Source organism: Dermacentor variabilis, chromosome 2 (assembly GCF_050947875.1).
Source record: "Dermacentor variabilis isolate Ectoservices chromosome 2, ASM5094787v1, whole genome shotgun sequence".
NCBI lineage: Eukaryota > Metazoa > Arthropoda > Arachnida > Ixodida > Ixodidae > Dermacentor > Dermacentor variabilis.
The window spans coordinates 195472184-195616362 of record NC_134569.1 but is presented as its reverse complement, the minus strand read 5'-3'; the positions used below and the strand labels follow the sequence as shown (position 1 = coordinate 195616362).

At 46.7% G+C, this 144179-nt stretch overlaps 1 long non-coding RNA gene and 1 other non-coding gene across 2 annotated transcripts; one reads left to right on the top strand and one right to left on the bottom strand.

Moving 5' to 3' along the window:
• Nucleotides 1–9932: 9932 nt before the first annotated feature.
• LOC142573441 (U2 spliceosomal RNA) lies at nucleotides 9933–10121 on the bottom strand. The gene has a single exon (XR_012826318.1). It is a non-coding gene; the product is annotated as a U2 spliceosomal RNA (small nuclear RNA).
• A 24863-nt stretch (nucleotides 10122–34984) lies between these two features.
• On the top strand, nucleotides 34985–122128 carry LOC142571131 (uncharacterized). Its single transcript, XR_012825776.1, has 5 exons — nucleotides 34985–35150; nucleotides 44120–44280; nucleotides 97553–97638; nucleotides 115487–115597; nucleotides 121885–122128. It is a non-coding gene; the product is annotated as an uncharacterized LOC142571131 (long non-coding RNA).
• The last annotated feature ends 22051 nt before the right edge of the window (nucleotides 122129–144179 follow it).

The window sequence follows — 144179 nt, the reverse complement described above, 5'->3', positions numbered from 1 at the left end:
ACGTTTCAAAAGCACACTCGGATTAAGAGGCAAGCCGTAGTGGCGGACTCCGGATGAACTTTGACACCCTGATTTTCTTTAGTGTCCCAAAATATTAGTAGCTGTAATATCTGTATTATCTGTATCTGTAGCAAATATCTGTAGCCACCGCGTTAGCAAAGCTAACGTGGTGGCTACAGAAGTGTTCATTTGACGGTCCTGGACCTGTTGCGCTGTGGCGCGCTTTAATTAAGGCGGCTTTGCTTCTGCACGCCCTGCGTAGGTTGCCCGCTTGACATATTTGCATGACGTTTATTTTTTTGAAATATCAGTAACGTACTGCAACGTATCTTGAACTTCAGCTTATCCTGTTTCTCCGCACCCGCTGTCGTATAGTAATGGGGCTTCTCCCTCTCCTCTTCTCCCTCTCATTCTTCTCCTCTGTACAGTTCTGTGTCCCCCCTGGCCTCCCACGTTAGTAGAAAGAGAAGCGCTGCTGTTTCTGCAATGCTTCTGAGGGGAGTCACGGATAATTACAGCTGTCAAGTGCCTAATGTGGCAACGGCCAGGGAGGTCCAGAGGACATTGTGCACATTCGACGTGGTGGGGTTAAAATGAGTTTCTCCCGTCGCCTTTTCTCTCTTACTCGCGCTGTCATCTATATATATGAGCTGAACCACCCCCCGAGGTGATGTGTACGACAGCAGCCCACAACAGCCGCAGTGGGAAAGGGGAAGGAAGAGGCAAAGAAAGCTTCGCTTTAAAATATGCTTTCATACTTCAGAAAATTGTGCTTCCACGCTGCTTATTGAAGCTCTCATAGACTCAAAGCTTCCACAGTGCAAAGGACTGCGCTGGGTCATTTGAATGCCTTGAGACGAAGTTCTTGTGCTGATGTTCAAGGAGCGTTTGAATAAAGCAAGCATCTTTCAGGCGAAGTAGTGGTTGTGTGTTCGTGCCTACACCACATGCGCATAAATTTTCTTTCTTAACTTTTCTGTTTCTAGTTCCACTTCTATGACTCCAAAAACTCAATTTGCAGGCCCTCGAAAGTTCTTGATGGCGCGTCTCGTTGAACGTTGATATAACATAATTGAGAAATTGTTGCTTTAGTGTCTTGAACACAGCCTCGTCTGAGCTTCCGTTCATAATTGCGTGAAACATTATTGCAATAGTTTCTGGTGGCTTTCCCTAATTGTGTTCTTCGCTGCAGCAAGCATTCACACCTTTTCGTGGTGAGGGCATTAGTTGACTTAAGTCTTTAAAGTCGATTAGTCTATAAAAACGCCATGCTTGCACACAACCTGGCCGAAGGTGAGCTCCTGAGCGGCGAAGCTTATCTTTTTGAGGTCTAGTTTGAGGCCAGTGTTCGTTAGAGAGGTCAAAACATACCTGAGGTGTAGCAGGTGAGTCAGAAAATAGGGCGAGAAAACCACGACGTCGTCGAAGTAACAGACAGATAGGACACTTGAGGCCACGCTTCCTGTTGTCCATGAGTTGTTCAAACGTGCCAGTGGCGTCACAAAGCCAGAAAGGCATCACGCTAAAATCATATCAGCGTTCAGACATAATGACAGCGGTTTTGTGGCAACAGGGCGCAGTCGCCGGCACCTGCCAGTACCCTGAACGCAAGTCGAAGGACGAGAAGAATTCTGGCCCGTGAGGACTGGCGAGGGCGTCATCGATGCGCGAAAAAGGTTAGACGTATTTGCCTGTCACCTTATTTAAATGACGGTAGCCGTCGCAAAAGCGACTAGACTCGTCCTTCTTGTGAAGGTGAACGACAAGAGATGCCCAGGGACTCTGCGAAGATTGAATAACGTCACGTCGCAGCACATCTCCGAGTTCGGCAGTAATGACACGACACTCTTCGGCAGAAACGCGGGAATGTCAAGCGTTGCGAAGGGCAGTGGTAGAAATTCACGGCTCATGAAGCTCATGATGAGGATACGGGTACGAGTGCGAAGAAGCAACGTGAAATAGCCGTGTCCTCACGCACGGCAAGTGCACAAGGGCAATCACGATCTCCGTGCAATAGTGTGTCACTCAGAGGTAAAAATTCAACTTCGGCGTGTGCGCAAACGATTACAGCTTTATGACGCGATAAGAAGTCCCATCTGAGGATGATGTACTGCGAACATGCAGAAAGAACCATAGACTCGACAATATAAACAATGCCGTGTATAAACACACGTACAGTTAGGCTGCGTGAGGAGTGGCGTGGTGTGCGCTTGATATACGAAGCGACAGTCCATAAAGCGGCGTGGTCACCTTGCGCAGTAAGCAGCATAGTTTGGTGGCTATCACAGAAACGGGGTGCGCCGGTATCGACAAGAGTGAATATAGGAACACCTTCTACAAAAATTTCTACCACGGTAGCTGGACAGGTTGAACGAGGCGCAGCTCTTGCCTCTTGAACCGCGGCGTTCTCTACTTCTGGTCGGATGGTGTGGGTGGCCGACACATTGGGGAGAGTGAGCGTCGGCGAGCGGATGGCGAGTGACGCGACGCATATTCTGGGAGGTCAGCACGCGCATACGGTTGGAAGGAAGATGCAGCGTATTGGCGGAAAGGCTGGCTGCCGTACTGGAACGGCTGAGAGGCATCGACGAATGCTTGAGGGCGACGGCGGCAATATCGAGCAGCGTGCCGGGGAGTGCAGCAGGAACACATAGGACGATTGCCAGGCGGCCTCTCAGGATTAGCCCTCGGTGCGGTCCAAGAAGCAGCATGGGCTTCCGGTGGCACCGGTCCAGACTTGGCTGAGAATGGTGCCGGTGGAGGCCTGCGTACTGTCTGCACATACGCAAGAGGCATGGCCACAGGCAGGACTGGCTAGGTATAGGTGAGAGGTGTGGCGACAGGCTGCACTGCACACGCAGAGTTAACATTCGCTGCTGCAGGCTGCTGCTGGTGTGCAGAAGGACAACTTAAGTGACCTCTTCGGAAATGAGGTGCGGAGCGAGTTTGGAAGGCGGGATATGGGCTACTGAGGGAAGGGGACTAAAGAAAGTTGGCTGGCAACTTCCTCATGGACGATGTCCTTGACCTGCTGAAAGAATGAGGATTAGTCGTCGATCGTGTCAAGGCTCGCCGATGAGTCGTCGCTGCGCAGGAGACCCTGAGTCGAACAGCGTTACTTCCCTAACTTAACATAACTTTGGTGTAGACTGGCGACTTCGGAAACGTTGCGCGGATTCCTAGCTAGGAGCATCTGGAATACGCCGTCATCAATGCTTTTTAGTGTGCAGTTAATTGTGCCAAGTTTGGGGTGGCGGCATCGACTCGTTTACAAAGGTAGGCCTTCAATGTAGCTCCTGAACATTTCAGCCGTCTGCTGTGATCGCGTGCGTATTGCTCAACGGGCAGGTTGTGAACAGCGGGGCGGCCGATCACTTCGGTGAGGGTTGTATTAAAGACTGACTATGTGGGTACGTCACCTTCGTGGTATTGAAACCAGAGTTGGGCAACGCCAGCCAGGTAAAAGATCACGTGGGTTAACTTGGCTGGGTGATTCCACTGGTTGTGCACGCTCACCCATTCGTATGACGTAAACCAGTCCTCCACGTCTTCGTCGTGTGCACCACTGAAGATCTTTGGGTCCCCTTGTCGTGGAGCGCTGGTGGAGGTGAGAGACTGTGGCGTCGGCGCCATTTGGGATGAGCTGTCGGTCATGGCGGGCGGTAGCGTTCTTGATCGCAGCTCCAAGGTTTCAAGGAACCGGGTTTGATGCTCAGCACCTCCACCAATTTATTTTATTTTATTTATTTATTTATTTATTTACAGATACTGCTGTCTCAATACATGAGACATAGCAGGAGTGGATACACCAGAGATTAGATCAAAACAACATACAATGAATTTGAAACGTAATTACAAAATGTGGTTAGACAATTCTCTCAAAAACTCTTCATTAGGTTTTTCCCGCAAAGAACCAGCTAGGTTATTCCAAATTTTAACAGTGCTTGGAAAAAACGAATACTTAAGACAATTTACAAAAGACTGGAAAGGAACAATATTAAGTGGGTGTGAACGGCGCGTGGCACGACCAGTGGGATGACTGAAGGAAATCGGGGCATAAATGCAACTTTGGCCGTGTACAATCTTGTGTAGCAAAGTGATACGTTCAAGTGTGCGTCGATGAGCCAAGGGTTCTATTGATAATGCGCATGCGTGAGATGACGGAGTAAAGTTGCGGTCATAGAGGCTAAAAATCAACCGTATTGCTTTCCTTTGTATAGCTTCAAGCTTACTAATGCCAAGTGCAGTGTATGGTGCCCAAACCACAGAGGCGTACTCTAGTAATGGTCTGACGAGGCATTTATAAGCTGTTAATTTACAGTCCTTAGTTGAGTATTTGAGGGTTCGCTTTAAATATCCCAGTCTCCTAAGTGCCCTAGCGCAAATTGTTTCAATATGAAGATGCCATTTTAAGTTTTGAGTGAAGGTAACTCCAAGATATTTGAAGGTATTCACAGAATTTAGGTGGTGCCCATTACAGCTATAACTGAAATTGAACGGCTGCTTTTTATTAGTGAAAGTCATTTGTACAGTTTTTTGGTAATTAATACTCATTTGCCACGCATTGCTCCAACCACAAAATGACGAAAATACTTTGTTGAGAACCTCTTGATCTCGTCTGTTAGTTACTGTGGTATAGAGCACGCAGTCGGCGGCGTACAATCGGAGTTTCACTGGTGTGTCCCTAATGACCTGTGTGACATCACTAATATAAATAATGAACAGCAGGGGCCCAAGGACTGAGCCCTGTGGTACCCCGGAAGTGACTGTGGCCGACGATGACTGCGCGTGAATAAAAGTAACATACTGAGATCTTAAATGTAGCCAATCAGCTATCCAGCCAAGTATTTTATCATCGTTAATAATTTTACTGAGCCTAAGAAGAAGTTGTCTGTTGCACACCATGTCAAACGCTTTGCTATAATCTATGAATATGCATCAACCTGACCTCGATTATTTAGAGCCGAAGCGATGTCATGAGTGAATTCAATGAGTTGAATAATTGTAGAAAAACCGGAGCGGAAACCGTGTTCATTCTGCGACAATATATTATTAGTAGTTAAATACTGAAGGACATGTTTGTGAATTATGTGCTCTAAGAGTTTGCAACAAGTGCTTGTTAACGAGATAGGCCTGTAGTTGGAAATTACTTGCTTATTACCCTATTTTAACACAGGAATTACGTTGGCGATTTTCCAAATGGCCGGTACAGTACATGTCTCTAATGACTTACAAAAATTATGGTTAGGTAATAAGCATTCCATTCTGCATAGCGCTTCAAAAACATGTTTGGTATACTATTCGGTCCGGCACCCTTAGTAATGTCGATGTTCAAGAGAAGGTTTTAAATACCGGTATAGCTCATTTCAATTATTGGAAACGGAGGCATTTCCTGGATAATACCAATGTCGGGGGTGGTACCATTGTCATCTCCAAACACAGATTTGAAATAGCCATTAAACGCCTCCGAGATAGTCGAAGGGTCCGAACAGGACACATCATTTATGACGAAGGATGACGGGCAGGAGGTAGCAGGGTTGATGGTTTTCCAAAACTTAAGTGGATTATTTTTCATAAAAGAGGATAATGTGGTATTGAAATAGAACTTTCTAGCCTCACTCATTTTGGATTTTAGTTCAGATTTAAGTAATTTATTTAGGGACTCCCCGTCACTATTTTGTGCATTACGTCCTTTTCGCAGTCGCTTAATGCGACGTTTGAGTTGTATAATTGGTCTGGTATACCGCGGGTGTGTAGCATGCCGTTTTATACTTTTTTGAGGAACAAATTGCGCTACACACTCATTAGGTACACTATAAAATTGGTTAGTCAACATATCAACACTGTAGTGTTCACTACAAGACAGAAAATCATCAAAACATGATGCAAATTTAGCAATAATAGGAGTGTCGTCAGCACGCTCAAAATTCAGGACAGTTTTAAACATTGGTCGTACTGGTACACAAGCAACATTTAGACGAACAATAACAGCCTTATGGTCGGAAATTCCGTCAGCAACACGACACTGATATCCATTCTTTACCAGGTCATCATTGACAAAAACAAGATCTAAGACAGCATCTTCGCACGTTGTATCGACAACCAGCTGCGATAGATCGAAAGCTACTGACATGTCAATTAACGAATCACAAATTATCCTATCACGGCCAGCTGATGATAACGAATGCCAACCTATAGCGGGTGCGTTAAAGTCACCGGTTAGTACCAGTTTACAACAGTTAAGCTTATGTCCGACAATATAATCACTGATAGCCGAAAAAATGTCAGGGGCGGAATTTGGGGGCCGGTAGGTAGCACCGATAACAATAGTGAGACCACCAAGTTTTAATTTACACCATATTGATCCAACATTTGGAAGTTGAGGTAGTAAAGAGAATTCAATACCACTCTTAATGAAAAGTGCTACTCCGCCACCACGGCCTGAAGGCCTGTCTTTTCTCAGAACCGTGTAACTAGGAGGCAAGAACTCATGGTCAAGAATGGATTCGTTGAGCCAAGTCTCAGTCACACATATAATTGATGGAATATGACATTCTATTAGCCAGTTAAAGTTTTCAATTTTGTTAATGAGGCTGCGTGCATTTAAATTCAAAAGCGTGAAGCATTGCTCTCGAAACTGTCAATCGTTGTCTATAGCGTTCAAGCGACGGCTTTCTCTAACGATAGCTTTTTTGCTATCATCCCAAGAGTACCGAACGTTGTACAACCAACAGATGATCATAGTTCAACCAGGCTTTTTGCGCATTTTTCCTTATCTCAGCGGAATTCAGCCACAGCTCCCTGCGCACCTGCCTCACGCGAACAGAGAAGTCTTCATTTATAAATATGTTTGTGCCCTTCAACTTTCTCGCGTTTCTTAATATAGCAACCTTAGTTCTAAAATCCAGCAACTTAATAATTGCAGGTCTTGGATTATTGCTCTTTCGCATTCCCACCCTATGACAGCGTTCGATATCGCTGCAGTTAATTTCTAGTTTCGATGTAATCAGTTCAGTTACCGCTTCCAGGAACTCCTCTGAAGATTCGCGAGAGCTTTCAGCACGACCGACTATAAACAAGTTATTTCTGCGGTACCTGTTTTCTAAATCGTCGTTTTTGCGATTCAATTTATTAACGATCACTCGAAGGTCAGTTACAGACTTTTCAAAGCTCAGATACCCGCAATGCAACTTCAGCAATTGGTGCAATAGACTGCTCTATACCAGTTAACCGCTCTTCGAAGGATGCAACCCTAGAGGAAAGAGCCGCTAGCTCTTGGCTAATTTTTGTTTGTCCCGAGAGTAATTCGAGCAACATTTTTTTCAATATCGGGGCCAGGGTTAGTTTCCACATCACCGCACAATAGTAACAGCATCTTTAAGGAATTTATGAGCGAAAGAAACACATTGATGAGGACTGCAGGGGGGTCCGGCAGCAGCAATAGAAAACGATTGTCACTTCTGTAGCTCTTGAAATTGTACCTCAAGCTTACCTGCAAAGCAGAACATAAGATTTTGAAGCGAGTGCATTCCATGCTGCCGCCGGACCCACTGAAGAGTAGCACTCTATGCGACGCTTTTATAGGCTCCAGTGTGTTCGTAGTTGTCCTGGTACCGCGCCACGCGCAGTTCAACCACGCATTGACAGTCCAGCAGATATGGTGGAAATCAGGCTTCTTCGCATTATCCCTGCAAGCAACTTCGCCGCACGAGGCACTGACAAAGCATCCGCTGACCGGCAAAGAAGGTAGGCTATCGAGATGGCTTGAACAGGATGGGCCGTCCTGAACGTAGATTCCGGTGCATGCAGCAATCTGCAAAGCAGAGCATAAGATTTTGAAGCGAGTGCATTCCATGCTGCCGCAGGAGGAGAGGCTTATTAGCACCTCTTTATGCAAAGGGCACATCGACCGTCAACGGCGAGCAGCCCAAAGCACCGTGCAAAAAGACGCCAGCAACTAGCAGGCGACCAGAGCCGAACCGCTGGTTGGCGATACGGCTGATCAACCAGACGTCTCTTTTTCTTCACAACAGGAAAATTTGCGCTAGTGGGTGCAATGCTGTTTAGTTGGAAACCGCTACCACGCATGTCAAACTTTTCCTATATAATGCTCTCTTCCTGAGTCACATTGAGTACTGTTGTCTGGTTTGAACTACGACGCCTGCTATAAACATCAAATGATAATTCTTGCTCCAGAAAAAAGCGGTAATTTGTACTCTCTTAACGCTTGAGCAGATGCTGGAATTTCACCTCTCTTCAAACAGTTTAATTTACTCACGCTTCACTCTTTTTTAGGCTTCAGAGTGTGGTTAGCATATAGTAAAGACGAGAAACAAAACCATGAATAAATTACGCCCTTAACGCAGTGAACTAAGGACAGAACAGGATACAGCACACGGTCACTTGAACGCTGGCATGACCCACATCCTGACAATCACTAGGCTTTTCAAATGTTATATCATCGCTAACCACGCCTGCAAAGCGCACTGATTCACCGTACCATTGATGCCACTTCCTGTCCTGTTTCGCACTTCAATGAGTTCTTCAGCAATATTTGAACATGATTGAATTTGTTGTTGTTTTTTCTTTCACTGCTTTTGTTGCTCATGTTTAAAATGCAGATTGCTTGGCTTCTTATGGTTTGTAGTGTTATTTCATATTGTATTTCTTCTTTTCTTATATTGCATTGCTTGTGTTGTCGGTCCTGAATTAATGTCTGTGTCTGCTGTTGCTGCTATGAAGGTATTGAAGCCGGTCAAGTTGCTGAGTGTCTAATTTGGCTTAAACCTCCAATAAATTGCATGTTTATGGAAAAAAAAGGAATTCAGATTCAAAGTAGGGTCAATGGGTATGTACCAATAATTGTCTTCCGACATTTCATGGACGTATTTGACGCCAGTTTCGGTAACTCATTATTTGCCCGTAGAATGTGCCATTCTACAATGGCAAAGACAGTTCCTTGAAATTTCTTCGATGCTTAGCGGTATCAAGCTAACGTCACATGGTATCCTCAAAGACAACGATCCGATGCTTGCTAAGGATATATGCTGCTTTTTATTGACTGTCTTTCACGCCAACACCATAGCGAGCTGCCCAGTGAATGCGTTTGGTATGAATCGCTCTTCCATTAATCTCTGTGCAACTTGGTTCACTGAGTATGTGGCACTGTGTGCACGGAAAGAGTGTGAATAATTTGGCGCGGTGCTGGCACGCACCGGCGCGACGCACTTCACATCTCGGAGGCAAGGAACGGACTTTTCAGCAGCACAACTAAACAGTGAAGCGTGTCCAAAATCTAGCGCGAGGAAGAAGTCCGGTTGCCTTTCTCAGCCTTCCACACGCCCCGGTGTGCCGCGTATCTAGAATTCCATGCGCAGGCTTCCAGGCGGCAATGCTAAGTTGTGCCGAGTGTTCAAAGAGCAGCGCAAAAAAGGAGTCCCGCTGCACTAATTGCCGCATAGACAACTTCTTTACACGGTGGAAATATGTCGTGTCCATATATTGATTCAATGATAAACGCATTACCGACAGCAATCCTCGCGAAATGGGGACGGCCAAATTTTCATAAGCGAAGGCAATCACTCAAAGGCCAAAAGTGGCTGAAGTTGCAGGGATTCTGTGGGGCATAATATCGTTTTTCTTTTGCTAGCACTTGCCGCTTAATTTTTCCCATGCTTTTGTTATAGTTGTGCAGCAGCAGCACATCAGCAGTCAAATAACGAACAGTGATTACCCTGTTTACTTATTTCATCGCGCCGCCTAATTTTTCACCGTTATCGACTGTCCTTTAATTTTATTCGCACCAATTCCGCAACGCTCATGGTCCCCTCGTTATCTGCCCGGCGCATTACATGGCCTATACAGCTCAATATTTACACCAAAGCTGTTTATGGCTAGCTAAGGTTCCGTGTACTTTTGTACTGCGTCTGCAAAGACCGTGGGACGATCCCGGAAGTACTGCGATAACGATACGAACCGCGTGGGAATTGAAGCAAGCGATAGGCACTCCGCATACTTGCAAACATAGATTGAATATCTTGGGTCCGATTGGAACCCGCATCAGATATTAAGCTGATAAAAACAGATACTACATTTCGTCCCGCGTCTACCATGACTACGTTCGCGTTGCCCTCTGTTTGTCGGCGTTCCAAGCGCTTGCGTATCTACTTTCCTTCCGCTCTACCGTGGTGGCGGTCCCGTCGACATCACGCGTGTCTAGTTTCCTACGGGTCCTCGAGGCGGTCCCGTCGTCCACGCAAATGTATATAAAATTCAGGGTAAATGACTTCGTACCTTTGTTGCAAATTCTGTGTCACATCTCTGTCATGGGCTAAACAGCTTCCCTGGCAATGCACCTTTACAGTGTAGCAGGGTTCATAATTTATTCTCCTAATGTCAACTAGAATAAGGTCATTCCCGCTTGCTCCTTGATCCAAAATTTTTTCTTTCTGTCTCTTACCGTTCATCATCATCATCATCATCATAATCATCATCATCAGCCGGGTTACGCCCACTACAGGGCAAAGACCTCTCCCATACTTCTCCAACTACCACGGTCATGTACTAATTGTGGCCATGTTGTCCATGCAAACTTCCTAATCTCATCCACCCACCTATCTTTCTGCCGTCCCCTGCTACGCTTTGCTTTCCTTGGAATCCATTCTGTAACACCTAATCACCATCGGTTATCTTCCCTCCCCATTACATGTCCTGTATCCGCAGTTGTTGCTCAGGGGCTATGGTGTTGGGCTGCTGAGCACGAGGGGGCGGGATCAAATCCTGGCCACAGCGGCCCCATTTCGATGGGGGTGAAATGCGAGAACATCCGTGTGCTTAGATTTAGGTGCACGTTAAAGAACCCCAGGGGGTCGAAATTTCCGGAGTCCTCCATTACAGCGTGCCTCCTAATAAGAAAGTGGTTTTGGCACGCCAAACCCCACAATTTAATTTAATTTTTAATGACATGTCCTGCCCATGCCCCCCTCCCATTTCCTTTTCTTGATTTCAACAAAGATGTCATTAACTCGCGTTCGTTCCCTGACCCAATCTGCTATTTTCTTATCCCTTACCATTACACCTAACGATTTTCCTTCAGACACTGTGAGCGCGGTTTTTCACTTGTGCTGGGCCTTTTCTTTTGACTTTTCTGCCCCATATCGTACCTGTGGTGGAATGCAATGATTGAACACTTGCCGTTTCAATGGCAGTACTGAGCTCGCAGGTAGGATTTGATAACCCATTCTTATTGTTCTATATATTACCTCCTCGTAATGAGAGTTCTCTGCGTGTAATTGGTCATGATAAACATGCTTCTGTACACAGTGTACAGGCTGATCGGAGATCATGGATTCTTTCCTTGCCAGGCTAATGAGCAGTGCCTTTGTAATGTGCGTAATTACCTGCTACCTTATTCTGGCATTTTCTGGGCTAAGTTCCTTCGTCGTTTGGTGCGACGCGTCAACAGTATAGCTAAAAAGGTCTATGTCGTCTGCAAGCCAAAGGTGATTGATATATTTGCCTTTCATCATGAGTCCTTAGCTTTCTCAGCCTAATAGCTTGAAAACTTCTAAGCATCAAGTGAATAACAGTGGAGAGATTATAGCTACTTTTTGAGCCCTTTCGGGATAGTACTTTTTCTACTTTTTCTAGATTTCTCCATGACTTGAAGGATGGCATGAAAGACACATATTGTAGAATATTCCGTCCTGAAGCCAGCCCGTTCTCCTTGTTGATTTAAGCCAAGTGTGGCTCTCATTCTGTTCGAAATGACACTGGTGAAAATTTTATACTATAATGAAGCAAGCTAAACGATCTCTAACCTTTCATTTCTTTAAGGTATCCCTCCTTATGGATTAGCATAATTTTTGCATTCTTCGAGCTTTCTGGTACACTTGATTGTTATAGAGGGGAAGGGGGTGATGGAACTAGAAAATTTACACACACACATTTTAAACAGCTACCGCAAGGAAGGACTCATTGGAGATCACTGGGAGACGCTTTTATCCTGCAGTGCACTTCATGGTAACGATAATGTTGATTCCACCGTTTATGCAGTTACACTAAGTAGATTTAAAGCCAGCTTTTTTGATTGGCCTACTTTGGGTTCAATGTGTCGGTTAGTACCACACATAATAATTATAGCCCATATAAAAGTTTTGCAGTTAGGTTAATATTATTTTGAAACAATAATTTCAGGACGAGGTGGAAACAAAGTAAAATTGTTGCATAGTGTGACCCCAAGCACATTTCAGTAGCTTAAGTGGCGTCATTTGAGTTGAGCACAGAAATTATTGTCACAGTGTATCAGGCGACTGTTTTCCTACCCTTCATTGTAAAACGTGCTCATATCAGCCATGTTGCCCACTTCTAGAAGATACCAAAGTTATAGATGGGGATAAGCTGCATGTGTAAGGCTAATAATAGAAACGGAGCGGATCATCTAGGTCGCTTCCCAAAGCATCAGCAAACCATGACTGTCATTGTCCGCGAGAGAGTTGTCCGCGAAGCCTCAACCGCATTTTCCGTATGTCATTTAGATTTTCTTGTGTTGTATGGGTTTTAGATGTTTCCTTGCCATCATGGGCGTAAGTGCATTCTTATGGTTGCTATCATAGTGTGCACGTTGTTTTTTTGGGGTATAAGTATGACCGATCCCGGAAGTAAAATTTTCGTTGTTGATAGTTGGCGCTTGCCTTCGTCTTTGTCTCTTCTTGTGCGCTTGTTTTGTTGCGCTATACAGATACATTTCAATGGCGTATACAAGTTTTAGTACACCTGCGTATATCAGGAGAGTAGAAACTTTGGCTTGTTATGAATTTTTGACAACCAGACGCGTTTCACACAAATACAGGGGCAGAGGCAACACCACAGCAGTGAACTTGGAACTTTATTAGAAAACGGCGCAATATATATGCACATATCTCGGAGCAAAGTATCAATTGTGCATGTGAACAAACAATTTACCCATCCGACCCTTAAGTATATTTCTAAAAAAAACTGTATTTCGTTAGAACTGTCTAATAAAACGTGTAAGGACATTGAGTTTCTCAGATTAGACCAAAGGCTAAAATGCCGAATTCATAGATCGTTCACAGGCACAATGCACATTTTTCCCCATTAACACACCTGCTTGATATTGTAATCATTTACGATAAAGCGTTTTCAAATGTAGCGGTGGTATCATCTCTGGCTTGTTTCTGTTGTTGCCCCTGCGCTCTTTTTGTTTTTGCGCCTATACAAACTCAATGCTGACCGGGTAAACTGTGTTTGACCATACTTCTCTTCTGCGTAACCAAAAAAAAATTATCACTTCATAAAGCTTGTGAATATTATGTCAGCTTATAGGTATCTACCTATTTCAACCGTACCTTTAAGCTGATGGTTCGCCTGTTCCATCATAGGTACAATGAATTACACAAGGGTAGATAAAAGGCTGAAATATATTAACACATGCATCGGCTTTTATCTGCGTACACCTCTCCTGACCATTCATCTCGGGACAAACATTCCTTTAGCAGTTGTGGGAACAGTATAGTGCATAAATGTCTTTCTCCTAAATCATCCTCGAGGCTCAGGTTCGCCAAAATTTTACCTATCAATATTTGCTCTAACTCATACTTATCAAATTTTTAGTGAGCCGACGTTACTCGGACTCAGGCTTACAAAAATTCTACTCGGGCAGACTCACATCAAGTCTGCCTTGCAGATTCATCTGAGTCCCAGTTAGCTGACTCTGAAATGAGTCCAACGACCTGTGTAAACATAACTTTGTAATAAATTTGTCAACTTCTCACTGCCTACTTCATCAGAGAAACACGACCACTGCGTCAATGTTTCGCCTCACCTCTATTCCAAGGAGAGCATTCAATTTGCATCATTGTTTTCGTGAGACTGTTGGCTACCTTGATTATTACTTTGTGGCCTTAATTTGCATATATTAACACAACGTCCAATGAATGTATGGAGTATAATGTCTTAGAAACACTTATATCAATGCAGTTATACTGCTGATAGCCGGATACCGGCACATCCACAAAACAGGACGTACACGAATGCTAAATATATGTAACTTCTATTCTGACAGACCTAAATTGTCGATATCTAACACCTTTAATTTGGCCTCTTCCAACATCTGACAATGTATAAATTATGAAATTCACAAAGGAGAACAATTTTATTTCATTGCTGTTTGCATATATTCACGAAGAAAGCAAGTTCAAAGGCTTACAGATATGCTCAATGGTTAAGACTTACCCGCAGAACAATATCCAGTATGCTATGGACATTCAAGAAGCCATCCGACGCCAAGGCACACAATTAGATTCCATTGTGTTGAGCATTAGGCTAATGCAGGCAGCTCAAGCAGATAAAACATCTGCCATTACAGTACATTAGACAATGCCAGGCCAGATTGAACAATGTTTCTTTGTTCGAACGTTCCTACTTTGGTGAATTAATTCATTCCGAAATGTAGTCTGCGTTGCGTATTCACACAATAAACATTTATGGTTTCGTACGGGGTTAGTGTTTGCTCTCTTGGGTTGGTGCTTGCTTATTCATTTGGTGCAATAATGCGGCTAGTGGCAGGTACCGTTTATGCACAAGTTCAAGCAACAGTCACACGTCATTTTTTTCAGTGAAACTGGCGCTAAGCACTGGTAGCGCGAGGATCTCACTGTGCTGGCATTACGACTTCACTGGAGCTGAACATCGAATACTGCCTATGCGTTAAGTGTAGCTATATGGGCTTGCTCATGGGTCATCTTCGAATTTCTTGTAACGTAGGCGGAATGAAAGGAACACAAAAGACACCTGAGCCAATACGCAGTTTCCCAGCGGCCCTGATGGGCCTCTGGGAGACTCACCTTTTTTTTAGGTGTATCTGGCTCCTGGAGTCGACACGAATTTTGATCTGGAACGGCCCGCCCTCGGTCTGGAGAGCGAATGGGAGCGGGACTCGGGCTCCATGGACGGGAAATCTTCAGATTGAAGGGCTGAATGCTGTGCTCCTCAGCGTTCTCCGAGGCGTCTTCGTATAACTGACGACATTTTGCATCTCGAAGTACAATCTTTGTCAGCTGTGGGGTGGGGTCCACCACAGAACGTGCACTTGGGTGTACACTGATGATCTTGATCTGGGTTACGAGCTCCTCAGCCCTGGCAGATCTTGTTATTAGGGAACAGGCGAATTTCCATGCGGTGCCCGAGACGGCCGCACTGGTGACAGATACCGATCTGCTTGCGGTACTGGGAACATGGGATGAGTGTTACGCCTTACCGAACCATGTATGGTACGTCCGGTCCATCAAAGACAATCACTGATGTAGATCTTTTTTTGCTTGCTTACGTGGGTATGAGCTATTGCTTAAGGCGGTATGAGCCGTTCACTGCCTTACGTGTCGGACAAATGTCTCTTTGCGTATGGATAGGAATGCTTACGCATTTAATTACAGATCAAACGAGAATTTAAGTGGGTACTTATTGACACGTGTACTTGTTTATCTTTCACAGGTGACGCCTTTTCACCGCTCAACAAATGTTATCGCCCAGCGCAGCTACCCGGAAACAATGTGCTAGTAACGGTCAATAACACAGTAGCAAACTGTTAATTACGAAATTAACTCTTCATGGGGCGAAACTGTGCCCAAAAAAGCAAGTTACACTCAAAGAAGGACGATAGTAGCGAACCCCGCCGGCGATCGTCGAAACCTGATCAGCGTGTCAGGCGTGTCGGCTTTTACACATCAGTCATTGCTGGCTCCAGAGTAATCTGTGATGCCGCCATGTCTTTCAGACATGGGGGCACCACGGAAATTCTGCAATTTCTACACCATTCGCGTCGCACGTACGTGCAATCAGATTACAGAAGGTTCGGTGAGAGGAGACATCGGAAAGAATCATCGATTATATTCCAGAAACGTCTGGTACACGCAGGCATGTCCCGCCCTGGGCGACAACATTTATTAGCCGGTGAAAAGCGGTCGCCGATGAAAGATAAAGAAGTACACGTTTCCCTATCGTCACTCTTGTTTTATCAACACTATCCCCGCAAAAGTTATATGACAATTGGCCGTTAAGACGACTATAATTACGCCGAGTTTCACTTACTTTTCAGAATTAGGTAGTGCACACTTCAGGTGTGAAAGTTGTGGAATTACCGTCTGCTTGCAATACATTCGCTTCTACAAGAGGAAAACGAGGAGACCCATGTTTGTCCGATACAATCCTAGTTCTTCCAAGTTTCATTATGCTAATTAACTAAGAAATATGCTAAATTGCAGATTCCAAATAAACGTGCTTTCTTTTGGGCACTCCTTTGCACTGTGCCTCGGTCAATCGTGTTTTATTTCGTGCACTCATTTGGCTTTGCTGTACAGCCAAGTTAACACCATGCATTGGGGGGCATTTGGGAGCACAGCGACATCGCCGCTGGCATTCCGCCTTCACAGAGCGGGCTGGCGATGAATCGTTTTTTTTGGTACAGTCGCGGCACATGAAGAATTCTTTAGAGCCTCAAGAATGGTCATCGTAAAGTATAAACAAGTAAGTGCGGCAATCCCCCTCTTAAAAATCATCGTCCAGATGCTGCATAGAGGACAGTAAAATAGAATCTAAAAGCAGACGTGTTAAAGAAAAATAACAAAGCGTCAATACATCCGATGATCTGTTCATATGTGTCATACGCGGTCGACCTTTTAAATTGGCGAGACATATATGGCGAGCAATTCTAGATGTGTTATTTAAATACAACAGCTTCAGGTCTTAATGCAACGGCTGTCATTCGGCAAGGTCGAATAAATCTGTGCTTCTTGTGAGCATTATTGTCCTCATATGGGTAATTAAATTTCGTTCCCACCACTCCTTAATTGGTCATATGTCGGCGTCATACGTCAGTAAAATGAAGCCAATAAACAATCGTGTATGCATGAAGGAGAATATCGTATCACAACATATACTAACTTTGAGCCTCTCAGTCGCCAAGTATTTTCTCCGCAGTTCTTGAGAACTGCGGTGCGGGACCTCAGTGAAAAAAAAAGACCATGTTCTGCACCAATTTTTTTGAGTCTCTCTAGGAATTCTATTTCTCGTTTTTAGGCAGGTGTTATATAGCCTCTGGATGCAAAGCCTTTGGAAACTTCGCAAGACAGGAAATACAGCCATGATATTTCAGTGCTTTCATATCCAGCATTTTTATTTCTTGGTACATAATTCCTTGTGATCCCATATATTCCTCTCTACAGGGCGAGTGTTCTGGCTTCTATGGTGCATTGTCCAAACAGCTACTGAGGATTATCTTTACATAAATATGCGGGAAATTCTACAGAGTTTAAACTGTCACGATGTACTCAGTATCCTGACACGTACTTTATAATAAAGTCAATGGACGCATTTTCGATGCAAAGTAAAATATTGAACACGGTTGTCAGAAAAATAATTATGAGACGAAATTATATGGCCATCCACAGAACTTGAGACGCCGCTTATATCAAAGACAAAAGTTCAGTCGACACCAAAGTGAGCTCCAGGGCACATTATTGCAATGGCGCATTGTCACGTTAACTGTACTCCCGAAAGAAAAGCACACTGGCCGCATGTCGAGCTGTATAATTGAGGCCTAACTCGACTCAGCGTTATTTGTAGCGAAAGTTTGCCATGTGCCAAGATCATCGTAAATTATTTCGTAGTTGTAACGGAATAATTCGTATCGCGTATGTTCAGGGTTCCGTCTACGCATGGTAAGTAGGAGTCAGCGAGCATTGCACCGTTCTAAAAATCAACTGAATAGTTTCGTGTTTGATTCGGTCGTGGAGTTGAAATCATTATTCGACATAGACGTCAAAATTGAATAGATAGCTGTTGTATAGGGATTGGCTTCCTAAGGATACTCCAACCACTTTTCGTGGCCTGTCTGTCTCCCTGTCTGTGCCTCTAACCGTTTTCCCGCCAACTTGGTAGTTCACTATTTTTTTTTACTGTGGGAACCAGTTCATAAACCGACCCTCAGACCGTCTTGGGTCACTGGTACGCTACACTGGTTATGCGCCGCTCTTCAATGCCCCTGTTTGACGCCAACTTGGGTAATTTATGCGGCACTTACTTTGTGCCTTGAAGAAGACAAGTCCACTTGTCGAAACGTTGGCTCCTGCTTTCACCTTCTTCTAGTTTTGCTCATCGTCGTGAATTTCGTTCTGCCGCGTTCCCCGTGTTTTTCTCAGTATTTGCTGCTTTTTGATGAAAAATTACCATTTAGCCTGTATCCAGCTCCTAGGCGGAATCAAACCCCGCTAATATTTGTTCAGGCAAACTTCTCGTAATGCATACTCACGCAAGTGGCTCGCCCGGAGTTCCCGACCGCATCGAGGAATGACCAAGTGTGTCCCGAGAGAAGGGTGAGAAGGAAGCCCGGTAGCACACAGAGATCGTGTATGACGCGCCTCCATGTTGGCAAAACGCTGTGCCGCTACTTTACTTCATTGCTAGTAAGATTATCGTCAAACTTGATTGTGACATGGGTCCTGGGGCAGTTTTCAAATATTTTACGTGGTCCATTCCAGACAAACAAACACGAAAATTAGATATCTTTCAGTCCATCCACAGCGTACATACGGCAATATTTAAACGAGGATGTGTCTCTCCCAGCTAAACACGATCAGTCGCAAAAAAAAGATATGTTTAGAAATGGCATTCGGCACTGCCTCTTGTTAGATACTACAGATAGACGCAGTACGCGTGCCCTGACTTCGAATAAAACATATTACCTTTTATTGCAACCTACTTTATAGGATTGCGGCCCCATGTGCCATGACCAGTGCGAATTATATTTAAAGAAAAGGTGCTTTTTATATAGATAGATATAGATAAAGGCTGTTTTTATGAAAACAGGGGTCTTACATTAGTTTGATAAGAATGGTAGACGGTCATAGGTCATTTGCAAACTCTTCAGAAAATATTCAATATTTGACTCGACTGCATTCTGGCACTATTAGATTCGCATTCATTTACTATCCGGCGATATGTATCTATGTATTCCGTATTCAATTTAGTACAATAAACTCCTATTGACACAATCCTACTGGCACGGAAAGCTCGTGGAAACATAGCCTGCGTTGAGGAAATTAGGAAATATTGCGATGAGAACGGCCACACTTGGATTCGCATTAGGTTCAGTTGGAACGGTAGTGTCGAGAGAACGCAATATAGTTGGTGAAGTAAAATTGCTTATTTTCGTTAGGACATCGTACCGCGCTTACGACGTGGCGTTGAGCTAGAATTCATAGAGGAGAAGACATCTCAAAGTAGGGATATTTCAAATTTTAATTGCCGTGTGAAATAAAAGCTCAAGGAAATAACAGTAGTGAGTTTATTAATTTATTTATTTTCATACTCCCAGGATAGGAGGGTAATAAACAGAGAAGTGTTCTTACAATAAATAAAGTAATCTTAACCTTGAGTTTATGATCGATACGTGAGGAAACGTAATCTAGAGGGAGGAAAAACTCGTTTTTAAGGGTAAGCGTAAAGAAATTGTGATAAATGCTTAATCGGAAGCACTTGAGGTGTGACCGAAGTGTCGGTAGACCTAAAGTAGATTTCATTGAAGAGGCGCTATCGGGAAGCGCGGATCTTAATGGATTCAAGGGCGGTGAATAATGCGGAGCTAGATGGGTGCTGAATTGAGCAAGCATATTGTAATTTTGATCTAACCAGAGTTATGTATAATTCATTCTTTAAATTGGAGCCAACGGAGGAAAAATTACGGCGTAGAAGTCCGAGCATGCGAACGGCGTTGTTGATTATATGTTCAACATGTTTATTCCAAGAGTGGTTGGGAGTTATATGCCCGGGAAGATAGGAGTTACTAGTAACGGTGGTTAAAGCGGAGTTATTAGGGAAATAGGCAAAGTTGTAATAACTTTATTGTGATGCATTACTCAGATTACCTTTAATATTGAAGTATGTAGCTTTATAAGCCACTTGTCGCACCAGTTATTTGGTTATTACTTGTATGACAAAGCACACAATGATCAGCCAAGAGTTTCATGCTATAGTTAATACCGACAGGTAAGTCATCAATATAAGTAAGAAATAGTAATAGGCCCGAAACGGGTTCCTCTGGTAAGCCTGAAGTAGCAAGAACCGTGAGAGAGTCATAATCCTTAGCGTGAAGATACTGTAAGCGGTGAGTCAGAAGGCATTGAATCCAGTCTTAGCATATTAGGATATATTAAGGAGGCTCATTTTTAGGAGGAGGAGTTTGTGTGATACAGTATCGAAGTCTTTAGCGCGATTAAAAGATGCAATCGGTTGCCAAATTTTTCTCAAAGGCGCCAAAAAGTTGGTGAGTAAAAGAGAGTAACTGCGTTTAACTAGACAATTGCTTACTGAAACCTTGTTGACAAGGGCAAAAAGAATATTCGATTCAAGGAACATACCAAGTTTGAATAAATGATGTGTTGGAGAAGTTTATAGGGTACAATGGTTAAAGATATTGGTCTGTACTTAAGACGAAAATGGTTGTTACCTCATGTGTGAAGTGGAACCACCCAACTTCCAATCATCTGGCAAAGTGGAAGTCTGTAAACGCTGCGAATGGAGTTAACCAGGTCTAATCACACAGAAAACTTTTGTATATTTATGGAGCTTTGAATTAATGCTGTCAACACCTGCAGAGCCAGGCAACTATGAATTTGCTATCTGGCAGCACACCCCAGCTGAATCTGCAGAAAAGAAATCCATAGGAACAAGAGCAGAGTTGACGATTTTTGGCATAGAGAAGGCTGTTAAACCATAAAAGCAAGAAACAAAAACATAGTTTTGCACGTTGTAGCAGTCTCCATCATTTGCTGTCTAGCAAATGAATTGCTGCCACGAACTACGTTCCAAAGCTGCCGAGGCTTATCATTAGGTCGAATGGGCAAGGTACAATTGTGGAAGAGGTCTTTCGCCTGCTCGATGACATTTTTGTACTCCTGATAGCGCAGTTGTACGCGGGCCATCATTGGGGCGTCATCGCCACTTTGATTCAGCGGAATAACCTTTTGTTTTTTGTTTAACAAGCTCTTCAGATGGGCGTCAAACCAAAGAGCTTTGGAACAAGAAACAGTAATTTTTTGAGGAATGTAGCATTCAATAAAATAGGCAACTTTTTCTTTAAAGAGAGGCCAATTCTCTTGAACGGTGCCACTGTAAAAGTTCGGCATAAAGGTAGTGATTAGTGCTGCAAGTTCAATATTTAGGGTACAGAAATTCGCGTTTTTATATACTTTGATAAACTTGGCTTCCTTCTTGTGAGGCCTACAGGCCTGAATACTGCAGTTATTAAAGCAATGGTTGCTTAGGCCAGGCAAAAAAAAAAAAACTAGGGGTGAAACGAGTTATGGAGTTGACGTAAGCAGTAAATCTAGTTCATTAGCAGAATGAGATCAGGAACGGATAGGCTGAAGAACCAGTTGCCTAAGTTTGAAATTTAGACACATTTAAAAACGACAAACATTCCACCGAGTTTGCCGCGAGGCTTGGCGGGTCAGCAGTGCAAACATTAGCTGGTAAATTAAAGTCCCGGAAAAGGAATAAAGCGTAGTTGGGAAATTGGAGAGTTAACCTATTTAGGAGATCACCTAATTCGTGAGAAAACGTTGTAGAAGACAATGGCGGTCTGTAACATAAGCTGAAGATAAACCGTTTGTCCTATAGATATACATGCACTACTAAATTTTAAATTACTATCAACGATAATAACATTGTAAATAACGTTATCCGGGACAGCTAATAACACACCGCCGCCAGGACGACCAGTACGGTCAGAATGATAAAATTTTGCTCCGATTCGCAATGCAGTAATTCATGGTCGCGGTTTGCCGAGCAAGGCCACGTTTCAGTCCGTAGTACAACATCCGCAGAACATGTGTCGATTATCGATGATAAACAATCGCGTTTGTTACACAGGCTATGTACACGGGAGTATAAAAAGGACAGCTGACTGCATGGGTGCGTTCGTGCTAGCTACATCAATAGCACGCGCGAGCAGCCGGCATTTGAGGCAGGGACGCAGGAAGCATTATCAACGTTAGCGGTGTTGCGCGCCTCGCGCGTGTCAAGTTCGCACACACGGTCAGTAACATGGCAATACATATACGCAATTTTCATAACATATATTTTGTTTCCGCGTAGCGAGAATGGCTGTCCAGTGTTTTTGACAGATTAAACTAGCCCTTTCCGGGAGTTTTGAGTTGCCCTCGAAAAGACATCGCTAAAAGAAAGTTTTCAAGACTGAAACTTCTTCTGGGAAAAGATGTAAACTTAACAATATTAGGGCGGCACTTATTATGAGCCTAACAAACTGAGCATGACCGGAATTTAGGTTGTAGCGGCAGCAGCAGGGGTTTAGCAAGGAATTTGGATTTGGGAAGGAGGGGGGATGGGAATAAATTTTTAGCATTCATGTGTGGCCTGCAACATCCACTGTTTATGACTCCAACACTCATAACGAAGAGTGCGAACAATTACACTAAATAATGAACAAAGTCCTATTTACGAATAAACAAAAGTAAACCACAACAACTACGCTTCAAAACACCGTACTCTAGATAAATACATTCGAATTCATGCTTAGCACTACGCTGAGGCGGAAGATGTATATCGGAGCTTTAGTTTCAGCCACGATGATTTGCTTGTTAGTGACACTTCTAGATATTTTATGCAGGGCTCCTAGGACACAAGAAGTTCTTCAATATGTTCACGCCAGAGCACTTTGCAGATCCCGACCCTTCGCTCAATGACCATGCTAGCAAAATAAACATAAATCAAAATGTGAGTATATATTTACTTCCATCCTAATGATGTGGGAGTCGATGTTGCATTCACCACAAGACAGCTATGGTCAATGCGTCCTTTATTTATCTCTACGTGCCATCCTGCTGGCGCTAACTAACAATATTCTCAGTATTTTGCAGAAAGCATTCGTCACAAATTAAGCGGGTGCCTTCAGAACAACAAAATAGTACGTACATCACTCCTTAGGTCCCCGTGGGTAAATCACACGGAATCATTTTTGGCGTCAAATGAATAGAGTAGAGACACTTGCGTCCTTGCGAGCACTGGCGCGCCGGTTTACACTCCCCGGCACAGGCTAGCTTTAGGCAGATTAAGAGGACGTCCTACACATGGATGTCTTCTCCCGCAGGCTCTAGTCTCAGGCTGGCCCAGATCCACAAAACTCTGCTGTCACACATCAGCGCAGTTTGGCGTAACCGGACGAAATCCAAACCGTACGTTTGCGTGGCACCGACTGCCGCGGTTCCGACCGATGCTAGACATTCTACGGGAGCAAACCTGCTCGAGCGACGTGATGACCGCTCCAGATGGGCCATCGCAGTAATTTTGCCACAGTGTTGCGACCATAATTCTTCGGCGTGGTTGCTTAGATGCGAATCACGGCATCAGCTTGCGGGCATCCGCTCTCTAGCCCAGAACTCCGTATCATCATCATCATCATCATAATCGTCATCATCAGCCTGGTTACGCCCACTGCAAGGTGAAGGGCTCTCCCATACTTCTCCAACTACCCCGGTCTTGTACTAATTGTGGCCATGTTGTCCCTGCAAACTTGTTTATCTCATCCGCCCACCTAACTTTCTGCCGTCCCCTGCTACACTTCCCTTCCCTTGGAATCTGGTTCATAACCCTTAATGACCATCGGTTATCTTCCCTCCTCATTACATGTCCTGCCCGTGGCCATTTTTTTTTCTCGGTTTCAACTAAGGTGTCATTAACTCGCGCTTATTCCCTCACTCAATCTGCTCTTTTCTTATCCTTTAACGTTACACCTGTCATTCCTCTTTCGATAGGTCGTTACGTCGTCCTTAATTTAAGTAGAATCCTTTTCGAACTTTGTATAGGCTCTTCCAACGCTCTCATCCGCGCTCATCAATGAATTGGCCATCTTGTTGGACGCCCCACTATGTGCCACCGCGTAAGATGTCCTGAAACCGATCCTACTTGACCGCACAGCAGCTTCCCCCCAGCATTCCAATATCCAGCATCTTATGTCTGCTGAAAACCTGAGACAACCACTCTAGCTTACTTTTTCACCCATTGAGAGAGCTGCTTGGAGAGAGCACGACATCTATTGACAGCGCCCTACTGCACTAATGGCAGTACAAAGGCTCTCATCTAATGCAGAGATGGCCCTGGCGACAGCCTCTATTGCGTATTTTGTTGTACTTCCAACGTTGGCCGGCAAAGTTATAGATGTAGCCACCAGAGTCATACAACAGCCATATCGTGTCCAGATCAAAATGCGGGTAGGTGGCGTATTCTTCCCTGTTCTTCACCAGCACCACCTCCCATGCTGTGCGATTACATTTGTTAGGCGGCGAAACGTGGTTGCCCAATAAAGATAAGTACACGTGTCAATATCTTTCACCTGATGCTTGATCGCTTCCCTTTCTGCTGGAGACACCCTGTAAGGATGCTGACGAACAGGACGCGCGGACTCGTCCGTTATAATGTGGTGCTTTGTGATGGTCGTGCGCCATACTTTTGACGACGTTCAAAAACAGTCCGCAAATTCATTCACAAGAGTCAGTTGGCGGTCTTTATTATGGTCTGGCAAAGGAGCTTTAACGTGGACCGTTTTTTCGGTCGTAAAGGACTACGACTTCGGCAGTAAGGACTCGCCCTGTAGAGGTGATCGGCTTCAACGCAATGAAAACACAAGGGCCTCCGGTCTGCAGTGTGCCATACATCGCTCTTGCGGGCTGGTCATGTTTCAGACATGAATGGCGTGCGCCGAGTGCTGAAGTCACCAGTTGCTTGTTCAACGGCGCGCACACCATGAAAGTCCGGGACGTCGCGCACATCGTAAAAAGTCGGGGACAACGAACTTCGCGCAGCTTCCGCATACGACATGCGAGTCTGTAGCTACCGTACCTCGTGCTGTGGTGCCTCGCTCCGCTCCGGGACTTGTAATGCCTGCTTGATTTCCTCCCGGACGACCTCAGCCAGAGCGAGTCGCGGCACCGATACCGGAGCCACCTGAAGCTTTTGAAGCTCTTCCCGGACAACAAGCCTAGTGAGCTCCCGCAAGGCGTTGGTATTGTCCGAGGGTTCACACGATAAGGTCGACACGTCGCGGTTCTACTGCCTTGTTCGCTGCTGCAGTGCCTTCTCCATTGATACGGCTTCCGCGAGAAACTCTGCAACGATCTTTGGTGGGTTGCCTATTAGCCCACCGAATAATTCTTGCTTGACACCGCGCATCAAGTTCCTGAGCTTCTTTTCTTCAGGCATGCATGGAACTGCACGTCGGAAAAGTCGGCACATATCTTCCACAAACATTGCGACGCTTTCGTTCGGCCGCTGCCCTGTCGCCTGAATTGCAGATCCAGCTCGCTCCTTGCAATCGAGGCTGGCGTATGTGCTGATTTGCTGCCGTTGGAATTCGTCCCATGTCGATAGGGCCGCCTCACGGTTCTCGAACCATGTCCGCGCATAGTCCTCGAGGGCACAGAAGGCGTTGCGTAGCTTGCGCTCTTGAGTCCAGCCGCTGATCTCTGCGACACGCTCAAAGTGATCAAGCCAGTCCTCAACATATTCGAAGGTGTCCCCATGGAATGATGTGGGGATTCGCGGCTGGTTAAGGAGGACTTCGATCGGTGTGGTTGAGAAAAAAGACGGAACTGCGGTACTCATCCTTATTACTCGATTGGGTAGAGGCTCGTGCTCAGGTGGCAGTCCTTGAAGTAGACGGCTTGTCCGTACGTGAACTTGAGTCAGCTTGACCGGACTTCGTACTGGGTTTGTAGGCGATGTTCGATCTGGGAGTGGTAGCATGTGCCCCGCACCTCCACAAGAAAAATGTAACGTAGATTGAAGTAACGTCTGTCTCACAAAATAGACGCTTCTGTTTAATAGCGGGCCGAAAATTTCGCTCCACCACAAGGATTACTGGCGATGGGAAAACATCGCCGCAGAGCCAGCGAGAGCAAGGCAACAGCAGCAAGAACAAGGGACATACAACCACTATGTTCAAAAACCGGATTGTCAAGGCATCAAGGATGCCCCAATTGCCCGAGGAGCACAGCAAAATCGTCATCCGCCCACGAGGAGGTCTCAACTTGAGCAAAGTGAGCACCACAGCGATAGGCGTGGCGGTTATTGAAGCATCGGGCCTGACTCCGCAACAAGCCCGAGAGGATGTCGTTTGCCCTAACTTCACGCAAAACATCGTGGTGGTTAGTACACCAGATCCCAGCCATGCTGCCAGGTATGTGCGAATCAGGTCAATCATTATAGTGGAAACCGAATACGAAGTGAACGCCTACGAGACAGCGCCGCATACCACGTGTAAAGGAGTGATTCGGAGAGTTGACCTCAGAGACAATCAGGCCACGATAACGAAGAACATTGTGCATGACTTTAACCCACTGGCATTGGCAGCCAAACGTATTAAATCCACGGGTTCGGTTATTGTTCTGTTTGATGGGCTCAAGGTACCGAATTCTGTAAGAAACGGGTCGACCCTCGTAAAGTGCTACCTGTATAGGAAGCAGTTTGATGTCTGCTATGCCTGCGGAAAGATTGGACATCGATCAGATGTATGTCCAACACCGGACGTGGTATAGTGCAGAGGATGTGGAACTCAAAACCCGGAGGACAATCACATGTGTGTGCCTAAGTGCAAATTCTGTGGAGGGGACCACCCAACTGGGGACAAGACTTGCCGACAGCGGTACCAAATTCTATACGTGGTACGAGTTCGACGACGAGAACGCAACATATCTGCATCGGAGGTGACATCAGCACAGCTGCAATGGGATGCCCAAACAGGCACCAGGGAGCGCACGTGCTCAAGGAGCCCCACACGGTCAAGACGCCGCTCGCCGTCGAAGGGCAGAAGCCGCTCCAGATCACGCGAAGTGCAGGTGCGCTTCGAAGGAGGAGGGCAGATGCCTGGCGACAAGACGACATCTGGAACAACCTGGGCCGACAAAGTGAAAGGTACTGTGAGGGCTGCGGAGAGCGGTGCGGAGCGGCTGGTCGGAGATAATGATGCCAGGGTAGAACAGCTAATTAAAGAAGTAACGTATCTGAGAAAGGCAAATGAAGAATTTACTAAGCAGGTTGTAGAACTTCGCAAGAACTCGCAGACTAACTCCACAAAAGTAGCAATAGCCAAACCGGTGAATAATGACAACAGCCAGGATGAAGAAAACACACCAGCTCCAAAGAAGCGGGCAATAAGCCCAGTAGAAACGACAGTGTGCTCTGCTTTGGAAGAGATCAAGGAGGCGATTAAACAACTTAGAGATGCCATAGATAAAACTACCTTCAAAGTTGATAAGTTATGGGAATGGAGACTGACGGCTGAAAAGAGGCTCACTAAAGTAGAAGCACAGGGCAATGACGACGAATACCTAGCCTCAGAAGCAGAAAGCGTCAGATCGCTCCCTGGCGTGTCGGGGGGTTCTACGAAGCGTACTCTAGCGGGTAGCAGTGAGGCGTGTTCTATAAGCAATGGCTAGCAGGGGGAGCTTTACCGTGTGGCAATGGAATTGCCGAGGATTTTATCACAAAAGCACCTCTTATGCAGTTAATAAAAACCTCTCCAGACAAACCGAAAATAATTATGCTGCAGGAAACCTTGGCGGATGAGATCAACCTCTCCGGATACAAAGCGACATGCAGGGGCAAAGAGCCGGGTAGGGGGTTAGCCACGCTCGTAGATAAGAAAATACCTTACATAGAACATGATTTGCGCCTTGGACTAAACAAATTAGAATACTTACTAGTGGAAATAATTTTGAAAAGGAATAGAAGCAAACCGCAAAGCCTCTTTTGTCTTAATGTTTATAGCAGCCCTAGCGACATGAAACAGAGTTTCAGGGCACTTCTTAATAAGACTATGGCTGTTACTAAGCACGCTCCGCTCATTATTGGAGGGGATTTCAACGCCCTGCATCAAACCTGGGGATATCGCTGGAATACTAAGAAAGGGGATGGACTCTGGCACCTAGCTACAGATCTTAATCTCTCCCTCATCACACACGCAGCTTATCCCACTAGGTGTGGTACATCTACATGCAGGGACTCCACCCCAGACCTTACTTTTGTATCAAACTTAGCGAACGCTGGCTGGAATAACTCCAATATTGACCTGGGTAGTGATCATTACATATTACAAATACTATTGGAAACACCAAGTAATGAGATAAAGCACTTTAACTACATTGACTGGGATCTTTTTCGGAAAGCAAGGAAAAGCAGAGCTGAGACAGAGGCAGGACAAAAGAAAACACTCCAAACTTGGACCACTCAGTTCAGGGAAGATGTAAAGGCGGCAACGAAGGATATTACCACAGAGGAGGATATCGAAATCATGGACAGTAGGCTGGCGCCTTGATTGAAGCGAAACAATCTATGTTAAATAGATGGAAATCTCAACGGCTGAACAGGAGACTCAGGAAGCGCATAGCATTGTTGAATAGGGAGATTGAAGAACACTCCAGAAATTTACAGAAACAACAATGGGATGACCTTTGTAATTCCATAGATGGTCCAATCAGACGTGGTGGGAATTGGAACTTACTTAGACATTTGCTTCATGAGAACGACACGAAATCTAATAGGAGAACAGCGGTAGCACGACTCGTCCATCGTGAGAGTCAGGACACAACGGAGGAGGCCATTCTGGATCGGCTCGCAGCTAGGTATTTACCACTTAAGTATAGCGCTGAGAGTACAGACCTGCCTGAATATACAGGGGAAGACTGTGAGCCTATGGATCAAGACTTCACAGAAAGCGAAGTTCGTGCAGCCCTGTACGACCTCAACAGTAGATCTGCTGCCGGTCCAGATGGCATTTCCAATAGGCTGTTGAAAAATTTGGACGATCATTCCATAAAATATTTAACAGAGCATTTCAACGAACTCTGGAAAAACGGTGATTATCCGAAGGAATGGAGAATTGCTAACACAATTCTTATTCCCAAACCAGGCAAGCAACTCAATCTAGATAACCTAAGACCCATATCATAACATCATGTCTGGGCAAAACCATGGAGCATGTGATACTCAATAGACTGGCTAAGTATGTAGAAAACAGAAATGTTCTTCCGCATAACCTGATCGGTTTCCGTCCTGGACTTTCGACTCAAGATGCAATGCTTTTAATCAAGCATCACCTTATTCTTGCTAGCCCGCTACATACGAGAGCTCTTCTAGGCCTAGATGTAGAAAAGGCCTTTGATCGCATCAAGCACAGGGCCATATTGGATATCCTCTCGGAGATGGGATTGGGTAAGCGATTGCACAATATAGTCAAAGCCTTTCTCGGTGGCAGTTCTGCTTGTCTCAGGTTAGGCGAACTCCAATCGACAACCCTGGAACTTGGGAATCGTGGGACACCATAAGGGTCTGTCCTATCTCCCATGTTATTTAATTTGGCAATGTCAAAAGTGGCTCGAGGTCTCGCGCAGATTGAGGGTATCCCCTTTGCTATATATGCAGATGATGTAACAATCTGGAGTGCCGAAGGTAATATGGGACAAACAGAGATCAAACTACAGGAAAGCATTTATGTGGTAGAAACAACACTTGAGGGTATGGGACTGAACTGCTCTGCTAAAAAATCAGAACTATTGGTATTACGGAGCAGTAAGCGTGGGCGCAGGCCGAACGGATATATCCCAGAGGAAGAACCCCGCATTGACATATGCGCCAAGAATGGAGAACCAATCAGGCAGGTGGAGACTATTAGAGTGTTAGGACTTCTCCTGCAAGCGAACGGATCTAATTGCAGGATGATAGAATACATCTCTAACAAGTCAGAAGAAGTCATTAGGCTTCTGCGTAGAGTTACCAACAAGCATAAGGGGCTAGGAGAAGACAGTGCCATAAGATTGGTACATGCATTCGCCTTTTGCCACTTCTCGTACGTGGCTGGCATGCTACAATGGACACAGGCTGATAAGAACAAGCTAAACGCTTTAATCAGACGACTTATAAAGACTGCACTAGGACTTCCCATCAGCACGGCCAATGATAGCTTATTGCGCCTAGGGCTGCATAACACACTAGAGGAGATAGCTGAGGCTCAACAGGTGGCCCACCAGGAGAGACTAATGGGGACACGCCCTGGGAGGGCGCTACTTGAAGAAATTGGCGTAGAAATTAACAACCACACCAACGAAGGAGAATTATTAACACAATTGCAAGCGGGACTACGAGAAACAATAAAGACGACCCCGTTCCCTAGGAACATGCACCCGACACATAACCTCGAGAGACGGAAGGCAAGGGCGAAGGCACTCCTTCAAGACATAGATCAACATAAGCAGCAGGCGGTGTTCGTTGACGCTGCCTGGGTTAAAAATAAGGATGCGTATACCTCCGTTGTCGTAGACACTCAAGGTAACATACAGGTTGCCATCACCGTCTATACCAAGGACCCCACAGTAGCAGAACAAGTAGCAATCGCCTTAGCCATCCGGGCTAATCGGTGGACACATATTTACAGCGACTCTAGAACAGCCATACGCAACTTTACCAACGGATATGTGACACGGATAGCAACAAAATTATTAGAGAAGGTCAAGAGTGAGAGGATTCAAGTCCGCTGGTTTCCTGCACATCTGGGGGTGGTGGACGGAGCTCGGAGAAACCTCAATGAGGTGGCAAATGAAGCAGCACGAGGACTTTCTAGCCGTGCTCTTCAAGACCGAGCAACTTACACTTCACCCGGGGAACACAGGGATCGATTATTAACATATAACGAAATCACGAAGCATTATTATTTAAGCAGAAGGAAATACCCATTGCCACACGGTAAGCTTTGCAGAGCCCAAGCGGTCACATTACGTTTGCTACAGACAAGAACATACCCAAGTCCATATTTTATTAACAGGATCTATCCGGAGAGGGAAATTCAAACCAACTGTATTAAGTGCAATGGCATCATTACTCTTGACCACATGCTTTGGCAGTGCCCCGCGGTCTTCACAGACCGTGACAAGGAACAAGAATGGTGGCGGCAAATGCTACACAGTGAATCACTCTCTGACCAATTACGGGCAGTCCAGAAGGCCCGCGATGTGGCTGAAGGGCTCGGCCTCACAGTCCCAACGTGGGAGCGGCCCGCGTCAACGTATGGTTGACCTTCAGGACCCAATAATGTTCTCCATACCATATGAGAAGAACGTGCAGCTCATGCGCTTCATCGTCTTTCATGGCGCCGACCTTTGCGCACGCCGTCCCGCGGTGCGGGAGCCCCACATCATTGTCTCAATATATGTCGGGTCATCTGCTTTCTGTGATTCACTACTCATTTGATGTCACTTTTTTCAATCCAACTAGGAAGGTGAGCACATATGAATCGTTGGGCGTCAATATTCTTTTTCTCGTCATAGCGTACTTAGGAAAAGCATGATCGGTGCTTCCACGAATGAACGGTGATTTAAAATATTATTAATCCTCGCAGCCGGCACAGCGCAGCGAAAACTCCTAGCGCTGCGCGCGATGCGTAAGGATGTTAACTTTGCGTTTTAACGTAACAAAAAGTTAGCCTAAACATTTTAGCTTCACGATTGGTTGTTGTGTGGTGCGATTCGGCATGACGGTTTTGTAAAGGTTCTTCATTCTTGTCTCTATCATGTGTTTTGAGTGTGTGCTTGATTGTTCGCACGCTATTATCGCGGCCTGGAACTTGCTTCGACATTTTGACCCATAATGTTAAAACTTCTTAAATATTAGGGAGCTCTATCAACTTTACTTTACGTTCATTTCCTTGCATCATATCAGACGCGCATGCTTCACAATAACTATTTTACCTTTTTGTTTACTTTTGCCATTTGGAGTTCGATCTGTTTTGTTTATATTTTTTCTTTCATTGTTTTTTCTCACCCATGGCTGGAAGTTCTTTGTATCTCGTAGAGGTTTTCAATAAGCGTGGTTTTAACTTGTTTTTTTCCCGTTCTATACCAAATCGCTCAACCGTACCTTATGTTGGTTATTGCTTCACTTCCAACCACTCCGGCACTGGTTGTCAAAGGGCAGCTGTCAATATTGTATGAATAAATAAATTCAGCGCTCAAGGCTGCGCTATCGCTTTATGTTCTAAGGAAACAGTTTTGTAGTATTTCATCATTATTTGGGCAAATCAAAAATATTCTATTGCTGTCGACAATGTTGTTTCACTGTTTTATTTTGATTTCGCTTAGAGACTGTAGGCAAGAAAGGCAGAAGAGTCGTATAACAACTCCTAAGGCATGCTTCTGATGCGGCTCAGCAAAAGAAGTTGTCTCGAACGAATATCAAGGCAGGATTTTACAACGCCTCATGACACCCGTAACAAATATTTCCCTAATGCGCCTCATGTGCGCGGCGCCCGAAAGTCATAAAGAAAGGAATCGCTAAAATACTCCGAACACGCCCGCGCATCGACAACACGCAGCATGTCGACCGAGAGCCCCGTCATAGCATAACGGCTGTTCACAGCGCCTCCACCACCGACATTCGGAAACAGTCGTCGCTCCAGTCTGTGGACGGCAGAGCAGCCAACACTCTGTGGACCATACCAACAGTGTGAATACATCACAACGTCTTCCAGAGCACGTACCCACTCAAGGGGGAAAGAACAAATGAACAACCAGATAGCGAAAGCATTTTAGTCTAGAAAACTAAAAGGAATCCTCAGCCAACCGTCAACAGCACCCAGAAGTCAGAAATTTTCGTGTCTATGTAGCACGCTGTGTTAAATGTCGACAGATAAAAAATATTCTTCTCTGGCGTAATCTTTTCGTACTTTCTTTATTTTGCTTTTAAATTGGTGATATGTTTACGTTCATCAAGCAACTTTCGTGATAAACAGGTGCGATTCTGCGCATGCATTGTGTGCTTCCTCCCTGGTCCTCGTGTTTTCGTTAGCACAGTATTGCCGTGAATGGTCAAGTGTACTGAACCTGGTCTGTCTGGAAACACATTCACAATGTAAAAAGTCGACTTGATAAGGGCAGTTTCATAAAGGCGTGCAAAAAAGTGAAATGATTAACAGCCGACCCAAACTAGTTCGCCTAACGGATAAATCATTAGCAGCAGGCATTCAGCAAGCGCCTCAGCCTTACTGCTTAACCAGTAGCGCGAAAGGAACCTTAGTGGCAGCAGCAACAACAATCAAGTAACAAAACTGATACTTTTAGCCCTTGTGAATATTTGGGTTTGCGCATGCGCAATTATAACGATGACAGCAACACAGACTTGTTGCTACTGTCGGTTGAGTTCAATTTAACATAGGAAGCATCATGCATAAATACGATATTAGCACACCCTCTGCCCTGTAGTTATATACATTATTAAATAACTAAAATATATAGTCCTATATATATATATATATATATATATATATATATATATATATATATATATATATATATAGAGAGAGAGAGAGAGAGAGAGAGAGAGAGAGAAATGGAAAAACGGGCACATAGGCGAAGTACCATATTGATTTTGTCCTTAAACACGCAGGTAAATGAAATGGGGATGACCCAGATTTTCAAAGTGTTCTTTTTTCGCGCGTACGTGAACAATTTTATCTAAGACTCGTCTGAACGCATAGGTTATAAACGAAATGCTGCCAAAGCTAATTACCAGCTAATCCCTATAAACATCGCCATACAAATGCTTTTTTGTTCCTGTTTCTCCTCCTTATACGCTTGGAAAGGGCGTGTTCTGTATCCCACAGATATGACATGTCTGCGATTTTACAACAGCGTGCACGTGGACGCCATTTGAATAACTTGCTCGCCACTAACGATTGCAAGCCTGAACAGCTTTGTGACGATGTTTTACTCAAGGTTTTCGCGTTACAACAGCTATGTAGTCGCCTGAAATAAATAGGATCATGAGCGCTCTAGCCACGGGGGCAGCCCACCTTGGACATGAATATGACTGTTCTGGACGTTTGTCATGAATTTCGGTGAGGTATATTCCCGAGTTACGTCATGTGTGCCGAATGCTCGTAAATGCACATATATGCTACGTAGCAACAAAAGTTCACTACATATCGGACAAAAAGTTCAACGAACGCGGAGAGTAGACCTGTTATTCTAAGTCTTATTTCCCACTCGACGCAGTTCGCAATATGGCGGGCGGTAGGCGCACTGCTTTCCTCTTTGGCCTCCCCTTCTGCAACTGCCTTCCGGCCTATACAGCTGCGGAGCAACTCACACTCTACCCAAGAAAGGAAAATAAAAGTAAGTTTTCGCACCATATTTATGGTGCTAATAGCGTTTCGAGAAGACGAAGAAAACTTAAAAAAAAAAACGTTTTCTAAGCGATTTTAAGCGCGTCTTAGTAATGCTACAGAAAGTGTGTGGTCAAATTTCAACGTTTCAAGTTCAAATACCAGCTTAAGCAGCACATGGGGGGCCTACAATGTTCTCCGAACACTAAAAATGTGATCTTGTTTTTATTTTTGGAACATAGTCGGCAGGCTAAGGTTACTTGTGAATTTGCAGCAAATTTCTCGTGGAAACTTTTCAGAGCCATCGATAAGCACGAACAACAGTGATTTAGATTAAAATAAAGTCAACAGTCGGGCTGAAGTGCGCAGTGTGGCATTTTGTGAAATTCAAGTGAAGACATCGAAACGTTATACGCAGGTAACCTTCGAAACAAGTCAGTCATATACGGATAGTCATTTACGAGCGTGTGATTTATTTCAGACAGCTTAACATTTTGATATAACGACTGTGATTACACAAAGCCGCAGATGTCTGGCATTTTTGTTGGATACTGATTCGTGTACTAGTTAGATAGGGCAATATTTTCTTGCCTAACTGATTTGTTAAATGTATATCCCACCAGTTATCACATTGCCATCTGCCAGTATGATGCGTCAGAACAAATTAAATTATTGAGCAAGAAAGCATGTATATAGACAAATGTTCCATTACAACATTCATACCTCGAAATACATATAACTCTGCCACTCAACCGCAAAATCATTGCTGTTTTAAATATTGTTTGACGAGCCCTAGTCAAAAGTCAAGAGCTGCACCATGTGTTTTCAAGCCTCTTTAGGAATCGTATTGCTCTTCTTAAGCGTATATGATCAAGTTTGTGGCAGTGACAATGTTGAAAACTACGCAACTCAGGTAACTCAGCCATATTATTTCATTGTTTTAGTGCCCACCATTTCTTATATTATGATGCAGAAGTCATCGTGCTCCCAGACTTTCATCTGTCGTTCTTTAGTATTGCCCTAACCGTTTTCATTGTAGCCATCGTTTTCACATTGTAATGCCTCAAATAGAAAGTAGTTTAGACTGTTAGGGGCACAATATATTAAAAACGTGAGCCATCTTTACTGAGTCTAGACATATCGGAAGCAATGTCAAATATTTATCACTTTAGTAAGGAAAGTAACTCGTTATGCGATCCACAGAACTTCGTATGCCACTTAGACCGAAGGTATCAAGCTGCGGCACAACGATCTCCAACGCGAGTTATAAGAAATGTGCACGGCCGCACTAGATAAACTCACTATGTTGAAGCATAGTGAGTGCTCCGGCAGCGTAGTAATGAAGACCTAAAGCTCTCATTACTGATATGCCTTGCTAGAATAGCAGCTTCGGCTTGTTTGTTTTCCATGCAGGTGTTAACAGCGCAAAACGTTCACGGAACACGATGGTAGCAGATACATGCTCTGACTTTCAACAACGTTTAATTGAAAGAAACACTGATTCTTATTCCTTTTCCGACACGTGTCACAGACACGTCATTGCACATCATGTGAAACACTCTTTTTTGCACTCGATAATGATTGTGCGTGCAAAATCTCCAGTTTCTTTTTTTGTTCGTAACAAAGACGGCGTGCTAACACATTGGTCATGAAGTCTGGCAATCTCGGCTGCCTCAATGATCTCCCGAATTAACTCTGTATTGTGTTTTTCTGCCCTTCACAGCGTCTGAATTCTACGGCACACGCTTTAGAGGGGCAATGCCTAACGTGGATACCTAGATTCCTGTTCGCCTGCTCTACGTTAAGTTTATGTTCTGATCGTCTTGATAAGAACCAAAGAGTAAGACTAAGACTAAGCAGAAGCCATGTCACGGTAGCCATGTTGTTATTTTTCATTAATCTGGCGAAACTAAAAGCAGAAGCTAATGTGGTCGCAAAGTGTCTTATGGGCAGAAGGTGTCTGGTTTTGGCGTTTGCGTCACTACTCTGCTCGGCACGCACAAGTACCACCGCCACTGGCTAGATTTAGGCAGATTAAAAGCAACACGAAAACTATCCTGATGTGTCCTGCTTGCTCTATTCTTTGGCCTGCCTAGATCTAGGAATCCACGCTCTCGCTCATCACCGCGTTTTGCTGAAACCAGTCGTGATCCCTATCGTAACTTTATGTGGAATAGGCTGCCATGAACCCGAGGGACGCTACAAATACTACGGGGCCGAACCCTCCGCGGTGTGCCCTCTTCTTGGGCTAGTGGTGTAAGCTTCCCGCAATAACGCTACTACAATCGTTAGGTATGGCTTATTGATGCTGAAACATGATTTACCTACACAATAGCAGATTCAGGACGCGAGTAATTTGCCGCAGCATGGTCCTGATGGCAGAGTTTGATAGGGCTAACTTATCATAATTGCTCCAGATCCTCTTACCATCAATTATGGAAACACTTGCTGCCCTTTATACGCAATGCCTCATAAGTTGAAGAATGTGAGACAGCTGGAAGAAGGCGAACAATATACCAGTCCATAAGGAGGGAGACATAAAAGAATGTAAACGTATAGGCCCATCACCTTGCTTGTATTGTATAAATATTCGCCAATTTTCACCATAATTAGCACAAACCTTCACTTGAATTACCCAATAGAACACGGTGGTTTGAGGAAATGCGCATTCCACAAAGGATCACATCAATAGCATCAGTTAAGCAATTGCGAAACCTGCGAATTACAATCGCCCTCTCTATTTAATAAGTGCAATATATGCTGCAACGTAACTAGTTAGAACATAATTATTGAATTTCAGATCGTTAATATGCGCGTTGATTTCTCGTCCATACATTGCCCGCCTATTTCGGCAATTCCAATCTTCTTCCATAAGGCCCTAGAAGAAATAGCCGAGGCACAGCTCACCACGCAAATGGAGCGCCTCTCTACCACCAAGACGGGCCACAGTATACTGACGTTCCTCGGTTACAACCCCCAAGCACCCAGCCGGCAACCATGCGAGATCACAGAGGAGGCGCGGGCCCACATTTACATGGACCCCATCCCGAAGAACATGCACCCAGAGTACAAGTAAGAACGGCGGCAGGCGCGAGCCAAGGTCCTCACAGAGCAACACGCCCAAGACCCGCACGCCCGGTACGTGGACGCAGCGAAATACAAGCGGGAAGCTACGCGGCAGTGGTGGTTGCGGCGGCTACCGGCACCAAGGCAACGGCAGCGAGCATGCGGTGCACGAACGCCACAGACCCTGAGGAGGTAGCCATCGCTCCGGCGATCACCGAGGCCGAGTGTCGCACCGCGCCCAGCGACTCGAGGAACACCGTGCGAAACTTCGCCAAAAGGCAAATATGCGCGCCGGCGGTCGCCATAACCGGCAAGATCCAACTTCAAGACCGCCGCAGCACCATCCGTATCAAGTGGTTTCCGGCGAATGCCGGCGCGTGTGCAGCCACACCGAACCAGAACGAGACGGCTTATTCGGCGGCGCGAGCTCTTACCTTCCGCGCAGCCGAGAGTGACCGTACCGTGTGGTGGTTCAAAACCAAGGACAGATTGACCAGCTATGCCGAAGTAACCAAGTGTTACCACTTAGCTCGGCACTCAGTCGGGAGGAGGCCGTAATCGTAAGGCAAATACAGAACGCGTCACTCCTCGCGCCCACGATGCTGCACGCGGTTCACCCAGAGCTCTATGCGAGTGGGCTCTGCGGTGTTTTTGCAGCGGTTCCGGCGGACCATTGGCACATCATGTGGGACTGTGCCAGGTTCCAGACGGCAGCTACCTCAAGGACTTACCCACCCGAACTTCAAGGTGCACTGCAATCTGCAGACAAGGACACACAACTATGGGCCGTCCAGCAGGCCCGGGGTGCGCTCGAAAAGCACAACCCTCATGACCTATTACAACCGGGCCCAACTGGGGTAGTGCAGAGTAGGATTTAACCCCGGGTCGACGCTTGGCCAGCGTCCCGACGCGTTAAACCGTCGGTTGCCGGCACTTTATTAATGTTATTCTTATCCTATCTAACCAAAGATTTTAATTGCGCTATCACACAGACATGCTTTTTTATTTCATAAAATCTTCGCAGAAAACCCGTATATGGCTTTCTTAGATAAAAAAGTCATTTTGCTTATTAGATGCGAGCAGTCATGTAGGTATTGCATAATCAAGGTGTACAAGGGGAATACATGAATACCATGGGAAATATATGCAGTGATTCCAGTTTCTCCACAAGAAAATTAGTAACATAATCATGAAATAAGCGGTCGGGCAACGATTCACAATCTCTCCTATGCTATTCACTGTATGCTTAGAAAAATTATTCTTGCTATTAGAGTGGCAAGACTTAGGATTGAAGGATAACGACCATTATCTCAACAACCTTTGGTTTGCAGAAGATTGTACAGGAGTTTGCAGATGACATTGTCATCTGCGCTTATTCATCAACAATGTTCAGTAACACTGTAACACATTCAGTAATTCAGTAACACATTTAGTAACAGTGGAGTAACAGCAACAAATTATTGAGGTTGTTAACCGAGAAAGTGCCTTTCAAGATTACTACAGAGAAGACTATGGTAACGTTCAATAACCTGACAAGGGAACAATAATTCAAGATCGTCAACCAGCGTCTAAAGTCTGTACAGGAGTATGTATTTTCTGTATGTAAGTCTGTATGTAAGTATGTAAGTCTGTATGTTCGTTTACGTCTATTGCTCACAGGTGACACAGATAATGAGACGGAAATTTCCAACAGAAAAGAAGATAGGTGGTAGTGCATACCCTAGGTATGAACTAATCCTGACTTGGAGCTTGTCACTGTCGCCAAAAAAAGATGTACAGTCATTCCATTCTACCAGAACTAAAACAAGGGGCAGGAACGTGGAGACTAGCAGAGAAGCTCAAGAACAAATGAAAGACCACCCAAAGAGCCATGGAACTAGAACTGTTTGGCGTAACGTTAAGACAGGAAGACAGCAATGTAGATCACAGAGTGACCACCGATCGCAGTCCTAGTAGCGACTAGAAGGTGAAATGGAGCTGCACAGGGTCGTGTAATGCGCAGGGCAGATAACCGGTGGACCTTTAGATTTACAGAATATGTAGCAAGCGAATGGAAGCACAGTCGAGAACGGTCGAATATTAGGCGAAGTCATGAAATTAAAAAATTGGCCGCTGCAAGTAGGAATGAGCAAGCGCAAAAAAGGGGTGATTGGAGATCACTTCGACATGCCTTTCTTGAATTCGGCATAAAAATAGGCTAATGATAATGAAAATGTTATCACACTGTCGTTGTTCGCTGTGTCATTTTAAGGACATTGCTTGCAGTGGCAAGCTTGGCCATGCCTTCGAGTCGGGGCGTGCATGGCTCGCCTGTGTATTGTTTCTAGGATGTCAGTATGAGGCCGATTCCCACCTCTGGCTAGACCAGCAAAGTTTAAGGCAGGAAATTTTCGTTCGCTCTAGCAGCTCGCCTACTTCGACGATGTGAACACTTCATGTGATATAAACGGCTCCGTACCCTAGTGCTATTTCCCAACACATGAGTACGATTTTGTATTTTGTCGGTTGATTAGGATGGCAAAGCATTCCGGTCGGATTATTTTGAACGTCACACACTGTCGACAAATGACGAGGCCATGAAGAAAATTCCGAGCCTTTCCACTATACGAAGATGGAAGACCAGCGGAACTGTAGTACTCAATAGTTGTATTAAGTTGTATGTGGTTACGCTATATTGATTCAATAAAGGCACAAGCACATAATTTTCTTTGTTTCGTCTTTCTTTATGTACATTCTATTTTCCTTTTTTATTTTTTAGTTATTTTGCTTCTTTTCTTTCTGCTTTTACGTATGCACTAACGTTTCGACATGCATGGCCTCTGTAATTAAATGTGTCCGCCACATATGAACACAAATTGCTCATACCCACTTAAAGAAATAGCTCGTACTCCCGCAAACGCGGCCTCCCGTTCACGACGAGATGATGGTAGTTTAATGGAGCCAGCTGTGCAAGAAGACGACGACGAATGCGAGAGCAGTGGCAGTAGCGCGTTTGCGCGGTTTCCGCCGAAACATTTTAACACTTCTTTTTGAAAAAAGTTGCACAGTTTTTTTCAGAAACATCTGTTGTCTTTGTGCCTTGAATCTCTTCGGCTCCCACATGTGACAACCGTAATTCAAGGGCGCAGTACAGGTCCCCAATCCCACAGGGGCACGTGCAATTGAGTTTCGACCCTCTGTGCACTATCACCATGAAAAGCCCATATGATGATTTCTTTCAGAATTTTGGACACATCTTCTCCAAATCCTAGCCATATACAGCTCCCGTGTAAAAACTTCATTTTAATTGCGGCGGTTTTCGAATATTTCAGATTGTGTAAAACCCTATAGATGTATGGTATCAGAAGTACTTGTCTTCTATCATGTTTTGTTGTGGACAGATGCCAGTTTTGTTTCTTTAAGCTTTATATTTACAATGTTTTAAATTTGTAGAAAATGCTTAATGATGAAAAAGAAGGGAACATGTGAAACGGATGAAGAAAGAAAAGCGAACGTTGCTTGCGCCGAGTTGTTATATTGAGTGAGTATGTACTGGTCCACATAAAAGCGTGATTGTTGTGACGGATTTCAGTTTACGGTTTTACGGTAGCTAAATTTCAGATATATGTTTCCGTTTTCCGTTTTTTTTAGTATTGTGCATATAATCGCAAACTTAGGTTGCGTCATTCAGACCAATGAGCTGCGCAGTCCCGCTCATAGGTAGCAATGTTTTCGCGGGCTCACGATATATTTAGAGCATACTTTGTGATCAAACAGAATAATGATAGAAATGAAATAAATTACCTTTTAAACCTTCCTAAATATTTGTTGCATGGCGATGCTTCCTAAGTAAACATCAATCATGGTTATGCTGATATAGCACAATTGGGCACGATGGTGCCATTCCGGGTTCTGCACACTATTTATATTCACATACAAAAGGTGTTCACGTGGAGAAGAACTGCCTCCAGTCTTCGTTGACCAGCCTGACATTCCAAGGCCTGCGAAAAGGAGCAAATAGGTTGATGACATCATATAACACCGCCTTTCAGCAAGAAGGAAGCATAGCGTTTTGTGTCATACTGCAGTCTGGGTAGTTTGCATGACTACACCAAGAGCAGTTACGTCTTCGTCACGGTGCTGTACTAAATGAAGACCCGCGCGTGCAGAATGAACAGCCCAAGCGCAGTATGTTGGTAACCACAGGCTGTGATGTATGTGCGACGATGAGCACGCGGGCCTGAGTACTGAAGGAATGGTTGTTCTAGTGTTAAAGGTGGTTCATCTAGTGTGTTGCTGCACCGAAGGAGAAGAGCGCACATATTGCGCTCCAAAATTACGGTTGCTGCCTGTCGGTATGCCCGCATGGCAGCGTGTGTACGCGCCTGGAGCGCTGCATGTTGGCAGGTTACACGCTGAAGTTCCAGCGCGAAGGACGAGCATATAGGAACGTGCTATGATGCCCTTTTGATGCGTCCCCATCTTTTAGGGCGCTACCATATTGTGGATTTTAGAACTACATTTAGGGACATTTCTCTCTGTTGGGGACACATTTCTAAAAATTTATAGCGTCGACAAAAACGTTGGCAAATGGTTAGCAACATTGGCGATAAGAAATATACTTAAAATGGTGACCTATAATGAAATCAATTCTTTAAAGGCTGCAAGTAGATGACCGCATGATGTTTGGCGTAGAAAAGGTAACTGCTAGAAAATTTCACAGTGACTGGGATCTCGGACAATTGTGAAGCAAATGTGGCTTCTACTGAATGGGGCCGTACGCTGTGGTTAATTACACAGAAAGTAACAGCTTACTCATTGTACTAAAATCCATTGTTTAATGTTCATAAAACATTTCAGAAATAACTGGTAATGCGGCCTGTATAACAATAAATACGTTCAATTGGTGGACATTCGGAAATTTGCATACATTAATTTAGCAACACTGATTGCAGCAGATCTTGTGGCGATATTTACAATGCCGACCGGGAATAGCAGATCAACTCTTAACAAGGTTGACACATCGAAGCATCCGGGTTCCTTCACGCAAATATTAACGCAATAATTTCCTTCCTCATGACTTTTGGAGAAAGTAATAGTACATGGAGCATTGAGGTGGTTCAAGTGGCAGCAAAGTCACCGCTCTATAAATGTCAAGTATAAGTTATCACGTCGCCGCTAACAAGCGTAAACATGTGTTGCGGATTTTAGGAGCTCCGGAAAAATGGAAAACTTTGCACGCCGACCTTAGACGAATTGTTATTTGATGCTAGCAAGGCAGATTCCACGTCGTTATTTTCAGTTTTTTTTTACAGTTCAAGCTACACTGGATGTGCATTGTGTAATGTGAATGTAAATACCGAATTCTCGAGGTCATCATGCGCTGTTTTGTAAATATATTGCTGAATTTCATTTGCGACACCCTGCTGGTGTACACAAATTTATACTGTAAAGGGTTCCCTGTCATGTACACTATACATTATGGCCTGAGGTCTCCGTACGCCAGTTAACTATCAAACCGTCTTGCAGAGGGGCGAAGTGCAAGCTATGCTACTAGCTTCAAGCTCGAAGCAGCCGAGTATGTTTTGGAGATTGGCAGACGTAAATTCGGAGGCACATTGGCATCGATGAAATATTCATCGGCTGTTCAAAACGGCAGCGAGAAAAATCTGAAAGCTACCAACAAGAAACACCGTGTCCAATCACTTGCAACCATGCAGAATGAGACTTACCGACTTTTAACATATTATGGAATCCCGGTTACAAACTTCAAGGCGAGCAACGGATGAACGATCTGATTTACGCAGTCAATTATGATCATGCCGTGAGACCACCACCATCGATTAAAAAACCATGGCGATAATACTGTGCGCGTGATGCCCCGTATCCTCAAGAATGATTGCTGATGACACTGCAATCATAAGCTTAAGAAAACTTGCAGAAGTTTGATTGAAGTCATCAATGATTACATGTTATGGGATGAATATTCTGAAGTTGCGATCTTCACAAGCGCGCATTCGTCATGGGAATATCTAAATAGGATGTTTCTTGATCAGAAAACAAGATCGCCCGTTGCTGTAGCTTCCGTCAATGTTTTATTCATTGGTCGCTTGTTTTTTAACGCTGAATTCCCAGCTGAATGCACTTAGTTCTAGCAGTGCAAGGAAATTTGGCATTTTTTACCACCCCTGCATATCGAATAAATTTTTACAAACAAAAAAACATGCCTGCGTTATGCGGTAGTGCATTCTGTACGCACTACCGTATACAGCCGATATACGGTAAAGCAAGTGCGTTTCCATGCATCAGATTACAGTATATTGTGAATGGAAATGAGGCAGCACATAGACAATTTACATATAGGATGAGGAACTCGGTCCTAATTATCCAGCAGTGCAAAGAACGTGTACATACAAAACAAGACGACACAAGCGACTTGTCTTTTAAGTGAAGGTGTAAGCACAGACATTAAAAGTATATAAAAACCGAATTAGCACTAAGAAAAACTGACAAAAAGACATCTAAAACACTACAATAGATAAGAAGTCCGATATTTAGGAGTGACAAGTTGCTGTTTACTTTTATGTCATCTTGTCTTTTTACAGATTGAAGGATATTGTTCCCTTGAGGAGAAGACTGCATTTATCGATATTACTTCTCCATTTTCTAAAGATATAGAGTATCTATTGAACAAGTCAGAGATTTATGCTATGTTTTGACTTCATTCTTTTGTCTACACGCACTATCTATTCGGCAATATCTACACAGTAGCGTTGAAGTCTGCTAGAAATAAGGAGTGGTGTTTATATATGAAGGCAACTCTGATCTCCTTTACAGCTTCTTTCTTCAGCTGCGGAGTACTTGCTCTTTCGGAGAAGCGCAAACTCAGACACTAGATTTATAACTACATACCGTTGCGTGGAACTGTCCTACATCGTTTTAGATAACATATCAGACATAGTGACTTTGGATGCCCGTGGGAACCAACAACGTGAATGGTAAGATTACACTTTTATATTCAACCACATACGATCGTCAGAATAATATATTCAGAATATTTCGTTAGACCCAATGCATCGCACTGCCTGTTCACTTGTGATAGGGAACACTAGCATTATTCACTGCCATCTCTCGACTTGCAGAAAAGCGTTGACTCATGCGTCATGCTGAAGACAGTGCAGAACAAACCTGGGCCCTAGGCAGCATATCTAAAGGCATTAGGTGCGACTGCTGATGATCTTACCTGTGGTCTGCGGTAACCTCCTGCTGCTTTTTTCTTCTGTAAGCGTAGCCAAGAGCTCGTGGCAGAGGTGGTAACAGGCTTGGCTTCTCTTTACGGCAACCGATAATTAAGCCAGCGAATAAATATCATGAGAATGGTAAGCGTTGCCCCAACGTAGACGTCGCTTTCCGTGATGTTCCCTTCCGTTTCTTTTTCTTTAGCGTGAAGAGCATGTACTATTCCATTTAAAAAGAATGTTACGGTCGAACCGATAGAATGATGTTCGAAGTTAATGTGAATAACAATCAAGCAATCTAGCTGCAAAGCATATCCCTGAAGTAAAGTATATTCAACCCATGTAGTGGTAAATTGAGACTACCCTTGCTTTAATTGCATTCCACATACTCTGAGAGCGTCACACTTTTCGATGGCATTCGCTTGCCAAGGTCGCCCAAAGACATGAGGGCAGGACGACGACTGCATGGCGCCGATGCTGTGACTACAGAATCAAGAAGTAATGATACCGATCGAATGAAAAACGCGTATAAGGAAGACGGCATAACGAGAATCAGATGTCGATTATTAAATTGTGACGATGATATAACGACGACAACTTGACGAAGACCACATAAGGACAATGAAATGACGACCGTGGTGTGACGACGGCAGTATGACGACGACTGGAAGAAGTATGAATGACGACGATGACACGACCAAGACAGCATGACGACGACGGTATAACAACGGATGCATGATAGTGTTTATGTGACGACGACGCAATGGCGACGATGGCATAACAACGTTCACATAATCATGATTCAGCAACATCGTGATTAAAATAGCATAACGAACAATGAATGAATTTGATGGATCGAGGAAGGTGATGTGACTACGAAGGAATGAGGACAATGGGACGATGATACTCAAGCAATGACGATAGTGAAACGACGACGTGACGACTACGGCATGGCAGCAACGGCATAAGGAAGACGCCATAAAGAGGGCCAGATGTAGCAGTTACAATGATGACAATCAAACGACCACGACGGCATCCCAACGGGGGTATCACAACGAACGCCTGGAAACGACTGTATAACGACAATGCAGTGACGACGATGGCAGACAACAGTATATGAAAGTTAAATAACGAGTGTATGATGACAATGACGTGACAAATGCTGTATCACGAAACTAGCATGAAGACAATTCCCTGACGACGACTTCATGACGATAATCGGATGTCGAAGCCGTTGTAACAATGGTACGGCCACGATGGCATTAGGACGGCGGGTGGACAATGATAGGAACTATGACGTGATGACAATGGTGACACATTCACGATTTAATACCGACATTATGATTAAAATAGAACGAAGAATGAAGATTGACTTCGATGGTAAACGAAGGCGGTTTGTAGACGACTGCATGAACACAATGGGACGACGTCACTTCAGGTGATCAAAATGATAAAACGACGATGTGAATTGGTGTTCCAATTACTTTTGTGCTTCAATAGATGAAACGACGGTTTGTTAAGAAACTAACCACAACGGCAATGCATTTTTTGGAAAACTTCGGGAATTAATATCTCGAAACTGGTGTCATCCTGTGAATTCCTTCTAAGCGGATTCCCCTTGCGAACTTCATGGCTAGAATTTGTGATTACATATATTTGCCATAAGGCAACTGCTTAAATACTTAATTAGTGGTTTTGTTTGCCAATTATGCATTTCTATTATTTGTCCCAGTAATGTCCACCTTTTCAAGTAGACTAGCTGGTGAAATAGAGTTGTGCTATTTGCCACAGGGCACCTATAAACAATTTCAAAAGTGTTCACTCAAACACACTCTCTATTGACGCGCGCGTGCCGTATACAATCTTTGTGTACCGGTGTAATTGGTGATGCCCACTTTCCCTAGAACTTCCCACCCAATGAAGGTAAGAGTGAGGTCCGTTATATTGAAAGGATAACCTCGTGCAGCACGTCCTCTACCATTTTGCCATGGTTGGAGAATTCGTCACAGCGCTAGTGGGTGTAAATGAAATTAACGTTGCTTAACACGTGGTGTTATTCACGCGCAAAGCGATTGTAATACCCAAAACGACCGATGCTGATTATATGGGGGCACAAATACCCGCTGAATATCTTAATTGTTCTGCTCGAAGCAAAGAAATATAGGTACCAAAAGTAATCTGCAAGCGATGTAGCTCCAAGACGGAAGCTGTCAACATTGTCATATAAGCGGCCTGCGACGCTGCAGCTACAGTTATATCTGTCTCTGCAGCTATAGAAATGGCAGCTGCGAAGCAAGTGGCAAAGGTGATGAAACGGCTTTCAGTGAGTCTTCGTGACCACGCCACCCTCCCGGTGTCGTATACATTTTCGCATTACGCTGCTAAGTTCCTGGGCGCGCGTGGTCAAATTCAGGCCACTGCGGCCGTATTTCGATAGGAGGCAAAATGCACAAAAGCCTGCGTGCAGTTCATTTGGTGCACGCGCATTAGGAACCTCTGGTCATGAAAATGTGGTCCCAATCGCAAAATACAGCGCGCCTTATTATATTGCATTGATTTTGACCTTCACTAGCATCGTCCCGAAAGAAATGCCAAGGATCTATAGGGAGCCCGAGTGCAGCTACGAAACGAGAATGTTGCCATCTTGACCAAGGAAATGAGCCGCCTATTCCGCCACGCCGACCCGGAAATGTCCGAGGAGAAGGAAGTCCGCGTACTTATGCGTGGTATGAAGGAGGGACTTTCCGCCGGATTGGTACGAAGCCCACCGAACACCGTCGACGAGTTTCTTCGCGAGGCTACCATCATCGAAAAGACACTGCAAAGCGGAACTGACAATTCAATCGCCGCACGAACGCCGGTTGGGTGGGCGGAGCTAAAGAAGCTGTTCCCTTCATCACAGCCTCAAGTGGCTTCGATTGCCGACGTCGTAAGTGAAGAGCACCAACAACTTGGTGTAGCCCCTGAATTGCCGCAGCCTCAGCTGAAAGCGATGACGTATGCCGCTGTAGGCCGCCATCACATTCCGCCTCCGTACACACGGTAGGGTCTAGTGACGCCGCAGTTCGGCCGTCCACCACCACCACCGCCGCAAGCACGCCAACCAATTCCCCACGCAGCATTATAAGGAAGGCTGACGTTTGGCGCGCGCACGACTGCTGTCCGCTTTGCTATCACTATGGAGAAGCTCGGCACATCTACTGCCGATGTCCTTCCCGCGAGATGGGACGGCGAGGGTTCGCCGTAAATGCACCGCGCCCACAACAAGAAGAACGCCCACGTGGTATCACCTAGTTACTCGCTGCCGCACAGTGGAGCCCTCGACGACCGTCCTGTTCGCCCTCACCAGTCTGCTACTTGTCGCCCCAGCGCCGTCCATACTCTGGCCCGACCCGGGGCGGTCCGTCTGCCCATACCAGGAAAACTAAAGGCAGCAAGCGATGGAGGTGCAGTTGCTGTTCGTAGAATTGACGACAACCCTCCGCCATCGACGAAGGCGTCGAAAAGGCTTTTTCAACGAATATTAATGAGACGAAGGCATTACGACGAAGCCAGAGAGTCAAGAATACGCCGACGAAAGACGACCTGACGACCTGACGAAGAGACGTTCAAGCTTCAGTTTAACACGACCTAACCCTGATCCGACACCAAGACCTAACTGCAACGCAAGACAATGAATCACTGATCTCGATGTGCTAATAAAGGGCCACGCATCTAACGCCTTAATAGATTCAGGAGCCTTATGCGACGTCATGAGCGGACCCATCGCAGTCCAGTTGAAGAAGGTTGAGGCTGCGTAAAAACGCCCTCAAATTCAGACCGCTGGAGGACACCTAATAACGCCGACTTCCATGTGCACTGCAATAAATACCGTTCATGACCAGACTTACCCTGCCACCTTCATTATCCTTGAACAGTTCTCACGAGAGGTAATTCTCAGCATGGATTTTCTGAACCAACACGGTGCTATCACGGACCTGATACAGAAGACGATCAATAACACCATCGGAAGGCCAACAGATGCCGCCAGAGAGCTGTCGTAGTAACCACACCTCGAGTGTGCTCGAAGACGATGTGCGCATCCAGCCTCAGACCAGCATCATTATTTCCGTTGGCACCGTAACACCCGCAGACATAGAAGACGTCCTCGAGGGCGACCAACGTCTAAAACTCGATCGTAAAATTTGCGTCGCAAGAGGGATGACTCGGCTCCATCGAGGAAAGCGGATGTTAACCAACTTCAGCCAAGAGTTCAAGCACATCAACAAGGTCGTGACAGTCCCGTACAACCGAGGAAACTGTGTAAATCAGCGATGCGCTTGTCTTCTAGGATTCTGCCGCATCTACTGATACGGCATAGTGATACGGCAATCGAAGAATCCCCATGAGCAAGAATCAACACCTCAGAACTCTTTTCCGACGATACAAAGACTGCTTTTTGACGTAATCGAGGATGCAACGTGCACCAATCGCAAAGCATCGCATGAGAACCGAAGAGTGTGCTCGACCACTCCGCCAGAGACCTTACCATCTCTCGCGCGGGACCGCCAAGCCTTAGGCAACAAGTCGACGAGATGTTGCCCGACGAGATCTTCCAGCCGTCAAAAAGCCCGTGGGCATCACCGAAGAAAGATTAAAATTTAAATTAAATTATGGGGTTTTACGTGCCAAAACCACTTTCTGATTATGAGGCACGCCGTAGTGGAGGACTCCGGAAATTTTGACCACCTGGGGTTCTTTAACGTGCACCTAAATCTAAGTACACGGGTGTTTTCGCATTTCGCCTCCATCGAAATGCGGCCGCCGTGGCCGGGATTCGATCCCGCGACCTCGTGCTCAGCAGCCTAACACCATAGCCACTGAGCAACCACGGCGGGTACCGAAGAAAGACGTATACCCCCACCATGGAAAAATTACTCATTGGATCGGCTCTGCAACGCTAAATACTTCTCGTCGATGGCCCTCTTGTCTAACTACTGGCAAATAGAAATCGACGAGAGAAATCGCATAACAAAAGCTTTCATCACGCCAGCGGGCCTCAATGAGTTCATGGTTATAATATTTGGACTGTGCTCGCATCTTAAACTTTCCAGCGCGCGACGGACATGGTTTTTGCAGGATTGAAGTAGCACACCTGTCTGGTTTACTTGGATGACTTCGTCATCTCCGCCGGAAATTTCGACGATCACTTTAGGCGGCTTGCGACAGTACGACAAGCCATCAAGTCATCGGGGCTCACTCCGAAGCCGGAAAAGTGCCTCTTTGCTTATGATTAGCTTCAGTTTCTAGGCCACGTCATCAGCAAATGTGGTGTCCGCCCCAATCTGCTGCTATCGCAATGCAGACAGCCGCCATCACAATCTTCCTACGTCCCATGGACAAGAAGGCAGTGTTTAGATTCCTTGGCAAGTGTGCTTGCTACAAGAGCTTTGCCAAAGAGTTTGCACGTATCGCCTAGCGATTGACACATCTAACCAAATGTGATGTCGAGTTCAAGTGGGAAACGCCACAGCCCCACGCATTTCAAGAACTCGGAAGACGCATGCAGTAGCCACCGGTATTTGCGCAGATCGACCAGGACGCTGAAAGCGAAATCCACTCATGCCAGTAGCTTGGGCCTCGGTGCCGTCCTAGTCCAGAAGAAAGACGGGCTTGAACAGGTGATAGCTTACGCTAGCCAGCTGCTGTCAAAAGCGGAAGGCAATTGTTCTACACCTCAAAAGGAATGCCTCGCCATCATTTGGGATGGCTGGTATGGTGGAGCCTCACACTGCAAGAATGTGACATCACTGTAATCTACAAGTCTTGACTAAAACACTCTCATGCCGATTGCCTATCACACGCCCCCATTGGCCCGCCGCCGCAAGACGACGAGGATGACGAAGGCTTCCCTAGAATAATGAGGGCAGAAGACTAGGTTGAACAGAAACAAACAGACCCGGAGCTAAAAGGTCTCATCGAGTATTTAGAAGGGAATACCGATGTCTTTGGCGTCGCCAAAGACTTGAAAAATTATAGACCGATCAGCTTACTGTCCGTTGCCTACAAAGTATTTACTAAGGTAATTGCAAATAGAATCAGGAACACCTTAGACTTCTGTCAACCAAAGGACCAGGCAGGATTCCGTAAAGGCTACTCAACAATAGACCATATTCACACTATCAATCAAGTGATAGAGAAATGTGCAGAATATAACCAACCCTTATATATAGCTTTCATTGATTACGAGAAAGCGTTTGATTCAGTCGAAACCTCAGCAGTCATGGAGGCATTACGGAATCAGGGTGTAGATGAGCCATATGTAAAGATACTGGAAGATATCTATAGCGGCTCCACAGCCACCGTAGTCCTCCATAAAGGAAGCAACAAAATCCCAATAAAGAAACGCGTCAGGCAGGGAGATACGATATCTCCAATGCTATTCACAGCGTGTTTACAGGAGGTATTCAGAGACCTGGATTGGGAAGAATTGGGGATAAAAGTTAATGGAGAATACCTTAGTAACTTGCGATTCGCTGATGATATTGCCTTGCTTAGTAACTCAGGGGACCAATTGCAATGCATGCTCACTGACCTGGAGAGGCAAAGCAGAAGAGTGGGTCTAAAAATTAGTATGCAGAAAACTAAAGTAATGCTTAACAGTCTCGGGAGAGAACAGCAATTTACAATAGGCAGCGAGGCACTGGAAGTCATAAGGGAATACATCTACTTAGGGCAGGTAGTGACGGCGGATCCGGATCATGAGACAGAAATAATCAGAAGAATAAGAATGGGCTGGGGTGCGTTTGGCAGGCATTCCCAAATCATGAACAGCAGGTTGCCATTATCCCTCAAGAGAAAAGTATATAATAGCTGTGTCTTACCAGTACTCACCTACGGGGCAGAAACCTGGAGGCTTACTAAAAGGGTTCTACTCAAATTGAGGACGACACAACGAGCTATGGAAAGAAGAATGATAGGTGTAACGTTAAGTGATAAGAAAAGAGCAGATTGGGTGAGGGAACAAACGCGAGTAAATGACATCTTAGTTGAAATCAAGAAAAAGAAATGGGCATGGGCAGGACATGTAATGAGGAGGGAAGATAACCGATGGTCATTAAGGGTTACGGAGTGGATCCCAAAGGAAAGGAAGCGTAGCAGGGGGCGGCAGAAAGTTAGGTGGGCGGATGAGATTAAGAAGTTTGCAGGGACGGCATGGCCACAATTAGTACATGACCGGGGTTGTTGGAGAAGTATGGGAGAGGCCTTTGCCCTGCAGTGGGCGTAACCAGGCTGATGATGATGATGATGATGACCGATGTTGGTCCTTGGTAATTTACGAACGGATTGTGGTAATTTAAGCACGAACGGTATTGAGGATTCAGGAAGGGCATTACCGACCGCGCCTCACCGCCGACGTCGCCCGATACGTCAAGACATGCCGAGACTGACAGCAACACACGACACCACCGAGAAGGCCAGCGGGATTACTACCGCCGATCAAGCTTCCTTGCCAAACTTTTCAGCAGATGGGGACGGATGTGTTCGGACCGTTTCCGACGTTAATATCCGGAAATAATTGTATCGTTGTGACGACGGACTACCTCGCCCGCTTCGCAGAAACCTAAGGCCTGCCAAAAGTAGAGCATCCGAAGTGGCGAAATTTTTTGTCGAGAACATCCTGCTGCGACATGGTGCCCCAGAAGTCCTCATCACAGACAGAGGAACGGCGCTTACAGCAGAGATATCCCAAGCCATTCTGCAATACAGCCAGACAAGCCACAGGAGGAAAACTGCCTACAACCCACAGGCGAACGGCCTCACGGAGTATCTGAATGAGACCCTCGCCGACATGCTAGCAATGTACGTCGACGTCGAGCACAAGATCTGGGATGCCACCCTGCCGTACGTAACCTTCGCTTACAACGGAGTGGTGCAAGCAACAACACGGATCACGCCATTCAAGCTGATTTACGTCAGGAATCCAACGGCTACTTTCCACGGCAAACTGCCGCAAGTCTGCGATGACGTGAGTCTTGACGTCGCCACCCATCTCTAGCGCGCCGAAGAAGCCCGACAGCTCTACCACCTGGAGATCAAGAACCAGCAGAGGACTGACAGCCGACACTACAACCTTCGACGACGCTACATCGAGTACCAGCGCGGCGATCGTGTTTGGGTTCGGACCCCAATTCGCCAACGAGGACTTAGCGGAAAGCTTGTTTACCGCTTTTTCGGACCCTACAAGATCATTAAACGCATTCGTACACTCGTCTATGAGGTCGTACCAGACGGCATTTCGCTATGGCAGCGGCGACACTCACGATCTGAAATAGTCCACGTTGTGCGACTCAAGCCGTTCTACCAGCGCTAATGAACTTTGGCACGTTTCTTTATTTCATGTTTTGTTATCGTTCACTATCACAGTACCACTTTGTTATCGCTTTTATGTTCTACACGCAAAAATGCACTTGGAGGTAAGGCTTGTTTCTTGAACGTTCGCCCTTCCTGCAATAGTTGTGTGCGTCATATCGTTTTGAATGTGCACTCCGAGGCGATCGTAGAAAATACTTGATCGCGAATGCTGCGTCGAGAAAGTTCGCCGTCGGATGCATAAATTATGAAGCGGCAAGTGCGATGACACTTGACTGTTGGACACCGACTGTTTTTGTTCTCATCCCCGCTACCGAGTCATGCTTCGCTTTCCTTTCGGGCACAGGTTCACCTAATAATGTGCTACAGCTTATAGTTGAACTCGCTGTATTCGTGCCTGGGCACCATGGCCACTACTTCAAATGCTAATGTACCAATTAAAAATTGTGGAAAAATTACCAAATTTCTAACTATGATGACACATCGAGGACATGGTGCAAGAGGTTCCACTCTGAATATAAGAGGCCAAGCTCTTCCTTACCTTCGCCAGGAAGTTCTGGGAGAAGTGGTGATCACCAATTTCTTTTGTAGGTGAACGTTGCATAGAATCATGCGCTGCAATGTATAGCTATCGCTCTCTTACGAGCTAGCTTCACCAATGTTGCAATTTATTATGGTTTGGAGTTTACACCTTGGACTATTATGCCTTTCGTGCATGCAAGGCAGCAAGTTGAATGCCCTCACCCGTGTGCGAAATATGTGCATTTTCATAAATCCCGAACACAGCACTGATCTGGGGACCACCAGGCGATACCTCTATGGCCGAACTGTCTCGCAACCGTGTTCGTCGGCTACAACAGTGCGGCAGCATGAAGCACTTTTACGGATAAATTTTGTATTAGTAGATTACAGGCTCCATCCTGGCTTGCTCCTGGAGGTGATTTCGAGCCTAACGCGGGACCCATGACCAAGGTTGACGTGGAAAAGCTGGGCCTTGTGGCTGGCGCTATCTTACGTGTTGAAGCTAGTAATTCAATACTTGAAGAATCTGCCATAAAGGTGCTTCAAATTTCCGCAGAGATAAACGTTCGCTGACGATTACAACACTCCGTAATGCATAATTTTAGCGCTGCTCCATACGTGTTTTAATTTCTCCATACCTGTTTGTTATGATGCAGGAAGTCTGTCTCTTGCGGCACGTTGCAAACGGAACGATTCATTACTAAACATCTAACACTCATCTACAGCGAGACTGCCGAGCCGATTCGGCGTTCGTCAAATATATGATCTGCGGGTGAAGTGTGTCGGCTTTTCTAATGACTCTTCGATTGTTCCAGTGTTATGGCTGTTGCCTGAGTTGCTTCCAGAAAGCACTACACAATTTGCGTCGCACATACAACGTGATTACAAATAGTATGGCGCCATGTGGTGATTTCTTGCGGCACTGTGTTTTCGTCCTGACTCTTTCACCTTACTTCACTTGCCCGCTTTCCGCCTCACGGGTTCAAAAAAACTATGGGGTTTCATGTGCGAAAACCACTTTCTGGTTAGGAGGCATGCCGTAGTGGAGGACTCCGGAAATGGGTTTCCGGAGTCCTCCACTACGTGTTCCGTAAGAAACCACCTGGGTTTCTTTACCGAGCACGGGAACACGGATGTTCTCGCATTTCACCCCCATCGAAATGTGGCCATAGTGGCCGGGATTCGTTCCCGCGACCTCGTCCCCGCCTCAGGATTTAAGTGTTGCCTCCTTTTCCACTTTTTTATTCACGTGGTATTATTTCATCACCCGCTGCGCTCCGTGTTCGCTTTCATTCTTCGCTGTTCTCGTACGTTCGGTTGCCGCACATCAGGAAGAACTACGCCGAGGCCCACCGACACTCAACGCAGGAACGCGCGCATATGAGATGCGCTCTAAAAAATTATTCAGACAAACTGGCAAAACGTGCGCCTGATATAGAGCGCAAATTGGCAGCGGCCCCAGCTGATCACTCCATCGTTAGCAGTTCCAAGGGTGTTGTAGGTGTATAAGCTAAAATTGACCACCTTCGAAATTGCTCTGACAGTCCTTTGTTATATTTTATGGCGCAGCAGAAATGGTTAACTGTGCAATCGGGGAAGATTCAGAATGACTCGTGAATAGTTTCTGTACAGAAAAATAGGAATTACCGTGACGATAGTTACGAAAGCACGTAGCGTGATGCGCTTTTCTTCTGAGAGGAAGCGTCCTTTCATGGTCAAATTTCTTTATGCGAACGAAGTTGAACTGATTGTGAACCGCGGCTATGAGCTCCAAAACAGGATCTCGTTAGATTACACGGAAGTCATTTGTGAGAGAGAGAGAGAAACAACTTTATTGAGTCGCCTACAGAACGACACCATGACTAAATGGCATTCGCGAAAGGTGACTGAAGCTTCTCCAGCTCTCGCCAACTATGAGCAAGACGCGCATCGACTGCGTCGTCTTTTGAGCAATGACGTTCACGAGTGGAATGCCAATGAGGCCAGGCCGTTCTTGTTTCTCGGCACAGTGATAAATTACGTTCCTTCTTCATTTCTTGAACCCGACTGTATCGACCGGGTCCCGGTCGAAACCAACAGCAGGCGTGTCAAGACAACAGTGAACCCTTATGTTTATTGCGCTGGCCATTTTATTCCAGAGCGAGGGAAAGGGGGTAGTCGAAATAGAGGGCAAGGAAAGTCACCTGTTGTTCCAGCGTGCCAAGATAGCTTGTGCTCGTTGAACTGATACAATACATCATCCCCTTCAACACCGTTGGTTTGTCTGCTGGAAGTTTTGATCGTATTCCAGACGTTCAGGAGCACGGGTGTGACGCAGCGACCTTCGTTGTGACAGAACTTGTTGCGAAGGTGGCTGCGTACAACTAACTTGTTGCGAAGGTGGCTGCGTACAACTTGCCACTGGCGCACTTGAGTCAGATGGGCGAGATTCTAGAGAGGCCGGAACGTGGCCTTCATGGCAATGTAGTGTCCTCAAAAGGTTCGCTCGTTGCCAAGAGGTGCTGCCGATTACGGCGCAAGGTGTTACGGTCCTGCGTTTCCACATAGAAGGAACGTGGTCCGACTAATCCAAGCACTTTGGCCTTTCGTGCCCTTGCAATCCCCTTTATGCGAACGACGTCGTTGCTCTTGAGGCCAGGAAGTACGCGCCTGTTGTGCTCGCCCTGCTTGTGCTTTCTGACTCGCGCGGCTGCAAGGGGTCAGAAGTCCGGTATGGGCGTGCGCAGACGTCTTCCTTGCAGCAGCTCCCCTGGTGAGCGGCCATCCTATAATGGACTTGCTCTGTAATTCAGGACGCCAAGCCAAAAGTTTTCATTCGCATCCTTTGTCTTTTTTAGAATGCGCTTTATTATCTGTACACCTTTCTCGGCAAGACCGTTTGACTCAGGGTACTCTGGGCTGGATGTGACATGTTTGAAGTCGTACTGCTGAACGAATAGCGCAAAGTCATGGCTGGCAAACTGTGGGCCATTATCTGTGCAAACTTCGATCGGTCTACCATAACGAGAAAATATGGCCCCCAACTTTTGTATCACAGAACTGGCTGTGGTATTAGGCAATAGTTCCACGTCAGGGAAGCTGGACATTGAGTCAAAGGCGCACAGGTAATGTTGGCCGCCGTGCTGAAACAAATCAACACCAACACGGTACGAGGCTTGTGTGGGTGTTGGGCGCAAGATTAGGTTCTGAGTGCTGCTTATACGCATAAGTCTGGAACAGTGGAAATTTGTGGATCAGCATTTCAATGTCAGCATTCAGATTTGCTCGGGCTTGAACTGTCTTGCTCGGGCTTTGCATTTTCCAATGCCGAGATGCCCTGCATGAATGTGCTTTAATATTTCCAAGCGCATGCACTTGGCACTACCACCTTCGTTCCTTTCAAAAGGATTCCTTTTACTACAGAGAGCTGAGAAGCAACAGGCTTTAGCGGACCTTCCACAGCACACCCCTGCCCAAGCTTTTGTAGTACCTGGATGAGACATATGTCACGCTCGGCCTCACTTGCAAGCCTTGAAGCGGTTCTTTCACTTACGAGTGCCGATACTACGGTGACTCCGTGAACTTCGACGTCACTTGTGGGCGAGGCTGTGTCATCTTGAGGAGCAGGTGACCGGGAAAGCATGTCTGTCACCACCATCTGCTTTCCAGGCACGAAAGATAAGGTGTAATTATATTTCAACAACAGCAGAAATAAACGTTGTTACTCTTGGCGCCATATCAGCAATGGTTTTTTTTTATGTCAATTAATGGGCGATGGTCGCTCTCAAGGATCAACAGGTGACCGTATACAAAGTGATAAAACTTTTCACACCCGAAAACCAGCGCCAGAGATTCCTTTTCGATTTGCGAATAGCGTTGCTCCGATTCGCTCAGAGCTCTTGAAGCGTAAGCCACAGGCCTCCGGCTACTTCCGTGACGTTGCATCAGTGCCCAGCCGACACCGTACTGAGAAGCGTCTGATGTTATCGTTGTTTCTCTGCTGGGCTCGAAAATTGCGAGAAGTGGCGATTTACTGAGCTCTTTGCATGTAGCCTCCCACTCGCTCTAATAATATTATTTGGAGTTTTACGTGCCAAAACCACTTTCTGATTATGAGGCACGCCGTAGTGGAGGACTCCGGAAATTTTGACCACCTGGGGTTCTTTAACGTGCACCTAAATCTAAGCACACGGGTGTTTTCGCATTTCGCCCCCATCGAAATGCGGCCGCAGTGGCCGGGATTCGATCCCGCGACCTCGTGCTCAGCAGCCCGACACCATAGCCACTGAGCAAGCACGGTGGGTGAACCCACTCGCTGTGATGATTAGGCGTCCAGTCAAACACAACATAGTTTTTTTTAGCAACGAACGCAAAAACTGCGCTGAGAGAGCGACGGCACGTATTTGCCAAAGTAGTTGACGACGCCCAAGAGTCTGTGTACCACTAGCTTGTTCTGTGGTGCCGGCATCTTCAGCAGAGCTTCGACCAAAGCAGTATCAGGACGTATGCCCATGTTGCTGATAATGTCACCAAGAAATAAGACTTCCTCAACGCCGAACAGGCATTTTGACGCATTAAATGTCAGCCCCGCTTTTGCTGCTGCTCGTAACGCGTTTCTCAGCCTGTCATCGTGTTCTTCTCTGGTAGCGCCCCAAATGAGCACATCATCCACATATGCACGCACACCTGGCAGGCCATCGAATATCTCATTGAGCGCCTTCCGAAACACTTCACTTGCCGATGAAATGCCAAAAGGCAGTCGAAAAAACCGGTAACGGCCAAATGGAGTTGCGAACGTGTATATGTTTGAAGACTGCTCATCCAGAGGGATCTGATGAAACCCGGCGTTAGCTTCAAGGCGAGAAAACTACTTCGCGCTTGCAAGCGACGCTTCTGTGTCTTTTCGGTGGGGCATCTGATAATGCTCCGTCTTAAGGGATTCATTAATTTTTCTTGGGTTCATGCATATACGCAACTTGTTGTCTTTTTTAAGCACGATGACCAGTGGGCTTACCCAATCTGTCGGACTGCTGACTTTTTGAACGATGCCCTCCGCTTCCATTCGCTGTAGTTCTGCACGGAGAGGTTCTCGGAGCGCCAAAGGCACTCGTCTGGCTGGCTGGATGACGGGCACAGCATCCTCGCCAAGGGTGATCCTGTACTGGCGCTGTACACGGCCTGTTCCCTTAAAGAGCTGCGGAAATCCCTCGACGACCGCTGAGCTGCTGCTCGTTGTTACAGCATCAACATTCCGCTTGATAAGCCCCAAGTCCTCTGAGGCTTTTAGACCAAGGAGGGCGCTGTGGTCTTAACAACGGAAAATTCAGTGTATATCTTACGGTCACCAATGGTAACGTGCGTCGAAAATTTGCCGAGCTGTTTGACGACGCTGCCGCTATACGACCGCAGAACTGCGCGACTTGTCTTCAGCGAACCGGCTTTCAATTTTCCAAAAAGGACCGTGGTATAAGGTTTGCTTGAGACCCTGTGTCGATATTGAAGTTGATTTCGTTGCCTTCAATATTTGCCGTCATGATCCAGTCCCGGTCACTGATAATATTGCCGATGGCGACGTCCAACACATTGAAATCGTCGTTTTGGTCCTGAGTCTTGAAATCGTGCTTTACCTCACGGACGGTGTCTCTGGTTTCGCAGCATGATGCGAAATGGTTGCGCCCCTTGCACAAGTAGCATGTTTTCCCGTAGGCTGTACAGCGTCGTGCTGCATGTGTTCGGCTGCAGCGGAAACATAAAAACTTGCCGTGGTCCTTGCGCAGCGCTCCGGCTCGACGATGCTGCAAGCACGTGAAGTTCCCCGTCTGTCTTCTTCCACAGCGGGTTCTCGCGTGCTAACGCTTCCGCCGCCTTGCATAGAGCAACAGCTTTATCCAGGGTAAGCAGCTTGTCCATTAGCATCTTCTCTCGAAGCTTCTGGGAGTTAGTACCAAATACAATTTGGTCCTGCACCAGCTCGTCCATCATCGTTGCGAAGTTGAAGAACTGTGCTTGTCTTTTCAGCGCGCAAAGGAACTGTTCAAAAGGTTCAGGTTCGTTCTGGAGTCGAGAGCGGAAGACGTAACGCTCGTGAATTATGTTTTGTTGCTCGACGTAGTATTCCTCAAGTTTAGCTATGGCAGTCGCATAGTCTTGCTTGTCCTCGCCTTCGCTGAACGCGAAGTTACTGTAAACGTTGAGGGCCTCCTCACCAGCCACGCTGAAGAAAAGTGCTGTCTTCGCTGCCTCTGACCTCGGTTTTTCAGAGCATTCCGTGGCTGCCAGAAAGAAATCAAACTTTTGCCTAGACAGCTTCCACGTCCGTCCTCCGTTGGTCGCCAGGCCCAGAGGTTCCGGTGGCTTTACGTACTCCATGTCCTTGGTCTTCTGTTGCAGGCATACAGGGCTTCAGCATCCCACTTCTGACACCATGTATCGACCGGGTCCCGGTCGAAGAAACCAACAGCAGGCGTGTCAAGACAACAGTGAACCCTTATGTTTATTGCGCTGGGCATTTTATAGCAGAGCGAGGGAAAGGGGGTAGTGGAAATAGAGGGCAAGGAAAGGCACGTGTGCTTCCAGCGTGCCAACATAGCTTGTGCTGGTTAAACTGATACGATACACTGACGTTCATCTACCAGCTCGCCAGTAAAATCATGTTGTATTGTAGCACCAAAAAAAATGCCCCTTTTTATACACAGATGGAAGTGTTGGGCTAGTGGTATAACACTCTACTCACTGATCTATTCATGGCAGGCTTCATCACTGTTACTTATCGTGACATGGCACAACGACACCATTCGCGATAGCAAATTTACGAGTGCATCCATTTTCGAGTTTTTTTCTCTGTGATAGACAACATCGTAGAGGGGTGCTGTGCATCTTATTAACATATTCTCATAATTACGTATTATCACATTCCATCAGTTATCTGCGTGACTGAGATTGGCTAAATCAGTCCATTCTTGATCATGAATTCTGGCCTCCTGTTTACAGAGTCCTAAGAAAAGACAGGCGTTCTGGTCGTGGTGGCGGAGTGGCACTTTTTATTAAAAGTGGCATTGGATTATCTTTATTACCAGAATTTTCAAATGCTGAATCAATAGAATGCAAACTAAAGCTTGATGGTCTCGCTATTGTTATCCGTGCTATGTACTGTCCCTAGTACTCCTCCCCGAGCAATTTTTGGGCAATTAGTGACTATATGAGTGGCCATAAGCCGAACTGTTCTAAACTGGTACTAATCAGTGACTTTAATGTACCTGCTATAGATTAGAATTCGTTAACAGCAACTGGCGGTGGTAGGATAAATTGTGACTTGTTATTTGACATGTCAGTACGTTTTGATCTATCGCAGCTGGTTAATGATGCAACGTGCCAAGATTCCGTCTTCGATCTTGCTTTTGTCAGTGAAGAATTGGTAAAGAATGGATATGAGTGCAGTGTTGTCGACAGAATTTCCGACCATAAGGCTGTTAATATTCGTAGAAATGTTGCTTGGTTGCCAGTACGGCCAACATTTAAATGTGTCTTGAATTTTGAGTTTGCTGGCGATACTTCTATTTTTGATAAATTTGCATGATATCTATTTGGCATTTAATTACCATGTCTTCCTTCGTTTTCGGCCCTAGTATAAAGACGCTGCGCTTATAGTGCGTCTAAGTGCGCGTTTGAATGGTTGACATGGAATTGCGATGTGCTTGAAGCCGTCTGTGACCAGTGAATGCCTCAATACTTACGACCGCCGGAAGATCGAAAGCAGTGAGAGAGCGTGCGACATGGGAGAATGCGCGTAATGCCTGATTGTCCGAAGAGTTTATATGTGCGCCAGCGTGTAGCACAATAGAGCGCACGTAACAAAAGAAGTATGCAGAAACTACTCTGCGTAATCATACCCCCAATTTCAAGTTGTGCCACACAAAAATTACACCTTGGCCCACCTCGACTTTGTGTGGGTGCGCCCCAAACTTCAGTTAAACAACCCCAACTAATACTCCACCATGCACCTTCTATGGAGCGATAACGACCTCTATGGGTATGCATAGGTCAGATCTTCTGGAAATTCTCTCATTTATTGTTTTGGTTTTAATTCTTCCTTGACCGCTGCAAAGCTACCAATTATCTACATCTACAATATTATAACAAAAAAAATTCTTCGCAAATTACGCATTTTTTGCAAATACCAGGCATAACAGTTTGCGCGTGACAGGCAGATTTTGCTGGAGCACTCGCAAGAGAAATGTTACGAACAAATAACTCCGATTTCACGTTGGCGATCATGCTTACTTTACGTTTACACGGGACATGCATGTGCGACTTGACTAAATAAATATCGGCTCATGCTGTAAGAGAGATTCCAACACGATATGATTAACCACATTGCTCATTAGTGGCCTTCATGGAGCCTTTTAAATTTCGACGTGCAGCACAAGTGCCAGATTGAATTTTGCACATGAAACCACCTTCTTGCAGACGCTGTCAAGAATCGGCACGTAAGGTAATGCAGTGTTGTTTTAGAGGCTTGCGCACAATATACTAGACCGTTTGAGTAATTGTTTGGGGAACTTATCCCTGGTTTAAAGCGAACATCGGCGCTGAAAGAGGTTCGGTTAAGATTTTGGTTTCACAGGAAAACGACTCGTTTAGAACGCCGACCGGGCGCATTATTAATGATGCACGTACCAGCGGACGTGGCTTTGTTTTCCGGTTCCGGCCCAGTGAAGTTCGCTCCGAAATATTCAATAGACAATAACGGCGACTTTCGTATGTTATAGTCTTCAATTCACAACTGCAGAATCCGGGACTTGTGCTGGCAGCACTGCCCACACAGACGGGGATGGCTATGCGCAACTCGCAGGGTCAAGGTGGTTCTTTCGCTTGATGCTGTGCTCAAGTGGCGTTGAATCAGGGTGTTTCATCGAAGCCAAAAGGGCCCTTGCTGACGGCCACATTCTTTTGATTGGTGCATAGTACTTTAGGGTCGAAAGAGGCGAAAATAATTGCTCTGTGCAGTGCAGATCCGTGGCTGACTCGGTGAGTCGCATCAGATTATTTTTGCGACAAGAAACTTTCAGTTGAGCCAGAGGTAGAAGAATCAAATTTTTTGTGCAGCAGGGACGCTATAACGTAAAGCTATTCTAAATTTTATTATTCCAATTCTGCAATTATCCTTCCACGATTGGTCTAAAACTTTTTAGGACCACCCCTGCTTGGCCTGTCTGTAACGGGACGTCACGAAATCCGCAAAAGTTCCCCATCTGATATGACGTGTATACACTGACTCTACATGATAGGACCGAACAAAAAAAACAGTTATTTCTCGTTCGACGCTTTTTCTCCATTAGCCCACGCCTATTCGTCAAGAGTTTCCAGACTGCACCCACTTCACCTGTATGCCACGCGACGTCACAAGACCACGAAAACTCGCGTCGTCAAAGTGACGTGTACGCGTTAAAGACGTATTAATATGCCGAACAAAACTGAATTCTTTTTCCTAAATAGCCGCAGGCTGCCCTGTTACCAAAGGAATAAAAGATTACTGGCTATCTTTCAGGCACTGGCTACTCGCACCTGCCTGAGAGAATGGGTTTATTTGCGTATCAGAAAACTTTCTGCGGGGTCGTTTAACGTTTTCGAACAATCTTGTAACGTTTACGACATTGCTGTGCGAATCATTCCTTGGTGAGAATCCTTTTTGACGGCATTCTTAAGCTTCTGTTGTACGAATCCGTGGTTTTCGAAAAGCCACCGTAACCTAAGTCAGGGAAAGCGAACCAATCGCAGACACCGGCACCGCCCTCTTCATCCGGTTATCTATATTCAGTGCATGGGGCTCAGCCCTATCCAAACCCTCTCCAATTTACCGTGCTCCACGTCTCCTGGCAAGCCAATTACAAATGAAAAAACCCTTAATTTAGGCAATGTTATTTGTTTGCAAGCAAAGTAAAGTGACCTCCTATAAACTAAGAGGGCGTTTGTTTGGGCTGTTGAGGCAACGCTGTGGATCACCACCCGATGCTTGCGTCCGCGGTTGCTCAAATTTGTCATCAAGAGGTTGCAATAAAAGCACATCGAAATGGTTTTCAGTGATGGGGCCCCATGTCTCTTCTAAAGTTGGAAGCACTTGTGCGTGGCGCCGCACCACTGCTGCAGTTTCGCTGTGACACCGGACTGCGTTACAGCGAAACTAAAGCGACTAGGAGCACTCAAGAAGATTATATGGCAGTTATCACAATTCCTTGCAGCGAAGCTGTATACCTCTACCGTCCAAGGATGTTTTCGTGTCGTTGTGGTAGGCAGAAAACTATCCATAGGTGGGCAGATACCGAAGACAGTGCTATGCCAGGCCGACCCGCAGCGGAGATGAAGCAGGCGTTAAGCACACCCCATACATGGGCAGATCCCGAAGACAGTGCAATGCCGGGCCGACCCGCGGTGGCGGTGAAGCAGGCATAAAGCCCTCCCCATACTTGGGCCGATCCCGAAGTAAGTGCAATGCCAGGCTGACCCGCGGCGGAGGTCAAGAAGGTGTTAAGCACTACCCATACGTGGGCCGATCCGGACGGTAGTGCAATGCCGGGCAGACCTGCGGCGGAGGTGCAGTTCGCCATTAAGGGGCCGACATACACAGCTTCCCCCGTCATTCTTCTTCACAGAGTGAAAGGGCACTGAAACTTTTCGAATATTTAAAGACTCAGAAAAATTATATCGGGAGAAAATGTGGGAACTAACATGAGCAATGTGCAAGCAAATTTTCAGATGTCAGTCTCAATTAGGCGTTCAATAAAAATTGTAAAGCCCTCATTTTCAGCCCGTTTAGAAGCCTTATATGAAACGCATAAAAAGTCTTTCCTCTACCGCAGGAGGACCATACGCGTCAGAGGCATCGTATTGTCACGTAGTAGTGACGGTGAAGAAGGCAGAAAATCTGTGATTAACGAAACTAGCGTTTTATTGGGAGAACCTGTGGCCTCCAAAGCAGGCTACACTCAAAGAACAACGATAGCGGCGAAAAGACTCGGCGATCGTCGAAAATCTGATCAGCGGGTCAAGCGCGTCGTCTTTTATACTTCATTCGTCGAATATTCTAGAGTATTCGCTCAGACCCGCGTGTCTTCCACAAAGTTCCGCAATATTCGTGTCGCGCATACGTACAATCAGATTACACAAGGCTCGGTCATAGACCGCGGATGGAACCGTCGATATCATTCCAGAAACTTCGTATACATGCAGGCGCGTCCTGCGCTGTGCGACAACATTTGTTAGGCGGTGAAACGTGGTCGCCCGAAAAAGATAAACAAGTACACGTGCCAATACCCCCTCATAAAAAGCATCGACCCGATGCTACAAAGAAACGAAAGTAATAAAGGAAAACACCCGCAGCAAGAAAACAACACAGTAAGAAATTTCGTCAGCCTGCGTAAAAGGGCTTAAGACGCGCCACGTGGAGCACTTCAGATCGTGCGTGGCGCCGCTGTGAATGAGAAATGCTGTCTGGCACGACCTCATAGCCCGGTGCGACAGTACGTCCGATGACCTTGTAGGGTCCGAAATAGTGTCGCAATACTTTCGCACTAAGTCCTCCTCAGCGTATTGGGGTGCAAACCCCAACACGGTCGCCGGGCTGGTACTCGACGTAGCGTCGTCGGAGGTTGTAGTGTCGGCTATCGGTACGCTGCTGGTTCTTGATCCGTAGGTGGGCGGGCTGTTGGGCTTCTTCGGCGCGCTGGAGATAGGTAGCGACGTCTAGGTTCTCTTCGTCAGTGACGTGTGGCAGCATGGCGTCGAGCGTCGTTATCGCATTCATGCCGCAAACCAGCTTAAACAGTATGGTATGTGTTGTTTCTTGCACCACCATGTTGTAAGCAAAGGTTACCTACGGCAGGACAACGTCCCACATCTCGTGCTCGATGTCAACGTACCTTGCTAGCATGTCGGCGAGGGCCTCGTTCAGAAGCTCCGCGAGTCCATTCGTCTGTGGGTTGCAGGCTGTTGTCCTCCTGTGGCTTGTCTGGGTGCATTGTAGAATGGCTTGGGTTATCTGCTGTAAACGCCGTTCATCTGTCGTTGATGAAGACTTCTGGGGCACCATGTCCCAGCAGGATGTTTCAGACGAAAAATTTTGCAACTTCGGTTGCACTGCCCTTCGGTAGAGCTTCAGGTGGTGCCTTTCGTCGCTGACAATCTCGGCATGTAATAATGTAACGGGCGACGCCGGCGGTCAGACGTGGCCAGTAATATCTTTCCTGCATCCTCGATAGCGTCCAGGAGAATCTGAGGTGCCGAGCAGCTGGATCGTCTTGTAGGGCGTGCAGTACTTCTGGACCCAGCACTGGGGGAACAATAAGAAGGTAGCTGGCGCTGACTGGTGAGAAGTTCTTTTCAGGAGCAGGGTATATTGTAGCGTGAACGAAGAGAATCAGCGCTTATATGCCCTAGGGACAATGTCGGTGTTCCCTAGATTCCGTGCAGATTTCAGTCGGCGTTAGGAGGTGTTGTCCAGCTGTCCCACTTTGAGGCCCTTCCCATGCAGTTCTAGCTTTCTTCAGCTGCACGGCGATGGGTCCACTCATAACGGAGTAATCGGCTCCTGTGTCTACTGAGGCGGTGAATGCACGGCCGTCGAGAAGCACGTCGAGGTTGGTGGCTCTACGTCCTGAGTTATAGCTAGGTCTTGATGTCGGATCACGGCTATTCGTGTTGAACTGAAGCTGGAATGTCACGTCCTCAGGTCGTCTTTCGTCGGCGTATTCTGTGCTTCCTGACTTCGTCGGGAAAGTGGTGTGTAGTCGTTGTTATGTCGTCAAGATAGTCTCTTCGGCATCTTCAGCGGCGGCGGAGAGTCTTCGTCAGTTCGATGAACAGCAACCGCACCTTTATCGGTTGCTCCTTTTAGTTTTCCAGACATGGGCTTGCAGACCGGCCTCGGGCTGGGCCGGTGTATGGTCGTTGTTGCGGCGACAGGTGGTGGCCTTGGGACGGCGAACAAGATGGTCGTCGAGAGTTCCATTGAGTGGCGACTAGGTAATCGGCGATGTCACGTGGGTGCTCGCTAAACTGCGGGCGTGGCGCGTTGATGGCGAACCCTCTGAGTCCAAATTCGCGGTGTGGGCATCGGCGCTACATAGGCTTCTCCGCAGTGATAGCAGAGTGGGCGGTGGTCAGGGGCTCGCCAATGTCCGTCTTCCTCGCGTAGGTGTGCTGGGCGACGGGTGGGCGTGCTGGTGGTGGCGATGGCGGAATTGCGGCGTTTCAGGGCCCTGGCGCGGTTGCAGAGGGGGACCTTGACGGCGTGCGACGGTGGCGTAGCTCATCGCTTCTGGCTGGGGCTGCGGTAAGGGAGGTTGCACCTCTCGAACGCCAAGCGATCGCTGAATTTCATCTTTGACGACGTCGGCGATTGAGGCCACTTGAGGCCGCTCGCGCAGTTATTCTTGCGCACCGACCTTGCGCACTTCTTCGCGAACAATGGCCCTGATGGTCTCTTGAGGGTCGTCGGAACGCAGTCCATGGATGGCACACAGCGGCGTGCGCACCTGGCGGCTATATAGCGGGGGCGCATTTCCAGAGTTTTCTCGAACGTCGAGGCCTCTGCAGAAAACTCAGCTACGGTCTTCGGCGGGTTAAGAATGAGTCAGGCGAAAAGTTCTTTCTCGACGCCCCGCATCAGTAAGCGGACTTTCTTCTCCTCCGATTTTTCCGGGTCGGTGTGCCGGAAAAGACGGGCCATCTCCTCCGTGAAGATCGGTTTCTGACTGGGGAGCTGTATTCAGGTTTCTAGTAGCATTTGGTTGCGCTCAGTACGCATTACGCTTGAGAATGTTTGCAGGAAAACAGTTTGGAACAGGTCCCACGTCATTAAGATGGCTTCTCGATTCTCGAACCACGTGCTGGCCGCATCTCAGAATGCGATATATACAAGTCTTAGCTTGTCGTCACTGTTCGAGCTGTTAAATGTAGCGACCCTCTCATATCTCTCCAGCCAGCTTTCCGGCTCCTTAAATGTGGAACCGCGGAAAGTCGGTGGCTTCTTGGGCTGCTGCATAACTATTAGGGCCGCTGCGGCTGCCATTGGGGCTGTATTCTTGGTCGTCTCTGTACTATCATCTTGGTCGTCTCTGCACTATCTTCTTGGTCGTCTGTGGTAGAAGTCCGTGTTTCGTGGGCAGCTGCTGTAGCCGGCGGCTGGCTCGATGTTCAGGAACGAGGTTGGTGCTGTCATTGTGGTCCGGGTTTGGATTAGGGCTTGTTGGGGGCGTCCGGTACATGAACGTAAAGCACCTCCACCAGATGTAACGTAGTAGTGACGGTGAAGAAGGCAGAAAAACTGTGATTTACAAAACTAGCGTGTTACTGGGCCATTGTGCCCTCCAAAGCAGGCTACATTGAAAGAATAACGATAGCGGCGAAGACACTCGGCGATCATCGAAAATCTGATCAGCGGGTCAAGCGCGTCGTCTTTTATACATCAGTCGTAGAATGTTCCAGAATAATCGCTGAGATCCGCGTGTCTTTCACAAAATTCTACATTATTCGCGTCGCGCATACGTGCAATCAGATTACACAAGGCTCAGATACAGACAGCGGATTGAACCATCAATAACATTCCAGAAACTTCCTATACATGCAGGCGCGTCCTGCGCTGTGCGATAACATTTGTTAGGCCGTGAAACGTGGTCACGGAATAAATATAAACAAGTACACGTGTCAATATTTAGCACAAATATAGATGTTTTTATAAGGGACAAGCGTCGAAAGACTGGACCTACTCGCATGAACACGTACATTTTTGTTCCATTACTGAATATACGCCGTCTCTCAATTTTTATGCTTCCCACACAACGTGCAGTTGCGGTTCCCCTGTCTTCTTGGTGGACTATGCAAAGCAGGTTGTATATAATTCACTGAAGTAGGAAACACGCTCTGCGAAACAAACTGTAAACACTTCATTTCTTTAATTTCATTAGATCATTTGTACAAACTTACTCATCCAAGCGTTCCAGAGGGTCATACTCTATTTATTTGCTCTATTTATTTTATTCCTAAAGAAACTGCACAACACACCCGCTTCGATTCAGCGGTAATATTTGGAATTATATGCTTATTATCCGAGATAGCTTTCGTTTTCATTGTTTAAATAAAGGCATTGTAAAAAATACTGAAATATTATCCTGAAGTTTATACTGATAAAATACTGAAGAGAAGTTTGCTATAAAATTTGTAAATATGGATAAGGTGCCTCAGAAATGCCGGCCAACGCTTCGATAGGAGAACATATCTTCGTCATAGGCGGCCTTGTCATTCTCGGCGTGTTAGTTTTAAAGGGTTAGTGCAGTGACGTCACGTGCGGGTGTTGTCGCTTGAGTCTGGTCTTAAAGGGAGAGACTTCAGAGGAAACGAGCGCTGTCGTCCGCGTCTGTGAGCTTCGTTCCCAAGACGAGGGGACAAGAGCGAGAGAGTAAGAACGCGGGGAGAAAATGAAAAGAAAGAAAAGCAGAGAAAAAATAAGGGGGCCAGGGTGACACAAAGAACCCGCCGTGGTTGCTCAGTGGCTATGGTGTTGGGCTGCTGAGCACGAGGTCACGGGATCGAATCCCGGCCACGGCGGCCGCATTTCGATGGGGGCGAAATGCGAAAACACCCGTGTACTTAGATTTAGGTGCACGTTAAAGAACCCCAGGTGGTCAAAATTTCCGGAGTCCCCCACTACGGCGTGCTTCATAATCGGAAAGTGGTTTTGGCACGTAAAACCCCATATATTATATTATTATTATTATTGTGACACAAAGACAAAAAAAGAAAAGAGAAAGAACAAGAAATTGAAAAAAATTTAAGAAAGGACGGGGTTCTGGGAGCGCGTTGGGTAGGCGAGAGGTTAGGAAACATTCAGGGGTGTCGTTGGCAGCATGTTGTTGTGGCATTAGAAGAGCCGGTCAGGCGGTCAGTGCGCGAGTAACAGAAAAGAAAAAAAACGTTAGTTGAAAGAGTGACTTGAGTAGCATAGCAGCAATACGTCCAGTAATTTCGGAGTAGTTAAGATGGTGACGAGGAGTCTGCGGTGCAATGTATGGGGTGACTGAAAGGCAGTGGCATGGTCTTTCATAGGGCATTGTCCCAGTCGCTCAACGTAGGTGTCGTTATGGCGGCATCCAGAAATGGCGGTGCCCTGGGCTGAGGCGCCGAAAAAGGGCATATTGACTTCGGAATGTGTTGGTGAGGGTTTTTCAAAAATATTTATAAAAGACAAGAGAGGAGGGAACCCAAACCGGAATAACAACCAGGACGGTGACGTGCGCAGAAGCGGGCGGGGGCAAGTGCACTTAGGAGAAGGAGGTCTTAGAGTTGGTACAGACGTAAAAACCTGAAAGAGTATGTTGAATGGAGTAGTAGGCAGGAAAAAATTTTCGATATGGAAGAGTGGGTGAGGTTAAGAATTAAGGTTAGCTGGTGGCATAATGTATTTTGTGTCTTGGTCGATTATATGAGAGATTCTTGTTTAAGTTATCGCTTTCAAAGATTCTAAGTTTCCACGTGCCAAATTAATTGCCGTAGGGTGAAGGCAATTGAACTTGTGTATGAGGTATGATTCCATGTATTTCCTTTCGCAAGGTGAGCGGAAATTTGTTTGTAGTACATAGAGCCTCGCATTGTGAAATATATGACCATGTTAATTAAAGTGGCCGGCTACTGCTTTACATAAATTGTGTTTTTTGACCGCCCGGTGACCGTTGAGTCTTGTATGAATTGGTTGTCCAGTCTCACCTATGTATTATTTGCTACAAGCGGCGCATTCTAGACAGTAGAATAAGTTGCTTGGTGTTCAGGTGAAAGCGGAAGTTACCTTTTGTGCGTAATTCGACGCTGTACTTTTTACTGTAGTAGTATTTTGAATAGGGTTCGCATGTAGAGCACCTGGGTCGGCCACATGGACTGGTTGCCAGCTTCCTCTTTGTCTTTAGTTTGGCGTGCACAAGAAGATCTTTAAAATTAGTGTTGCGTCTGTAGGCTACTCTGGGAGGTTTGGGAAAAATTTTATTAGGTTTCTGGTTGCTAATGAGAATTGGGTATTCACTGAGGATGTTATTTCATTTCATTTCATTTTATTTCCTTAAAGGCCCCATTGAAGGGGTATTACATAAGGGGTGGGTACATACATACATAAAAAAATTGAAGGCCATATTTTTATTACAGGGTAAGATAATTTGTTACGGTGTTTAAAAATGTGCTAGGACAGGTTCTAACTGTGATGTCGTTGGAAAGGCCGTTCCAGTCAGTTGCTGCACGAAAAAAGAAAGAAGACGAAAAAGTGACAGTGCGTGTACGTGGGCGCGCGACTTGTTGCGGGTGACCGGTGCGGCTGGATATGCGTGCTGGGGGGAGAATGTATGGTGTTTGCCAAGTGAGCTGTAAAAGAACTTGTGAAAAAGACAAAGACTAGCAATGCGGCGGCGAGATGCAAGCAATGATAAGCCAGATTCTGTTTTTAGTGCGGATATACTGATGTTGTAGGAGTACTTAGAATGAATAAATCTTGCAGCTCGATTTTGAAGCGATTCCAGTTGATTGATGAGATATACTTGATGAGGGTTCCAAATGGGGGATGCATATTCTAATTTCGCCCTGACGAGAGACTAATAGGCTAGTAATTTTACATCTTGGGGGGCGTGGCGCAAGTGGCGTTTTAAAAACCCGAGTGTTTTGTTAGCAGTGTTTTGTTATTCACGTTTGGGATTGCGTTTGATCAATTATATATGTGTAAAGACTTGTTTGAAAGCAGCGTTTAACTAAATGAGAGATATGAGATGCAATTACAAGGCTGATAGTTTATGCTCGGTATTGGAGGATTCCGGAAAACGATCTGTATGTATAATGCATTCCAGTAAAACCAATAGCCTTAGTAAATGGTGGAATGACGACTGCGCTCGACAGCATAGGCGGAGCAAAGCTGTGGGGCAGAAGCTTCTACACAGCCAGTGTCTGACAAAATTGAACTACAAATGCCTAGCGGCCACCTTCAAACATGCAGTTTCTAAAGCGAAAGACGAATGTGCTAACTATTTCGAGGAGGTGACATTACCGGAATTGGCGTCAGTGGTTGTAAGTTTGCAGACTGCTGCCCGCGGTCCGGATGGGCTTACCACCCCAATGGAAACAAATTAGTAAAGGAGTGCCCTGGTAACTTATTGGCTTTTGATAATCGTTCTATAAAAAGCTATTGGATACCTTTGCGATAAAAACTCGCTTAAGTAATAATATAGCCCAAAAATCAACGTAACGGATATACACTACATGACATTCAGCCTATTTCATTAACGTCAAAGCATTCTTAAGTTAATCGGAATAATAATTTTACGTTGCAGAAGCGAGATACAAAGATGTATTTACAAAATGTATAGGAGAGACAACGATGCAGGAACAGGATGGCTCTCGAGAGCGATTACGCCTCTAGACCTCAAATCGTCTTCTTCTGAGTGGCGCCACACTTGGTTGCGCCGCAACATAACCCGCCCCTCTCCTGTAAAGACGCAGTCTCGGCGCTAACTATAAAGGAGGTGAACTTGTAGCTACATAAAGCTTCAGCTGGGACACATGTACGACGTCCGCGGGGTCACGTGGGTCCAGAGGAGCCATCTCGTAGTTCACATCACCAAGCTGACGCAATATCGTCCAGAACCGTGTGTAGCGCGGTAGCAGCTTTTCACACAGGCAGGCGCGGCGACGTGGTGTTTATAGGTTGACAATGCAGCCAGAAAGAAATCGAACGTACAGATGTCGGCGGTCGTACCGAATTTGCTGCGCGGCGTCAGACTCATTGAGCCGGGAGCCAGTTATCTGGCGTGCCGTGTCAGCCCGGACAAAGAAGTCTTGAGCGTGTTTAGTGGGCGTGCTTGTCGAGAAAGGAAGCAGCGGGTCAAATAGCAAACAGCAGTGGCGGCTGAAGAGAAGGTAAAATAGCGAAAAACCAGTGCTCTCGTAACGGGACAAATGAAAGGCGAAAGTCGTGAAGGGTAACGTGCTGTCCCAATCGTTGTGGTCGTCAGAACGTACACAGACATCACTTCTGTCAACGTGCGACAGAGCCGCTCCGTCATTCTGTTTGTCGGCGGTTGGTACGCGGTACAGAGCTAGTGCTCGTGAGAACAGGAGCGAAGTATGTCTTCAACTACTTGCGGACAAGAAGGTGCGGCGGCGACTAGTGAGGAGCTGCCGGGGCGCGCCGTGATTGAGTATGAGGTCCTGTAAAAGAAATCTGCCAACTCAATTGCGCAACTTGTGCGCAAAGCTCGCGTGATCGCTTAAAGCCGATCTACACGTCGGAGTAAATTGCTCTTTTGGACCGCGGTCCGCGCATCATGTGATAGGATGTCGCCTGTTCGTGGTACGTTGGTCCGCGCCAGACCGCGGCCCCCGCGGTCCAACAAATCGCCGAGGCTTTTCCCGCTTCAGTTTTGGCGGCGAACTGCATGCAAACCGCTGCGATCTTGGCTTAGCCAACGAATGTTGTCCAGCAACAGAGTGTCTTCAGCCAAATCCAATCTAGTTTTCGGCTCAGCAAAAGCCAGTCAAAGCAGTCGTTTCATGTACGCCGTTCCGCCTACACGTGCATGTAGCAGATATATTTTTAAAACACCGCGTGCTCTTGGAGTGACGAGGAGGTTTTTTTAATTGTGCATCCCTCATTGAGCAGTTCCCGGCTTTGTGGGACTGGAACCGGAATGATAACAATAATAACACTCTGGCCGAGAGTGTAGCTGGTTGGTCTGCTCTGCCGTCTGCTATGGCGGTCTGCCGTGTGGATGTGCTCTGCGCCGGACCGGACCGCGGCGGGCCGTGACATCGCATCACGTGACTGATCGGCCCGCAGACGTGGTCCGTCGTGCGGATCGGCCTTTACCGGGTCTCGTAAAGGCCGATCCAAATGACGGACCAAATTGCTCTTTTGGACCGCGGTCCGCAAATCACGTGATAGGACGTCAGCAGTTGGTGCGGACGACCGTTGGCCCGCGCAAGACCGCGGCCCTCACGGTCCAACTAATCGCCGGGGCTTTCCCTGCTTCAGTTTTGGCGGAGGCCAGCATGCAAACCGCAGCAAATTCCGCGTAGCCAACGAATGTTGTCCGGTAACAGAGTGTAATCCAATCTAGTTTTCGGCTTAGCAAAAGCCACTCGTTTCATGTCCGACGTTCCGCGTACGCGTGCGTGCAGCAGATATATTTTTAAGCACCGTGTCCTCTTGGAGTGACGAGGAGGGTTTGTTGATATTGTCTCACTCGCTGAGCAGTTCCCGTGTTTGTGGGACTCGAGCCGGAATGATTAAAATGATAACGCGAAAAATCGTCAGTGTAGCTGCGTGGTTGGTCTGCTCGGCTGTCTGCTATGGCGTTCCGCTGTGTGGATGTGCTCTGCGCCGGACCCGACCACGGCGGGCCATGACGTCGCATAACCTGACCGATCGGCCCGCAGACTTGGTCCCTCGTCTGGACCGGCCTTAATCAGACGCGACGACACACCTACTGCCAGATTTAGACGGCGAAAAAGGGCTGAGAAAATCAAGAGCGACGCAAAAGAATGGTTCTGAGGGCACATCAACAGGGTGAAGGCGTCCAGCGGGCAGCTCAGAAGGTTTATTGCGGCGCTGGCAGAGCGCACAGGCTGCAACGTAGTGGCGCACAGAGTGGGCCAGGCCTGGACAGTAGAAGTGGTGCCGTACGCGGTCGTAAGTACGCGAAACGCAGAGGCGGCCTAGAGTAGGTGCGTCATGCAACTGCTCAAGACTTGATGCCGGGAGATAGCGTGGTTCAAAGTGCGAATTATGTGTTCCCTCAGGGCTTAAGGATCGACGCTATAGAACGTCGTCTGAAAGCAAGAATATGCGCGGCGTCTGCTTCGAGTGTCCACAACTCAGATGATCGATGAGGGCACGTAAGCAATCATTATGCCGTTGTTCAGTGCGGATATCATGCCGATCAGAAATGGCCGGGACGCAAGAGTAGGTATCATGCACATCATATTAAGGGCGGTTGAGAGGATGAGGCGAGGGGCGTTGGGCGTCCTTCTGCAAGCGGCCTGACTTTCACAAAACAGCAAATGAATAGCCTTGGAGCCATAGCGTCCGTCTTCCCAATCGTTCGATGGGGGTCGTTAAGTGAGGAGAGCCAACACAAGGCGTGGTAATCGGTAACCACGGAAAATGTGCGGCCTACAAGTAGGGCCGGAATTTGGAAACTGCGTGCCCAAACCAACGCCAGCAACATCCGTTCGGTAAAACTTCTTTCTGGGCGAGTTGGTGCATACTTGACATAAAAATTGTTACAGCGTAAACACATGCAACCACAAAGTACCACAGCGCTTGTGTCCCGTCCTTCATACTTTGTGGTTGCATGTGTTTGCGCTGTCAGAATTTTTATGTCACACACCCGTTCGGTAATTGAAAAATTGCTCGTGGAGGCTGACAGTATGCGGCTGGCATATGCGATTACGCGCTTTGTGTTAAGCTGCCATTGAACAAGTGCTGCCACAATTCCATGGCAACTGGCATCAGTGTGAAGTTGAGTGGCGGCAGATGGATCATAATGAGGCAGCAATGGGGGAGCCGCGAGCAAAAAACGTAAGAGGGCTGAGAAGGCTTTGGTTTGAGCATGGCCGCATGTGAAAGTAATGTCTTTCTTAAGTTAATCGATGGGTGGGCGAGCGGTTTCGACGAAATTCTTTGTAAAAAGATGGAAATACTAGCATAGCCCAACAAAGTAGGTAGCGTCTGCGGCAGAAGAAGGAACAGGAAGGTTCTGGACAGTGCGAATCTTATCAGGGTAGGGTTGATCGCCACCGGTACTAACGAGATGGCGAAGAACGATAATTTGACGGCGTCCAAAGTGGTATTGGGTAGGTTCACTTGCAGGCCGGCGCGTCGAAAAACAGTTAGAATAGCCGATACACATGTTAGATGACTCGTGAAAGCTGGCAAAAAGACTATGACATCGTCTAGATAACATACACATATGGACCATTTATCCCTGCGTAGTAAGGAGTCAACCATTTTTTTGAAGCGTGCCGGGGCATTACGAAGGCGGAACGCCATAACCTTGAATTGGTAGAGGTCGTCAGGTGTTACGAAGGGAGTGTTCTCATGGTCCATGTTATCTAAGGAGATTGGCCAATAACCTTTTAACAGGTCTATTGATGAAAAGTACTTGACTCCGTGCAAGCAGTCCAAGGCGTTATCAATAAGCGGCAAGGAGTACACAACCTTGCCAGTTATTTTGTTGAGGTGCCTGTCATCCTCACAAAAGCACCAGCTCCCATCCTTCTTGACAAGGACAACATGGGACGCACACGGACGGCAAGATTGCTAGATGACGCCTTTAGGCAGCATCTTATCGACTTCTCCTTGTATCACATCTCATTAAGCATGTAAAACACATTACGGCCCCCAGCGTATCGGATTGGCGTCTCTGGTGTCAGTACGATGGGTGACCACCGATGTCTGGGTTAAAGGGCGGTCGTCAAGGTCAAAAATATTGCGGTTGAGTTGGCGGAGGTCTGCACCTTGTCCCGGAAGAAAGATTAGGTGCAATAATTTTGCAAAGTTTGTGTGTGAGAGTCTGTGAATCAGAGGTTCCTGTAGAGGTCGACGGAATCTCGGCGTCAAAAGTCGATATCTCGCAATCGTGTTGAGGTGAGATGCCGCCGGAAAACATGCCACTGAGTAGAATTTGATATGAAGATACAAAATTAGGAAGGAGGGAAGACTCATTGCCTGTAACAGTGGCCACGGTGTGAGTCACGGCCAAATTTCTTTCAAGCAGTATGTCAGCGGCGGTACATAATACATGGACGCCGCAGGAACAAATCGGAACGACAATAGAGTGGCATACTTAGTGGCTTGAGGCAGCAGGCGGATGTCTTCGGGAGAGAATAACCGTAGTTTTGTGACTGCTGATCTATAGCAGCCGTGGGGCAGTTCAAGCTGAACGACACTAGATGCGCAGCCAGAAGGATAACTCGGACTGTAAAAAGTCTAAGCCGAGTATAACATCGTAAGTGCACTTTTCCAAAACGCCAAACAAAATAGTTCTTAGACGTCCCACGATTGCAATTGGAGCGGTGCGCATACCAAGTACGGCAAGCGTTCCTACGTCGGCGACTCAGAGGGTGCATGATGCAGCGGGTGTGAGAACTCTGTTCAAGAATCAGCGGGATCGGGTACACATCACGGCTATGTACGCATCAGTGTCAGTTCTTGGACACCGACGCCATTGACTAAAACATCCATCACTTGTGTTTGGTCGGCCAAGTGATCAGAGAGCTTTGCCGTGGAGTCGTCAATGCAGGGTCACCTCCCGGAGCTGCTTCGTGTAGTTTTCTGGAGACAGGCGTCGGGACTGCATCGGGGATGGTGGGCGATCAGCCTGTGGCAATACAGACGATAGTCAGCGAGCTGGCGGTGAACGCAATGGTTATGCCAGGATGACGACGAAGGACTGTCCAAGGGGCACGACTGTCATTATTTGGCTGTTGCGGTTCCAATGGAGGCTGATAACGATGTTCGCTCTGTTCTGGGCGATAATAACTGGTGAATACCGGTCGCAGAAAGGAGGAGACAGCACGGTTGTTGTGATGGCGAGCAACGTGACAGATACGCCAGCAGGCAAAACATATTGGCCGATCATAAGCGGTTCGCCACTCGGCTGGATTTCGGTAACGTGCAGGATACTGCTGACAATTATATGGAGCTGGAGCTTGAGGAAACTGTGACGCGGAGACAGCACCTACAGAATGAACTCTAAGATTAGCCAGTTGTTCATTGCCTCCACAAATGGTGTTGTAGCCAAGTTGTTCACCTCACTGGAGCGGGCAGAAAAGGCTGTACATGCCATGGTTTCATGTTCTTGCCACACCATCCGCGTCAGGTCATCTGATGATGGTGGTGGTCGCTGCACCCCTAGCCAGTCTCCACAAGAGAATGTGGCAGCTGTTGTAGGCAGACATGCGAACGGCGTTGTAATGTGGCGGGTCTTGGCTTGCTGAAAGCGTTAACACTCTTTTATGATGTTCTGTGCTGTTTTAAAATGTATTCACATCAGCAGATTTAAAGCAGCATAAGCGATACACTTCAGTACATGCCCAACCTTTCTTGGCTCAGCCATATCACTGTCCGCCTTACGGCCCAGAGCCAGCACGTCCTGGATATACGAGACATACGATTACGTGGACGTCTGGGTGCGGGTCGCTAGTTCTTTGAGTGACGCTCTTCTGCCCGGCGGGACGGCCGAACAAGTCCGTCAGCTTCGGTTTGCACGTGTCTCAGTCAAGCTCTTTCTGGTCGTCGCCATACAACACCTTCGCCGTGCCATGGAGGTAGTACACGTTAGCCAACATAATAGTCGCATTTATTTGTTGTGGGCAGTTACACGCCCACACGGGGCGGTCCAGTCTTCCACGTCGAGGTAGTCGGTGCCCCAGAACTTTCCTGGATCCCGCGGCTGAGTCAACATAACCGTCAGAGTTATGGGCGTTGATGTGGGCCGCGCCATGTCGGGTCCTGTTTCGTCCGCCATGTTGTCCAGTTCGAGGTTTAGACAACTGCGGTGCTTCGTTGTTCTTCCTCGCGAGTGCCCCACGCCTCTCACAAATTTGGTACATAGCAAAAGTCGCATATAAAGACGTATTTGCAATGATGATACGGAACAGCCGCCGCAGTGTGGCCGCACTGAGGAGGAGGAAGACGACGTGTGGGCCCGTTTGAGATAGCGTCGCCATTTTGGCCTCCGTTAGCTCCCCTGTAAATAAATTGTAAAGAGCATTGGCCATCAGCTACACGTCACATTAATTTGGTGGAGCTGCGGGGTAGCTCATCGTTTGGCCCCGTTACCCCGACGACGAACCGGCTGATGTGGATGCCATCGCTTGCGTTTTCTCTATGTTCCGATTGCTTCAAACCGGCAACAAGCAACGCCGCAATCCTTAATTACGAGCCCTCATTGACCGTCTGGAGTCAACACCTGGCGACGCCTCTTTCTGGATGTTTCTCTTCAAGGAGGGGACATTATAACGCCGCAATTTCGATCCACACGGCCCTGACCGTCTGCCTGTCATTCCATTACACCTGCGTTCCGCTGTCCTCCTCAACTTCACGACGCTCCCGGAGCTGGGCACGTGGGCGTCTCGCGCACATACGACGGTGTACGTGGTCGATTCTTTTGGCCGAGTCTCACCCGCTCCGAGCGGCACTACGTTGCTGCTTATGAGCCCTGTCAGCACCGGAAGAAGCCATCCAAACTTCGAGCTGGATGTCGAGCCGATCGCCATCCGACCCGAACCCTTTTTCCGTGTTGGTCTAGAGCTTCTTGGACCATTTCCTCCCTCGGGCTCCGGAAGTAAATAGGTCGCCGTCGCTACTAATTATGCTACGCGGTACGCAATCACCAGAGCCCTCCCGAGAAGTTGTGCTACTGACGTTGCTGATTTTCTTCTCTATGACATCATTTTAGTGCACGGTGCTCCGCGCCAATTGCTCACTGACAATAGCCACAGCTTTCTCTAGGCCGTAGTTGAGGACATCCTCTGCTCCTGCTCGACAAAGCAGAAATTCAGCACGTCCAACCACCCACAGAGAGACGGCCTCACGGAGCGCCTCAACCGGACCATCACCGACATGCTTTCGAAGTACGTTACGACCGACCACCACGACTGCGATCTTCACTTACCATACGTGACGTTCGCGTATATTTCATCGCCTCAGGATACCGACGGCTATTCATCATTCTATCCCCTACATGGCCGGGAACCTGCTTTGCCCTTGGACACTTTGCTGCCCTCGCTCACATGTTCAGCCACTGAATACGCCCGCGACGCGATCGCACACACCGACCACGTGCGCCTGCTCGCCCGCACCCGTCTCGAGGCCTCACAGGAGCATCACAGACGCCTCTATAATTGCCGCCATCACGACGTGCACTTTTCTCCGGGTTCTCTGGTGCTTCTCCGGTCACCCATTGGACGTGTGGGCCTTTCCGAAAAGCTGCTGTCGCGCTACACTGGCCCATACCGTGTGGTGCGATAAGTGACCGATGTCACGTATGTAATCATCCCCGCCGACCTCTCAGCGTCATCGTCAGCTGCAAGTGACATCGTTCACGTGGCGTGATTAAAGCCATACCACGCACCTTTCCCCGCGGATGTGTAGATTAAGCACCGGGACGGCACTTCTACTGCCGGGGGTGATGATACGGAACGGCCACCCCAGTGTGGCTGCACTGACGAGGAGGAAGACGACGTGTGTGTCCGTTGAGATAGCGTCGCCATTTCGGTGAATATAAATTGTAAATAGCATTGGGCATCAGCTACACGTAACAATATATACAAGAGAGACAGCGATGCATAAACTAGATGGCTGTCGAGAGCGGTTCCACCTCTACGCGCCAAACCGTTTTCTTCTGATTGGTCCACTTTTGTAACAATATTGCATATCCGAGTCATGACTTTCGAGAACACCGGAGAACTGCTGAGGCCTTGCAAAATTAGATTTAAACCAGACCTGCCCATCTGGTGTGCGCACGCACACAAAGAGTCGAATTTATCTTGCAAGGCGCTACAGTAAATGTGCTGCACTGGTCACGCTAGATGTCGCCAAAGTTATGACAGTGTCGACCATTCCTTATTTTTGGACAGAATGAATAAACTAGATCTTCCCCCGTACTTCAAAAGATGAACAGGCGAGTTCTTGAGGAGGAAGGAATTCTGTGTTAGGAATGGTATTGTCCCTAGAAAGTTTAGACAGACCCGGGGGGTACCACAAGGGGCCGTTTTCACACCGCTGTTTTTCAACGTATTTCTTAGTGATATACCTTGTCATGCTGACGTAAATATACACGTCTACGCAGATGATATTGGACTTTTCGCTTCTGCAGATGAGATTCACTTCCTTTACAGAACATTGGAAGTTTATCTCACCAGCCTTGAACAATGGCTGGAAGGGATTCACACATCTTTCTGCATTAGCAAGAGTGCTGTGCTGGTCTTTACACTAAGGAGTCCAGTGTATCAATCTCTCTGTTAACAGGAAAAATTCATCCCCCTAGTTCCTTGGGGCGATTTAAGAAAATAAACTGAATAGGCTACTGGATATTGAGTGTGCCGCTACAAAAGGTGCTCTCGGAATATTACGATGGCAGAGGAACAATCAGTCGCGAACGCGAAGAGACACACTACATACATATGCCAAGCCAATATTGTAATTTTGGTATGTTTTGTTCTCTTCAGATGGCGCTTACAAGATTTTTCTCCTTGTATTAATAGAACGTGATGCGGTGTGCCTTTGCTTTGGCCGCCCCAAATTTGTAACGAAAGCTGTACCATACGTGGAAGCGCGGGGTACTTCTTTACGGCTAGGTTTAGCCTACTTACAATCCAAATTTTATTTTTCGACTGCATGAACGGTAGAATAGATGCCGCCAACCAGTGCTTATTAGTCAGCGAACTTTAATTATTTAAAGTACATTGGTCCCGTTTTTATTCACCACAGCTGGCTATTGCGCACGCATTTCATGAGCCCTTCAATGTTAAACCCTATCGGATAACTGCAACAAGGCCCTACTACCATCTCTCTAGAAGTTATTTTTGATATCTGATGTTTTGATAGCCGCACACCTCCACAAAATATGTAATGATGATATATCTAAGGGGGTTAATGTACGATAGTTAGACAGCGGCACCGAGTGGACCGGCATCAATAAAGATGGCGGGCCGGGGCACAGCCCATCCTCTTTCTCATTCATATGCAACGCCTTCTTCGTCTGCAGGACAGTTGACTCAACAAAATCTACCCAAATACGGAAAGTATTTTATCTGCACGAGTTCTCAATGACTTGCTGGATAATCACTGAGTCACATTCAGACCATCCGCCATCATAGTATCCTCTTAAGAAAAAAACGTTTTGTTGCTGTGAGGATGGTGAGCTCGAATTTTATCTCCCCCAGTGGACTACATCTGCAGGCTTGGAGTGGCGCCTGACAAGAGCAAAATGTGCCGAGAGCAAATGGAGCTATACTAATCCTGGTACAATCAAATGAGAGAGCTCACTAAGATTCAACAAAGACACTCCCTCACCAGAACAGGAATTGGCTTCCCTGGTGCAGTATTCGTCCACTACCTTCCCTATGATTCCTATAAATAACCCCTGGCCCTCTGTCCCAAGCAGCTGCGGAGCACCCAACCAAGGCGGCGGCGAAACTCGTACCGCAGCTGAGGGTGCCAAGAAGCTCTGGAACCCGACAGGCCGCCAATGAAAACTGACCTTGTCCATCTTAAACAACCGAACGCTGACGAACAAGAATAGCTTACCAAGACTCTTTTAGGAACTATCAGACATCATTTCGGATTTCATTGACCTTAGTGAGATTAAAAGTACTTGGGATGCTTATAACCTGCTTACTAATGGCAACGTCCTCTGCTATATAGGTCTCTCACATAAGAAACAGTACTGGGTAGGATTCCTAATCCATAAAGACATGGCGGCAACATTGACGAATTTTACACCATTAAGGAGAGGGTAACAGTGGTCGTAATCAAACTTAATAAGAGATGTAGGTTAAAAGTAGTAAACGCGTTCACTCCAACATCCACTCACCATGATGGTGAAAGTGATCAGTTTTATGAAGATGCTGAATTAGCGATGCGCAAAGTCAAAACTCACTGTACGTTAGTATTGGGCGACTTGAATACACAAGTGCGGAGAAAGCTTGCTGGTGAACAAGCAATTGGTAGTTATAGCGTCTATTCTAGGAACGCTAGAAGAGAGATGCTGGTAGAATTCGCAGAAAGGAATGAGCTGCGAATAATGGGGCCGTATAACGTGAAACTATGTATAGGTAAGGTTCTTCTATAGGGAAAGTGGGTAAGGCGGCTGGGCAAGATAACGACTGAGGGTGTTGTGGAATAAGAGACGGAGAACTTTTAACTTATGGAAAAATGATAGACGTCCGTTCGCTTTCAGTGCATCAAGAAGGCTCATTTATTATTTACCAGAAAGTACGGCAAAGGGGAGAAAGTATAGAGAAATGGAAAATCACATAGACTGTGCCAAACAGGCTTTCTTGCTCCCCGCACGTGCAAGCAACCCGCTCCTAACCTGAAAGACACCACCGTTCCGCCGGTCGCTGTTCGTAGAACGCGCCTGTCAGTAATTTGCACGCCGTTTGAGGTGCGTCAAGTGTCCGGCGCTTCTGCCACAGTGACTACAGCAGTGCCGTTTTAGGCGGGGGTGTCCTCCTCGCTACATCGTCGGCGGCCCTCAGCATGGGGGTGCTTTGGCTCCAGAATGAAGGATATGCAATAGCCTCCCACGGATGAGCGAACTATCGCCTTTCCTTCTTTGTTGTGGCAGTTGTCGACAAAGCGGCGGACCGACGCGGTTACACGCACGACTCTGCTGAATAAACCTTAATTCTCAACATTGAGAATTGGTATGGATTACGATAATACTGTGGGCATCCCCGTCACCTTTCGCTCTGCCATTTGTAACCTTGGAGCTTGGCTCACTTATTGTTGGCCAATGCGTTTCATCCTTCTGAAGCCATTGGGGTCCTCTCCACCACAATTCGTCTTCCCACAGGGCTGAATGGGAGAATGCTGCGGGTGAAAAACCCAGCGGGGTTGTCTGAACCTGGGCAGTGTTTCGAATCCTTGGGATCTGTCAGCACTTGTAACTCTAAGACTCGCTTAGCTACGAAGGGCTTCCATCTGGCAACCTTTCTCTTGATCTAGTACATAGCTACTGTATGGTCAGTCCAGAGGATGGTAGCAACGTTCTTCAGATCCAAGGCCTTGGTAAAGTACTGGCATAGTTGTACGTCAACTAGGGCTACCATGAGCGCCAATCGGGATAGCGAGAGACGTTTCCAAGAGGCCACTTTTGATTTCGCCATGACGAAGCTTACATTTATTAGTCCGAAAGGAGACTTGGTCACGATATATGCGACAACACCATAGGCCTTCGAGCTTGCCTCACAGAAAATATGCACCACTTACTCCGTATCATCGTTTCTGGTCTTCCGCTATCAGTCTTAGGATAGACACTCCTTCAATGCATGGAAGCTCACCGCACCAGCAGTCCTACTCAGGCTGCAATGCTTCAGGCAAGAAATCGTCCTAACCTATTCCCAACTCCCAAAACTTGTGGAACATTACCTTTACGCATAAAGTTGTGGTGGCTGTAAATCCAAGAGGGTTGAAAATTTTTGTCGAGACCTGCAGTGTAAATCTCTTGTTGTCGGCTCTTGCGAACAGGAAGTCTATGAGTGAAGTTAGGTTGTATTCAAAGGGGTCCAGTCTGAGCATTCCAACCAACTCCAAATACCTTTATAGCTGCAGCATGCCCAGCATCAGCATTCGTTCTTTCCCCATTGCCATTCTCCAAGAAGTTGACGAGATCGCGGTCGCTCGACATCCACTTGCGTAGCCGCATCCCTGCTTGAGATAATATGTTTTGACTCCTGGCAGAAGACATTAACCTCAGCTGTCAACCCCAGTTACAAGGTCGTCCATGTAAAGCTGCTTGCGCAGGATACCCGAAGTCTCAGCATACTGTTGCGGCAGGCCTTCGAGATAATGTTGCCACGCTGCAGCCAAGTGAACTTGGCTCGACGTGACTCCGAACGGCACACGAGTCATCGTATAGGTCGCCACAGCTGGAAGTTCTTTCCCTATATTTGGCGCCATAGCGTACCAAAAGAACTGCACAGCCTTCCGATCGCCCTCTGATAAGGGTATTTGGAGAAGGGCCTTTTCAATATCCGTAACGGTGACAATGTTGTAAGTGCGGAAATTGATCTGCAGATCAACGAGGTCTTGGTTTAGATTTGGGTTACTTTCCAAAACATGTTCAGTGAGAGGCGATTTTCGGCACTTGATCATGCATCGAATACTACCCTCAGTTTTGTCGTCTGGCTTTGACGAACAACTGCTTGATGTGGCTTATAGTGCACCAGACCTTCGGGCGTGTCGTAATCCTTGTTGGCTGGTTCTGCATATCCCTTTTGCAAGTACTCTCTTATGCCGGCGTCGTACTCCCTAATCAACGAATCTCCTTTCAAGAGGCGTGTTGTCTGTGCTTAAGACGCTTTGCTGCTACTCGTAGTTCTCGCCAAGCTTGTAAACCATCGAATTCCAAGGGAGCGACTTGCGAAATCGCAAAATAGGGCGTGGACGGAGGAGAATCAGATTGAACCTGTTATACGAATGCCTGCTAAACACGGACGCCAAATATGCCGATACTGCAACATCTCGCAGGCGCCAAGGAAGTGTCCGGCATATGGCAAAACATGCAACAAATGCACAAGCCTAATCACTTCGCCGCCTGCTGTACGTGCAAGCGAGCAGCCACTGATGGCGTGGTCGAATGAGCGGAGAGTGACAGTAGCAGCGACGTTCTGGTGATCAGGACGACGAAAAGTAAGCGTGGCCCCGAAAGTCGCGACTGGATTTTAACGACGAGAATTGAGGGAACTGATGTGCAGCTGAATGTCGACACGAGAGTGCAGGCTAACTTGTTGCCGCTTTCGCTGTTCAAAAGGCTCGGAACTAGGCAGCAGCCTTATCCCATGAGGAGCATCCTGCGCCATTACGGGGGCGGCGAAATACCACGCAGTGGAAAGGTTATCTTCGCCGTGCAGTCAGACAAACGGCTTGTGCTGCTTGGGTCCTTCATAGTAAAGAAGAAGCAAGCCATTCTGGGCCTCGGGGCAAGTGAGCAACTTGGTCTGGTTAACAGAGTGAACTCGGTGGACAGCAGCGACGCATACGGAAGCTTAAAGTAGGCATTCTCAAGGCAATTCACGGGCATTGGCCAGACGCGGCGTGAGTACAAAGTGGTCCTTCGGAAGGATGATGTCCCTGTGCTACAGCCAACCTGCGTGTACTTTACGCTCTCAAGATGCCTCTTAAGAAAGAACTCGACCGGATGAATGCTGCGAACATCATTGAGAAGGTGGAAGAACCGTCAGACTGGGCAAATCCCTTGGATATCGTGAGGAAAAAAATGGAGACTCAAGAGTATGCATGGACCCGGGGGCAATTAATACGGCGGTGAAGAGAGAGCACTTTCAGTTGCCATGTCGGGAAGGAATCGTAGGTGATCTAGCACACGCAAAGTATATCAGCAGACTCGATACAAACACAGGGTTCCATCGAATTCTTCACGATAAAAAAAAACATCCGAAATGTGCTCATTCAGGGGTGCCATCGAAGATGGTTGTTCGGCGCGTTCGTTCGGTTACCGGCGCGCGCGATTGGCCTTCTCCGCGCCGACGTCGCCAGCCGCTGGGCGCGGCCACATTTTTGGTGACGTCAAAATGACCACACGCTCCTGTCAATCATCCTCTCACCGAGCATTTCGTCTGCTAGGCGTCGAACCCGACGGGAGCTAGGAAGTTTCAAGCGATCATACGGGTTCGCATGGCACGTCTGGTGGATTGGATTGGATCCGACCGACGGCTGCGGCATGGCACGTTTGGATACAATCCACAGTTTATTTCGAGAAAATGGCGCTTCCGTTGGGAACATAGGTTGTTGCGCTGGTGTTTCTAGATGAAGGGGGTGAACGGGTGGCGGTGCGAAACGCGTTTGAAGAAAAGGCAGAAAGTGAATTCCGGCGTCGTTTTTGTTTCTCGAAACAAATAATTCATTGGTTGTACAGAGGAATCGACCCCATCATCGGGGCCAGCGAGCTACTGGAATGTTGTCGCTGCCTCTTGAAAAGTGCGCCACTCTTCCCGTCGTTTCTTTTACTTTTTTCTTCTCGGTGTTCGCGACACCACCTAGGGACAACGCAAAGAAACTACTAGTTATAAATTGCCGTAGTCACATCTACTACTATTTGAGAACGTGTTTGGGCTTGAGAAGAAAAAATACATTTTTTTAGATAAAGATTTCATTCATTTGGAAGACCAGAAACATTTCGTTTTGTAGTATACTGTCTGCAAGCAGACGACAAACGACGGAAGTAAACTTCCGGGGAGGTCACCGCTTCCTGATTGGCTGCTCTCTCCACCCGCTCTCTTAAATTTGACCTTGCAGCAACCGAACAGAACGCGTATCGGACAATATATCTCCGATCGCGCCCCTGTTCGGCGTTTGTTCGTTATCGGTATCTGAGACTACAGTTCGGTATTCCATTTGCACCCCAAGTTTTCCAGCGTACAATGAGCCAGATACTCGACGACCTCCCGCGAACAAGTGTGTACATTGACGATGTGCTAGTGCGGGGTTCTACACAAAAGGAACACGATGAATGCCTGTACAAAGCGCTGGAAAGGGCACAGGCAGAGGACCTAGCTTTGAATGCAGAAAAGTGCATCTTTGCACGTACTGAACTCAGCGTCTTGAGTTATCAGATCAGTTCCAAACGGGGTGAGCCAAATCCCGACCTGATAAAGCACCTTTTAAACCACCCTCCGCCAACGACCAAGAAACACGTTCAACGCTTGCTTGGCACTGTGAACTATTTCGGGAAATACTTGTGACTGTTGTCAGCCCACATTGAGGCCTTGCGCAGCCTGATTAGAAATGACACAGTTTTCGAGTGGACGCATGTTCACGAGCGTGAGTGGGCGCATCTTAAAATGATGCTTACGGAATCACCCGTCCTGGCTATCTTTAATCCAGAGCTTTCCACGAATCTGTCGACGGGTGCGTCCGAATTTGCACTCGGAGCAGTGCTTTTCCGACAAAATGGACGAGACATGTGCCCGGCAGGCTACGCATCGCGAGCACTCACACAAACTGAGCGAAGGTACGCCCAAATAGAAAGAGAGGCTCTGACCATAACATTCGGCTGTGAAAAGTTTAATGATTAGGTTATGGGAAGACATGTCATTATCGAAACCGACCACCAACCCGTTATTGGCAATTTCAAAGAAAGAAATGGGCGGCATGCCACCCCGTCTGTAACGACTATTTCTTCGCTGCACAAGTACGAGCTTGAGTTGCAGTATGGTCGAGGCAGCAAATTGGTTCTTGCTGACACCTTGTCACGAATTCCATCACTGCAACAACCAGAAAAAAGCACGACGGACGTTCCAGTTCAACCATGGGCGCCCTGACTGCCGTTGTTGCACCAGCCACCCTATCCCGTCAGCAGGCAGCAACGGCCAGTAATGCAAGGGCGCAAGACGTCCTCTCCAGGCTGCAGTCTTCAATACTTGTAGAAGGGGAGCTAATGTCTTTCGCACAAGAACTTTCTGTAGTCAACAGAGTACTTCTCAAGGGAACCAAACTAGTTGTACCAGCAAGCATGCGAACAGACATGCTGCGACGAGTGCACCAAGGACACCTTACCTTAAAAAAATGCAAATTGAGGGCTCGCAAGTTGATGTATCGGCCATAAATGTCAACAGATATTACTCATTTCATCGTCACGGGTGACGTTTGCAAGAAGTTTGCTTATCGACAGCCTGGCGAGCCCCTGTGCCAGCGCACCGTTCTAGACATGCCATGGGTCAGAGTTGGTACAGATTTTTTTCAACACACCGGGAAGCATGTTTTGGTTGTCTATGACGCCTACTCTAATTTTCCAGAAGTCGAACACCTGAAGCAGACCTCTGCAAGCACTTGCAACTTTGCAACTGTCATTGATAAATTACGTCAGATCTTTGCAAGGCATAGATTACCACTTCAAGTTTGCAGTGATGGCGGCCGGCAGGTTGCGTCAAAAGTGATTAAAGATTTTGCTGCTTGTTATGACTTTGTGCATACGACGTCCAGTCCCCGTTTTCCCAGGTCCAATGGACTCGCCGAGAAGGGCGTAGAAGTGGTCAAACGGCTGCTGGGCAGAAAGAGGACTTCTATTTGGGCCTTGTCAACTACAGGGTGTGTCCTCTCGAGGATGCCTGTTCACCATCGGAACTGCTGATAGGACGAAGACTCAGGACGCTACTTCGAGATTTTCCACTGTAATTGTCAGGTCCCGTCCAAAAACATGTTAAAGCTAGGACCGCAGGAAAGACACCACCTCCACTACAGAAGGGAGACGTCATCCGCATCCTTGGAAATGGTAGATGAGAAATCAAAGTTCAAGTCCAAGATCTCGTGGCCCCAAGGTCGTACACCGTTCTGACGGAGGAAGGCCGGGTGTTCCGTCCAAATAGACATCACCTTCGCAAAACACCAGAAGCGTCTCATCGAGCCATCCATTACCAGGCGGACAACTGCGACGACACCCCCGATTCATCTTCGAGCGCAGTCTCGCAGCAGCGACCAGAACCTCCGCAGGCCCCACCGGATCAACCACCAGCATGTACACCAGGCCCGCCCAACATACAAGAATCACTTAGGCGGTCTACCAGACAGCGAAGACCGCCAGATCGCCTGGCCTACACGCACGGTTTCCAGCAGACTGAAACAGCCTAGAAGTGTCGACTGCTACTCATCGATGTTGAGTGCTTTACGTGTTTTCAGTGTTTTCATACGACCAAGCAAGACAGCAACACTGGGCGAACAAAGAGATCAGCGCGGAGCACATGTGCGCCTATAAATTCGTTCCCTTGTTATGAATAAAGCAGTCTTCTTGTTACCCCTACCGTGTGCATTACGCTTGACACAGATCCCATGAGAATTTCCCAGTAATCATCATCACCATCATTATGATCATCATCGCCATCATCATCAGGCTGGCTAAGCCCACTGCGGTGTAAAGGCCTCTCCCATACTTCTCTAGCCACACCGGTCATTTACTCATTGTGGCCATGTTGTCCCTGCAAGCTTCTTAATCTCATCCGCCCACATACCTTTCTGTCACCACCTGCTACGCTTTCCTTCTCTTGGAATCCAGTCCGTAACCATTAATGATCGTCGGTTATCTTCGCTTCTCATTAGATGTTCTGCCTATACCCATTTCTTTTTCTTGATTTCAATAAAGATGTCAGTAACTCGCGTTTGTTCCCTCACCCAATCTGCTGTTTTCTTAACGCTTAACGTTACACCCATAATTCTTCTTTCCATAGCTCGTTGCGTCGTCTTCAGTTTAAGTAGAACCCTTTTCGCAAGTCTTCGGGTTTCTGCCCCGTACCTTAGTACTGGTAAGATACAGCTAGTATACACTTTTCTCTTGAGGGATAATAACAACCTGCAGTTCACGATCTGAGAATGCCTGCCAAACGCACCCTAGCCCATTCTTATTCTTCTGATTATTTCAGTCTCATGATCCAGATCTGCGGTCAATACATGCCCTAAGTACATGTATTCCCTTACCACTTCCACTGCCTCGCTACCTATCGTAAACTGCTGTTCTCTTCCGTGACTGTTAAACATTACTTTAGCTTTCTGCAGATTTATTTTAGGCTCACCCTTCTGCTTTGCCTCTCCAGGTCAGTGAGCATGCATTGCACATTGAACCCCTGAGTTACTAAGCAAGGCATTATCATCAGCGAATCGCAAGTTACTAAGGTATTCTCCATCAACTCTTATCCCCAATTCTTTCCAATCCAGGTCTCTGAATACCTCCGGTAAACACGCTGTGAATAGTATCGGAGAGATCTTATCTCCCTGCCAGACGCCTTTCTTTATTCGAATGTTGTTGCTTTCTTTATGGAAGACTACAGTGGTTGTGCAGCCTTTATAGATATCTTTCAGTGTTTTTTCAGGCGGCTCGTCTACACCCTGATTCGGTAATGCCTCCATGACTGCTGAGGTTTCGACCGAATCAAATTCTTTCTGGTAATCAATGAAAGCTATATATAAGAGTTGATTATATTCCGCACATTCTCTATCACCTGATTGATAGTGTGAATATGGTTTATTGGGTAGCCTTTACGAAATCATGTTTGCTCCTATGTTTGACAGGAAGTCTATGGTGTTGCTGATTCTATTTGCGAGTACCTTAGTGAATAGTTTGTAGGCAACGGACAGTACGCTGATCAGTATATAATTTTTCAAGTCTTTAGCGTCCCCTTTTTTATAGATTAAGAATATGTTGGCGTTCTTCCAAGATTCCGGTACGCTCGCGGTCATGAGGCATTGCGTATACAGGGTGGCCAGTTTTTCTAGAACAGTCTGCCCATCATCCTTCAACAAATCTTCTGTTATCTCATCCTTCCCTGCTGCCCTGCCCCTTTGCATAGCTCCCAAGGCTTTCTTCACTTCCTCCGGCGTTACTTCAGGGATGTCAAATTCTTCTAGACTATTCTCTCTTCCAGTAATTATCAGTGCCTATCAAAAGGTCTGCGAGGCGTCTGCTTCTTGGAAGTTAAACCTTGAAAGTTGAAGTTGAACACAATTCCATGAAGTAGTCATGATATCTCCAAAGATGCAAGGAACTACCAGCGCTTCCGCTCGCGTTCTTTTTCCGTCGTACCGGCTTCTGGGCCACAGCTCCACACGACGCGTTTTTGCGCGTGGTATGGCTGATTGGTCACCAAAGTCAAATATTTTAAGCTCCTCTTCCCCAAGCACCTTTAACTGCAGCCTTTCGGATAGGTTGCGATGGATGAAGGTTCGCTGAAGGCAACCATCGAGGAGACGGTGGCCTGTCAAATGTCTGTTCATGTGGACCCTCTGTCCAAGCTCGGGCTGTCTGTTGGAGAAACTGCTGCTCTCCAGTGCACAGCAAGTTATGTCCCGTGCCTAATGAGGACTTCAACACCGTGACTTCCTCCGTCACTGGTGAGTTTCTCAATCACCGGTGACGAACATGCATCCTCTTCATCAGTGTTGCGATTTCTTCTAACGTCGTCGTCGCACATTGTCGCTAAGAGGCTGCCGTTGCAATGCGCGCACTTGAGCCACTTAGCTTTACGGTATTCTCTTGCAGCGTGCCCCATTGTTGTGCACGAGAAACACCGATTGCCACGCTTCAGCATCTCTCTCTTTTCCGCGACAGACAACTTTGCATTACAGTTGCCGGTCCCATGGCCGTTCGAATTACAACATTGACATCATGTGCTGTCCTTGATCGTGGTCTGCAGTGTCGCTGCAGTAGGCATGTTCGTTGCTTTAATGTTGCTGTTGCGCCCTTCCTTTACCAATTCGGCGCTGTTGTCTCTTGGTGCTTCGGCCCGCTGTATGATCTCGTGTGTCGCAACCACTTTTCTCAAAAAATGCAGAAGCACCTCCAGCTTACTTCCCTCTTTCGTAGCCTCGTTCTTTGTTGGTATTTCATACGAAAGTCGGCAGGCGCCGCTTTCTTTATTACGGTCACTAAGAAAGTTTCATAAGTGCCGACACTCACGCCTAAAGAAGTCAGGCTGCGTACACCTGTCTCTACTTTGTCTACGAGGCTGCGCAGTTGACCGAGATTCTGTGAGTCACGCTCTGGCTTGATGGCAAGTACCCGTTACATGTGGTCTTCTATAATTGCTTCCTTTCTGCCGAACCTCTCCTTTAATAGCGAGAGAGCAACTTCGTAGTTGCCTTCTGACAAGTCAAGTCATACTACCGCAGCCACCGCTTTTCCTGTCAAGTAGCTGTGGAGGTACTTGAATTTGTCGACATTTGAGAGGTTCTGGTTAGCGTTCATAGTCCACTCAAACTGACTGCAGAACGCCTAGCACTCTCGAAGCTCTCCGTTGTATTTGTTGGTTTCGAGCTTTGGCAGCTTTATGAAGGGACGTATTTGCGAATTGTTTGCGCTAGATTCTCTTTGATTTGAGGAGTTTAATGCGCGATCTGATCAATCATTTCTGGAGATCAATCATTTCTGCAAGTCGCGTAGCATGCGTTGTGCCTTAGTTTTCACCACGCTGATTTTTTTCTCTGTAGATTTGGTAGCATGGAACTTCGTCTTCGAAAGCTTCATCTTCAACGCGGTTTTCTATCTCCAGATCTAGCTCTTTCAGTGAGTCCTCTAGAAGTGAAATAAGATTTATCTTTCCTTCCACCTCACCAATTGATGCGCGGTTGTCCATGGTGGATACTTCATTGAGCAGCTTGGTAGTAGTTGTTCGCACCACGGCCCTTCTTCTCTTGGTTCTGTCGATATTCATCTTTTGACGTCCCTATTCCCGGTTTTCGGCACCAAAATGTTGGGGAATAAGAGCGGCGGAGAACTTTTAACTAATAAAAAAATGACAGTCGTCCGTTCGCTTCGAGCGCATCAAGAAGACTCATTTATTTTTGGCTAGAAGGTACGCGAAAGGGAGAGAGTATAGAGAAAAGGAAAGTCGCAATACACTGTGCCAAACAGGCTTTCTTGCACCCCGCACGTGCGAGCAACCCGCTCCAAACCTGAAAGGCACAACCACACCACCGGTCGCTGTTCGTAAAACGCGCTCGCCAGTAATTTGAACGCAGTTTGAGGAGTGTCATGTGTCCAGCGCTTCTGCCACAGCGACCTCAGCAGTGCCTTTTTTGGTGGGTGTATCTTCAGCGCCACATCTTCAGCGCTGCCCAGCGCCGGGGTGCCTTGGCTCCGCAATGGAGGATATACAAGAGAGGGTGTGTTAGCGGCGAGGGTGCAGAATTGAAAAAAAAAAGGTGAGCTACAGAAAGTCGGTAGAGGAATGTGAGATTCCGACGAATTGGTTGGCGTGTCATTGTAAGTTGCTCTTTTCGCGGAAGTGGCCTGGACGATGACGAGGGGAGGGGGGCGGGAGATGTTATTTTCTCCGCTGTAGGTCAGTGAACTCTGGTCTCTCTGAAAGATAAATTACATGTAGCGGCCGAAAATGGTGCTCGTGGGAAAAAAAATAGGTGAATAAAATTATTAATAAAAAACGAGAAATGAAAGAAAAGCGCGGCTGAAATAATATGGACAGCCCAATGGCGAAATAACTAAGTAGCCTAATAAAAAATAAATAACTGCATTTGCCTAAAGATCAAAATGTAGCATGGGAAATAGATTCTAAAGCTCCCTTTGAAACGTTTATGCCTATTGTTTGCAACATCTTGAACTTATGGATGAGGCATGATCCTCTGTGTGTTCTGTCTCACGCTGAACAGAAATATGACTTTAGTATGTTCATGAAGGTTATGAATTCATTGGCTGAAGTGTTCCGCGATGGCTTTGGAAAGCTTTTTATCTGTGTCTGCTTGATGTCCGTATAACCTGACGTTCAGTGGCTATCCCTTTTAACCGAAATACTAATTCTCACAGAAGCAACATTCAAGCCTATAAATTACATCTGAATTAGTGCAAGGGATGCTAGCTTTCACTTCGTGCATATAGCTATTTGCTATGCTCTTATTTCCGGGGCCACTTTGAAATTGCTTGCCAGTCCTCCATCCCGGGCGAGAACATGCTTTTATTAGGGGCTAATCATGTTAGGTGACTTTTGACTTGCTGGCTGATATCATTCGCCTGTTATAAAAGCATGTCATTCACGTTCACAGAAATCATCATATTGAACCAAAATAAGGGGCATCTTAAATTAATGCGTCTCGAAATTTTAATATTACCTGGCTTGTCACGACAGGTGCAAAAAATTGATAAAGCTTTGTTTTTACGGTATTCAATGCCTGATACTACATTCGCCCCCCTGTGCTTGGTGAACTAAAGTCTACATAGTCATCCTTGCAATAGGATGACTATGTAGGCTAGTTGGGATTGCATTTTTGGAAGACTTAGAGCGTAAAAAGACGCTGAATGAGGAGACGGAACACACAACACACGCGCTCACTGGCAACTGATCGTTACTGCACGTATGTAAAAAGAAGTAGCTTGTTTCGGTTCGGCGAAAGTAATGGCAGGTACTAATATGGTAGGCAAGGTCTAAATTAGACTGGTTCATTGAGGTTTGGGCAAAAAATTATGTACGCAAGCGCTTCGGAGCATTGTGAGTGTTTTACGAGGGCGTCGATTTTAACTCGTTTCCTCGCAGGATAGTAAATGCCACCGATATTTATGTTTTAGCTAAAATGGAGGAAGGCAATGGAAAGTCTGTGTGCGAAGGTAAATGCTTGCGAAATAAGCAGTGATTTTGCCTAAAGAAAGAGCATGTCTTCGAAAGTGTCATACTGGCATTATCAGCTATGATTCCCAGTAACCCGAGATAACAATATTTTAGGTCAACTTTATTTTTACTGGAAACCGGATTGACGTTTAGTGCAATGCTTGAGGAAGCGTTGTAAATAACTCTCATTTCTCGTGCTCAATGTTTCCCGTTATACGAGGTTTGTAGAAGGCTCCTCTATGAACTACAAATAGCACAGTGTTTACATTTATATAAAGTTAGAGGCAGGATATGGGCTGTGTGTAAATAAAATTTAACGTATGTGCACAGACTACCAGCCTTCGCAGTAAATTACGTATGCAGGCTACCCGAACCGTTGGAACTGGGTTTCAGGAACAGCGAACAGCTTAACATGCTGCCCTGAGAGAACTGTGAACTCCAACACGAACACGTCTCGGGAATATTGGGGAAACCGTACGGACAATCTTCTCGCACAGTAAAAATGCATGCGGATGAATTACTGTTTTCGTAAAATGCATTTGCCAAGTGTCTGAAGAGGGTAGATGCTGGCAATGTTTTAAACGGACCAGTCACGTAGGGGCAAGATTTTAAAAGAAGCGATTTAGTTAGAAAAAATATTATGATGTTTAACGTGCCAAAACCACATTCTGATTATGAGGCATGCCGTAGTGGAGGACTCCGGAAATTTTGACCACCTGGGGTTCTTTAACGTGCACCTAAATCTAAGTACACGGGTGTTTTCGCATTTCGCACCCATCGAAATGCGGCCGCCGTGGCCGGGATTCGATTCCGCGACCTCGTGTTCCGAAGCCCAACACCATAGCCCCTGATCAACCACGGAGGGCGATTTAGTTAGAAGCAACTGAAAGTTTTTTGCAGCTGCTGGAAACTAACAGCTACGCTGGAAATTGCCTTGTGATGCTTCAAGGTCACCGAAGTCTACAGTAATGTCACCTTGCTAGGCAACTCTGCCCTGCGACTCGTGCGTCTGCGCAAGGCATAGCATCCTACTATACATAAGCGATAACGCTCGGCGTCCTTTCACAGCCGAAATACGCATATTGCGCACGCATTGAAGGAGGCAATATAATCGCACTAAAATATTTAGTTGCTTCTACCTTATTATTAGGCAATATTTTTTTCATCCTCCGAAGAGGCTAATTTCGGGCGAGTAAGTGATGCATATTTGTCTACCGTGAAATGAAACAGACGGAACTGAAAAGAGACGAGAAAGACGGGACAGGCGCTACTAAGGGAGCAGCGCTTTTCCCCTTTGTCTCGCCTTTCTTTATATTATTTTGGGGGGTGGGGAGAGGGGCGGCCATTGCGCTTCACCTTAGTGACATGTTTTTTTTTGCTTGGTGTTGCTGCCTGCCCTCATAAATCGTTCCAAATGTACAAAGGTGAGAAGCCTTCTCTAGATCGCCGCTGGGATCGATATAGAAGTGCGCGGCGCAATCGCGACAAAATGAGCCACAGCAGCTTGATTTGGGCTAATTGATTCACAACTGAATAACGTAGGTGAAACGCAACAACTCTATGGGACGACAAAACGAAAGCGAGGCGGGTGCCAGCTCAGCGCTTCCGTTTTCTAGATTCCACCTTGTGCGTTCGGTTCGCGCCGCAAGAGCCGCGCTGCATGCCTACGTGGCGTTAATATGGCGTTGCCAGAGTGGCCAATGCCGTGCCGTGCTACCGTGTTTTACGCGTGTAGCAAGGGGGCCAGGCAAACAAACGCGATCGATGACGGCTGACTGCGCGTTTTTGCAGAGATGACAAGTTCGCCGTTACGTGCAGATATAAAATGCGCCAGGCGTCTTTGCTGACATGCAGCGCAAAGACAGGCAAATAAACATGGCGGGTGAGCCTGGTGCGTATATACATATGCGTGGTAACCTGCTATCACTCGCGCTTGCTTGCTTGCCAGGCCGCCTGGTTACTTGTGTAAATCACCGTGTTAGGGCGCTGCACTGGACGCGTGGCAATGTCATATAATCATAATAGTGCGCATAATCAAAGCGCGCCGCGTATCACCCATGCCAGCGCATGAGCACCTCGGCCCCGCGAAGGCTTCGAAGCAGAGAGAGAACGCGCACGCCACAGACAGCCAAAGATTTCAACGGTGACTAGAAACTTCTACAAGATATGCGTAGGTGAGGAGAGAGAGAAAGAGATGGGGGGGGAGGCAGCCCGTGCGTGTGACGACGGAGGAGTCACTACCTTCTTCTGTGGCCGCAGCCGAAAACGCTAGAAATGCCCAGAGGATTGCGAGGCTTTGTTAACGCTATAGGAGCCCAACTCCGTCAGAAAGTTCGATATACGCCGGCGGAGGCCTAAAAGCGTCATGCTGGAATCTCTAGGGATCAGAGCGCGCCGTGAATAGATGTGAGACAAGCTTGCGGACGAGTTTCTCGAGTGTCTGCACTTGCCGAAGAAGTTCCTTCTTCTAGATTCGCCTCGAGCTGCGCTGACGACGTATGGCTCAAGAGCAACAGGGGTGAATGCGTAGTGGACACTTGGTGCCTCCTATTCATTCTCTACTGTACGTGCTGAAATCCTAGTGCTTGTCGTTAATTATGGTCCAGAGTTTTGGTAATACCCACATCAACGGCATTGTGATATGCCTGGCCGAAGGGTGCATGGGTGAATGAAAGTGCCTTATTTGAACAATAGAGTGTTTGACGTTTGACAACTCTGGGCTACAACTCGCTCTTTGGCCACAACCGGCACATGCTGGGCCACCACAAAGCCCCTAATTGTCCGTGCTTTCGTGGGCTTATTTTCGGAGCCTGCTAAGTCGGCTTTCGAATCGGTCGCGGTGCTGGCGCCTCGTTCACCGCGTGTGTGACACACATTAACGCCACATAGACAGCAGCACGGCCCCGGCGGCGGGAAGCGAACACACGAAGTGGGAACTGGAAGAAGGAAGCGTTGGGCAGGTGACCGGCTCATTTTGCCGCGCATGCGCAGCGCATACCAATCTCGAACCCAGCGGATAATGTTAGACGGAGCTTTTTTGCTCCGCAGAGCCCCAGTGACGCGTTCTGGACAATGCTGCTCACCTCTGTGCAGGTTGATGCGCCATTTTCTGGAAAAATGTAAGGCAAGCTCCGAAAATGAAGTCAAAGTTTGTTGTCATCTCTTAATTTTATATTGTGGTAAACAATAATTAGGCGACAGTATCCAGCTGCTACATTATAATTGTTACTGTTGAAATTCAGATTTTTCAGATGCAGTAAAGGCATGACATATTCTTGAAGTAACGTTCCTAAATAACCTTTTACAGGGAGCCTAAGCTGTTTAACGCCACAATAACTTCACCGGAGAAGAACATTATTCATTACGGTCCATTTGATATCGAAGACACCGCAAGTAAGGATCTTTGAGATTTTCCTCAGTGTATGCCTGACACTTCTCGGCTGACTGCTTTCCAGACAAAATAAATAAATACAATACCTCTAAATGGTTATGTTAAATTTCTAAGTAAGTCAAGGACCAGGTAAAATTACAGAAAAATCTAACATGCTGAGGCTCCCAGTGCTAATGAGATTTGAAATGTGCTGAAAAATGTTTAGTTGGTTCACCGTACTGCCTTTACTCGGCTAAATACAGGCTTTGTACATAAAGTGATAGGGCTGCGTGGCACACGCATCACAGTCACAGAGTAAGCTGTAGGAGCGCCCCTATAAGAGCTCCATTTCCTGCAGCAAGCACTACTGGCAGTTAATGGCAAAATCTCTTTGCACCGCTTTCACGAGAACAAACTGAACAGTCCGTCCGGCGCCGACGGCCAGCAGCGGCTTGTGCTGTCTCTGCAAAGCGGATCGCTTAGCTCGACGTAGCCTGGTTGCAGTCGCACGCGTAGTTGTACGATTCGCTTCTTCAGCAGCGGTTTGTACGTTGCGAGTAGGCGTCACAGCGTGTACCGAAGGGTAAACAAAAGCATCGAGACTATGAGGCGCATAGTTCACATCCCTTGACGCCTGGCACGATACGATGCAAATCCTACATGTCAGGAACCTGGTGGAATACTACGTAAGGGCAATGCACAGTTCGCAGGCATCGACGCGACGCGGGGCCCACCTCACGTCGCCTGACATGTGGCATGATACCGTGATGCCACTGCTAATTATGATATATTAGCTACTCGCTTTAGAAAGGATGGCGACAAATTGTCACCTAGCCTCCTTGATTTAATCAGGTATGCTATATATGTATTTCAGGTCAGAATTTTTGTGTACCTCTCCTTTATCTTGCTTCAGAGCGCAGCTCTTAACCATTCGTTCCGGCGTTGGCATCGTAACCGAGTGAACGAGCCGACAGAAGGATGAAAGAGCGAACGCGGAACGCAGAGGGGACTGAATAGCTAAGAGAGCGCGAGGAGGATTCTACAGTCAAAGCATAAAGCGGGAAACATAGGAGGAAGGTATGGCGAAAGTGTGAGAAGAAAAGCGTAGTGCCGCTTTGCAGTGACGATCACTACGAGATGGCGCTAGTGTAGTGCGCATCATCTGTTCACCGGTGGCATGTGGCGAGTGGGTCCAACGATTCTATGAAGGCGCATGCATAGTCCGACATAGCGTGAGCGAGCCTGGACAAACACACACGCTACCTCACTTTGACGAGAACAAGGGCGTCTATAGTTGACGCACTGGCGCAGCTGAGGTAGCCGGACTTGGTCAAGGGGCACCAACGTGCCCGACATCGAGATGGCTCTTGCTCCAACCGTGCTTTGGTCGCGCCGACTACGCCTATCCACATTGCATTCAGCGAAGAAAGAACGGCCCCCACGCCGCTTTACCGCTGTCGCAGAAAGCCGTTCAATTCGACGCGCATGTAGGGGGCTGTTCTGCGCACGCTCTGAAGAGAGCAGACGACGACGCGCGGGTCGAAGCATAGAGGAAATGACATTTCAGCTGGCGCAGCGCAAGCGACGTAGCGTGCATAGCCGCAAGCGACGTTTGCCTGCGAGCCGAAAGCTTCGGTCTCTAGACGCGCCTTATATAAAAACAAAGCGCATCGTTAGCGGAGGTCTGTTTGTAGCGGCTGCTGTGAATTGCCCGCACGTGTCAAGCACGCGCTATCTCTCGCGATCTCCCAAATAAACCGTTACAGCTCAGCGGCCGTACGGGCCAGCGAGCCCCGCGGGCGAGCGGAGAAATCACTGCGCATGTGCGGTACGCTGCGGCGGCCGGCATGTTTACGGAACGCGCCGCTAGCTCGCTCGTCTCCCCAGCAAAGCGCGTCTTCAAACACGACACTGGGTCATTAGCAGTCGAAAAAACGTCGTAGGTGTTTCACCTATAAAGAGGAGCTGTGTCATGTGAGAGGTTTCAGCAACGAACCAAAATGGCGACAATAAGAAGTGCATGACAGCGATCGAGTTGCTGAAGCGAGAGTACCGATCTTTTCACAGTAACTCCAACCATGTTCGACAGGCAGTGCAGCAAAGCGCTCCACTCTACTACGCTTAAACTACGTTCGACCGAGTGAGGGATCACTTAGCTAAACCTTTCATTCCTGCGGCGCTCCGCTGCTGTCTCCGCTCGCCCTCTGGGCCCGTGGGCCGTCAACCCGCTTATGTATAGCTCTCTATTAGCTAGGTATTCGCACCAGACTTCGCTCCACTTGGAACGTGCCGCACCAGACATATTGTCCGCGCCAGCCAATATATCGCGTAATGAAAACACGCATGGAGCTTCGCTCAAATTTCACAATGAGGAGTATCGTAACCGTTGGTGAGCTATTAGTTTTCAAAACTTCTCTATATTTTACTGCTATCCATGCAACTGTTACATAGCGTTCAACTTGTTCGAATAATGTGCAAATGTAATGCAAAGGGTGCAGGTATTGATGCTACATGGCGTGCCCATCATACTACGTGACTCCTCGTACTCATGTTAACTCAGTGCCTAGCGAGCGTTCGTATGGAGCAGTGGTAGAGTCGCAGTCGCTCTTTGGGCCCGGGTTGATCCCGGCACAAACCGGGTATCGTTTTCTCATTCCTGACGATAGCTGCGAAGGACACTGGTGGTGGCCGACATCACCAACCGAGACGATTATTGGAACGAACTAGTAACATCCTACAGTGTAAAAATTATATACCAACTGCTGGCAATCGACTCCTTACCTGTCATGTTTGGCATTATCTCGGAAGAACATTTACACCGAGCTTAGGTTTGGTCACAGTGGGGCAATGTCACGTGTAACGAAGCTTTGAAATTTCGTTACTCTTTATTTTTTTAAGTAATTGCTCAAGCCTCATTCGATGGGGTCTTTAGGCGTAATGCAAGGTGGGTAGTAGATTTTTCCCGTGTCGTCGAATAAATAAGCAAGGCACCTTGTTTATACCTGGGTAATATTGCTACGAGGCGCTGAACTTGCGAACGATGATGAGAGAACTGACGAAGACGACGATCGTTGACAGTCGCATGCATGGGCTCCACCTTCTATACCTGTCTTTTGCCCGTTTATATATTTTGTTAATATATTCTCAAGCGCCCTTTCTACCCTCAATATTTTGGTGGAGTACAGGTTTTTCAAGTTTCAAGATGGATTTACGCAGCGGACGCTCCTTAGCGGTTTCTAAGATGCCAGCACAAGGTGGGGACCAGAATGCTTCTGGCAGGTGCCCAACTGCGCCCCAACCATCAGCCGTCAATCGCCCCGCCGTCTTCACACAACCGCGTGACCCACGTGCCTTTTCTGGCTCTTACAACACCGACGTCGAAGATTGGCTTCAACTGTATGAACGGGTGAGAACTCGCAACAGCTGGTACCCGACTCTGATGCTAGTGAACATCATATCTTACGTGACGGGCACGGCACAAGCGCGGTTTCTCAGCCACGAACAGTACCTTACGAGCTGGGTGCTATCTACACCAGTGGAGCAAAAATATCCAGGCCAGAGATTGCATGATTAAACTAGTTTTCTCCGCTGCCTGTAAATGCAACTTCAAATTAAAGATTGCAGTCCAAACTCGGCATTACAAATTTTCTAGTGCACTTGTCAGTTAACGTTTATGCGTGCTAAACATGAAGAAATTATGTTCTTCCGGTGAACATGTGTTCAGTATAGTTTTTTTTTTTTGCGGGTGTACGCAAACGCTCATCGACCTGTTCGGCAAGTCCATCGGACGCCGTCGTGCTGCGCAGAAAGAACTTGCACGCCGTGCTCAGGCTTGCACCCTATGTGACGTAGATCCAGGACGTGCTCGCGCTTTGTCGCAAAGTCGATTGCAAGATACCAGAAATGGAAAAGGTGGCCCATATACCCAAAGGTGTCGCTGATGACGCGTTTACATCCCTGGTTTTAATAGCTCATCCAAATTGCAAAACGTCGCCGAAGAGTGCCGACAGTTTGAAGAAGCAAAAAGTCACCGTGTTACTCCGAACATCACACGCCTTCCAAACAAGGATACTACGTCTGCCTGCGACGACCTCCTTCTCCCACCCGTTCCAACTCCATCCGACAATATTTTGTAGGAAGAAAGCAGGCTCACGAGTATAAAATAATGTGTATTTACAAATGATGTATATGGCGTTCAGGCAACTGCCAGACTTCGTCTTCTTCTAGTCCAATTCAACTTCTTCCTTCACTTCACCGTAGCATCACCCTCCCGGCGGGGTAGCTCCGTCCCGGTGCAAGTTATAGAGCCTCACTTAATGGGGGGACGTAGGGCTTGAGCCTGGCGACGTGAACAACATCGCTGGTTACGTTGGAAGGCACTGAAGGTTGACCGACGGGGGCGATCTCGTATGTCAAGTCGGACAGTTGGCGTAAGATCTGGTACAGACCAGAATAACGGGAAAGTAGTTTTTCCGACAAGCCAACGCGATGTGAAGGCGTCCAGAGACGGACAATGGGGCCAGGTGAAAACTGGTGGTCTCGGTGCCGAAGGTCGTAGCGTCGCTTTTCAGAAGATTGCGAGAATGAGAGGCGATGACGGGCCACATCTCGGGCCTGGGCGGCTAAGACAGCATCGCGAGCGTAACCAGTGCTGGGTGATTGTACTTAGAAGGTAGCAATGTGTCAAAGGGCAAGGTGGGGTCGTGGCTATACAAAAGGTAAAATGGTGAAAATCCGGCAGTGTCGTGACAAGACGAGTCGTATGCGGAAGTGATGAAAGCTAAAGCGACGTCCCAGTCGCGATGATCGCCGGAAACGTACATGGCGAGCATTTCAGTTAGTGTGCGGTTGAGTCGCTCGGCGAGGCCGTTTGTCTGAGGATGGTAGGTGGTAGCAATCTGGTGTTCTGTAGAAAAGGAGGGGAGCAGGTCGTCGACGTCAATCCCAGTCAATGGACCTGACTACCGTCCACGCACCGCACCTCAGTTATACAGCCGCTAAACCGTTCGTCCTCGTAATCCGAATTCCGCAATATGGCGCACTTCTGATGACAGGCCTATGTGCTTCTGTTGCGGGCGCGTTGGACATATTTCCCGTCATTGTCGCAGTGCTTGGAACTCGCAGCCTTAGCCGAGCTATCAAAACATCCGACGTCCAGGTAGGTAGTTCCCGAGGGCCGGTATACAATGACGACGACAGCGCTCCTCCATCATGGCCAGCACGATCAAACCGCTCCCCTTCGCTATCCCGACACCTGCCCCGCTCACCTCGGCATCATCGCGCTCCTCCGTCATATTGCCGCACCTCATGGGAAAACTGACAGGCGCATATCCGCGAGGGGTGAGCCTGCCACGACGACCCGACCCGAAATTCCTCTGCACGCACTACCTCGGAATCACCATCTCATCAACTTAAACGTGGATGGTACACCTGTCATCGCTCTCACTGACACCGGCGCCCACATTTTCATCATGAACCCAAACCTTAGTATTTGTCGGAAGAAAGTTCTTACCCCTGCTCCAATCGCTGTAGTTCGTGGAGCCGATAGTGCGACTCCAGCTGTTGCTGGGTTGTGCATCGCCCGTTTCACAGTGGCTGGACGCCACAGTTCAGTTTTGTTTTATGTCTTCGATCAGTGCCCACACGCAATCATCTTAGGGAGTGGACTTCGTCTGTACATTTTCGGCTCTCATTGACCGCTGTGCACGGGTTCTCCAGCTTGCCTTACCTCATGCCGCTGAGCCTTCTGATCCTGCACCGAGTAGGCTGTGTTCCACTGATTACATTCGTCTACCACCACTAGCCATGACGTACATTGACGTCTCTCCTGATCCCCCTGTGGATAACGGCAATTAGATCGTGTTGCCCAACGTTATCCTACTATGTTCGCAGAATGTCATGTTCCCGCATTCGGTCATCAGTAAAAAAGGTAATACCTCATGTCTCTCGATTTTGATATTTGGACTATACCTCCAGTGATACCTCAGGAAATCTCTCGCAACCCTAGCTCCAGCGTGCAACTATCATGATTTCGTCTTAACTGATTCCGCTGCGCCATCTCCTGCTGTGATTGATTCAAACTCCACGAGGTTAGTAACATAAAGAAGGGAATCGCCACTAAGATTCCGGCCGAACACGTGCACGCGCTTCGGGCTATCTCATGTCGTGCCAGGACATTTATTATCTCAATGACAGACCACTGGGCAAGCAACAGCTGTCAAGCATGGGATACACACTGGCGTTGCCAATGCCATACACCGACGTCCCTATCGAGACATTTCCGCCGAGCGCCAAGTTATACGAAAGAAAGTTGGCCAAATGCTTGCCCTTGTATCATCGAACCTTCTCGAGCCCATGGGCACCACCTGTCGGGCTCGTCAGAAATAAAGACAACAGCTGGCGCTTCTGTATCTACTACTGGAATCAAAATCGAATAACGAAAAAGGCCACACTCCAGGCCTGTTTATGCAATTTTATCAACTCGCGGATTTTTTTTAAAATCCGGTGGAAAATCGCCGGCACCGGGATTTGAACCACGGACCTCTTACATGCGAGGCGGGTGTGCTACCGCTGCACCTGCGCAACCGACGTTCAAAGCTTTGTAGGCCTCTGCGCCTACTCGCGCAGATTCGTGCGATATTTAGCTGACTTCGCACGCCCTCTGACGGAACTTCCGAAGAAAGACGCGAATTTTTTCTGGGGTCCAAACTAAGCTAGTGCATTCGCTAAGCTGACGACGTCACTCAAGTTACCACCGACTCTCGGCCACTTTGACCTGTCCGCCCCAGCGGAGGTTCGCAGCGACATTAGCGGCTATGGCATCGCTGCTGTTTTGGCACACCGACAGCAAGGTTGCGATGGTGTCATTGCGTACGCTAGCTGTCTTCTGTCGCCAGCCGAAAGCAATTACTCGATCAATGAACATGAATGTCTCGCCCTCGTTTGAGCAGTGGGGACATTTAGGCTCTACCTCTATGGACGGCCTTTCACGATTATCACTAATCACCATGTCCTATCCTGGCTGTCTTCTTTAAAAGATCCAGCCGGACGTTTCGGTCGATATGCTCTACGGCTCCAAGTTTGCTCTCACTCAGTGGTGTATAAGACAGGCCGACTCCATGAGGACGTTGATTGCTTGTCGCATCATCCAGTAGACCCAGCAGGCTTCCCTGAGACTGTCGAGTCAGCATGCGGCCTCGCGCTTACCGCATTTATTGACATCACCGATGAGCAACGACACGAACGTTACCTAAGAGACATCATTTTCAGCCTGACAGACCTGACAACTTCCCCCTCTTCACGTATGCTTGTGCTGCAAGATGGCATATTGTACCTTTACAACAGGCACCCTGGTGGCCCTGAACTACTTCTGGTCGTTCCCAAGGATGTTCATGAGACTGTACTGGCACAGTTGCTTGATGTCCCTGCCTCTGGTCATCTGTGAATCTCAAAGATATGCGACCGTGTTCGGCGTCGTTTCTTCTGGCCTCTTGTAAATCTTCTCAGCACAGCAAAAAAAAGCATCCCTGCCAGCTTGCCGTGTTCATCTCAATGAAACAATATCTACGTCATTTTTTTGTGTACGTCTTGATCTCCTTGGCCCTTTACCTCTATCGCTTAGCGGGAACAAGTGGATAGAAGTTCCTACCAACTACACCACCCAGTACGTGATCACGCGCGCTTCCCCTACCAGTTGTGCAATCAATCTCGATGACTTCCTTTTCGACGTTGTGATACTGCGTCACGGCGCTCCCCGACAACCCCTTAACGACCGTGGCCGCTACTGTCTCTCACAGGTTGTCCAGGACAGTCAATTTGCTTTCCCTTTATCATCTGCTAGCTTGAACACTAGTTAAGGAGATGAGGTGTTTGGGGTCCGAAGTGGGCACACCTCGATGTCTCGAGTACACTGTGGCAGCGTGAACAGCCGTTGTCCAGTAAACAGACGCTTTACTTAAACGCTAAGACGTCTGTTCGCGTCAAGCCCGAACCTGCGCTCTCTTCATACCACAAAAACACGACTTTGTGAAACCTTAGCTGCACAAAAGAGTCACAAACCAGCCAATCCCACAAATTCTGCTGGCTTCGCTCCATTTTTTCTCTTGCATGGATGAGACCCTATACTACTGTTTGACAATATTCACCCAGTCGTTCTCGACGCAATGTCAGAGTCTGCCCGTGCTGTCATATCTAGAGCTACTGAGGCGCATCAAATTTCATGCCGGCGTCTGGCCGCTTCTTAAGAAAAGCAGCGATGCATATATGACGCTCGTCACCGTGATGCCCACTTTAACCCTGATGACATCGTGCTGCTTTCGAAACCAGCACGGCCAGTTGTTCTTTGTGACAAGCTGATTTCGCCCTACTCAAACGCATACCTTTTCTGTCGGCCAAGTGGTAGACGTGACGAACGAGCTACAAGCTCTCGATACCTCTACACTGCGATCGCCCCCTGATATCGTCTACACCATTCGACTGAAGTGATATCACTCAAACCTTCAAAGCGCCAGGGCAGCGCCTTCGTCGCCGAGGGTTGTTGTAGTAGCAACTACCCTCAGTTTTTGTAGTAGCAAATGATGATGAGAGGACTCACGAGGGTGACGATCGCCGACAGTCGCGCGCACGAGCTCCAGGTTGTATGCCTGCCTTTTGCATTTGTATATATCTTTTAAATATATTGTCAAACGTCTTTTCTCTCCTTAAAAACTCGGGGCTTGTTATATGTGACGCATACCTTGAGTGCAAAATGTGTAGGCTACCTATGGCATTTTGATTAAATACTGTGGACGAGATTTCCGGGGAAATATACATAGGCCTGATTTACACGCAGTCATTTCCTTTATAAATTACCTATAGTAAAATAAAAATGCCACGAAAGTTTAAGCTAGAGGAAATGAAGTAACGTTACAGTCAATGTGCTTGCGAAGACAAATGTGCATGAACAACTGACGACTTTTGCTAAAAGACCTTCATCAAGTGCACGAAAACGTTTTATGCGTTGTTTGTAAGTCATTTGAAAGTGTGCTTTAATTACAGGCAGATATAATTCTTATTGCCAGAGCTCAAATAAAACAAGTCGCCACAGTGGCGTAGCTTGTTATGGTGTTGCGCTGCGAATCATGAAGTCGCGGCATCATAGCCCGTCCACCGCGGTCGAATTTCGGCGGTGGCGAAATGCAAGAAACACCCTTGTCCCGTACATTGGGCGCATCCTCGAGATGCCCTGACGGTCAAAATTAATCCGGAGTCCCACACTACGGCGTGCCTCATAATCAAATGGTAATTTTGGCTCGTACAACCCCAGAATTTTTTCATTGATTTAAGCCAAACAGTTTTGCTAAAATTTAGGCTGCGATATTATGAGGGCACACAAGTCTGCAGCCCTTTATGCTTGATTTTTTTCACTCTGTGGAACAATCCAAAGCCTATGAAGTTTAAGAATGGAGCCTTGATGGGGCAAACGATTCTTATAAGATTCACCGTGGGATCCTTTCAAAGTGACGATCACCGGTGGCGTTAGAGTAGGCATAAAAATTTCCACTTGTCTGCTGTTCATTGATGTTGCGAGAGGCCTTTGTGCCCAGATCCAGTGCGCAGTACTTCTGGTGCAGAATCTTACCCGAGTCCTTAAGCAGCAGAATGAGGTTATTCCACCTACGAAGGATATTAGTAAAACAAGGCTGGTATGCTGATGATGCAAAGGAACGAATATCAAGCATGGATGTTTGGGCAACAAGTCTTTAACGGCTTTTCTGGTTGGGTAACATGAAACTTTGATCTGAAAAGTACCTAATAGGCGCTGACAGCAGGTACATATAAGGAGCATGGTATAATGTGCCATGTCGTTTCAAAGAAGATCATCATATCAATAATTGCTTGCTTCAAAAAGATCAGTTCGTACAATTCTGAAATCGTCGTGATTCATAAGTATAACATAAAACGCCGAAAATGTGCATCATTTTGGCATACGTAATATAATATATAGCGCCAAGAAACCTCTAAAAAACGTAGCCTGCAGGAACCTTTAAAGCATTTTCGCATGCAAAGCATCATTTTACAGTTGAACTTACGCTTGTCTATAATAAATATTCTGTTTAGTTTTTCAATTTTTGATGCCCATGATTAGGGCTAACAGTAACGTACCCCAGGTCAGCATAATACGACTGTGCACATAACAACGCTGATGCCATCTATGTATCTAGAAGCGTGTTCTATAAGAGCTCGGCCCCTGACCTTATAACCTGCTATCTTTGATCACATCCTACACCACACGCCTGAGCGTACATACCGGATGCTTTGTCTTGTAGCAGAGCAGAAGGGCGTCTCATTGCCCTCCCTTATTTCCGTCCTGTTTGCCTCCAATTCAACCAAAACGTCTGTGATACTGTACAGAAAGAGAACTAGAAGATATGGCGGCATTGGTGGTGGTACGCAAGCTGATAATTGTTTTGGTGTTTAGTAAACTGGTGATAAGCACACAGGCAAAAAAATAATGGGTGCAAGTTTTACCAAGTTAGTTTTGGGTCAACACATCTCGTCCTTTTTTTTCAATATCGATGTGAATCTGCAGCAAATTGTATGCAAAATACTAGGACATAGATATCATATCCTTATGTACACAACAATCTGATGGGCCTTTTGGAGTACGTGGTACATTCTAAAAACAAAGAGTTCCGAGCAGTCTCTCTGAGAGAGCATCTGCTTGTCCCATATTTCACACTCTTTTCGAGAGTAGATCGACGCCCTTTGAGAGAGAGTAGGTCAACTCCACCCGACAGAGTATTGTTACTCCACCGCAAGGCAGTGCTAGTACTCTTTCGCAAAGTGCTAATGCTCTTCCCACAGGGGTAATAGTACGCCCCTGACCGAGTGCTTCTACTCCTCGAAACCTAGTACTTCTAGCCCCCCTAGCCGAGTGTTTCTACTTCCCCAAACAGAGTGTTTGTACTCCTTCAGAACAGAGTGCTAGTGCCCTTCCCAATAGTGTCAAAGCACGATGTCGATCCATGGTCCCGTTTGCGGGGATTCGCAATACACACATGTGGGGAACATTTGATTCCTTCACAAGCAGCTTCTGCACTTATGCTTGGTGAATGGGATGTAATCTGTAGTCGCCGAGTTACTCAAATTAAACATTTGCTGCCTTAAAAGGTGAAAATCTTTATTGATCCGTCACAAGACAAACTCAATAATAATTTGAGAAACATACCGACGAACACATAAGATCAGATTGCAATAATGCCCATGAACTTTAAAACATATCTTGTTATAAAACAAGAGTATATTTTCTAAAGTTTCATCAGTTTTCCAGTGTAGAAACATCCTTCAATTTCAATTGGCGCCTTCTTTTCAAAAATAATGTATACAGTGGGAAGTTAAACATGGAATAAAAGCGTGCGAACTCACTAAGTATTGACGCTATGATCGCAGAGAAATATGCACCACATCACTGGCCAGCCAACGCACTTCTGGCACAAAATGCGTGTTCTTATACGGCAGAGGTTACCAGTTGAGCTGCTAAGCATGAGGCTGGTAATATAGATTGTGTATGAAATTTTTTTGTATGTGTCGTATTCTAAGATAGCAGCTCTGTTAATAACGTCCTGTACAGCGTATGGATATTCCTGACTAAGAGTACAGTGCATTTAGAAATGTGTTGTATATTCTCATGTGAGGCCGCAGGTCTAGCTAGCTTAGCCTATATTTACCATAAAGTTTTTCATGTATGGGCTGCACCCCATTGTATCTAAGTTTGTCTTGTCGTGGTTCTGCATCAATAGCCTGCCCGATCTCAAAACGGTTCAGAGGCGTATTATATTTCCTATTTGGTTGAACTCCTCACGACAGTAGTTTCCTGGTGCTGTTGGGATTCATCCGTTACACTTTCTCAGAAAAAAATTACATTAAATTTAGAATATTATGTAGTGTGCAGCAAATGAGTATAAAACTGCAAGGAAAATTGGCATCGAAATCTTGCGCATCAAATTACTTGTCAAATATGGTAGTTTTTCATTCCAATTAGGGTAAGAATGCTATATTTCTGAGGAGAAGCTTGCACAATTACATAATCAGTTATTGTTACTCGTTGAATATGCAATCTAACTAAAGTGTAGCATGGTTTCAGATGTGAACCAGAAATATTTTGTGATTATTACGTTGCATCAAAGCCGACATAAGCATAAGTACAGGCAGGGAAGCGCAGAAAAAAGACAAATAAAGAACGAAAACATAAGTTGAGAATGGCTGCACCCTGTTTCACATTTCCCTTAAATGCGCATGGATTTTCATGCGACTATGCATATACTGAGGCTGAGTGGCTACTATGCTGAGTGGCTGAGGAGTTCTATAGAAATTTATACAGTACCAGTGGCACCCACGACGATAATGGCAGAGAGAATAGTCTAGAGGAATTTGAAATCCCACAAGTAACACCGGAAGAAGTAAAGAAAGCCTTGGGAGCTATGCAAAGGGGGAAGACAGCTGGGGAAGATCAGGTAACAGCAGATTTGTTGAAGGATGGTGGGCAGATTGTTCTAAAAAAGTGGCCACCCTGTATACGCAATGCCTCGTGACTTTAAGCATACCGGTGTCTTGGAAGAACGCTAACATAATCCTGATTCCTAATAAAGGGGACGCCAAAGACTTGAAAAATTATAGACCAATCAGCTTATTGTCCGTTGCCTACAAAGTATTTTACTAAGGTAATTGCAAATAGCATCGGGGACACCTTAGACTTCCGTCAACCAAAGGACCAGGCAGGATTCCGTAAAGGCTACTCAACAATAGATCATATTCACAGTATCAATCAGGTGATACAGAAATGTGCAGAATATAACTAACCCTTACATATAACTTTCATCGATTACGAGAAAGCGTTTGAGTCAGTCGAAGCCTCAGCAGTCGTGGAGGCATGTAAAGCCGTATGTAAAAATACTGAAAGATATCTACAGCGGCTCCACAGCCACCGTATTCTTCCATACTGAAAGCAACAAAATCCCAATAAAGAAAGGCGTAAGGCAGGGAGATACGATCTCTCTAATGCTATTCACAGCGTGTTTACAGGAGCTATTCAGAGACCTGGATTGCGAAGAATTGGGGATAAGAGTTGATGGAGAATAACTTAGTACATTGCGATTCGCTGATATTGTCTTGCTTAGTAACTCAGGGGACCAATTGCAATGCATGCTCACTGACCTGGAGAGGCAAAGCAGGAGAGTGGGTCTGAAAATTAATCTGCAGAAAACTAACGTAATGTTTAACAGTCTCGGAAGAGAACAGCAGTTTACAATTGGTAGCGAGGCACTGGAAGTTGTAAGGGAATACATCTACTTAGCGTAGGTAGTGACCACGGATCCGGATCATGAGAGTGAAATAATCAGAAGAATAAGAATGGCCTGGTTTGCGTTTGGCAAACATTCTCAGATCATGAACAGCAGGTTGCCACTATCCCTCAAGAGAAAAGTGTACAACAGCTGTCTCTTACCAGTACTCGCGTAAGGGGCAGAAACCTGGAGGCTAATGAAAAGGGTTCTATTTAAATTGAGACTGACGCAACGAGCTATGGAAAGAATTATGGGTAACGTTAAAGGATAACGTTAAAGAGTAAGAAAAAAGCAGATTTGGTTAGGGAACAAACGCGAGTTAATGACATCTTAGTTGAATTCAAGATAAAGAAATGGGCATGGGCAGGACATGTAATGAGGAGGGAAGATAACGATGGTCATTTAGGGTTACGGAATCAATTCGAAGGGAAGGGAAGCGTAGCAGGGGGCGGCAGAAAGTTAGGTGGGCAGATGAGATTAAGAAGTTTGCAGGGACGACATGGCCACAATGAGTAAATGACCGGGGTAGTTGGAGATGTATGGGAGAGGCCTTTGCCCTGCAGTGGGCGCAACCAGGCTGCTGATGATGATGACGATGCATATACTTGCACAATGGGCCAACAACCTGAAACCAAAGCTTTTTTTCTACTGAAGTGGTTAAGATGCGCTAAAGTAAGAAAAATTATTGCTGTTCGCAGAATCTTCATCTCAAAACAAGGACATATGTGTATAGAAAGATTAATACATCGCTGCACTGTGGACTATATCTTAAGTCTAAAAGAATTACGCCTACAGAAGCTGTGAAACTATAGGGCTTTTTCTTAACACTATACGTTTACATCCGCCAATTGATGAACAAGTGTTCTGCTCAGATGCTCTCAGTTCGTTGCATTGAATGCATCTCTACCTGCACTAGCATACTTGGTTGGCAAGCAGATTGGAGAAAACACGATTTCATATTTTAAAAATAATTTTCAATCCCAAGTGACTCTCCGGCTTCTAAGACGTAAGGTTCGCACCACCGTGTACAAGGGCATAATTGCTCCTTGCATTCGCTCCGGGAGGCACGAGCGGTTCTAATGAACGGGTTTCGTGGGCATGCATGTAAACGATAATGACTTCTTAAACATGGGATTCTCTTCCGCCAATGCTTCTCCTTTCTGGGACCTAAAACGAAGCCATAATTCTAAAATTAGGTGTAAAAATAGAAAAAGAGGCAGACATGAAAATCTGCATGCTTCATGTCAACATTTAAAATACGGAATCACGGCCATTTGTATTTGAACCCTTCCATTCACGTTCTGTTAAATGTAAGCTATTGAAGCTGGTAAATGTACGTAAACACCTAACCAAGCTTGACCTGTTGCTTTTTATAGTGAACACTGGCACCGTGCTCATTGCAAGTATGTATCATATCACTAAGCAAACATGCAATTTCATTGTACCACTTTTTTATCACATGGATATATCTGTTGAGAGGCAAGACAGCTCATCCTCGTTCTGGCCCAATGTTAAAATACTCCTGCTAATTCATAGACTATTGGTCATTGGCAGATATCATAAGTCTGTCATTAGTCTCGTGTGCCGCAAACAACACTTGTGAATATTCTAAGCACGTGTCCAGTGTGCACCCCGCGCCATCTCTGTTTGCGCCCCTGCTCAAGCCATAATTTAAGGATCATATCTGCAAACATGATGCTCACTAGGGATGAAAATATGGTCCTGCAGTTCAATGTGTGTGACGGGATGTGCCTATAAAAAAGGGCAACAAGGCTTGTTATGCCAAGCTTACCCACATTTCAATAATAACAAGAAAGTTCACTACGGCCTGCATTTAAGCTTACTAAAAGGTTGAACTTATTTTCATTTACGAAGTGTGCAGTAAAGTTCATTTTTGACAGACTCGACTACTGCTGCAGTTTGAAATCTAGCATTTTACATTCTTGAAGGCATATAGGCACAAAGTCATGCATGAAGGCATGAAGGCACAAAGTCGCAGTTAGACCGCAGTGATTAGGTTATTAGACCAACTCCTTGTTTTGTGTACGACAGATGACTGGTAACACGGAAATAGTGCAACGTTTTATTTTGATACCTTATTTCTCTACTAAAATATTCAAGCGATAAACAAAGTTTATCTGTCGTGCAGTAGCAAGATGCACACTATACGCTTGTTGCACTAAAAGGAAGCGAGTCTTACCTGTTCATATGAGATAACTCTGAAATGCCAACTCATAATAGCAAATGCACAGGCATGTCCAAAACAATAAGCTTATGCAAAGCGCCCCTGCAATTGGAATTCCACACCGCAGCCTTTATATTCGATGCAGATGCATAACTCGCTGCTTCACTATTCACTGAGTTCGTAGACATAAGAACCCTTTCAGACTAGCACCGGGCTCGAAAACCGCAACAGGAGACATAAAATCAGACATATAATCACACCATTTCCGTACATGAGCAAAAACAGTTGTCTTACGGCTAAACATCATGAGAGTGATTTAGTGCGCGACGGCAACGCGCGATGGCTTCGGGCGACAAAAGGGGCGCTTGCTTGAACAGATCACTCGGTTCTGCAAATCTAGAAGTCGTCGCTCGTCTTGCGGAAGTGCTATGAGCGATTAGCCAATAGCACGAAGCCTGAAGTGGATGCATGAAAATCGCTCAAATACTACCGATGGTCGCGGGGAACGAGCAAACGATTGAATTTTTATACGTGAAAGGATAAGAACCTGCTGCAAGACCTTCCAAAATATTTTATCCTACTTTTCACAGTAAAATACATGAAATTAAATTAATTAAGCACGCGTCACGCTAGTTTCGACACGTATTTGCAGCCCTCATACCGGCAACACCGGGGTGGCGAGCGAACGCGACAGCGTTCTCGTTTCCCAGCATCTACATCGCATCGCTTGTAGCTGTCGCACGCAAGGTCGCTTATACGGGGTTTATACTTTATTCAGCATAAAACATAGATTCCTAACGCGTTTTCAGTAAGTTAAAGATAACGCGCCCAATTGACCTCTTGCAGCATTCAGCTGAATGCCTGCGGCAAGGTTTCTAACAAGCACTGGTACTGCACGTAACTTGAGTGGTCGCAAAATACCCATGGGCGAGACACCGTAAAGCGCGCGGCTTATTTATAATGAAAGCATGTCGCCAGCAAAATGACGCCTTCTGTTATGTGACTGCTTAGGTCAACATCGTTCCGTACACAGTAGACTGCCAAACTGAATAAATTCAAACACACAAAACGCACTCTAAGCACGCTCCACATAGGCTCGGAATCATTGGCTGGTGAACAAATCATTTTAAGCGCCCTCTTGCCTCACGTCTTATTGAACATACCATGGTCCTGGCAGCGTTTGCAATTTTCAAATCCATTACGGATAGCAGGAAGTGATAAAATCACATGCTGTTATACCGACGACTGGTTTTTTCGATTGACATAGAGAGACACAGCGCGCTTCCCTAGTCGGTTGTCAATCGCGTCGGCTAAGCGCCGCGACGACTTCCTGGCGATAGCATGTCATATACGCAGAACGGGCACCGAAGTTAGAATTCACTTACCGTGGAGGATTTGTTATATCGAACGAATGACGAACGACTGTCGTGTTTTCGCGGCGACGCGAGATGGCTGACACACGGTGTCCCTTGGATGGCCTTCGTTGCAGCTCGCTTGACGGATCCCCTTTCCCCGGTGCTGTGCTGTGCCGCGTTGTTGAGCGCGCGCGCGGTAGAACAACTGCGAGTGAAAAAGTAGAGCGCTCGCTACGCGTTACTTTGAACTTGGGCTGCCTCTTCTCTTAGAAGCAAAATGGTGTGCTCTTTGCTCAGCGTGCGTGAGTGATGCATTCCCATGTTCGGGGCCAGTCTCCTACAGTTGATGCAGAAGATTACGCTACGTTTTGTTCTCCATTGCCGCAAGTGTAGAACGGGCATTCTACTCTCTCTCTCTCTCTCTCTCTCTGAAGGGCGGAGTGAAATGCACGTTTCACTCTCTCCTTGGTGACGGAGTAAACAATGCATTTCACTCCCCTCGACCTCTTTCGACAGTAAAACAACACTCTGAAGAGCACATCGGCCGCTTCACTTCTGCGATACCCTCTCTAGGTTTTAGAGAGGGTATCGCAGAGAGAGGGTATTTTAGAGGGTAAGTCATATCACGTTAATGATACCAAGTGGTCAAAATTAATCTGGAGTCAGACACTACGGCGTGCTTTATAACAAGATGGTGGCTTTGCACGTAAAGCCGCAGAGTTGATTTTGTATGCAAAGCATATGCACTTGGATTCCGTTGTCTTCTAATCTCTCGCCATCCGAAAATGATTGTGTAACCCTTTATAATTGCAAATCGCTGTGCGAAACAACAAGATAACTTAGGCTAAGCAAACATTATTTAGGTGACACTGGGCCGGCAACACGTATTAACAGACATTCGTTGTGCTTATTTTCACCCTGTAAGCTTAAAAATGTGTAAATAATGTGTACCCACTTCGGCAGGCATACTCACATGATGTACTTATATTCCGATTTATAATTATTCAAGGCACAGTGTCCGCATACTACAGAATTCTTCACTTCAGCAAAAACAACTGTTACATCGCTGAAATGATACATGGCGTAGCTGAAGCAAGTTTTCAACCTGGAATAACACACAGTGAGTAGATTTTTCTTCGTACTTAAAGTTCCTGGTAAAACCTGGAAGCATGCTTCTGTGTAACGATAAAAAAAATTTATATCTCAATGCTGCGGAGAGCAATTTTACGCTAATAAAAACTATGCTGAAAGGAACAGCATGCTGACTAGAGTGTTCTAAAGTGTGATTGATTTCGCAGTTTCTTACTGCAAAGCAGGGTAAACAAAATATTAGCCATGTGCCCAGCGAGCGTATAGGTTTGGGGGGAAGCCCCTTCTCGGCTATCTTCAACGTGCTCTAAGTGCGGGCGCCAAGACCGATTTCGTTGTTGTGCTGAAAACAGGCTAATACTCACTGTTTAATCGGCTGCCTTGAATATGAGGGGTAGAAATACCGACAAGATCAGTGTATCGCTCGTCGGACCATTTCACAGATGGGATCAGTTTCAAGAAGTTCCTTTTTGTCAAACACTCTTCTGCCCGTTGATGCGTGTCGATTCTTTGCAGCGCTTGCACCAACTGTGCCTTTTGTTGCCTGGTCATTTTGCATGGAGTGCTTTCTGTTGGTTCAGGCTGTTCAGAATCCGGTGAGATGCATTCCGCTGTGCTGAAATATTTTTTTACCTTGTCCACCTTTGTGGCGATTGAAGAAGAAGAAAAAGCAAAGTGCGGATGCGTGTCGCGTCGGCTCCGCAGATTTTGAATGATACTCGGCGTACATTCGAAGAATTCACCGACGTCTTATTATTGAGAAGGAAGCGGAAGTTCCAGGGACCACCCTGATATTATTCTCAAGTAGGTGGACCGTTTATTTTCGGCACATCGACCACTTTTAAAAAGCGCCACGCCGACACGGCCGCTAAGCCTGACCCAACGAAGCTGGTGGCTTGAGGCCCGGTGGCTGGAGCCCCGCCTCTTTTCGGGTTAGAGCTGCAAGATGGCAACGGTGAGCGTCGAAGGGGAGGATATAACGAGAAAAGAGTATGAGGACGAAGCAGGTTGGCGTTTTTGAAAAGAGGTGGAAGTAAAGACGACCAGACAAAATCTCACGGAACCAAGGATCAGACAGCGCGCTTCTCCAGCGAGAAGGCATTCAATAATAGGTGGAGCAAGGGACAAAAAGCAAAACAAATCATCGCGGCAAGCAGGATGCCCAGTTTGCCGAAAGCAGAGTACAAGATAATAAATAGTGCGCCTCTGACGGCTTCAAGGTCAGCGACTATGGCATCAATCGCCTAGAATGCTGCGTCACCAACGCCGCGGGAATCCCCAGGAAGGAATCGGAAGATGACACGGTGTGTGCCAACTGCAAACGGAACATTCTAGTGATCAGCACGCGATTGGAGGAGCGCGCCAAAAAAGACAGGCCTATCACTCGACTGAGGATGGGAGACAAGGAGTTCGAAGCCAACGCGTACGAGTCGGCTCCGGAAGATACATCTAAAGGAGCGATAAGAGTAGTAGCGCACGAGGTGTCTCCTAGAGAAATAGTCGAAATGCTTGTTACACCAAGGAATCCGACGGTCCTGATGGTCAAAAGGATGGTAAACACCACGAACGTCCTCATCCTTTTCGACGGGCATCACGTCCCGAACTACGTGAGATACGGAAGGGCACTGGTCAGGTGCTCACTATACCGGAAGCAAATAGACGTACGCTACCGGTACGGACGCCTCGGTCACAGAGCTGATGTCTACCCGAACCCCAGCAGCAAGATATGCAGAGACTGCGGTATGGAGAACCCGGTACAGGACCACGAGTGCGAAGCAAAGGGCCAACTCTGCGGCAAAGACCACCCTACGGCGGATCGCCGATGTAATGCCAGATACAAGTTACCGTACTTGGTAAAGAGGCGCCGCTGGGAGTGAGCCAGACGAGAGGAAGAAGAAGCGATGCAATACGCAAGGGAACCTGGAAGACTGTACAGGCCAGGACGGGGAGACTGGAGACAGCGGTCGGAACATCGGACAAGGGACGGATCCGGACTGGAAGATTTCCCCAAGCTCCAGGCAAGGCAAAGGGACCGCTCGACGTCGAACAACAGAACCAGATCGATATGGCGGTCCAGATCGAGATCCAGACCCAAGACTTGTAATACCGGATCTCCCAGAGCATAGGGGCGAGGAGGATCCCAAAGCCCAAAAGGCAAGAGCAACGTCAACGGGTGCTGCGGACCCTCACACGTGAACTGGGCGGACGCGATGTTGGTGCTGGTGATGAAGAAGGGCAAAGCGTGACTATAGAGATAGGTGGAGTGTCGGCGAGGGTTGCCACAGTCATCGCTTTGGGCAGCATCACATGATCTGGGGTCTGGTTGCAAGCAGACAGAAGGGCGCGGCCGCGTGAAAACCGGACGAGACAGTTGGCAATGAGAATTCCGCGAGAAGTACAGCGGGAAGAAGGGGCGACTAGGGCGCCTCCGTCGGCGATCTGACTGGATGTTACGGCTACAACGTCTTCGTGACCAGGACGCAAGACGTAGTCTGCAGCGATGGCCAAGTTCACGCATGAAAGTGAAGAGTCCGCAACAGGTTCAAGCTCCGTATCCGTGATGCCGACAACTTCCTCTCAACATGAAATGACGGCTGAAGCAGAATGTAGGACGTCCCAACCCAGTTTAAGTTCATGGATACACGTTGGAAGGATAATAAACTCGATGTGGTGGCGTATGCCATCGATGAGAACACGTGCAGTACACTGTCCGTCGGGGTGAATGAATGCATTATTAGGACCACGCAAAATAGGTCCAAGATAAAGCATTTTTACTTTACGGAGCCGGGAACACAGATCACTCCGAAGAACAGAAACGGCGGCACCGGTATCGATGAGAGCTGACGCGGGAACACCTTCGACAGTCACAGAAAGCATGTTGGCCTGGCGAACAGGAGGAATTTTTGAAGACTGATAAGAAGCAGTTTCCCCTCCAAAAACTGCAACAGTAATTTTTCCGAGTGCTGGTCGGCAAAATGGGAAGTGGGGCGAAGTGGTGATGTAGAGCGCCGGTAAGGCGATGGAGTGGGACGTCTGGCCGAATGGGAACTATAAGGCAGATTGGGCGCAGCTGGAGGAGACGGAGAACGCTGTTGAAGGAACGAGTACGATCCGGGATAGTAGTCGTCTGATCGGCGAGTGCGGTCTCTTTCGTGCTCAGCATAGCCTCGTCTTTAATCCTGCTGGCCACGGTGGCGGAAGCGAGATATATGGCCGCGTATACCACAGTAAAAACTAACCGGACGAGGTGGACGCCACTGAGGTTAGGATGGTGCAGCAAGTGCTCTGGTTCCCATCGAAGCCAAATGGTCATAGGAAACGCGAGTAGGCACGGATGTCACGGTAGGGGTGGGTAGCGAAACAACATCCGCGTAGGTAGGTGTGGAGCGCACTACCGGACCATGATGCGTCGTGGGTGTAGTCATCGCTGTCAACAACTGCTTTATGACCTCGCGCATGTCGAAGGTGGGGGTTGGGGCGCAGGCAGCAGGTGGACGCCTTAGGTCTTGTAGTTGAAGCTCTGCGCGGATGATGGTGCGGATAAGAGCACGTAGATCTGGAGAATGGGGAACCTGAGGACTGCTGCTGTCATGTGCAAAACGAATAGACTGCAGCTCGTCGAGGCGTTGACACGTTGAAGTGATGTCTTGGGCAGAAGGCGGATTTTGCACGATTAAGGCGTTCAACGCGACAGGTCTTTTAAGATGTAGCGAACGCGTTCTGCTTCCGTCATGCTAGGATTCGCACGGCGGCACAAAGCCAAGACATCCTCTATTTATGAGGTGTAAGGCTCTTGGGGAAGTTGGCGGTGTGTTCTCAGCTTCTGTTTGGTGACTTCTGCACGGCCAGACGAGGAAGCGAAGACGTGCCGCAGCTTGGAGGTAAACGTGGACCAATCCGCGATGTCAGATTCGTGGTTGAAATACCACGTCTTTGCAACACCGGTCAAGTAGAAGGTGACGTGCCTCAATTTCTGGGTGTCGTTCCACTGTTTGCAAGAACTCACGCGGTCGTAGTGGTCGATTCCATCGCCGATGTCATCACCGCGGAGTCCCGCAAAGAAAGGGGAATCGCACTGAGGGCTCGTCACAGTCCAAGAGGGCGCCGCAGGCGGGGTCGTCTGTGTGGTAGGGTTAGAGGCATCGGAAGGGCCGGGTTTGGAAGTGTTCATTGTTGTAGGGGCAGCTGGGTGCAGGGGGCGACCGGAACGGAGCTCGAGGGTGGACGCGAACGCGAGAGGACGTCGAGGTCTTGCCTTACCTCCACTACTTTATAATACCAAGACCGATCAAGTTGTCCAGCACTGTTTATTCCAAAAAAGGCAACGCCCCCAGCTCACGCGCGAAGTAGAAGAGCAGAGAAGATGATGATGGCTATGTACAAATGAAAACGACAAAGTACGTTAATAGTGCTTACAATACCTTGGTATATGGATGAACGAGGGCAATAGATAGATGGAAACACAGAAAGAAACAATAACAGTGAAGGGGAAGAGAAATGCAGCCATAATTAAGCACAGAGTGCTATGGGGATACAATAGGTACGAGGTCCTCCGAGGTATGTGGAAAGGTGTAATGGTTCCAAGACTTACTTTTGGAAATGCAGTTGTTTGCTTTAAATCAGGGGTACAATTAGGACTCGATGGGAACCAAAGGTCAGTGGGTCGCCTCGCATTGGGCGCTCACGCGAAGACTACAAATGAAGCTGTGCAGGGTGATGTGGGCTGAACTAGTTTTGAAGTAAGGGAAGCTGACAGTAAAATTGAGTGTGAAGGAGGCCTGAGGAATATGGAAGAAAGTATATGGGCTGGGAGAGTGTTGAGGTATCTGTACAGGAAAAACATTGATTCACAGTGGAGGAAAATAACTAGGAAGCTAACCAGCAAGTATGCGGACTGTAGGGTGGGCGACACAGCAAAATATAACGTCAAGCGGAAAGTTATTATTGCTGAAATAATCCCATGGGTGGCGGCAATGAAAAGAAACTTGCCATGAGTAACTACCTCAGAGGAAAAAACGAAATCAGGAAAGAAATTATGGATGATAACTCAAAAGGAAGCTTATTACTTTTCGAAGCGAGATCGGTATGCCTTAGAACACGCAACTATAAAGCGGGATATAAGAAGGAACAAGAAGCATGTGCTTGTTGCGGTAAAGCTAGGGAAACTATGGAGCATGTTTTATTAGAATGTGAAGACGTCTACCCAGAGAGTGATTTAGGCACCATTGGCCTCCTTGAAGCCCTTGGGTTCAGCGGGAGCAGTGGAAAGGTAAACATGTTCGCAATAGGCATTAGTAAGAGGCTATTGGAGGATTGGTGTATGAAAAGTAGGGAAACGACGAAAAACGGAGACGTACAAAAGCACAGTTAGCAATAGGGGATCAGAAAATTTGGTTGTGGGAGTACATAGTGTTTTTTTTCATCTTTAGTTCATGCTTAACCTAGGTAGGAAATAGGCAGTAAAGTAGCAAGAGCGTGGTGGCACAACCCGCCGCCCCGTTCCAAAGGAGACGCTCATAACATACACTAATCTATCCATTCTTTCACGCGCAAGAAGTCGCCTTCCTGCCTGAAAACCCGCCTTCGTGCAAAGCATTCGCCGCCAGCGTTTCCGGGTAAACATCACGGTACATAGGCTGTAGTTGCCGGGAAGCGTGAGAAGCAGTCAGACATCTTTAAAAGATATCGCGTGCCACTCTTCAAGGTAACGCTTAAGCGGCCTCCAAATTTCTGGAAGCCGGGAGGCGGCTGCGTAACTATGCAGAGAAATTCGAAAATGTAAATAAGCAGATCAAGCACCGAGTTCTTCAGCCTGTAATCCAGTATTCTCAATATGTGACATGGTTTGTATTCTAGACAAATTCCATGTAATAATCTATCTGCACCACATGTGAACTCATCTTTTAATACTCAGTGTATCTTTGTACTTGAACGTGCATTGATTGGCTAGTGTGCTTTTGCCCTGAATCATTTCATCTCACTAGCAAGTTACCAACATTATAGCTCTTGTGGACAAGATGGTGTGGAATTACGCCGTCTCGAAAAACAAAAGTTGTTCACGTACTTCGCTTTCGGCTGCAATAGTGGAGAGAAGTATGCTCGACAGACAAACACCTTAGCCTAATGCGACGCATGCCAGTAAATTATATTATTTTGAGATAGTGCCTAAAAAGGCAGAGTGTCTCTCTAACTTTACTTTATTTGGGGTATTGTACATGTCTCTCATTCCCCTCGAATACTTTCTAACATACGAATCTGGGCACAGCAAATGTAGTATACATTCTTAATTGCAGATCTATGCTCTTGTTTTTTCTCCAGAGTGTGAATTTTGGGTGTTGAAGGAAGATATTAACTCGGCCAATACAGATCACATAACCCGGAAGGCAAAAATGTGCAAGCCTGCATTTGATCGCCTTTGTTACAGCGGCATGCAAGTTTATATCCACAGGCAATGCAGGAAGCGCCAGAAGTAAACAGTTTGGGAACGCACGATCTAATTATAACGGTTATCTGAATACTTGAATATGAAAGAATGAATGTTAGTAATAAAAGTGGAAGATTCTCTGCAGGCGTCGTTTTTTGTTTTCAACTCTCTTGCAAATAACTTATTCACTCGTTAAAACCTTGTTGTGCAGGAAACATGTGACGAACGTCCGAATCGTCACAACGGTAAAGTGAATTCTCAAAGAAACCGAGGGAATGACGGAATCCCGTATGATCGGAGAATCCCGTATGGCCGGAAGCGTTGTCTCTGTGTATCTGTTTATTTTTGCGTTCGCGTTCAGTCACGCTTATACGCTCTATCATGGGTTCAAATCTACTTGCCCGCCAAGGTCTTTTGACCGGGGAATATATTTGTCACTAAAGCATACGGCGCCGACCAAGCTACAGTACATTCCAATAAAACAAGTTGCCGCCGGCGCACGGGACGCAAGTTCACAAGAAAGCAAACGGCGAATTACACGCATTTAAATAGGCGTTATTACTTGTCGTAGGCTAAGAATACCAATCGCTTTAATAAATCAAAGCTCCTAGCCCAGTCTTCTAGTAGAGCACGTATATGTGAAATCGGTTAATATTGTAACCTGTTCTTCAATCTAGAAAGGCCGCTAGACTTTTCACTACATACAAGGCTTAGTGCAAGCTCCAGATATTGAACAGAAGGCTAGAATAAACGATCCTCCATCTAGTCACTCTTTCTTTATCTGTGGTAAATGGGACAATTTCACACAGAATACTCACACGTGATTATGTGTTTTCTCTCAAAGTTGCTGTGCCGTGCATTTGGAAACACATTACCTATTGTATGCACACCATACATAGCATTTTTGTGTGCTGGCTGTAGACTTACGAAACACAATGAAGTGCATATGTACCCACTATACAACATGCCGCACTTCAACACCCTTATAGCCAGGGCTATTATATTTCTCATCACACCCGATAGGTGAAGCGGTAATATATTCCTGATGACACCCTCACACCCCATGGGTTAAAGGGTAATAAGTTGTTGAAAACACCTTCAAGGGACAGGGTGTTATTAGAAAATAGAACCACCATCATAAGGGTGTAATTCCCTTTAAAATCCAGCGTTTTCAAGGGTGCGGGGTGTTAGTTATAGACACTCAAAAAAACCTTACGGGTGTAAATTATTTTAAACTGCATGCGTTTCGATAATAGCGTCATTTATAACAATCATGTGCCCTTCACAGAATCTCATATCAAGCCGGTCCATCTCCTCTTCCACGATTAAACCACGGCTTAATGTACAACCAAAGATCCTCGTACCAAGCTTATGCGTTATTCACCATTTTTTTTTGCCGTTTACAATTCGAATAAGCTACGTGCGGAAATCGTTTCTGTATATAAGCACAACGCCTTTGTGAGCAAAGTGAAGTGCTTATTGCGTGCCGACTGTTCTAACTGTATTGTGCGTACTGCTTAGAATTCAATTATTCTCTGTAGTTGCCACTACCATTGTAGTTCTGGTTTTGTAGCATGTTCTCAGTATTTGCAGTCTATTTTCAGTATGTTTTATCAAGTTATTTTCTCAGCAAACGGCACTCGTATTGCTCCTATATTTTCAATATTTATTCACCGTGATTTGTTATGTAATGGTATGTAACCCCTTTTGTAATGTCTGTAAAAGGACCTCTAGGGTACACAAAAAAAAACACGCTTCAAATCCCGCTCGGCGCCTTGTTCACGTGGAGACCAAGTGGCGAATAACACTAATTTAAGTAGGCGTTATCACGTGTCGAATGCTAAGATTGCCAATCACATTGATAAATCGAAGCTGCCGCTTCATTGATCTTTGCCATTAGCTTTCTAATCTTTTATTTTTGAAGCCTTCTAGCCCTATTGCTGCACTTGTATCACAAATCGGTTATTATTGTCGCGTGTTCAATTTATGCAGATGTGCCTGTGACCATCTCTGTATCCTTTGTAATGGCGTACTGAAACGAAATATTCTACCTGAATATTTAGGCACAGCATATTTATGGTTTAGAGTTCGATTTATGTCCTTCCTAATGCGACACTTTCTTTGGATGTATTTACGGCGGCCGACATGTTTGCTCAGTTGGACTCTCGCCGAATAAAGCGGGCTGGTGAAGCAGAGGGTCTAATACTGGGCTTTGTCAATCACAGAAGTAGTTTATCTAAAGCTAGACCGATAACAGAGATGGTATTTTATTAGCAGCAGTGAATCTGCAGATGGTGTAGTAATCAATTGGCATTTCCCGGAGATACTTTAACAGGGCTGATCCCGGATACAGTGTGCATGGCGCTTTGATGGGTCGCGAGCAAGTCCTTTCTAACGCTTGCCGTGTTGTTGGACAGGCATGTATCCGAGATTATGCAAAACGTGGTGCAGAACACGCGGATTTACATGGCGTCAGCGCAAAGCTTAATGACAAAACACTTTTTCGATGAAAGCGAGTGATCAGCTCCTTGCGCGGACACGAAAATAAAATACAGTGGAACGCATCGTGTGTCCCTTTGCGTAGCATTTACTTCAAACGTTTTAATACAGCTTCGCTTAACGTGAGTTGAAACAAGTTTGTTTTATGTACCGTAACTTGCGTTTTTCCGAACATTTGCGTTATCCTAACATTTGCGAACATGCGTTATCGTGAAATTCTTTGAGCTACTCCTCTTATTCATTTTAGGCCTCAATAATATGCTTCTGTGAGAGATACATAGCAAATTAAACCATAAATGGCTTAGCAACTTGATAGGTACGACCAGTTCAGGAAATTTTTAAGTCCGTATAGACGTGTAAAATGCTGTGCTCCACTTTTTCTCCCTGTCTGTCTGTTTCTGTTTGCATTTATCATTCCGTCTGCCCTTACCTCTTCGTCGGTGCAGCGTTGCATAGTCGATATTATATTTCCGGTGACTTCCTTCCGCTTGGATTCTCATTTACCTCAGTATACGATGATTCTCTGATATTCGCTGAACCGCGTCGTTTACATTTGGGAACCGTGTGCACGTGTAGCAATGGGCGATACTTATTTTGCCACCCGATGGACTTTCCGAGACAATCCTGATGCGCAATGCTGGCAAGATATTCTTTACCCGTGAATTTCTTAACGACGTGCATTTGACGTGGTTTTTTCGGATATCGGATATGCGTAGGACATTACTTTTTTGTTCATTTTCTTTCATTATACTATTACGGCTGTCTCCAGCAAACCACAGACTCACTGCGTGTAGTAAAAATTTCAGTGTACACATTAATCTTCTAGGACTTCCACCAAACACGGCGGCGTGAATAAAGTGCTGAATCCCAGAACAAGGGTTCCCAATAATGAATCCAAATGATGAATTCCAGTTGAATCCCAATAATGCTAACTAATTAAAAAAATTTAGGGTTTCCTCAGGGCTCAGCAGAATCGAATGTTAGTCCTATGTTTCAGGCTACATTCCCTGAATATATATTCATACGCGCGCACACGCGGACTGTGTGGTGGTACCGCCGACAGATGGCGCAGCGTGTCCAAAGAAGCCAGGCTTCATACCCACCTCGTACGTGAGGCGTTAAGACGGTGGTACTCCGGTGTGTCCCGATATTGTTTCAATGGGAATCGCATTCACGTCGGCAACCATCGTTAGATGGGTTCTGCCGGATATATTTTTTCTATGAAACATCTAGGGCCTTAATATGCAGGCAATGCAAATACATCTCGGTAAATATTTCATGTAATAGGGTCAACATTTCGTGGCCATAAAACACTGTATTTTATCCATCTTACGATCTACTTATACACGGAGCTATACTCAGGCTTGTATTAACCTGTAGTTACAGAATGAAAGACAGTACAAAAATGATAACACCCGTCTACTGGTTAGTACCTTTTGTTTATTGACTAATAAAGCCATCAAGCTACATTTCTTAAACTTCTCACGAAATATTCTCTGCTGCGGGCGGTTCACTGAGCATTCAATTGTAGTGGCAGTGCTAAAATAGATTTATTTCGTAAATGAAAAAGACAACGACGACGCAGCAATGATATTTATAATGCGGTATTTTCTACCGAAGGTATCCCTTTCGGGCATGAATTAACACTCAGGCTAGTAGTAGGTATATATCCCTTGGAATATTAGTGCGTATAAAATCATTTCCGCTGGTCGCTTCATGGCTTTAAGCCGAATTCCACAGCTGCGCTGCAGACAAAAAAAAAAGAGTGATGTGTGGTCTTGTCTCTCTTTCTTCCCTTGTCTGATCTGCAACAATAAAATGTTGCATGATTAGGCGCACCGCACAGATGAGTGGTATTATTTTTCGCGAACACAACCCATTCCCAATGCGGCAGAATCAAAGCAATTTGCAACAAAATTGCAGTGTCATTTTCTCTTCAACTTCAATATCACTCTTTAAAAAAAAAAGAGGACCGGAGCTTGGAACTAGTAGCAAACGCTAGTCCTGGTTCCCGCGCACATTAAGAATCGGTAGCTTAGCACCTTGGCTGCCTATGACAATTGATCAAAACATAGAAAATGAGATTTAGGTGAAGCAAGCACCTGACGTTTTACACTAGTAATATCGCTAGTGCATCGCTTGTAATATTTCTACATAAGTTAAAGAAATATATACAGTATTTGACACGCATACTACACTACAGTATTACTAAGTTAATGAGCGATTCGGCAACTGCTATTAAAACAGTTCTAACAAGGCGTGAACAATGGTGTTAGTAAGATATATATTTATGTTACCGAAACAAAGAAATTCTGACTGTAAAGCGCACAGCTTATTTCAACTCCTCAGGGCCAAACACATTCAGTAAAGGAGACAAATTCTGGCTTAGTCATTGTGCATTGCACTATGATCTACGCGCGAGAACATACCACCTTTCTTGAAGTGTTACCTGCCTACTCGTCTTTCATCCTTCAAATTTGCAACAAGTTAAACACCAATGATAACCTCCCCTCTATAAATGAAAATGTAATACTATAATGTAAAGACGGAAAACGTGCTATATCTTAAATATTCAAGCAGTGATTAGCGATAAATGTAAGAGAAAGGCGTCAGCATTACGTCGCACCAGAGTGAGCTTCTGGATCAATGATTTAACCCGCACTCACCACATTGCAATGGGTTTTTTAGGAGCTCACTCAATGCACCTCCTGCCTTGCCTCTTCATGGAGCGATGTCCAGAGCAGACAACCGTCAGTTTCCTTGAATATATGTTTGTGCCGCGAGGCCGACTTCTGGCACTTTACATGCATGCGCTTTTTCTTCACTTTGACATTCCTAATGCTAAGGCATTAAAAAAGCTAAGTGCAGAAATTAAGGGCGCGTTCGCTATACAGCGAACTACCCATTTTTGAAGCAAATGTAGTTACTTGAGCTCGGTGATGCTGTGATAGCATAAAATAGGAGCGTAATTTTGAAGACGCTCTGAAGGTAAACAATTATCGTGTTATAGACCCTTTTATCGAGAGCACCGATATTCTGCCAGCACAGCACCGTCTACCTTCCGGCGCTATGCCGGTATGAGAAAGCGCGCGGTTGGGGGTGGAGAGCGAACGAGCTTTTGCGATCGTGAAACTCTTTAGAGTTTCGTCACTAAACTTTGAACTTCGATAGAACCGCAATATCGAACAGAAATAGGCCTAGAGGTGGTGCCACTGCTCTGCCCTCGATCGTAATAAGAGGCGAGTCTAATATTACCATTGTCGATGCGTGACATGCGTGCCGCTGTTGTTATTGTATGTCTAGCCTTCAACTTCATTAAGTATTACTGAGTCTCACTTCAGTGTCATTTCAGTGCCACAACTTCAGTTTCACGCAGGTGACAACTATCAGACGTGTTTCCATGTGCCATGCATTGTGCCGCACAAGCGTACATCCCAATCCAGGTGACTAGCGATGCACCGACGAAACACGTTTTCCTCGCATTCGTGCTCCCAATTTTAATGCGAATAGCATTATTTGCCTATTTCAGCGATATTGAGCTTATTTATGTATCTATCTCGCCCCTTACGCCAACCCAGGATCCCAAGTTGTCTGATTTCTTGGGCCTCTAGGTACGCGCTGCATGCTGGACGTGATGCCGCCATGGTGCTTGTGTTGTCACTATTCCAGCTTCGTAATCTTACTCTCGTCAGGTCGTCCTAGTGTCGCATTAAACCCCAACCAAGTGGTACCCAGGCATCAAGCTTTACAAAATAACGAACTATAATATATCTCAAATGGAAAGGCCGTTAGCGTAACGTAGTCGATGAAGGAACCTGATAAGAGTGACTGCGAATATAGCGCAATAAATCAGAGACAGATTGAGTGTTGATACAATATGCGCACTCTCAGGTCTCGAGTGGTGCCTGCACGATGGCACTTCGCCGATTACAAAAAAAAATTTAAAACGACAACTACTATCTGCAAAAGCAACAATATAGTCGCGTTAATATACAGGGTTTGCAGCCAATTCTAGCCAGAGTTAAAAATATGCGAATGCCACGTAGCTGGACAGAATAATGTAATACTTTTCTCCGGCGCTTGCAGATACTCAGATTTTTTTTTATTCTGCCTGAGTACATGATTAGTCTTAGTTAATTATTCAATTTCCTGAATAATATGATTTGATAAAAGGAGTCAATGAAAAATCGTAGAGCAACATGAGAAACTCCCGATGCACCTTCCTGTTGCTCAATACGTGCTAATAAAGGCATCTTTTCCGGGCGTGAAAGAAGCCCGTGAATACATGCCATGTGCCTCGACCGGCCAGTCGCACGGCAATTTTCCATGGTTTTAATAAATAAAGTAAGACTAATTATCTTATCAGATGAAATGAAAGAAGTTTGCCATGGCGAACGGATGCTAATGAAGGATGTCTTTTCGACCCACCTCATTATCACATGTCATCATGTCATATCTTTTATATCCCCCCCCCCACCGAAATGACCCTGCATATAAGCGTGTCCTTTAACAATATTAAGCACGTGGGTAGTTCGCGCGAAGTGCGTCCGTGTTTTGTTCGTTGTGCTCATCCATTAGTTCCGTCAGTTTAAAGCTAACCGCAATACAGCCACGAATTTTCAACATGTTAAGAGCGCAACACAGTGATGTTCAGAAACCCCAGTACCTATTGGCTCCATTGCAGCGAGGTTCTACTTCGCCATATTAATTGTCATACGTTGGGCGTTGTAGCGCTAATATAATGGAAGCACAGAGTTTCGGTAAGACACTTCGCACTGAGAGAGCGTCTCCATTGTCGTCGACACCAAGTTCAGTTTGTCGTCCTCAGCTTCCACAGAAGCGGCAAACCCACAACGCAGCCAACTGTTATGCATGTGGCATTACCCCCTTCCGAAGGCATCGTATCGGCACTTAAAAGCGAAAGCGATAACAAAAAAAAAATACGAAACATATACACGGCAACACAAATGAAGTTTGTGAAGAGGAAAATGTCACACAAGCGGGCTGAAGGCGAGAGGAAATGAGAATGGGCGCGCCAACGCTACACACGACGAGATCGCGGAGTCGTGTCTTTAGGGAGAACTTCACAGTTGAGGTCGCCGAGGCGACGCATGACTCCATAGGGGCCGAAAAATCGGCGCAGTCACTTTTCGACCGGCCGTATTGGCTAACCGGGGTCCATGCCTAAACTTGATCACCGCGTTGGTACATAACCTGGCGATGGCGAACTTTACACCCCTGGGAGTCTAGGCATTACTGATTCTGCATGCGCTAGAGTGCAAGCTTGTCAATTGCGTCTGCGAACCGGGTAAATTCCTCCACGTCAGTGGTAATGTCGCATTGGTCAGGCGTGGCGTCTAACATGGCAGTTGCCTCACGGTTATGGAGCAACAGGAAAGGAGTGAACCCAGTAGATTCTAAAAGAGCAGTGCTGTATGCAAGTGTAACGTAAGGCAAACAGAGTTCCAGTTATTGTCCTCGCTGTCAACAAACATGGAAACATGCCACCGATTGGGTTATTTACCCTTTTCGTAACGCCGTTGATCAGAACGTGGTATGGATTGGCTCTGTGATGAGCTGTTCTGCTAAGTGTCATGACACCTCGCCCTGCTAGTAGCAGCGCAAAATGTAGACACGAGACGAGACAAGAAGACACAACAAGCGCTGCGCTTGTGGTGTCTTCTTGTCTCGTCTCGTGTCTACATTTTGCGCTGTTACTAGCAGGATGGAAAACCAACAAGCCCAAGCTGCTATTCTAATGACACCTCGCAACACACCTGTGCTGGGAAAACTTACCGCGATCTCTTATAACTGCTGTTGGTGCACCGTGCGGGGGGAATTTGTTATGAATGAAAAAGTACACGGCGTAACTGGCAGTAGCTTGCTGAGGGGCTGTAGTTTCCAGTATCGCGTCAAATAATTATTCACAACTACAATACAGCAGTTGCCAGCAGAAAACTTAGGGAGGGGCCCGAGCAAGTCCATGCCGATCAATTGAATGGTTGTGTTGGCAGTGTAACAGGCTTCAAGAAATTGTCTAGTCCCTGGTTGGGAGCCTTTTGGCATTGCTGTTGTGGCACCATTTGCGTTATACTTGAAATACTGAACGAGCTTAGGACAGTTACAGCGCTGGTGAATTCAGGCAAGCGTACGCGTAAATTCCACATGGCTCGAAGAGGGTTCAACGTGGCAGGTGCAAAAAATGTCGGCACGCAGAGCAGACGGAACGAAAAGGAGATGTCCAGACGCTGATGGGCAGATGTGTTTTTGTACAACACATTGCTGCAGCGGCAGAGTGAGGTTAGTGAGCGCACGTATATTCATGGAGGATGCGAACTGCGGCCCTCAATGTAGCGGATAAGTTGCCCTATCTATATTTAGATCGTCCTGTTGTTGTACAGCGAAGTCAGACACATTGGGAGCGCAGAGGAAAGGACTGTCGTTATCGGTACACTTCACACCGTCGAAAGTGGAGCGCACGCCAGACAGTCAAGATCAGTGGGCCTGCGGCCAGATCTGTAATCAATTATTACGCCAAGTTCTTGAAGAAGAAGGCTCGTCCACGCCAGACGTCCTGAAGAGTCTTTGAGGTTTCCTAGCAAACAGAGGGTACGAAAGCCGACAAGCCCTCTGAACGGAAAGCCATAAAATATAGCCGGAGCTTAACCACGTATGAGATGACAGCTAAGCGTACTTTTTCAGTGGGAGAATAGTTCATTTCTTCAGGTGTTTCAGGTGCGGGTAATGTAAGCGATAGCACGTTGAAGGCGGTCTTGCCACTGCAGGAAGACTGCATCAAGGCCGCAGTTTGTAGCATCCCTGTGTAGTTCAGTGTCAACATAGTCATCAGCGTCCTAGTACGATCAGTGTCTGTAGGCACCACTGAAGCTAGGAGGAGGCGGCTATCGGCTCCGGACCGCAAAAGAACGGGATATCCTCCTTTATTAAACGAGTCAGGAGTTCTGGGACATTGGAAAAATTCACCCGAAAATGTCTGTAGTTTCAGCAGAGGCCCAAGAAACGGCGCATGCCACGTTTGTCGGCTGGTGGTGGAAATGCGAAAACAGCCATACTATTTTCTGGCTCTGAAAGAGCGTCTTCATTACTCCCAACGTGGCCGGGGACCTTCAGTTCGTGATAACCGAGATGGCATTCCTCAGGTTTTAGTGATAGGCCTGCAGCTCGAGCTGAAGTGGCTGCAAGTGTTGCAAAAATGTCCGAGAAAAAACTGGCTGGGGTTCAACATGGCTTGAACCAAGTTATACGAGCAAAATTCTGCTAATCATGGCTAACGACGGTTCTTCAGTGCTTCCTCCCGGCGATCTATACGGGCAGAATGCTCAGGCTATAAACCTGGCGCCTGCGGCAAACAGTTGACGCGCTCGCACCGACGTGTGCTTCTCCAGTGGCGAGACTTAAAAACATGAAATGTCAGTGTCTTATCGCGAGTGCTCGAACAACGTTTCATGAAATTGTCCCAATTATCTCTTGCTTATGTTTATATGATATTTTTTTCAGTTGTGATTCCTTGATACTGTATATCATGTGGACATGTCAAACGCTTTTAAAGAAATAATGTGTTATTTTTCACATTGCCAAGTGTCGAGCAACGCTTTGTCTATACCGTTCCCACGCCTGTTGAGGTATTGAATATTTCCCAACTGAAATTATAGTATCGTACTCAATGCTGTAGTTGACACACCAATCGCATTTCATCTGTTCCGTTTATATGTATATGTGCACTTTGTTGTTCAAGTTCATTTGTACCAAAACTAGAATTCACTCCTTCTGAGTGGCTTAAATTCAAGCTAGAAATACTAATGAAATAAATAAATAAATATATAAATAAATAAATAAATAAATAAATAAAGATATGAATAAATAAATCAATAAAAATACAAATAAATAAATATATAAATAAGTAAATAAATTGTCTTCCGATACTTTGCTTAGTAACCTGCTGATGTTATTCAGATCCAACGAGGAGTTTTATGCTGTCCGTGTTGTTCATCAAACAACCATGGCCTGCGAGTTGAAGAGTGGAGTTTCTTTTTTTAAGCGTCGACTCAGAAATGCAGAAGGATGTCCCGTTGCAAGTTTTGCAGATTTTGAGTGCTTCAACTCAAAAGGGTTGCAATGTGGGCTTGTTGGTAATGCGTCTTCAAGGGAAGTATGGTAGCGCGATTAAAAGACGGGACAAAAGACGACACATAGGGACACACACATCGCTATGTGTGTGTCCCTATGTGTCTTCTTTTGTCCCGTCTTTTAATCCCGTCTTTTAATATATATATATATATATATATATATATATCTGACTCTATATATATATGATCTGACTCTATATATATAATGATCTGACTCTATATATATATAGAGTCAGATCATTCGCGTTTTGATCCCCGTGCACTCAAGAAATTGTTCGTACACTACTGGGGTTCCGCAAGGTGCCACCAGATTGGCCATTCTCTTTCCTCAAAATCTGTATTTCTGTCGCAGGGGCCAGTACAGTAAACTAGAATGGGCGGTAGAGCGCGTGTGTATGACGACCACAGCAAGCCGACAATAAAAATAACGACGATTGCCCGATTTCTATGAACGATCCAATTCCTGTGAGCGAGCTGCATGCAGCTGCGAGATGGGTAAAAAACTAAGAAACTAAATGCTCGCAGCACTTTGTTATTGCTTGGCGGACACAAACTGGTGACTGGAGGGCGATGCTGTGGCACAGTCTAAAACACGTGTAATTTTATAGCTATTTGGAAAAGTGGCACGGTGCGGCTGCTTGCCTTTGCAGAGACGGGCTGACACTGTCATTGTGGAGCTCGATGCAGCGTTGTTCTCCTCAGACAATATGTACACCAGGAAAGAGCAGGTTTTGTTTGATTTGGCAGTGTGGCAACGACGAGAAGCGCCGTGCAAGCCTGGTGCGAACTTCCGGGAGAAAGAGGCGGCGGCGTCTTTGCCCTCGGGAATCAACATTCGTGGAAAACTTCCTTTGTCATCACTGTTTAAACGGATGCAAAGAAGCTGCGATCTACTTATGCGTGCCGTCTGGCTCGAGTGTTGGCAGCATGTATGTATGTATGTATGTATGTATGTATGTATGTATGTATGTATGTATGTATGTATGTATGTATGTATGTATGTATGTATGTATGTATGTATGCATGCATGCATGCATGCATGTATGTATGTATGTATGTATGTATGTATGTATGTATGTATGTATGTATGTATGTATGTAGAATCAGAGGCGAGAGTCAAAATACGAAGTTTCAATGATGCTGCAACGAAGATCAAGGCAACACGAAGACGAGCATATAGCTATCGACACAAGTTAGTACTTGGCCTACTGTGCCGACATAATTTCTTGGCATGATAATGTTATGCTATGTGATTCTCGTCGGGCACGTAATGACATTCATGGAAGCCATGACATGGCTTGAAGATACTGGCATGTCATATATGCATTGATGGCATTCATGCCAAGGATATTATGACATGCATGGCATGACATGTTACTCACGTCACACTTGGATGTCTAAACCTACAGATAAAGAAATATAATTAAGTAAATAAATGCATGTCGTGCCATTCAACCCTATAATATCACCTAATTATTGGTATTTATAACATGACATGAGTGTCGTGTTTTGTGCACCTATATTGGTTTCCTTTCAATAAATGTGTTCAATTGTAAGCGCTTCGTCCTGTCGACTCTCCGTTTCTCGTCTCCGTGCGCTTTTGCAGTCTCAAGACATCATTGCTATTCATGTAAGGTACAATATCTAACAAGGTATGTATAAGAACATTCATTACACAGATGGCGAGACATGCGCACCATGACCTGATCAACATGAACGACATGAATGATCTGATGCAAAGCCTTCGTGGTCGTTTCTTTACCTTTATATCAGGATTCGTGTAGTGCGCTGCATTCATGACATGTATGTATTTTCGATAATGTCATCTAAAGTCATGCAATTCATGACATTTATGCCACGTCAATCAAGTGAGGTCATGTACGCTTGTCATGTCATTCGTATGCAAATATATTTAAAATTAAAGAAACGTCGACAACGACAGCATCTCATTCATATCATTTATATTGTGACGCTGTAGTAATGTTGACGAGCACAGTACCAAAGGTGGGCATCACCAATCTAACTATTTATTTGGCGGACCTTAGTTCACAAAAGCAAGTGACACTCAAAGCACAGCGGAAGAACCGAATACTGTCGGCGATCGTCAAAATATGGTCTGTGGATCATGTGCGTCTGGTATATATATATATATATATATATATATATATATATATATATATATATATATATATATATATTCATGGTTCAATGAACCTTCCAGTGTGGCTGCTGGCGCTTTCCTTAGCTCCACAATGCGCACCATTATTGGCGTCGTAGACAGAATGTAATTACGCGATGCTCGGCAAGAGCATGGGTGATATCAATAACGTTCAAGAAACTTCTTATGCGGAAAGGCGTGTCTTGCGCTGAGCTATAATCTTAAACATATTTTAGCCGAAGAAAAGACGGTCACTTCAAGTGATATCTACGTCCTCATGGCCTTTACGACCTGACATCATTAAACTAAACACACAAACAAAATCCATGCAGTCAAGTCTGCATTATTGCGAATAGCATGCAAACTAATGTTAGGACACCACTTATTGCCAACGGCGAAATGCGTATGCAGCCAGGCCTTAAAGTCCATTCATGATGCGGCTTGAATGCCCCCAAGCGTGGAAGTAATTTAAAGGATCATTTTCATCATTGTAGAGGGGAACATACCGAGTGGAACATACATAACTATCAATGTTGCCGGAAGAAATGTTCAATGAGCAGTACCACAAATCTACAGGTGCAAGCTAACTGGGCCAAGTTGGTATCAGAGAGGGTGAATGACGGCCGGCACAGAAAGAGCGATAAATACCCAGAGCTTCAGGTCGACCTCAAAGGATTGCCACAATTATATATATATATATATATATATATATATATATATATATATATATACACGTAGATCAATACCAACGAATTCCAAAGGTGCGCCTGGGCAAGGGAGAGGTTGTTGTAAACATGCAGGTGGGGATGTCGAACGTTTACGGTGCTGACATGACGCACAAGAGGCATTGGATTGGATTGGAGACAACTTTATTTATGCCTGCAGTTGGGCGCGCGCGCGCCCCGATGAGGGCCTCGAAGTCGCCGTTACTCGAAGTCGCCGTTACTCGGCGCGGGTCTCCGCTCGCCGTTGCCGGCTCACTGGGTCCGTGCCTTTCGAGCGCCTTGAGGAGCTCCTGGACGGCCCAGAGCTGATCGTCTCGGTCGTAGCTCTTCGCGGCGGCCTCGAGCCGCGGTGGGAGTGTTCTTGATTTTGAATCTTCTGGATATTTGACACAGTCCCACGAGACGTGCGTGTAGTCTGCAGTCTCCCTCCGGCAGACTCTGCACATATCTGTCGGATATGTCTGTCGGACATAGGATTCATCAGTCTCAGGCTCGGTAGCGATCCGGTCTGGAGCTGTCTCAGGCAATGTATTTGGCCACCGTTGGGAGTAGGCCAGGCCAGAAGCACCGGGTCTTTATGCGGTCGTATGTCTTGTGGAAACCTAAGTGGCCAGCCGATACGTCGTCGTGAAGTGCCTCTAATACACGCAGGCGAAGGCAGCGAGGTAAAACTGGGACCCACCGGTGACCTGTTGGGTGGTAAATATAGCGGTGTAGCAAGCCACATTTAAGGCGGAATTGTCGAAGTTGGCGTCGCAAGCGGTTGTTGGATGGTTCGGCGAACCCACTAAGGCGATCCATGAGAGCTCGACAGTAGGAGTCGGCCCGCTGAAGCGACACGAAATCAGAGCGTGATGAAAGCGTAACTTGGTCCAGGGGCGTTATTAAGAGCTGGTGTGAGGCAGGCGCAGCATCAGAACGACGTGGTGGTGAAGACGACAGCGCGTTACCGGGAGAGAGCAAGAGTGGGCAGCGAGACAATGCGTCGGCATGATGATGACTTTTTTCAGACTTATACGTTATAGTAAAGTCATATTCCTGCAAGCGTAGTATCCAGCATCCTAAGCATCCTGACATGTTTTTCATTGATGACAGCCAAAACAGAGCATGATAGTCGGTGACGATGGTGAAGTGGTGGCCGTAAAAGTATGGGCGAATCTTCTTAATCAACCAAACGACAGCCAGGCACTCTTGCTCTGCCATAGTGTAGTTCCGCTCAGCTGGATAAAGTGTTCGGCTGGCATGTGCTATGACTTGCTCTTTAGAGGCTGCATTACGTATAGACGAACTGCGCCAATACCTTAATAATAATAATATTTGGGGTTTTACGTGCCAAAACCACTTTCTGATTATGAGGCACGCCGTAGTGGAGGACTCCGGAAATTTTGACCACCTGGGGTTCTTTAACGTGCACCTAAATCTAAGCACACGGGTGTTTTCGCATTTCGCCCCCATCGAAATGCGGCCGCCGTGGCCGGGATTCGATCCCGCGACCTCGTGCTCAGCAGCCCAACACCATAGCCACTGAGCAACCACGGCGGGTGCGCCAATACCTTGTGCGCTTGCTTCAGTATGGAGCATGGTGAGGGGTCGATTATCGAAGTGGCGAAGCACTAGTCCGAAATTATTATGTCGTTTAAGAGCTTGAAAAGCCGACTCGCAGTCGCTAGTCCATGTGACTGAGGCACCGGTAACCAGCAGCTTGTGTAGAGGGGCTGCTATTGCAGCGAAGTTGCGTATAAATCGACGAAATTATGACGCCAAGCTGAGGGAACAACGTAGATCTTCCTGTTGCTAGGGGCGAGGAACTGGAGAACAGCAATAATATTTTCAGGGTCTGGCTGGATGCCATCTTTCGAGACGAAGTGGCCGAATACTTTTATTGTCTTGCTTGAAAATTTGCATTTTTTTTATTGATATGAACACCACCACTTGCAAGGCACTTTAGAACTTCGTCTAATCGATGAAGATGTTGGCTGAAGTCAGAAGAAAAGACAATATCGTCCAGATAACAAGGGCAGTTCTTCCATATTATAACGCGAAATAAGTCGTCTATTATGCGTTCAAATGTGGCAGGAGCATCAAAAGGCCCCGAAAGGCATCATGTTAAATTCATAAAGTCGGTCTGGAGTAGCGAATGCGGTCTTTCTTTTTGTCAGTCTCATTCATCGGAATTTGCCAATATCCTGATCGAAGGTCAATGCTGTAGAAATACTCCGCCCCTTGTGTTGTGTCCAAAGCGTCGTTAATTCGAGGTAATGGACTTGCATGTGGTCTTATTGAGCACTCGATAATAGACGCAAAAGCGAACGGAGCCAACCTTTTTATTTACCAGGACCATGGGAGAAGCCGATGGGCTAGATGAAGGCCGTATTATTTTCCGCGCAAGCATGTCAGCAATCTGTCATTCAATGACCTTTCGTTCGGACGGCGATACACGATAGGGGCGTCGTCGTATTGCTGCGGAACAATCGGTTTCGATGTGGTGTGTAGCCGCAGGAGTTTGGCTTAACACAGGGGAAGAGCTATCGAAACAGGCTTTGTGCTTGGCGAAGGCCACCAGTAAGGCTTCGGACTGCGCGGCTGTTAGGTCATCACCAAAAACGGCTATTTGCAATTACCTTAGTAAATACTTTGTAGGCAACAGACAGTAAGCTGATCGGTCTAAGACTTGAAAAATTATAGACCGATCAGCTTACTGTCTGTTGCCTACAAAGTATTTACTAAGGTAATTGCAAATAGAATCAGGAACACCTTAGACTTCTGTCAACCAAAGGACCAGGCAGGATTCCGTAAAGGCTACTCAACAATAGACCATATTCACACTATCAATCAAGTGATAGAGAAATGTGCAGAATATAAGCAACCGTTATATATAGCTTTCATTGATTACGAGAAAGCGTTTGATTCAGTTGAAACCTCAGCAGTCATGGAGGCATTACGGAATCAGGGTGTAGATGAGCCATATGTAAAAATACTGGAAGATATCTATAGCGGCTCCACAGCCACCGTAGTCCTCCATAAAGCAAGCAACAAAATCCCAGTAAAGAAAGGCGTCAGGCAGGGAGATACGATATCTCCAATGCTATTCACAGCGTGTTTACAGGAGGTATTCAGAGACCTGGATTGGGAAGAATTGGGGATAAAATTTAATGGAGAATACCTTAGTAACTTGCGATTCGCTGATGATATTGCCTTGCTTAGTAACTCAGGGGACCAATTGCAATGCATGCTCACTGACCTGGAGAGGCAAAGCAGAAGAGTGGGTCTAAAAATTAATATGCAGAAAACTAAAGTAATGCTTAACAGTGTCGGGAGAGAACCGCAATTTACAATAGGCAGCGAGGCACTGGAAGTCGTAAGGGAATACATCTACATAGAGCAGGTAGTGACGGCGGATCCGGATCATGAGACGGAAATAATCAGGAGAATAAGAATGGGCTGGAGTGCGTTTGGCAGGCATTCCCAATCATGAGCAGCAGGTTGCCGTTATCCCTCAAGAGAAAAGTATATAATAGCTGTGTCTTACCAGTACTCACCTACGGGGCAGAAACCTGGAGGCTCACGAAAAGGGTTGTACTCAAATTGAGGACGACACAACGAGCTATGGAAAGAAGAATGATACGTGTAACGTTAAGGGATAAGAAAAGAGCAGATTGGGTGAGGGAACGAACGCGAGTTAATGACATCTTAGTTGAAATCAAGAAAAAGAAATGGGCATGGGCAGGACATGTAATGAGGAGGGAAGATAACCGATGGTCATTAAGGGTTACGGACTGGATGCCAAGGGAAGGGAAGCGTAGCAGGGGGCGGCAGAAAGTTAGGTGGGCGGATGAGATTAAGAAGTTTGCAGGGACGGCATGGCCACAATTAGTACATGACCGGGGTTGTTGGAGAAATATGGGAGAGGCCTTTGCCCTGCAGTGGGCGTAACCAGGCTGATGATGATGATGATGATGATGATGAAAAACGGCTCGAGGAGGGAAAGAATCATCCAAACCTGAGGTTGGTGCTGGCGAAGAAGAAGGGCAAAGCGTGACTATAGAGATAAGTTGAGTGTCGGTGAGGGTTGCCACAGTCATGCCTTTGGGCAGCATCACAAGATTTGGGGTCGTGTTTCAAGCAGACAGATGGTGCGGCCACGTGAAAACCGGACGAGACAGGTGGCAATGATAATTCCGCGAGTAGTACAGCGGGAAGAAGGGTCGACTAGGGAGCCTCCGTCGGCGATCTGACTGGATGTTACGGCTACAACGTCTTCGTGACCGGGACGCAGGACGTAGTCTGCAGCGATGCCCATGTTCACGCATGAAAGTGAAGAGTCTGTAAGAGCTGCAAGCGCTGTATCCTTGAGATGGACAACTTCCTCTCTACATGAAATGACGGTTGAAGCAACACGGAGGAAGTCCCAACTCAGTATAAGCGCATGGATACACGTTGGAAGGATGATAAAGTCAATTTGTTGGTGTATGCCATCGATGAGCACACGAGCAGTACACTGTGCGTCGGGGTGAATAAACGCATTATTTGCACCATGCAAAATAGGTCAAAGATACGAGGTTTTTACTTTCCGGAGCCGGGAACACAGATCACTATGAAGAACAGAAACTGCGGCACCGGTATCAATGAGAGCGGACGTGGGAATGCCTTCGACAGTTAAAGAGAGCATGTTGGCCGGGCGAACAGGAGGAATTTTCAAAGACCGATAAGAAGCAGTTTCCGCTCCAAAAACTGCATTAGTTAGTGTTCTGAGTGCTGGTCGACAACATGGGAAATGGGACGAAGCGGTGATGGTAAGCGAGCGCCGGTAAGGTGATGAAGGACGACGTGTGGCCGAACGGGAACTGTGAGGCAGATTAGGAGCAGCTGGAGAAGACGGAGAACGCTTTCCAGAAACGAGTGCGATCCGGAATAATAGGCGTCTGGTCGGAGAGTGAGGTCTCTTTCGTGCTCAGCTTAGCCTCGTCTTTCTTGCTGCTGGTGACGGCGGCAGAAGCGAGATATATGGACGCGTATACTACAGTAAAAACAAACCAGACGAGGTGGACGCCACTGATGGTAGGATGGCGCAGCAATAGCTCTGGTTCTCATCGAAGCCAAATGGTCATAGAAGACGTCAATTGGCACGGAGCTCACGGTAGGGGTTGGTAGCGAAGCAACATCCGCGTACGCAGTTGTCGGGCGCGGTACCGGAGCATGATGCATCGCGGGTGTAGTCATCGCTGTCAACTCTTGCTTTACGACCTTGCGCACATCGAATGGGGGGGTTTAGGCGCAGGCAGCAAGTGGACGCCTTAGGAGTTTTATTTGAAGCTCTTCGTGGATGATGGTGTGGATAAGGGCACGTAGATCTGTAGAATGGGGAACGTAAGGATCGCTGCTGCCATGTTGAAGACGAATAGACTGCAGCTCGTCTTGGCGTTGACACGTGGAAGTGATGTCTTAGACAGATGCGGGATTTTGCACGATCAAGGCGTTGAACGCGACAGACCCAATGCTTTTTTTAATATGTGGCGAACGCGTTCGGCTTCCGTCATGCTAGGGTTCGCGCGGCGGCAAAGAGCCAAGGCATCCTCTATGTATGAGGGGTACGACTCGTGTAGACGTTAGAGGTGCGTTCCCAGCTTCTGTTTCGTGACTTCTGCATGGCCAGACGAGGAAGCAAAGATTTGCCGCAGCTTGGAGGTAAACGTGGACCAATCCGCTATGTCGGATTGCTGTTTGAAATACCATGTCTTTCCAACAGCGGTCAAGTAGAATGCGACGTGCCTCTATTTTCTGGCTGTCGTTCCACTGTTTGCAAGAACCCACGCGGTCGTAGTGGTCGATCCAATCGCCGATGTTATCACCGCAGATTCCCGCAAAGACAGGGGGATCGCGCTGAGAGCTCGTCACAGTTGAACAGGGCGCCTCAGACGGGGTCGTCTGTGTGGTAGGTTCACAGGCGCTGGAAAGGCCGGGGTTGGAAGAGTCCATCGTTGTAGAGGTAGCCGGCCGCAGGCGGTGACCGGAACGTAGCTCCAGGGAGGACGGGAACGCGAGAGGACGTCGCGGTCTTGACGTACCTTCGCCAATACCGAGACGGACCAAGTTGTGCAGCGCTGTTTATTCCAACGCCCCAGCTCATGCGCGAATAAGTAGAGAAACGGGACAGATGATTATGGCTATGTACAAATGGAAACGACGAAATATGTAAATAGTGCTTACAATATATATATATATATATATATATATATATATATATATAGCGGGGAGACGAGAACTAGTAGTCGCATTCCTGATTAATTAGGGTGTGGCTGGTAACATGCAGGAATTCTATAGCATTAACGAGAGGGTAGCCGGTCTTGTGAAACTCATTGAGAGGAACAAGTTGAAGGTCGTACAAGTCCGCGCGCCTACATCCTGTTATGAGGACCAGCAAGTCGAAAGCTTCTATGAGGACGAGGAATCGGCGATGGGTAAAGTCAAAACAAAACACACTATAATGATGGGCGACTTCAATGCCCATGTAGGCAAGATGAGAGAGAGAGAAAATATTATTGGTCAGTTAATCGGGGTTATGGCAGGTCTGGGTGGGGCCCTCAGTCCAGGTGCGTCAATTGGCTCCCCTGATCATCGCTTGCGAGTTGTACCTCCCACTGCCGCACGAAGTACGTGACGCTTAGAAAAGGTGAACTGACATTGCTTGGCCGAGCCTACATTCCCACATTATGTGGACTAGCGTGGGTTTTGCGCCCTCACCACGGGTAGGTGCCGGTGTAATATGTCGAGTGATTCTTGTGGAAGAGATTTAGGTGTGGGTATGAATTAGTTTGTATGCGACGCCAGTCTCAGGCTTGTCTTCTATTTAGTTTGGAGTGCGGAGGGCCGTAGGTCCGTCTATCCCTCCTCTGATTTTCTAAAATGTCGTGCACTGCGGACAGTGGTTCCTCTAGGGTTCGGGTCGCTGCTCGGTCGTTGCTTCCTCGAGCTATGCAGTATGCCCTTTCGTTCCCGTCGAGTCCGTTGTGCACATGGCACCTCGTAATGCCGTGGTCCAGGTCCAGTCGTCAGCCGAGTATTCTTTGGGCGCTACGCGGTGGCATTCCCCGCATGAAGAGTCGACACGCTGCCTGCGAGCCTGTAAGCACGTGAGCCGACTGACCCTTGAAGTCGGCGTCTCGTATCGCCCGCGCTATTGCGGCTGCCTCTGCTGTGTATACCGAGGTAGTCTTAACCGTAGCGGTTATCGCGGTGACTCTGTTGGTTGCGGCGATCGCGTACAAGTGGCTGCGAGTGGTTGCACTCGCGTCCGTGTAGTAAGCGGCGGGATCCTTGCCGAATCGCTTTTGCAGAGTCCTCGTCCTGGCCTGCTTGCGGCCTGCGTGGTACCTGGCAATCGTGTTTCTTAGTATAGGTGGGACATGGACGTGCTCCCTCAAATGTCGTGACAAGTCTGTTTCGTCTCTGCAGAACAGGGGTGGAGCGTTGTACCCCAGTCTTTGAAGAATAGAGTGGCCCTGGGGCGTAGAGCTCAGCCTTTCTATTTGCAATATCAGAATTGCAGCGACATGTTCTTCATATTTGTTGTTAATACCCAACCGCTCCAGGCGCTCCGTGCTGACTCTGTTCGGCAGTCCCAGAGCAGACTTGTATGCCGTTCTGATAAGGGTGTCCACCTTCTTCATTTCAGTTTGGTTAAGTTTTTGGAACGGCAGGCCGTAAGTGATGCGGCTAATCACAGATGCTTGCACCAGCCTAATAGTTTCTTCTTCAGCGAGTCCGTTGCAGCTGCGTCCAACTCGCCATATCATACGTGCCACACTCCTAACGGTTGGTTTTAAGCTCCGAATTGTGGCATCGGCGTTGCCATTCTCTTGGATAAGTAGGCCAAGCACTCTCATTTAGAAGACTTCACGAATGGCCTGGCCGTCGGGATGTAAGTCTAGCTTTGGTGTGGCAGCTTTCGTATGACGCTTGCTGGGTACGCGCATGAACTCTGATTTTTCGGGTGCGCACGTCACACCCGCGTGCTTGGTGAAGTTTACTACCTCGTCTATGGCCACCTGTAATAGGTAGAAGCAGGATGGAAACAAGTCAGTGGGGTAATATGACATAGGTTAGAGGAATAGCAGGGGAGAGTTATTAGCAGAGTTTGCATAACGGAAAAATTTGCGGATAATGAATGCCTTATTCCGCAAGCAGGATAACCGAAAGTGGACGTAGAGGAGCCGAATGGTGAGACTAGAAGTGATATAGACTTCATACTCTGCACTAATCCTGGCATGATACAAGATGCGGATGTGCTCGGCAAGGTGCGCGGCAGTGACCACAGGATGGTAAGGTCTCCAATTAGCCTAGACTTGAGGATGGAAAGGAAGAAACTGGTAGACAAGAAGCGAATCAATGAGTTAGTGGTAAGGCGGAAAATAGAGCAATTCCGGACCAAGCTACAGAACACGCATTCGGTTTTAACTCAGCAAGAGGACCTTAGTGTTGAAGCAATGAACGACAATCTCTAGGGCATTATAAATGAGTTTGCAATAGAAGACGGTGGTAACTCCGTTAGACAGGATACCGGTAAGCTATCGCACGAGACGAATGATGTGATCAAGAAACGCCATTGCGTGAAAGCCTCTAACCCCACAGATAGAATAGAACTGGCAGAACTTTCGAAGTTA